Source organism: Hyla sarda, chromosome 7, assembly GCF_029499605.1.
Source record: "Hyla sarda isolate aHylSar1 chromosome 7, aHylSar1.hap1, whole genome shotgun sequence".
Taxonomy (NCBI): domain Eukaryota; kingdom Metazoa; phylum Chordata; class Amphibia; order Anura; family Hylidae; genus Hyla; species Hyla sarda.
In genome coordinates, this window is record NC_079195.1 from 30731755 (window position 1) to 30875933 (window position 144179).

The 144179-nt window shown below is 45.9% G+C and overlaps 2 protein-coding genes, 3 non-coding genes and 1 pseudogene across 6 annotated transcripts; 5 read left to right on the forward strand and 1 right to left on the reverse strand.

Annotated features, from left to right (window-relative positions):
• The first annotated feature begins 10626 nt into the window (after positions 1–10626).
• On the forward strand, positions 10627–26345 carry ING4 (inhibitor of growth family member 4). The gene is made up of 8 exons (XM_056530779.1): positions 10627–10900; positions 13148–13219; positions 15827–15993; positions 16917–17031; positions 19605–19713; positions 22009–22153; positions 24058–24119; positions 25778–26345. The coding sequence occupies exons 1-8, from the start codon at positions 10864–10866 to the stop codon at positions 25815–25817; spliced, it is 747 nt and encodes a 248-aa protein (XP_056386754.1). The 5' UTR covers positions 10627–10863; the 3' UTR covers positions 25818–26345.
• Positions 26346–34243: 7898 nt separating this feature from the next.
• On the forward strand, positions 34244–86513 carry NCAPD2 (non-SMC condensin I complex subunit D2). Of its 2 annotated transcripts, none has more exons than XM_056530780.1 (32): positions 34244–34340; positions 36147–36273; positions 37675–37750; positions 38312–38364; positions 38726–38913; positions 38983–39122; positions 39759–39886; positions 41453–41576; positions 41895–42042; positions 42135–42332; positions 43049–43183; positions 50068–50155; positions 50241–50412; positions 50501–50616; positions 54485–54676; positions 54766–54940; positions 60408–60492; positions 60644–60777; positions 60862–60994; positions 61108–61192; positions 61322–61474; positions 62678–62853; positions 62954–63059; positions 63476–63599; positions 63706–63861; positions 70775–70952; positions 71638–71732; positions 80762–80842; positions 83492–83675; positions 85368–85497; positions 85762–85899; positions 86233–86513. In XM_056530780.1, exons 1-32 carry the CDS (start codon positions 34326–34328, stop codon positions 86316–86318), a joined length of 4119 nt encoding a protein of 1372 aa, XP_056386755.1. In that variant the 5' UTR covers positions 34244–34325; the 3' UTR covers positions 86319–86513. The 2 variants fall into 2 exon arrangements, with proteins under 2 accessions (XP_056386755.1, XP_056386757.1); XM_056530782.1 differs by lacking the exon at positions 34244–34340 and adding an exon at positions 34823–35032.
• Positions 37821–38123, forward strand: LOC130283716 (small nucleolar RNA U85). Its single transcript, XR_008846826.1, has one exon. It is a non-coding gene; the product is annotated as a small nucleolar RNA U85 (small nucleolar RNA).
• Positions 39376–39677, forward strand: LOC130283717 (small nucleolar RNA U85). The gene has a single exon (XR_008846827.1). It is a non-coding gene; the product is annotated as a small nucleolar RNA U85 (small nucleolar RNA).
• LOC130283715 (small nucleolar RNA U85) lies at positions 40817–41121 on the forward strand. The gene has a single exon (XR_008846825.1). It is a non-coding gene; the product is annotated as a small nucleolar RNA U85 (small nucleolar RNA).
• Positions 86514–101773: 15260 nt separating the features above from the next.
• Positions 101774–101844, reverse strand: LOC130283604 (U2 spliceosomal RNA; annotated as a pseudogene).
• Positions 101845–144179: the final 42335 nt, after the last annotated feature.

The following is a 144179-nucleotide window of genomic DNA, read 5'->3' on the forward strand; positions in this document are numbered from 1 at the left end:
CCTGCTCTCCTCCCTTCTCACCACCCTGGTCCCTGTCCTGCTCTCCTCCCTTCTCACCACCCTGGTCCCTGTCCTGCTCTCCTCCCTTCTCACCACCTCGGTCCCTGTCCTGCTCTCCTTCCTTCTCACCACCCTGGTCCCGTCCTGCTCTCCTCCCTTCTCACCACCTCGGTCCCTGTCCTGCTCTCCTCCTTCTCACCACCCCGGTCCCTGTCCTGCTCTCCTCCTTCTCACCACCCTGGTCCCTGTCCTGCTCTCCTCCTTCTCACCACCCCGGTCCCTGTCCTGCTCTCCTCCCTTCTCACCACCCTGGTCCCGTCCTGCTCTCCTCCCTTCTCACCACCCTGGTCCCTGTCCTGCTCTCCTCCTGCTCACCACCCCGGTCCCTCTCCTGCTCTCCTCCTCACCACCCTGGTCCCTCTCCTCCTCCCTTCTCACCACCCCGGTCCCTCTCCTGCTCTCCTCCTTCTCACCACCCCGGTCCCTCTCCTGCTCTCCTCCTTCTCACCACCCCGGTCCCTCTCCTGCTCTCCTCCTCACCACCCTGGTCCCTGTCCTGCTCTCCTCCTCCCTTCTCACCACCCCGGTCCCTGTCCTGCTCTCCTCCTTCTCACCACCCCGGTCCCTGTCCTGCTCTCCTCCTTCTCACCACCCCGGTCCCTGTCCTGCTCTCCTCCTTCTCACCACCCCGGTCCCTCTCCTGCTCTCCTCCTTCTCACCACCCCGGTCCCTGTCCTGCTCTCCTCCCTTCTCACCACCCCGGTCCCTGTCCTGCTCTCCCCCTTCTCACCACCCTGGTCCCTGTCCTGCTCTCCTCCTTCTCACCACCCTGGTCCCTGTCCTGCTCTCCTCCCTTCTCACCACCTCGGTCCCTGTCCTGCTCTCCTCCCTTCTCACCACCCCGGTCCCTGTCCTGCTCTCCTCCTCCCTTCTCACCACCCCGGTCCCTGTCCTGCTCTCCTCCTTCTCACCACCCCGGTCCCTGTCCTGCTCTCCTCCTTCTCACCACCCCGGTCCCTGTCCTGCTCTCCTCCTTCTCACCACCCCGGTCCCTCTCCTGCTCTCCTCCTTCTCACCACCCCGGTCCCTGTCCTGCTCTCCTCCCTTCTCACCACCCCGGTCCCTGTCCTGCTCTCCCCCTTCTCACCACCCTGGTCCCTGTCCTGCTCTCCTCCTTCTCACCACCCTGGTCCCTGTCCTGCTCTCCTCCCTTCTCACCACCTCGGTCCCTGTCCTGCTCTCCTCCCTTCTCACCACCCCGGTCCCTGTCCTGCTCTCCTCCTCCCTTCTCACCACCCCGGTCCCTGTCCTGCTCTCCTCCTTCTCACCACCCCGGTCCCTGTCCTGCTCTCCTCCTCCCTTCTCACCACCCCGGTCCCTCTCCTGCTCTCCCCCTTCTCACCACCCCGGTCCCTGTCCTGCTCTCCTCCCTTCTCACCACCCCGGTCCCTGTCCAGGTCTCTGTCATCTCTGTCACCTCTGTAACTTGCTCTTTGTTTTGTATGCTGTTCCCCTGACTAGATTTTTGAGACCTTACCAATAACTTGCCAAACTTCTACCTAACACTATTTTCCTTCTTTTCTTCTAATGGATAACTCTGCTCCTATTTTCCCACCTGCTGCTTGTCCTGTTACTACCAGAATCACCGTCGCTCGCTCCTCCCAGTCACCTTATTGGATCCATCAGGAATATCTTCATTTACATAACAATAAAAATCCACCTTGGGAAGAGACAAGACGACATACCATGTGCATTCAGCTGTTGTGATGTGGGAGGCTGTTGTCAGACTCTTCTGGTGTCCTCTCCTGTTGCCATTTTTAGTATATTGTATAGAAATAAACCTCCATATACATTGTGTTTTATATTCTGTGTAGCTGACAAGAAAAATGTCATCCTAAATGAAGGAGCAGTATAAAGCTATTGGCAATGGATACAGAGCAGTATTTATGTACGGTGCTGATAGGGGATGTAGAGTACGATCTCTGTTCAGGGGCGATCACTGTAGATCAGCGTTTCCCACCCAGGGCGCCTCCAGATGTTGCGAAACTACAACTCCCAGCATGCCTGGACAGCCGGAGGCTGTCCAGGCATGCTGGGAGTTGTAGTTTTGCAACATCTGGAGGCACCCTGATTGGGAAACACTGATCTACAGATTTTCTACTGTTTCTTTTACTACCCATTGAAGTCACTGGATAGGAAAATCAGCTGCAGAAAATCTGCATTAAAATACGCAAGTGTTAACGCTAAAGGCTATGTTCACAGGGAGGAATATTCTGCTGCAGCAGAGTCCCATTCATTTCAATAGGATTCTGCTGCACTGCGCACATGAAGGAATTTCCGTGGCAGCAACATCCGCCGCAAAAATCCCGATTCCGGCGTCTGCAGAAAGAATGGACTTGTCTATTCATTCTGCGGATTCCGCACGGAAATGCATAGCAAATTCAGATGCAGCCCCGTTGTTTTCAATGGGATTCTGTCGCACCATGCACACGGCAGAATTTCCGCGCCGGCGTGGAAATTCGTATTCCGAGGCTTTGCTGTAACAATTGACTTGTCAATTCTTTTCTGTGGAATCTGCTCAGAAAGGCATTGCTGTCTATGGAGACAACGCATTTCCCACGCGGTCCTAGCTCCTTCTGATTTGACCACTTGTTTGACCATGTTTGTTTGCCACGGACGGAATCTCTGACTGGAAACTTTAGGCCGTGTGAACATAGCCTTAGGCTGGGTTCACACTGTGGAATTTTTGGGCAGAATTTTCAGGATCGCGCGGTCTGCATTGTCGTCATCATAGATGTTAAAGGGGTTATCCAGGCAAAAACTTTTTGATATATATCAACTGGCTCCAGAAAGTTAAACAGATTTGTAAATTACTTCTATTAAAAAATCTTAATCCTTTCAGTACTTATGAGCTTCTGAAGTTAAGGTTGTTCTTTTCTGTCTAAGTAATCTCTGATGACACCTGTCTCGGGAAACGCCCAGTTTAGAAGAGGTTTGCTATGGGGATTTTCTTCTAAACTGGGCGAAACCCGAGACAGGTGTCATCAGAGAGCACATAGACAGAAAAGAACAACCTTAACTTCAGAAGCTCATAAGTACTGAAAGGATTAAGATTTTTTAGTAGACGTAATTTTCAAATCTGTTTAACTTTCTGAAGCCAGTTGATATATATATATAAAAAAAGTTTTTGCCTGGAATACCCCTTTAATGCATTTCTGAACAGATCTCCCAAAAGATCCACCCAGAAATGCATTGCCGTCTATGGGGACGGCAATGCAGTCCGTGCTGTCCAAGTGCTGCCGGCTAAATCTCCGACAGAAACTCTGCCCAGAGATTCCGTAGTGTGAACGTAGCCTTAGGGTGCCTTCACACTGAGGGAATTCAAGAGGAATAATTTTGGTCAGGAAATTGTTGCCTTCTGTCATTTTATCCATCAAGCGGAATTTCCACGCGCAAATGAATAGGAATGAAGGAGACTATTTAATTCTACTTTCCTGAATTCCGCTTGCATTCTACTTGAATTCTGCGTGAAAACGATGTCGGGCGGAAAGAGCAGAGAGCACTGTGGACAAGACAAAAAAGAAATTCAATAAGAAAATAATTTCCTCTGTAGCATACAGCTGCTAATAAGTACTGGAAGGGTAAAGATTTTTTAATAGAAGTAATTTACAAATCTTTTTAACTTTCTGGCACCAGTTCATTTAAAAAAAAAAAATGTTTTCCACCGGAGTACCACCTTGCATTCTACTTTCCTGAATTCCGCGTGAAAACGATGTTGGGCGGAATTTTTTTTTTTACCATTGACTTATATTGGATTCTGCTCGCAGAATCCGTTTGAAGAATGAACATGTTCTTTCTTCAAGTGGAAAGGAATTCAGCGTTGGAATTCTGCGAGCGGAAAAAACATTAACATCAATGTGCAGAGGAGATGAGCATTCATTTGATATACTCGAGTAAATTCCTCTTGAATTACTCAGTGTGAACATAGGTTTAACCCCTTAAGGACTCAGCCCATTTTGGCCTTAATGACTCAGACAATTTAATTTTTACGTTTTCATTTTTTCCTCATCGCCTTCTAAAAATCATAACTCTTTTATATTTTCATCCACAGACTAGTATGAGGGCTTGTTTTTTGCGCGACCAGTTGTCCTTTGTAATGACATCACTCATTATATCATAAAATGTATGGCGCAACCAAAAAACACTATTTTTGTGGGGAAATTAAAACGAAAAACGCAATTTTGCTAATTTTGGAAGGTTTTGTTTTCACGCCGTACAATTTATGGAAAAAATGACGTGTGTTCTTTATTCTGAGGGTCAATACGATTAAAATGATACCCATTATTATATACTTTTATATTATTGTTGCGCTTAAAAAAAATCACAAACTTTTTAACCAAATTAGTACGTTTATAATCCCTTTATTTTGATGACCCCTAACTTTTTTATTGTTACGTATAAGCGGCGGTATGGGGGCTCATTTTTTGCGCCATGATCTGTACTTTTTTTTGATACCACATTTGCATATAAAAAGCTTTTAATACATTTTTTATCATTTTTTTTTTATAAAATGTATTAAAGTAGGAATTTTGGACTTTTTTTTTTTTTCCGTTCACGCCGTTAACCGTACGGGATCATTAACATTTTATTTTAATAGTTCGGACATTTACGCACGCAGCGATACCAAATATGTCTATAAAAAAAAAATTTACGCTTTTTGGGGGTAAAATAGGAAAAAACGGACGTTTTACTTTTTTATTGGGGGAGGGGATTTTTCACTTTTTTTTTACTTTTACTTTTACATTTTTTTACATTTTTTTTTACACTTGAATAGTCCCCATAGGGGACTATTCATAGCAATACCATGATTGCTAATACTGATCTGTTCTATGTATAGGACATAGAACAGATCAGTGTTTTCGGTGATCTTCTGCTCTGGTCTGCTCGATCACAGGCCAGAGCAGGAGACGCCGGGAGCCGCACGGAGGAAGGAGAGGGGACCTCCGTGCGGCGTTATGAATGATCGGATCCCCGCAGCAGCGCTGCGGGCGATCCGATCATTCATTCAAATCGCGCACTGCCGCAGAAGCTGGGATCTGTATTGATCCCGGCACCTGACGGGTTAATGGCGGACGCCCGCGAGATCGCGGGCGTCGGCCATTGCCGGCGGGTCCCTGGCTGCGATCAGCAGCCGGGATCAGCCGCGCATGACACGGGCATCGCTCCGATGCCCGCGGTTATGCTTAGGACGTAAATGTACGTCCTGGTGCGTTAAGTACCACCGCACCAGGACGTACATTTACGTCCTGGGTCCTTAAGGGTTTAAAGGGGAACTCCGGTGGGAAAAAATTATTTATTTATTTATTTTTTATCAACTGGTGCCAGAAAGTTAAACAGATTTGTAAATGTCTTCTATTAAAAAATCTTTACCCTTCCAGTACTTTTTAGCAGCTGTATGCTACAGATGAAATTATTTTCATTTTTTTTATTTCTTTTTTTGTCTTGTCCACAGTTTTCTCTGCTGACACCTGATTCCCGTATCAGGAACTGTCCAGAGCAGGAGAAAAATCCCCATAGCAAACCTATGCTGCTCTGGACAGTTCCTGACACGGACAGAGGTGTCAGCAGAGAGCATTGTGGAAAAGTCTAAAAATAAATTAAAAAAGAAAAGAATTTCCTCTGTAGCATACGAGAATGCGAGAGAGAGAGCAGATTGTGAGCTGCTAGAGGGCGCCGAACACTATGGAGCATTCATGAGCTAACACAGCCCTGTAATCTAGACAGGGAGGGTACAGAATGCAGGAGCAGCGAGAAGCATGCACAACCCTGTGATGTGGTAGTGCATGATACAGAATAATTCTAGAAGACCTAGAGCACCGTGGAGCATGAGCAAGATAGCAGAATCCTGTAATTAATAATGCAGTGTTTACTACACAGTGTACCTCCAGCTGTTGCAAAACTACAACTACCAGCGTGCCCGGACAGCCGAAGGCTGTCCGGACATGCTGGGAGTTGTAGTTTTGCAACAGCTGGAGGCACACTGGTTGGGAAACACTGACCTAGATAATAAACCAGAGCCTTCGGCTGTCTGGGCATGCTGGGAGTTGTAGTTTTGCAACAGCTGGAGGCACACTGGTTGGGAAACACTGACCTAGATAATAAACCAGAGCCTTCGGCTGTCCGGGCATACTGGGAGTTGTAGTTTTGCAACAGCTGGAGGCACACTGGTTGGGAAACACTGACCTAGATAATAAACCAGAGCCTTCGGCTGTCCGGGCATGCCGGGAGTTGTAGTTTTGCAACAGCTGGAGGCACACTGGTTGGCAAACACTGACCTAGATAATAAACCAGATTCTTCGGCTGTCCGGACATGCTGGGAGTTGTAGTTTTGCAACAGCTGGAGGCACACTGGTTGGGAAACACTGACCTAGATAATAAACCAGAGCCTTCGGCTGTCTGGGCATGCTGGGAGTTGTAGTTTTGCAACAGCTGGAGGCACACTGGTTGGGAAACACTGACCTAGATAATAAACCAGAGCCTTCGGCTGTCCGGGCATACTGGGAGTTGTAGTTTTGCAACAGCTGGAGGCACAATGGTTGGGAAACACTGACCTAGATAATAAACCAGAGCCTTCAGCTGTCCGGGCATGCTGGGAGTTGTAGTTTTGCAACAGCTGGAGGCACACTGGTTGGGAAACACTGACCTAGATAATAAACCAGAGCCTTCGGCTGTCCGGGCATGCCGTGAGTTGTAGTTTTGCAACAGCTGGAGGCACACTGGTTGGCCAACACTGACCTAGATAATAAACCAGGTTCTTCGGCTGTCCGGACATGCTGGGAGTTGTAGTTTTGCAACAGCTGGAGGCACACTGGTTGGGAAACACTGACCTAGATAATAAACCAGAGCCTTCGGCTGTCCGGGCATACTGGGAGTTGTAGTTTTGCAACAGCTGGAGGCACAATGGTTGGGAAACACTGACCTAGATAATAAACCAGAGCCTTCAGCTGTCCGGGCATGCTGGGAGTTGTAGTTTTGCAACAGCTGGAGGCACACTGTTTGGATAGCTAGTAATTTTGCTGATGGAGGATGGAAAAGTATTAAGACTCCTCCTGCTTTACATGTGTTTTTTTATCTGTCTAGCTTCTCGCAAATCCCTCCGTTCTGCTGCTCACTCATTCTGACATCCATTTCTTAGAAAGGGGCGTGTCTAAGGCAAGCACTGAGCCCGCCCTCACTCACCATTTCACTTCCTCCATGAGTCTGCTGCTGTGCTGTGTCTCTTCATCCATTCACTGCAGGCTGCTCTGTAACCCCTTCCTTTCTGTTTTTCATTCTGCAGTCTGACAGGACAGGAGTGAGCACAGTGGAGTCATAGTCCCGCTCCTCACTTCCTGGACTTTGTCCTTGCCTGTGCTTCATCTGGGACAAAGATGATGCTGCAGCTGGACTGGATTTTATTCTGGATGATATGGAGACCCCTAGTGGTCTTTTTTTTTTATTTATTTTTTATTTTTTAATATAAGGTATGATTGCTATAAAAAGGAGATTAAAACAAAAGTATGAATTATATTAGAAAGGTTAGTGTTTTGCCAAGGAGTACAACATATAAAAAGCTATTGATTATGGCAGAACCCATTTAAATATCCACATCCAACCTGAATAAAATTCTAGGAGTTGTATATGTATAGGTCATACAAGGTCAAGACAGCACCACACCTAAAAAAATAATCAGAAGGGGGGATGTCATCATAAGGATCTATCAGTAGTGCAGGCCCAGGCTTTGGGCCTGCACTACTGTTGTTGTTCCCCAGCTCCAGCTGGTCCTGGCCATCTGCCATAAAAGAGTCATCATTACTCGGACGCCTCTTAATATTGACACGTACATGGTGGCATCTACACGTTCTGATGCAACTTTTGACTACTGCAGAAACGTATGTCTTCTTTGTATATGCTGGTATTATTGCTGCCATGGGAAAGGGGGTAGAGATGAGCGAATTTACAGTAAATTCGATTCGGCACGAACTTCTCGGCTCGGCAGTTGATGACTTATCCTGCATAAATTAGTTCAGCTTTCCGGTGCTCCGGTGGGCTGGAAAAGGTGGATACAGTCCTAGGAGACTCTTTCCTAGTAATGTATCCACCTTTTCCAGCGCACTGGAAAGCTGAACTAATTTATGCAGGAAAAGTCATCAACTGCCGAGCCGAGAAGTTCGTGACTAATCGAATTTAGTGTAAGTTCGCTCATCTCTAGAAGGGGGGTTTCATATAGTTAGACCTTTCCAGATCTGGTGACAATCCTCTGGCGATTGTAGAAAAACACTATATATGGATGTACAGTTTACTTGGCTAACGATATTGCGTCTCTGTAGTCCCCTGATGAACCATGGCCTAATTGTCAATGGAGAAACATGTCGGAAATGTGTTAAAAATTTATGTAATATGGATAAATCTGCTATTGAGCACCTGTGAATGCTTCATTGGGAAAGGTATGGAAAGTGACGTACACATGCTAAGGGGTGCCCCTTTGATGTATTTTTGGGTTGCAACCAGGTTCCCCTCATTAGGGCCCTTTCACACTACAGGTATCATCCTGTAAAAAAAACTCCGTTATTACTCCTGGCAAAAACTCCCATTCATGTCAATGGGATTTTTTTTGAACATCCTTTCGCATCAGGTATGTCCGTTTTTACTAATGTCCGTTGGTTTTACCGGCACAAAAGACGGCGCATGCGCAGCAAAATTTTATTTATTTTTTTAAATTGTGAAAAACCAGACGTTAAAATTCTACATTTAAGTCTATGGGAACCGGATGTTCAAAAAAAAAAAAGACATCCTTTATCATCAGTTATTGTCAGGTTTTTTTTAACATCCGTTTTTTGTACTGACCATGCTCAGTACAGCTTTAATAAAAAAAAAAAAGGGTTAAAAACCTGGTTATAAAAAAAAAACCGGATGTAACTGGTAATAACATGATAACGGATGAACAACATCAGGTTTTTTAAGAAAAAAATATATTAAAAATAAAGGATGATGGTCATCAGGGGTGGTGTGCAGGGATAAGAAGCTGCCTTTTTTTATTGATCTATATTGGGGTTTCCCAACCAGAGTGCCTCCAGCTGTTGCAAAACTACAACTCCCAGCATGGGTGTTGTAGTTTTGCAGCAGCTGGAGGCACAATGGTTGGGAAACACTGATCTTATTGCATGTTATGGGAAAAGCACACAAATTTACTACAAAACAGCTTTTTGATCATATCCCCCATTGTACCGATGCTGACTGGTGCCCGGGGATCGTGCAGGACTAGGGAGAAGTGAGTATCCGTACATGTGGTCTTGAGGCTGTATACCACATGATACATCAGGGTTCCCCAAACTTAAGATCTTTAGCTTGTGGCAAAGGCAATGGTGTCTGTTAGGTAAAGGGACTAGAGATGAGCGAACTTACAGTAAATTCGATTCGTCACGAACTTCTCGGCTCGGCAGTTGATGACTTAAACCTGCATAAATTAGTTCAGCTTTCAGGTGCTCCCGTGGGCTGGAAAAAGTGGATACAGTCCTAGGAGACTCTTTCCTAGGACTGTATCCACCTTTTCCAGCCCACCAGAGCACCGGAAAGCTGAACTAATTTATGCAGGAAAAGTCAGCAACCGCCGAGCCGAGAAGTTCGTGACGAATCGAATTTACTGTAAGTTCGCTCATCTCTAAAAGGGACCAAACCCCAGCAGGATTTACATTTTTATGCTGTTACAATGGAAATTAGGAGGCAGATGTGAACAAGGCCTTAAAGGGGTACTCCGGTGCTCCTGCGTTCTGAACGCTCGGAGCCGGAGTCTGTGATCGTAACATCCTGACAACGCTGGGTGCTGCAGGAGATCGTGGGGGGGGGCCCCAGCAGCAGGACCCCCCTTTGGATAGGGGATAAGAGGTCTAGCAGCGGAGTAAATCTTTAACATGGGGCCTACATGGTGATTTACAGTGAATGGCCACTGTGAGGTGATGGATGGATAGATTAGATTGATATGAGATAGATAGGTATGAGAGATGGATATTAGATGAGAAATTGGTAAATAGGAGATAGATATTTACATAGATATGAAATATATAGATGTGAGATAGATATGAGATACATAGATTAGATAGGAGATAGATAATGTGATAGAAATAAAGATAGATATGAGGTACACATATATACGTAGATAATATGAAACATAAATAGTGTTTACCTCACAGATGTGAGGTAAAAAGATAAAGTGATAGATAAAAAGCAATGAGACCGATAGATATAAGATAAATAAATATGAGATAGATAGATAGATATGAGATGGATGTGAGATAGATAGATAGATATGAGATAGATAGATAGATATGAGATAGATTTGAGATAGATAGATATGAGATATAGATGTGAGATAGATATGAGATAGATAGATAGATATGAGATAGATAGATAGATATGCGATAGATATATAGATAGATATGCGATAGATAGATATGAGATAGATATGAGATAGATAGATAGGTAGATAGATCGATAGGTAGATATGATACATAGATAGTTTCCCTCTCTGTCCTGACTGTGCAGGTATTGTCCCTCTATTTCTATCCCTCAGATTCTAGCGGTCTCTTTTCACCATCTATAGAACAATAGCTGTACAGCCCTCGGTCTCCGCCATCATGGCGCCCACTCCCCCTGTACCGGGGACAGAGCCCGGGCCCGCCGCCGTGCCTCTAGTGTCCGCAGCGCTCTAGGTACCAAACAAAGGATGAAGGGGTTTTTATGTTGTGACCCCGACAAGATGGCGACGCGAAGAGCGGCATAGGTTCTCAAATCTGCTCGGCGGAAGTTGGCTCTTTGTCGCTCAAGATGGCGGCTGGCATGTACCTGGAGCATTATTTAGACAGTAAGTAATGGGGGATGATGAGAGTTGTAGTGGGAGGAAGTACCATGTGACCACCCTGATGTCCGGGAAGCTGATAGAGACAGGGGAAGGGGGTAAAACAGTGGCACAGTCTGTGGGGTGGTACATATGGAAGGTCAGTATACAGGGGCTGGTAGAGATGGAGGGGCAGTATACAGGGGCTGGGAGAGATGGGGGGGGCAGTATACAGGGGCTGGTAGAGATGGGGGGGGGCAGTATACAGGGGCTGGTAGAGATGGGGGGGGGGCAGTATACAGGGGCTGGTAGAGATGGAGGGGCAGTATACAGGGGCTGGTAGAGATGGAGGGGCAGTATACAGGGGCTGGGAGAGATGGGGGGGGGCAGTATACAGGGGCTGGGAGAGATGGGGGGGGCAGTATACAGGGGCTGGTAGAGATGGGGGGGGCAGTATACAGGGGCTGGTAGAGATGGGGGGGGCAGTATACAGGGGCTGGTAGAGATGGGGGGGGCAGTATACAGGGGCTGGGAGAGATGGAGGGGCATTATACAGGGGCTGGTAGAGATGGAGGGGCAGTATACAGGGGCTGGGAGAGATGGAGGGGCAGTATACAGGGGCTGGGAGAGATGGAGGGGCAGTATACAGGGGCTGGGAGAGATGGAGGGGCAGTATACAGGGGCTGGGAGAGATGGAGGGGCAGTATACAGGGGCTGGGAGAGATGGGGGTTCAGTATACAGGGGCTGGGAGAGATGGAGGGGCAGTATACAGGGGCTGGGAGAGATGGAGGGGCAGTATACAGGGGCTGGGAGAGATGGAGGGGCAGTATACAGGGGCTGGGAGAAATGGAGGGGCAGTATACAGGGGCTGGGAGAGATGGAGGGGCAGTATACAGGGGCTGGGAGAGATGGAGGGGCAGTATACAGGGGCTGGGAGAGATGGAGGGGCAGTATACAGGGGCTGGGAGAGATGGAGGGGCAGTATACAGGGGCTGGGAGAGATGGAGGGGCAGTATACAGGGGCTGGGAGAGATGGAGGGGCAGTATACAGGGCCTGGGAGAGATGGAGGGGCAGTATACAGGGGCTGGGAGAGATGGAGGGGCAGTATACGGGGGCTGGGAGAGATGGAGGGGCAGTATACGGGGGCTGGGAGAGATGGAGGGGCAGTATACGGGGGCTGGGAGAGATGGAGGGGCAGTATACGGGGGCTGGGAGAGATGGAGGGGCAGTATACGGGGGCTGGGAGAGATGGAGGGGCAGTATACGGGGGCTGGGAGAGATGGAGGGGCAGTATACGGGGGCTGGGAGAGATGGAGGGGCAGTATACGGGGGCTGGGAGAGATGGAGGGCAGTATACGGGGGCTGGGAGAGATGGAGGGGCAGTATACGGGGGCTGGGAGAGATGGAGGGGCAGTATACGGGGGCTGGGAGAGATGGGGGGGCAGTATACGGGGGCTGGGAGAGATGGGGGGGCAGTATACGGGGGCTGGGAGAGATGGGGGGGCAGTATACGGGGGCTGGTAGAGATTGGGGGCTGGTAGAGATTGGGGGCAGTATACGGGGGCTGGTAGAGATGGGGGGGCAGTATACTGGAGGGGCTGGGAGAGATGGAGGGGGCAGTATACAGAGGCTGGTAGAGATGGAGGGGGCAGTATACTGGAGGGGCTGGTAGAGATGGAGGGGGCAGTATACTGGAGGGGCTGGGAGAGATGGAGGGGGCAGTATACTGGAGGGGCTGGTAGAGATGGAGGGGGCAGTATACTGGAGGGGCTGGGAGAGATGGAGGGGGCAGTATACTGGAGGGGCTGGGAGAGATGGAGGGGGCAGTATACTGGAGGGGCTGGGAGAGATGGAGGGGGCAGTATACTGGAGGGGCTGGGAGAGATGGAGGGGGCAGTATACTGGAGGGGCTGGGAGAGATGGAGGGGGCAGTATACTGGAGGGGCTGGGAGAGATGGAGGGGGCAGTATACTGGAGGGGCTGGGAGAGATGGAGGGGGCAGTACGGATCCGGTCCCCCCCTCACTGAGAAAACGTGATGTGAGCCCAGCCTTACAGTCCGCCTCCTGCAGCACACATCACTGGCTGAAAGCAGGGCTAGTGCTGTGTAGTTCTTCCTATTCACTGACTGCAACCAGAGATTGTGAAATTTAAAAACAAAATAAAAAATAGGAGTAAAAACACAAAATTAGAAAATTGCTTTATATCCTGCAACGATTATATATTCTGTGCATCGTTTGTTTCTAACATAATTGATTGTTTGTTCCTCCCAGGCATAGAAAATTTGCCATTTGAGCTCCAGAGGAACTTCCAGCTGATGAGGGATCTGGATCAGAGAACAGAAGGTGAGTGGAGGTCCATATATCTATCTATCTATCTATATCTATCTCTATCTAATCTAATCTATCTATCTCTTCAACCGATTCTTGGCCGATATTCACGATTTTTGACATTATCGGTATCTGCAATTACCTTGCCGATAATCCAATAATGTCCCTGCCCCGCATGCCGCCCCCATTGCCTCCCCTATCCCCGGTTTTATAATTACCTGTTCCCGGGGTCTGGGGCCCGCACTGCTTCTGGCTCCTGCTGCGTCCTGCGTTACGCTGTGCAGCGCAGTGACGTCACCGTCAGTGCGCACAGTGACAGCTCAGGACGGGAGCCAGAAGTAACGTGGACCCTGGACCCCGGGAACAGGTAATTATAAAACCGGGGATAGGGGAGGCAATGGGGCGGGGGTAGGGGGGGGGGGATGGCTGGGGGGGCAGCAGCGGGGGTAGGGGGGGGATGGCTGGGGGGCAGCGGCATTGGTTGGGGGGACCCCAGGACAGGCAGGGGGAGAGAAGCGGGTGGCGGTGGTGGTGGTCTCTGATTCAGCCAAAGCCGCTACAGTTCACTGATTTAAAGCGGCTTCTTGGGGGGTGGAGAAATAGGCAATAAATTATACCGGAATATCGGTATAAGTTATCGGCTATCGGCCCTAAAAAAACGATATTGGTCGATCCCTAAAATATATATATATATCCTCTGTATGCACAGTAGTTCCTCTGTAGAAAGAAGAATATTGTCACTGGTGCCTCTATAGGTAGTTCCCTGTAGGTCAGTGTTTTCCAACCAGGGAGCCTTCAGCTGTTGCAAAACTACAACTCCCATCATGCCCGAACAGCCAACAGCAGTCCGGGCATGCTGGGAGTTGTAGTTTTGCAACAGCTGGAAGCACCCTGGTTGGAAAACAGTGCTGTAGGTCAATGTCATTGCACAGCGACGATGCATTATAAGGCAGCACTGTTCGCCGTCCGCAACAGTGATGTCCCAAGTCATAGACTCCTATTCACAAGATTGATGGGGGTCCCAGAGGTTGGACGCCCTACCATCATACACTTATTCTCTCTTATTTAAATAATTAATAATTGTGTGTTTTTAAAGGGTTGTCCCAGCTCACCACATTGTATTTTGCGGCCATCTCCTGCCTGTTTGCGATGGCTGGAGTCAGGCGGAAAAGCCAGAAGCAGCCAAAGTGGGAACATTACGCAATTTGTGTCACTCCCATTGACTTTAAAGGGGTATTCCAGGAATTTTTTTTATTTGACTATGCTACAGGGGCTGTAAAGTTAGTGTAGTTCATAATATAGTGTCTGTACCTGTGTGTGACGGTTTTCTCACAATTGTTATGTGATTTTCACCCCAAGATTTTTAACAGCATACAAAATGACTGTTGTCTCAGATTTTTCCCAGGTTGCAATGCAGCCGAGACCTGACATCACTAGTCAGCTGATGACAGGGAGCCTGTCTGCTTCAATGGGTGGAGCGATCACTTGGTGGGAGAGAGATCAATCTGCAACTAATGCAACAGCTGTAGGCACCCTGATTTGAATACCACAAGTCTTTTGAATGGATGCAGCTCATTTATGTTTCAATGGGTGGGGTGGCTGATGTGTGGGAGGTGGGGAAAATGGAATTATGGGATTTGTAGGCAAAGGAGGAAACTTAAACAGGAAAGACTAGTTCACAAAAAGCTAGCTACAGTGTTATGGTAATCTCATGACATAGTCATTTAGACCCCAAGACAAGCGCAGATCCTTCCTAAGCATGTCCATTACTGTCTGCCAGGTACGTACTAAAATCACCTTTTGGTGGAGAACCCCTTTAATGGGAGTTGCACTTCTGCCGTTGCTCTGAGAGTTACGCTGTTTACGTAACTCCTGGTGTTACGTTATGGAAGTACTCCGAAGAAGGAGAAAAAAAGGTTTCCTAACTGGTGACAAAAAGTTATACAGATTTGTAAATTTCTACTATGTAAAAAATGTAATCCTTCCAGTACTAATCAGCTGCTGTATGCTCCAGAGGAAGTTGACGTTCTTTCCAGTCTGACCACAATGCTTTCTGTTGACACTCTGGAGTAGGAGCAAATTGCCCATAGCAAACCTCTCCTGCTCTGGACAGTTCCTGACATGGACAGAAGTGTCAGCAGAGAGCCCTGTGGTCAGACTTGAAAGAGCTACACAACTTCCTCTGGAGCATGCAGCTCAGTTTGGATGGCAACATTTGCTGCCTCCCATAATACATATTTGCTGTGCAATGACATTGAGCTGAGACGACCCCTCTATGCAATAGGGACCTCAGTCACTGGCTGTGTGACAATGCCCCTAATGTTAGAAGGTAGGCGTATTATAAGGTTTAAAGGGACAGAAAACGAACTTAAAATAGTTCCGTTCAATCTTAGACTAGGTTTCCACACAGGTTTTTTGGGGGGAATTTATTTGGAAAGCTGCTGCTGTCGTTTTTGAGCCAAAGCCACAATGGGATCCGCCAGGAAGGAGAAGTATAAGTCCTTTCTTTATATTTCTTTTGAATACCCTTCTGGCTTTGGTTCAAAAGCTGCAGTTTTGCTAAATAAAACGCCAAAAAACAGTGTGATACCCTATCCTTAAACATATTCCTCTTTTCTCCAGATCTGAAATGTCACATAGATCGTCTGTCCTGTCAGTATATGAGCAGCGCCCGGACCATGAGCTCCGAGGAGAAGCTTCAGCTCCTCAGACAAGTGCAGGAGGCCTACAGTAAATGCAAGGAGTATGGAGACGATAAAGTGCAGCTGGCCATGCAGACGTACGAAATGGTGAGCAATGCACGTTGATGCTGTAAAATTACTTTAAAGGGGTATTCCAGTGGAAAACATTTTTTAAGATCAACTGGTGCCAGAAAGGTAAACAGATTTGTAAATTACTTCTATTAAAAAAATCTTAATCCTTCCAGTACTTATCAGCTGCTGTATGCTTCACAGGAAGTTCTTTTTCTGTTTTGAATTTCTTTTCTGTCTGACCACAGTGCTCTCTGCTGACCCCTCTGTCCATTTTTGGAACTGTCAAGCGCAGGAGCAAATCCCCATAGCAAACCTCTCCTGCTCTGGACAGTTCCTGACATGGACAGAGGTGTCAGCAGAGAGCACTGTGGTCAGGCAGAGTAGTATACAGCAGCTGATAATTACTGGAAGGATTAAAAAAATTGAATAGAAGTAATTTACGAATCTGCTAAACTTTCTGGCACCAGTTGATTAAATAAAAAATAGTTTTCCACCGGAGTTCCCCTGTTAATCTGGCATCATTGAGCGGAATCGGATGCGTTTCGGATTTCAGATATTCTTCTGGATTATTGAATTTGTGTTGACTTATTTTAAAACTCTTCTGTAAGAATAGGGATTCCTCTGGAATAAAATAAAAAAACTAACGTTATCTGCAACTCTGTCCGTTTTATCTGTTCTTAGACAAAAGCTTTCCTGAGAGAACTGGACGGGATTAAAGTCATTATTTTATTGTCACTATAACAAAAACTTACATTAAAATAAAGCTTAATTGTTTCTGGGAAGAAATAACTCCTTTATAGCTTTCCTACAAATGTGCCAAGTCTGGAAGGGGTTAAAGTAGATGCAGATCAATGACTGATCAGCAGAAAACCACATAACATAATCCCCAGACTACAGAGTTTGTCTCCCTCTGTTGTGTAATGGTTTAGATGATTTACTTTGTTCTTCCTTCTTTTCAGGTAGACAAACACATCCGCAGGCTGGACACGGACCTCGCTCGCTTTGAAGCTGATTTGAAAGAGAAGCACATAGAATCCAGCGACTATGACAGCTGCTCAAGCAAAGGCAAAAAGAGTGAGGAAATACCTGCCTGCTCATATTACCTTCCTGCCCCTGGAAATATCATTATCTTCATATAAGGGCTGGTGGGGACGTGTGCACGGTGACTTTCCATTATAGTCTAAGGGGACATATGACAATGTGCTCCCTGTGTCCACTTCAATATAAGTTAGGGCTTGTGGAGTCACTGTATACGTAAATTACTTATCTTGAATTATATCCTGTATTATACTCCAGAGCTGTACTCACTATTCTGCTGGTGAGGTCACTGTGTACATACATTACATTACTTATCCTGTACTGATCCTGAGTTATATCCTGTATTATACTCCAGAGCTGTACTCACTATTCTGCTGGTGAGGTCACTGTGTACATACATTACATTACTTATCCTGTACTGATCCTGAGTTATATCCTGTATTATACTCCAGAGCTGTACTCACTATTCTGCTGGTGAGGTCATTGTGTACATACATTATATTACTTATCCTGTACTGATCCCGAGTTATATCCTGTATTATACTCCAGAGCTGTACTCACTATTCTGCTGGTGGGGTCACTGTGTACATACATTACATTACTTATCCTGTACTGATCCTGAGTTATATCCTGTATTATACTCCAGAGCTGTACTCACTATTCTGCTGGTGAGGTCACTGTGTACATACATTACATTACTTATCCTGTACTGATCCTGAGTTATATCCTGTATTATACTCCAGAGCTGTACTCGCTATTCTGCTGGTGAGGTCACTGTGTACATACATTACATTACTTATCCTGTACTGATCCTGAGTTATATCCTGTATTATACTCCAGAGCTGTACTCACTATTCTGCTGGTGAGGTCACTGTGTACATACATTACATTACTTATCCTGTACTGATCCTGAGTTATATCCTGTATTATACTCCAGAGCTGTACTCACTATTCTGCTGGTGAGGTCATTGTGTACTTACATTATATTACTTATCCTGTACTGATCCCGAGTTATATCCTGTATTATACTCCAGAGCTGTACTCACTATTCTGCTGGTGGGGTCACTGTGTACATACATTACATTACTTATCCTGTACTGATCCTGAGTTATATCCTGTATTATACTCCAGAGCTGTACTCACTATTCTGCTGGTGAGGTCACTGTGTACATACATTACATTACTTATCCTGTACTGATCCTGAGTTATATCCTGTATTATACTCCAGAGCTGTACTCACTATTCTGCTGGTGAGGTCACTGTGTACATACATTACTTATCCTGTACTGAGCCTATATTACAACCTGTTTTATACTCCAAAGCTGCAGTCAATTCCTCAGCATCTCCTGTATCTGGTGATTCAGATTCTGTTCTGCCATTACACCAGGCACCACATTAATGGAGATCAGATATACTTAAAGTGTAACCGTCAGATCCAACATTTTTTATTTTATTTTTTTAAATATGTATCACTCAGTACCTAATCCTGACCGTGTACATTTATTTTTGTGTCTAGCACCTTTATTTATTTTTTTATTACACTTTTAATTTAGCTCACTAGTCTGAATTCCTCTCAAAGGGAGGGGGCGTGGCCTCACTGTGCAGGTCTCCGCCCCCTCCCTCAGTATGCTGTCTGCTCACATCTCCCCTAGCATTAGCAAAACTACAACTCCCAGCTTGTCCTCACTGACAGTAGCGGGACACAAGATGACAGTGGGAGGATTTTTCCTCCAGCTCTGAGCCCTGCGCTCACAGCTGTCAATCAAGGAAGTGTGTCCATGACATAGGTGACGACTCATGGACACAGCAGGACTAGTATGTGTCCAAGCAGGCAGGGGGGGCAGTTGTATGACTGGCTTTATCTGTATGAAATACTGAAAATTTTCTAATGAAAGCAATTGTAAAACCTATTGGTTATACATGCTTTAAAACATATCAAAAGTTTTTGTATCTAACAGCGCCCATTTAAAGTTGTATGTTTGTTTGACTTTAAGCTTATTGCTAGTTTCCATTCACGTAGCAGAATTATGAATGCAGCCTTGGAGTATTTAACAGGCAATTACTCAAGACTAGTTAAAGATAAATAGAGTTTAGAACGTTATTTATGTAAATTAAGTATTTGACGCCCCCCCCCCCCTCCTTCAAGTACAGAAGTCTGTTCTCATATAAAAGCAAAAAATTACCGGCTGAGCACATTATATACAAAATGCAGAAATCTAAGGTGGTTGTGTTTTTTTTTAATTTATTTTTTGTTTTGTTTTTTTGTAGTAGGGGCAGCATTATTCCCTATAATACACATTTCAGCTGCTGAAGAACCTCTTGAGGAGGTTTCCCCTTTCTATTCCTAATCATTTATTGATTCACATCTATGTCATAACATTACAAGGGTATGGGCTGCAGCTTCTTTATAGTGTTCTGCTGCTCCTTCCTCTGTCTGGAGGATATTCGCCTCTGTCTTCCTCTATGGCACTGATGGAGTTCTCACTTTCATTGCAAATAAATGTTCCCAATAAATCATCCCTTCTTTTTTCTTACCTCTAGATGTGGCCCCTCACCCCTTTTGTTCTCGCCCCAACATTGGGATAACACTCTGATTATCCTTCCTGCAGAGGGTAGAGGTCAGAAGGAGAAGAAAGCCCCTAAGGTCAGATCAAAGGTGAAGAATTCCGATGACGAGACAACAAAGAGCGGACAGAAGAAGATCAAATTGGTTCAGACGTAAGTGATGTGTCACTTGGGGTGTATGAGGGGGTTGTACTTATGGCAGGTGGGAAGTAGAAGCTCTCCCCTTATTGAGGTTAGACCACCTTAGCCATCTGACAATCTAGTTAGAGTACCTGTCACTAAATACTTTTCTAAACTAACTCAGGCTATGTTCCCTAACTACTCCTAACATCCCTTCCACCCTTCCACCCAGAAAATATTCCAGAGCTTTAAAAAGCTGTGTATCTTACCTTTTTATTCTTGCTCAAATAGTGAAATCTCCCAGCAGAAGAAAGTGGGTGTTTCCCAGCAGGCATGACATCACTGAAGCCTGCTGGGGGACCAATTCCACCCTCACATCGTTGCATTGCTGTGATGAATTGAAGACCTCAAGCTCTGTGCAGCAGCTTTCAGTCTGTGTAGCTTTCAGTGAGGCTCTATACAGCTTTCAGTCTGGGTAGCTTTCAGTCTGGGTAGCTTTCAGTCTGTGCAGCTTTCAGTCTGTGCAGCTTTCAGTCTGTGCAGCTTTCAGTCTGTGCAGCTTTCAGTCTGTGCAGCTTTCAGTCTGTGCAGCTTTCAGTCTGTGCAGCTTTCAGTGAGGCTCTCAGCAGCTGTCAATCAAGCTCGGTGCAGAGAAACACTTCCTGAGTTTGGTCTCCTGCCGTTGCAAGCAGGAGACCAAAATCTGAAATTTTGACCAGACGGAATGTGTTCTGGCCAAGAAGGGAGACCCCTGGTGGCAAGAAGTGTACAGCCAAAACAGTTTTATTTTTTTAATGGAAGCCAATTTAGTAGTTTTGAAACAGCTCGGGGGCTCCCTGGTTGGGAAACACTATCTTATCCATAGGATAGGCAAGAAGTGTCTGATCTCCGGGGTTTCCGACTGCTGTGGCCCACTGCAGTCTTAAGAACGGGGTCTGGTTCTGGAACGGTGGGGTCACTTTTTTTGCTCTATGTATTGTACTCGGATGCTCCCATACATGTAGCGTACGCCGACACGTTGGTCAATGCAGCGGGAAGTGCAAGGCCTTGTTCTAGAAATAGTAAATACATTTTGAAATGCTGGAGTACCCCTTTAACTGTGTGGGTAGTTTAGTTGCTTGTACTTTATAATGTATAATAATACTATCCTTGATGTCAAATAGATATGTGCTCTACTGATTACTGCTGAGCTTGTGCTTCTACACAGGAGCCAGTCATAGCAAGCAAAGCTGCAGTGTAAAGCATTGAGTGAGCAACAGTAACATGATCCCAAATAAAGACAACCTCTCTGACTGCAATAGACAGTGCAGCTAAGCTTAAAGTGGTACTCCCCTGGAAACCTTATTATTATTATTATTATTATTATTATTATTTTTACTAAACTGGTGCCAGAAAGTTATACAGATTTCTAAATTACTTCTATTTAAAAATCTTAAATCCTTCCAGTACTTATCAGCTGCTGTATGCTCCAGAGAAACTTCTTTTCTTTTTGAATCTCTTTTCTGTCTATGCTGAACTGTCCAGAACAGAAGCAAATCCTCATAGCAAACCCCTCCTGCTCTGGACAGTTCCTGATACGGACAGAGGTGTCAGCAGAGAGCACTGAAAACAAACTCAAAAAGTAAACAACTTCCTGTGTATTATACAGCAGCTGATAAGTACTAGAAGGATTAAAAATTTTAAATAGAAGTAATTTACAAATCTGTTTAACTTTCTGGCACCAGTTGATGTAAAAAAAAATATTTTTCCAGTGGAGTACCCCTTTAAAGGAGATGTCCGGTGCAAACTCTTCTTATTCCATTCTGCCAAGGCTGCAAAAAAAAAAGAGAAAAACTTTTATTTACCTTCCTACGTTCCCCCGGAGCTCCGCAACAGCTGTTCGGTCAGCCGGGCTGTCTACTTACTACTTCCCTTAGCCCGGGACGTCACACGGCGCTTCAGACTATCACCGGCCGAAGCAATGTCCTGCCTCAGCCGGTGATAGTCTGAAGCGCCGTGTGACGACCCGGGCTAAGGGAAGTAGTAAGTAGACAGCCCGGCCGACCGAACAGCTGTTGCGGAGCTCCGGGGGAACGTAGGAAGGTAAATACATTTTTCTCTTTTTTTTTTCTTTGCAGCCCGGGCAGGATGGAATAGGAAAAGTCCACACCGGACATCTCCTTTAAATCTCTGATTATAGCTAGTGATAGAAGACCACTGGGATTGAAAAAAAATTAATGGAAGCCACATAGGTAATTTTTAGCAACCCCCCAGCTGTATTTCCAGGGACAAAAGGAAATGATGCAAAGTTCAATCACCTTTCAGTCATTCCGATCTCTTCATTTCTAGGGCAGAATATGGCACTCCTGCTAGTAATTTTGGGAAAGTGCACCCTTCTGATGTTCTGGATATGCCTGTGGACCCCAATGAACCCACATACTGCCTGTGCCACCAGGTGTCCTATGGAGAGATGATCGGCTGTGACAATCCAGATGTAAGAGCCTGACTGGGCTGAATAACCTGTACTAGTAGAATATCTCTTCACTCTTCACATCATTTATCTGTGGTTGTCTTAAGAGGATGTTCACATGCTGTGAAATTGCTGCAGATTTTCCTTATTCATTTCAATAGTGCAGTATAAAATCTGCAGCAACTCTGCAATAAATCTGCAGCGTGTAAACATACCCTTAGGGGGAGGGTCATAAGTAGCGCATTCGCAGTTTACTGCACGTGAAATTTCGCTTGTGGATTTTCCGCTGCAGACTTTCTTCAACTAGAAACCTACAAGTGGATTATGTTGTTATCCATTGAAGTCAAGTGGAATTTCATGTGTGACCCTCCCCTAAAGGAGTATTCCCATCTAGGACACAGGATATGACATAAATGTCTGATACATGTATGTGCTACCTTGGGCACCCACACCTATCTCTAGATGAGGGGCTCCCCCGGCTGCTGGTCTATTTTACACAGTTTGCGTACTTCACATAGAGGTGTATGAAAGTTGCACAAGCAGTGTAGCTCTGTGTGTGCTGTGATCCATGTTCACTTGATGATGGGGCCCCCGCTTAAAGGGGTACTCCGGCCCTAAGACAACAATTCCCCTATCCAAAGGATAGGGGATAAGATGTCTGACCGCGGGGGACTCCCGCAATCTTGCATTTGGCACACAGCGCTGCCAGCTCAAACTGCCGGGTGCCGACTACGCCCCCTCCCATAGACTTGCATAGCGGGGGTGGGACGTCACACGGGGGCGGGGTCGTGACGTCACGATACTCCGGCCCCGTGGTTGGCACCCGGCAGTTTGTGAGCTGGCAGCGCGGCGTGCAGCTGAAAGAGGTGGGTGCAGAATGGGGTCCCCAACGGCGGGAGCCCCGCGGTCAGACATCTTATTCCCTATCCTTTGGATAGGGGATAAGATGTCTTAGGGCCGGAGTAACCCTTTAACACTATGGGGTAAGTTCACACGTAGATTTTCCATTCAAATTTTAAAGGCAGAAAATCCACACTATTAAACATGATTTATACAGATTTCACCCACATGACCAGCAGTGCAGATTATCAAATGGCATTTTATATTGTGGAAATATATAAAATATATATATATGAGGAACATTGTGCCTCCTGTTCTCTGGATTAGTAAGGATTCCCGGCAGATGAACTTTAGGTGATTAAACATTATAGTACACCTCATGATCTTGTTAAATTTTATAATCTTCCCAGTTCACTGCCCCCATCACGATAAACTACCCCCTGTCTTTATTTTAATAATTTTTTAGTTTTCTACTTTTATATCACTCTGTATTTTCTGCTCAGTCAGTCATATTCACAGACTGGGAAGGGGCGTTCCCCAGCAGGCGTGACATCATCTGAAGCCATACAGGGGAGAACTTCCTCCCTCACACAGCCAAGAGCAGTTCTGTGTGAGATGAGCTATGATTGGCTAAGGCTGCACATACCCCCCCTCAGCAATACAGACTGCATTTCCTGATTTTGGTCTTCTGCCAGGCCAGCAGGAGTCCAAAGTCTGTGCAAGAGATGGGGGGGGGGAATGTACTCTGGACAAGTAGGGAGACACCTAGTGGTCGCTTTTCTAAACACAAATAAAACATAGAAAACTTTTTATATATTTTTTTTTTAAACAAAGTACGTGAGAGATTTTTTTTTATTTACCATAAAGAGTGCAATAGCAAAAATTTGTTTTAATGAGTACCCATTTAAATTGGTATGTTTTCACATTAGAGACGTGAGGTGAACATAATCACGTATGAAATGTCAAAACGTAAATCGGAAGATAATAAATCTAGCTCAATGAGAAATTGAAACCCTAATGTGAAGTGATTTTGAAAACCAGACAATCGTAGTAAATCGGGGCCTACGTCTTTTGCTTTGTTACCTCAGTGCTCGATCGAATGGTTCCACTTCGCCTGTGTTGGCCTTGCTACAAAACCTCGTGGAAAATGGTAAGTAGATTATTCTGGTGGGTGAGACCAGTCTGAATTCTGCACACGTGCGAATACACTGTCTTCTCTGCTGCCCCTTAAAGGGTTACTCAACTGCCCTATCGTTCATAACATTTAGTTCCGAACGCTGGGTGCGGGCTGCGGGGGGTCGGGACGTCACTGCCACGCCCCCTTGTGACGTCACACCACGCCCCCTCAATGCAAGTCTATGAGAGGGGGCGTGGCGACTGCCACGCCCCCTCTCATAGACTTGCATTGAGGGGGGGTGGCCGTGATGTCACGACCCCCCCGCAACCCGCTCCCAGCATTCGGAACTAAATGTTCCGTACGCTGAGGCAGTGGAGTAACCCTTTAATGCCTCTGGTCACAAAGTTCCCCTCCTCAGTGCTATCGCTTTGTGCTTTTTGCTCCTCTCTGCTTTTCCTCGCTCCTTTTCATACCAGTTCTTTGCCTTGTTCTCTGTACTGCCTCTTCTGCCCCTTTTCACTAAAACTTTTTCTTGTGCTTCTCATATTGCTTGTCCCTCCTCAGTGCCAACTTGTTGCCTTCCTCCCTACCAGTCAATACTTAGGCTTTCTTGCTTTTCACCAGTTCCATAGGGTTTTCTTTTCTTGCCCATCATCAGTGCCACTGTTTTTTCTTTCTCCATCTCTTTTCTTTTCCTCAATGCCGTCAATCCTTTCCCTCACTCCAGTGTTTCCTTCCTTGCTGTTCTCTACGATTTCTTACTCTACCCTAGTGCCACCACTTAGTTTTTCTTGCTTTTAAAGGAAAACTGTCAGCTTGCAACCCCCCCCCCCCCCCCCCCCCCCACCACACACACTCTATCCAGCGGTACTGGCTGGTAGTGCAGGGGATGCTGATCAGTTTGATGCCTATCAGCCTATGCCTGACGGCAATGTCTCCCAGTGTGCCTCCAGCTGTTGCAAAACTACAACTCAAAAGCATACCAGGAGTTGTAGTTTTGCAACAGCTGGAGGCACACTGGTTGGGAAACACTGATATGGAGGTAGGGACAGAAGATAAAACCCTAAGAGGACTGAAGGCAGCGGTACTTGACCTGAATGTTGGAACTGGTTAAAGGAAAGCTGTCAGCTTGCTCCCCCCACACTAACAAGTGGTACTGGCAGGGGAAAAAAACTAAGATTTCGTCCGAAACCCGAGATCCGGGTACGGTAGGCATCAAACTGATCAGCATCCCCCACACTATCAGCCAGTACCTCTGGTTAGTGCGGGGGGAGCAAGCTGACAGCTTTCCTTTAACCAGTTCCAACATTCAGGTCAAGTACCGCTGCCTTCACTCCTCTTAGGGTTTTGTCTTCTCTCCCCTACCTCCATATCAGTGTTTCCCAACCAGTGTGCCTCCAGCTGTTGCAAAACTACAACTCCCAGCATGCTTTTGAGTTTTAGTTTTGCAACAGCTGGAGGCACACTGGGAGACATTGCTCTGTCAGGCATAGGCAACCTTCGGCATTGAAGATGTTTTGGACTACGTCTCCCATGATGCTCTTCCAGTCAAAATGCTGCCGAAGCATCATGGAAGTTGTAGTCCAAAACAGGTTGCCTATGCCTGCTCTGTGTAAACAAAAATAAAAATAAAAAATTTTATATTAAAAATGTGTCTGTCATTGTCTCTCCTTTTCTTATTTTCGTTGCAGGTACTGCCCACGCTGCTCTCAGGAGAGAAAGAAGAAATAAAGTGCCCTGCGGAGGTCCCCTGTGGGGAGAGGGCAGCGAGTATAAGGGAGTCGGTGCTACCTGATGCAATTTTTGTATCCTAGGAGGACAGTTACACTTGTCAATGACAGTATTAGACGTTCCCTCCGGGTGCTGTTGTATTGTTTTGGAGGGAAACTTCTCATCGTGACAGAATTAGTCATATGACAAGCCGATTCACCAGAGCACCCGTAAGCTCTGCCTTGGCCTTGTCATTTTGCACCTGTCCCTCCTCCCATCTATGGCTCCCAGATATCTACTTCACCCCTTAAAGGGGTTATCCAGGAATTGAAAAACAGAGCTGATTTCTTAAAAAAAAAAAAAAAATATACAGCACAACTTCTGTTCTCTGGCCATGTCTGGTATTGCAACTCAGTTCCATTGAAATTAATAGTCAAGTTGTAGTACCACACGCAACCTGAAGACAGGGGTTGTGCTGTTTTTACAGGAAATTCACTTTGGTTTTTCTATTCCCAAATAATCCCTTCAACTTCATTACCTACACCAGTGGTCCCCAAACTGTGGCCCTCCAGATGTTGCAAAACTACAACTCCCAGCATGCCTGGACAGCCAACGGCTGTCCAGGCATGCTGGGAATTGTAGTTTTGCAACATCTGGAGGGCCACAGTTTGGGGACCACTGACTTACACATTTTATCTATCTCTAGAGAACAACTTGACTCTCATATCTTGACTCTTTTTACCTTTTGATATATGAACTACCTCCAGATAATGTTCTGTATCTGCCCCATTTATTGGCTTTTTTTCTTTTCTGAATACTTTTTGATGAATACATCTAAAAAAAATATATATATATAAAAACACTAAGTAGCAAAACACTACAGAACATGTCAGGTGCCAAACGTGTTATCTTCCTTCTCAATCTCTCATTTCTTCCACCTCTGCGCAGACATCTGCTCATATGTCACCCAACTCCACCTGGATATCTGCCATTAAGGTGGCCGTACAGATATACACATTACATAAACGTAACCCATCTACAGTGGGGCACAAAAGTATTTAGTCAGCCAATAATTGTGCAAGTTTTACCACTTATAAAGATGAGAGGCGCCTGTAATTTTCATCATAGGTTATAACCTCAACTGTGAGAGACATAATGAGAAAAAAAATCCATAAAATCATTGTCTGATTTTTAAAGAATTTACTTGCAAATTATGGTGGAAAATAAGTATTTGGTCAATAACAAAAGTTCATCTCAATACTTTGTTATATACCCTTTGTTGGCAATGACAGAGGTCAAACTTTTCCTGTAAGTCTTCACAAGGTTTTCACACACTGTCGCTGGTATTTTGGCCCATTCCTCCATGCAGATCTCCTCTAGAGCAGTGATGTTTTGGGACTGTCGCTGGACAACACAGACTTTCAACTCCCTCCAAAGGTTTTCTATGGGGTTGAGATCTCGAGACTGGCTAGGCCACTCCAGGACCTTGAAATGCTTCTTACGAAGCCACTCCTTCGTTGCCTGGGCGGTGTGTTTGGGATCATTGTAACGCTGAAAGACCCAGCCACGTTTCATCTTCAATGCCCTTGCTGATGGAAGGAGGTTTTAACTCAAAATCTCACGATACATGGCCCCATTCATTCTTTCCTTTACATGGATCAGTCATCCTGGTCCTTTAGCAGAAAAACAGCCCCAAAGCATGATGTTTTAATCCCATGCTTCACAGTAGGAATGGTGTTCTTTGGATGCAACTCAGCATTCTTTCTTCTCCAAACATGACGAGTTGAGCTTTTACCAAAAAGTTCTACTTTGGTTTCTTTTGACCATATGACATTTTCCCAATACTCTTCTGTATCATCCAAATGCACTCTAGCAAACTTCAGACAGGCCCGGACATGTACTGGCTTAAGCAGGGGGACACTTCTGGCACAGCATGATTTGAGTCCCTGGCGGCGGAGTGTGTTACTGATGGTAGCCTTTGTTACTTTGGTCCCAGCTCTCTGCAGGTCATTCACTAGGTCCCCGCCATGTGGTTCTGGGATTTTTGCTCACAATTCTTGTGATCATTTTGACATTTTTCGTGGAGCCCCAGATCGAGGGAGATTATCAGTGGTCTTGTATGTCTTCCATTTTCTAATAATTGCTCCCACAGTTGATTTGTTCACACCAAGCTGCTTGCCTATTGCAGATTCAGTCTTCCCAGCCTGGTGCAGGTCTACAATTTTGTTCCTGGTGTCCTTCGACAGCTCTTTGGTCTTGGCCACAGTGGAGTCTGGAGTGTGACTGTTTGAGTTTGTGGACAGGTGTCTTTTATACTGATAACAAGTTCAAACAGGAGCAATTTAATACAGGTAACGAGTGGAGGACAGAGGAGTGAGAGCCAGAAATCTTGCTTGTTTGTAGGTGACCAAATACTTATTTTTCCACCATAATTTGCAAATAAATTCTTTAAAAATCAGACAATTTGACTTTATGGATTTTTTTTTCTCATTCTGTCTCTCATAGTTGAGGTTATAACCTATGATGAAAATTACAGGCCTCTCTCATCTTTAAGTGGGAGAACTTGCACAATTGGTGGCTGACTAAATACTTTTTTGCCCCACTTTATTTAGCATTTCCAAATGACCGTGTATTGCGTATAGGATTTCTAAACTCTCTCGGGGATGGAGGATTTTGGAATGTGAATTTCAGCATGCCTTATCTTTTTGTTCTTGAAGGAATTACGGTCATTGGCAGCAGCTTATTCCTTTATTGGAAACATATGCACGCACAGCCCAGTTGTGCATGCATGTTAATCGTCAAGGTGGGAGGAATAGTTGTCTATTAAATGACAAAAAAAATAAAAAGAGCTGACCATATACACTAACTCAGGCATAGGAAACCTTTGGCACTGCAGATGTTTTGGATCACATCTCCCATGATGCTCTTACAGCTAAAATCCTAATAACATGTTAATCCAATTGTTCCCAGGAATATAAGCCGCTGGACGGAATATCTGGCAGTACTAACATAAGACATGCATGTTCAATTAAACTGAGCATGCATCTATAGCTGTTGGCCGAACATTCGTTCAAATAAAAGATCCAGTATTTAGGGTGTGTTCACACATACAGTATCCGGCAGATATTCGAAGCTGCAGATTTGAAGCTGCCTTCCATCAGCTAGTTTATATTGAAATCTGCAGCTTCAAATCCTGCACATCAAATAAAAGATCCAGTATTTAGGGTGTGTTCACACACATACAGTATCCGGCAGATATTTGAATCTGCAGATTTGAAGCTGTCTTCCATCAGCTAGTTTTATATTGAAATCTGCAGCTTCAAATCCTGCACATCAAATAAGCGCAGGATTCTGTACGTGTGAATAGACCCTTAAAGGGGTTCTCTGCCCCTAGACATCTTCTCCCCTATCCAAAGGGTAGGAAGTAAGATGCTTGATCGCGGGGGGTCCCGCCACTGGGGACCCCCGCTATCTCTGCTGCGGCACCCCAGACCTCTGGTGCACTCCCCCTCAATGCAAGTCTATGGAAGGGGGCGTGACTGCCGTCACGCCCCCTTCCATAGACTTGCATTGAGGGGGTGCAATGGCCATCACGCCCCCTTCCATAGACTTGCATTGAGGGGGTGCAATGGCCGTCACGCCCCCTTCCATAGACTTGCATTGATGGGCTGCAACCGTGACGTTACAAGCCTAGGGGTGGAGTACCCCTTTAAAATGTATGGCCAGCTTTACTCTATTCACTTCCTACCAGTAATCTGCCACTCTCTTTCTCTTGGACATCTACCCTTACTCCATTCCTCACAGTCCTCAGCTCTTCCTCACCTCTACCAAGTAATCCGCCTGCACTGCCGTCATCTCTCCCTTTGTCGGCCTCTATTTTCCATCTTTTTCGTAGGGTTTCTGCCTTTATCGTTTTACATAAATTTTGGTGCTGAGTTCTTCGTCTTCCTTTTTACTGGAAACTTGTAATTTGAGAATTTGCACTTGAGCAGAAAATCTCATCGGGACGCTGGCTGCCTGTCTGTGTGTGTATTTTCCTCCAGGGCGGCGCCGGAGAGGCAGCGTCATTTATTCAGGACTAGAAAAACCTTTCACTTCTAGTGGTGCTGCATTAGTTACGTGCACTCAATAATCTGGACTATTAATACGGTTTTCCATTTGCACTCGTGAAAACACTAATTTTTTGTATGATGTGGGCCAATCTGATGGTGCGAGCCCTCCCCCCCTCCTCTTCTACCCACCCGCACAATCTCTCGGTGCATCTACTCTACAGCTTTATTCTGGACATGTATTTTCTTCTGATTTACTAGAGCGAGAATAAATTAATAGTAAACTCTGTGTGTCGTGCGTTTTCTCACGAATACCGTATCGATGTCAGCGGGATCGTTGTTGCACTTGCTCACCTGCTGTTTAGTACTTCCGAGTTGCACTGAGCGGAACGTACAGTAAGGTATGTTGAAACAGAAGGCTTTCAGGGCATGCTGGAAGTTGTAGTTTTGCAACAGCTGGAGGCATACTAGTTGGGAGATCACTGCATTAATAAATCAGGCATAGATTAGGGTGGGTTCACACCACGTTTTTGCAATCCAGTTCCCGTGTGACGTTTTTTTTTTTGAAGGAAACGTATCGCTAAAAACCGTACTAAACCGTATACAACCGTATATGCCGGATTCCGGTTAAAAACCGCATTATAATAAAAAACGTATATATGGTTGCATATGGTTTTACACTAAAAACACTCCCAGATAGAAGATTCTAGAAGCTGGTGGAACTTTTGGAACCAACTGCGCATGTGCAGATTCGTAAACTGTATTGTGAAAACCGGATGAAACCGTAAGTGTATCCGGTTGAATACGGTTCTCATAGACCACCATTATATAAAAAACGGATACGGTTTAAATACGGTTTTTCAAACGGACTTCAAACCATAGTAGACTACGGTTTGAAGCACGGGAAATTAAACGCTTTTAACCGTAACGGATACAAAACGTATGTAACCGCATGATACGGTTAACATACGGTTTGCAATACAAAGTCAATGAGTACAGTTTGCAATACGGTTCCATACGGTTTTGGCGCTCAAACCGTATACGGGAACTGGATTGCAAAAGCATGGTGTGAACCCACCCTTAGTCTTGTAAGGCAGGGTTCACACTAGCCTGATACTAACATAATTTTACATCTGTATTAGGGCCGCAAGTCCTGCCCCAATAGCACATTTGATTACACAACCTTACAGCCAGCGTTTGGGGTCATCCCTATTAGGCTACTGTGAACTCAGTCAAAAAGTTGTACCTGTATTCAAGTGTTCTGGTTCCCCAACCAGGGTGCCTCCAATTGTTGCAAAACCACAACTTCCAGCATGCATGGACAGCTTTTGGCTGTGTGGGTATGCTGGGAGTTGTCGTCTTGCAACAGGTGGAGGCACCCTGGTTGGGAACACTGGGGGAGATTTATCAAAACCTGTCCAGAGGAAACGTTGCTGAGTTGCCCATAGCAACCAATCAAATCGCTGCTTTTATTTCACAGAGGCCTTGTTAAAAATGAAAGAAGCGATCTGATTGGTTGCTATGAGCAACTTCTCTGCACAGGTTTTGATAAATCTCCCCCACTGCCCCCAAGAAATGAAATCCGAGTCTGGACCAGTGTTTCCCAACCAGGGTGCTTCTAGCTTTTTTTAAACTACTACCCTCAGCATGCCCAGACAGCCAAAAGCGTCTGGGCATGCTGGGGCTTGTAGTCTTGCAACAGCCAGAGGCATACTGGTTGGGAAACACTGGTCCAGAGTCTGATTTCATTTTTCTGGGGCAGTGTTTCCAACCTGGGTGCCTCCAGCTGTTGCAAAACTACAACCCCCGGACAGCCCTGGGGGGGAACACTACCTACAAGGGGCAAGCTACATATGGGGGGATGATGACTACCTGCAGGGGAAGCTGCCTTTAGGGGGTCTTATATACAGAGGACTTATGGGCGGGGGGGGGGACAAACTACCTTTGGGGGAGGGCACACTACCTACAAGGGTCGATCTATATATGGCAATTACATTAACGTGGTCTAAGGTGATAGGAGGTGCTCAACCCCAAGTGCAGTTGTGCATCTACGCATGGTTTTACCAACTTGTTTTCTTTAGTGAAAGCAATTTACATATGGGGAGGACGACTACAGGGTTAAGCTTCCTTTAGGGGGTGTCCTACATACAGAGGGAAGGCACACTACCTACAAGGGGCAATCTACATATGGGGAGGACGACTACAGGGTCACAAACTACCTACAGGGGTAAGTTACATTCAGACTCGTGCAAACGTGGAAAAGAAGTTTCGAGAAGCAACATCATCAATACCAGGTAACATCACTCACCAAAAGAGAAGCAGTTCCATCTCATTAGGGGGGACTTTATTAAATCTTTGACAAAATATAGCGGCTCATTTTTCCTTTGATAAATTGTACGGCTCACGAATTGTTGCATTAATATAAAAATGGCCCTCGTCAAAAAAAAAAAAAATCCCCCACCCTCTGGTTTAATACTTTCTCTGTGGCCCCTTACGCACGGTGGATTTTTCCTGCCATAAAAAATTCGAGTGGACATTCTGTGGGCAGTAGGTGCTGTAAGTTCGGGTGCATGCACACCACGTTTTTGCAATACAGTTCCCATATCAGTTTTTTTTTTTTTTCAAATCTTTATTTAGTTTTTTCAACCAATATAAGACAAAGCTGTAAATCAACATTGCTTGAGCATGAATCGAAAAAGTCAATACCTTCAAAGATACAATGAACTCCTGTTCACAATCTAAGGCAACTAAAGGTGCTGTCATATGGGTATACATTTCTTAATATGAATTAGAAGTAATCTGTCTAGCGTTACCTCAAACTGCGTCAAAGGGCAGCGGTAAAAAGACGTTCTGTGTATCTTTCACTTATCGAATTAAATCAACAAACTATTGAAAGTCATTTGTATCTAAATTGCTAAGGTAAACAATTAGCGAGTGAGAAAGAAAAAGAAGAGAGGTAAAGTGAAAGGTATAGGAGAACGAGTAGGAGATGAGAGAAAAGTGGGGGAAAGGGGGGGGGGGGGGTGAAGGGTAGGTCAATGGACTATGTCATGGGTCTACTGATTACACTGGGATACTGAGGTGTCACCAGCTCCTGCTGTGTCAATATTTGCCTGTATTGTCTCCTTGAAGTGAATCCAAGGGTACCACGTTTTAAAGTATTTGTCGTATGAGCGGATACTCCAGCTAGATAGTTCTTCTAATCTACAAATACTGGCTACCTTTGCTAGCCATTCTTGCAAAGTTGGGCCCATATCAGGTTTTTGATGAAAAACTGATTCCTCAAAACCTGACTAAACTGTATCAAAATGTGTGTACAAATTTCAACCCGTATATGGTTTGAAAAATGATGTCCGGTTGCATCTATTTTTTAAGAAAAAAACGTATACGTTTTTATCTTTTCACTTCATTTTGAATAAAGTTTCACTTGTTTGATTGAAATTCCAAGAAAAAAAACTGCAAAGTAAAAAACCGTATGATGAAAACCGTATGGAACCGTACGCACATACGGTTTTGTACGGTTCCCATTGACTCCCATGTAAAAAAAAAAAAAAAAAACGTATACGGTTTAATACGGTTTTTCACCTGGACCAAAAAATGTGGTAGACTACGGTTTTGGGTACGGGTAAAAAAACGGACAAAACCATATAAGACGCAAAAGGGACTAAACCGGATGATGCGTTTGACGTAAGTTTACAATGTTAAGTCAATGCATAAGGTTTTCTATACGTTTCCGTACGGGTTTTTAACTTGAAACTGCATACAGGAACTTAATAGCAAAAATGTAGTGTGCATGCACCCTTAAAGAGGACCTGTCATGATCTTATAAAATGTTATAATCCTCCCAGTTCACTGCCCCCATCATGATAAACCACCCCCTGAATTTATTTTTATTATTTGTTAGTTTTCTACCTTGACTGTATATTCTGCTCAGTCTCAGATTCACAGACTGGGAAGGGGCGTTCCCCAGCAGGCGTGACATCATCTGAAGCCATACAGGGGAGAACTTCCTCCCTCACTCTGCTACGCACAGCCCAGAGCAGTTCAGTGTGAGATGAGCTATGATTGGCTAAGGCTGTACCAAATTAGTTTTAATGAGAGTGCCCATTTAACATTAGCTCCATATTACTGTGTGGAAAACACTAAACAAAAACATATGTACAATAGACAGAATGTATGCTTGCATGAAAAGCCGCTTTGTGTCCATCCGCCATGCTTTACACTGCTTTACATCAGCAAAGAAATATAGGGGGAGATTTATCCAAACCTGTGTAAAGGAAAAGTTGCCCATAGCAACCAATCAGATCGCTTCTTTCATTTTTGCAGAGGCCTTGTTAAAAATGAAAGAAGCCATCTGATTGGTTGCTAGGGGCAACTGGGGAACTTTTCCTCTTGACAGGTTTTGATAAATCTCCCCCATAATGTTAGACTAGTGGATGTTTGTACCTACAAGGCCGCAGGACAACTTTGGCCACAGGACATGTTTAACGCTATTGTAGGTAGTTATGTTAGAACGCGACGTTTACGTTTATACGTTTCGGTCAAAACATTGAATGTGAACAAGGCCTTAAAATATTTTTCCGTCTATTAGTGAAATATCAACCCAAACCAGTTATTTGCAGGAATCGCTTATGCCAGTGTTTCCCAACAAGTGTGCCTCCAGCTGTTGCAAAACTACAACTCCTAGCATGCCCTGACAGCCAACGCTGGGAGTTGTAGTTTTGCAACAGCTGGAGGCACACTGGTTTGGAAAAACTTCTTATGCATACACTGAGCAAAGAAAATCAAGATTTTGTAAAAATTATGGGAGTTCTGGTCCTTTAGCGGCACTTCTGCCTCTTTACGTAACCTATTGGCTATCACCCCTGTCAATCATTCCACTGCGGTCCAATAAGATCTCTACATCCACTTGCAATTCTATTGGTTCCCGCTCCTGTCAATCTCTTCTCCCGTTCTTTGGTCAGTTTTATCGAGCGTTGCTACTGGTCAGTTTCGTCTTATTAGACTTACTGTGATTGGCTGGTTTGGTATCCTACACTTCGGGCCGTCCGGCTTTGTGATTGGCTGGATTTTGGCGGGAGGAGCACATTTGAAGTTAGCGGGGTTTATAGGTTTCTCTATTCCCGGAAATTGACGATTCTCTTCGTGGTGAAGCGGCGGCCGGACCTCACACCGGGAGACCCTCAGGTACGGCTCGGTGCTATGGTTCCCTGCGGTCCTTTCCAGCTGCTCTGTCTGAGCTTTTTGTGGTACTACAAGGCCCAGGGTGTAGCTAACCATGACTTACAGCGCTCTTTACTGCTCCTTAAGGGGCACGCAGGGCCGGAGCATAGATAGTAATGTGTCCAACTGTTTAGAGACTACAACGCCCAGCATTCCTAAACACCCCAAGTCTCTCCGGGCATGCTGGGGGTTGTAGTTTTGCGACAGTTGGAGGCATGCTGGGTGGAAAGCACTGTCCTGATATATGTGCCTCCAGCTGTTGCAAAACTCCAACTCTAAGCTTGACCTGAGAGCCTTTTGCTTTCGTTGCATGCTGGGAGATGTAGTCTTACAGCTGGAGGTCCTCAGGTTGAGGAGCTCAGGTATTTTTGGGAAACCAGAAACCCTTGTGGTTGGTATGGGGGGGAAATATATCTCTATTCCACACACACATAGATTTTTATAGTTCACTGTGATGTTGCCTTTATTCCATGGCTTATATCTAGTGATAACAATTGTTTTTATAGCTTTGTTAGTTTTATAGTGTGTATATGTATATGTGTATGTATATGTATATATATATATATATATATATATATATATATATATATATATATATATATATATATATATATATATATATATATAATGTGCGCTGTAGTTCTTTGGGGGCTAACTTTTCATTCCTCTATTAGGTGGCCCTAAATTTTTTTTTTTTTTTTATCATGGATTTTAATCTATTTTGAATTTTTATAAATCTCAGTCTTAGTTTTTAGAATTCTATTTTACATTAGGGTGGTGTTACAGAAACCTTATGATAACACAGTTGAATTGGTATAAACGAGCAGAGAAGTCTTATGTGGTGATATGTGACCCAGAATCATTGAGGTCGTAGATACTAATGTTGAGTTTTAATATGAAGCATTCGGAGCCTTTCTGTAGGAAGATTTCTCTTGTGTGCAGGACTTTGAAATCCTACAGAGCAGTGTTTCCCAACCAGGGTGCCTCCAGCTGTGGTAGTGTTGTAAATGTGTTTTAAGGCTCCTTACATGTGGGATATGATGAGGATAGTAACTTGATGTCTTCCCTTTTTGTGCAGGTCTCCATCATGTCGCTCCAGTTCAGTATCCCTTTGGCCTTTAAGGACTTGCTGAAGAGCGGAGGAGTCGGTCAATACGTGGTCCAGGAGGTTCTCCCTGTACGACAGCTGCCTGCTGACCTCAATGGTGAGTCTACAGAAATTGATCCTTTTTGGGGTTTCCAGCATAAGGGTATATCCACACTATGGAATTAAGCAAGAAACTTTTCCTTGCTGAATTCTCAGTGTTAACAGAAATTATGTGGAATCGGTGCTTATTTCTGTGACAACTTAAAGTATATGGGCCCCCTTGTCCATACTGTACTGCCACTGTAAAATAGAGCTAGATCTTTGTAATGTGAATGTGCATTGTTATAGATATATATATGCGCGCGCGCGCTGTAGTTCTTTGGGGGCTAACTTTTCATTCCTCTATTAGGTGGCCCTAAATGTTTTTTTTTTTTTTTTTATCATGAATTTTAGTCTATTTTATTTATCCTTTATACTTTGCTTGTTCAGTTCCTTGGTGCACTGGGGGCAATCACCCTGATGGTTCAATTTCCTACTGTAGCTCTGCCTGACCACAAAGCCTGAGCTGCTCCTCAGCAGGGATGTGAAGCCATGGCTCATGATGTGTTGGTCGGACTGTCATGGTTTCACGTCACTGCTGAGGGGGTGACTCTGGCTTGGTGGCCAGCTTGGGCTACAATAGGAGACGGGAGTGGCTCAGACATTAGCATGCAGAATAAAAAGAATGGGTTTCTATACCATGGTGCATTTACATAACAAAGGTATCACAATATTTATATAGTGACAGAAGTGTATGAGTAAAGCTGATAATCCTGATCATTCTCTCTGCAGACTCTACTCCATGGTGGAGATTCCATAGTGCCACCTGGGCAGCAGCTTGCTATATAAAGTAATGGGAGGCTGCTGCATCCAGAATCGGTGCTGAGTTTTCTTGCGGAACTTTCGTAGTGCGATCGTATACTGAAACTATTGATTGCCTCTTCACAGGATGTCATCCACTTTAATGGAAGCAGCTATGCCTTGACCTAGCTCCACCCCTATTAACAATCTCTCGAGACCAGGCATCGGTCTCCAGTATACTGTTTGTTTCCGCTGCTCATCAGCTGATTGAGGGTGCCGCATGTCATTACCCCCACCATTTTAAAGTGGTTTTCTGGCCTAATAGGACTGGAAAGAAATGGATGGCCTTCCAGTAGACTGTTGATACTTAATCTGTCAGGGTTTCCCAACCAGTGTGCCTACAGCTGTTACAAAACTACAACTTCCAACATCCCAAGAAAGCCTTTTGCATGCTGAAAGTTGTAGTTTTGCAACAGCTGGAGGCACACTGTCTGGGAGACACTTATCTATGTTGATATTGTGAGCATGCACGTCTTAAGTCTTGAATAGTGTTGGCTCTTAACAGATTTTAGTCTATACTGCTTCTGCCAATGTTTAACAAGTGTTTTTGTGATGACAGACAAAAGTGAAATTTTTGCATCTTGAGAAAATTGTTTATACATAACTATTTTGTTTGCAGCTTACAAAGCCGCTCTTCGTTCCCAGGGTCCTAAATGTATTGTACAACACTTTGATTCACTCTACAGCATCATTTAGTAAGTACCCAGTGAATTAATATATGCAATCTGTATTTCTTGGTCAGCCCTATTGAAAACATTTTACTCAGCCATATGATGAATCCAAGGCGAATGTGACCCCTGCATCCTCTGGGTAGGTCCTCCTTGCTCTATGCCTTTTGGTCTGTAATCTTGGTGGTTGTGTAGGAGCGTCTCGCTGCCACTGTAAGGCCAGACCCACAGTAGCTATTATTGCTGGTCTTTCTAAGTTTATCTGCCTACAGGAGTTTGTTGGTAGAATTCGAGTGGACCTACAGGATGGGCAGTCGGCTGTATAAGGCTGGGCGGAGGGTGTTACTCACTAAGAGGTGATGCAGAGACATGAGCACATATCTTTGGTAATCTGATGGCTGCTCACAGAATGTTTGTATCAGACTTAGTGCAAAATTGTCAGGTCAAATTTTTGCCTATACATCGCTATTTGTGAACCACTATCTACTTCTAACTGTAGTCCATCTGGGTTTTGTTTGATTTTTTATTTAAGCAGTGAAAAATAAAACTCCTCACTTTACGCATGTCTTTATTGGTTCATCCTTGCAGCCATTTCCGCTCTGTGGATGTTGCACTGAAAGAAGATTTGCTTGAACTGCTAGTAAAAGCGTATTGTGGCTCTTATAAAGAACAATGGAAGTTCAGAAGCATAATGGTGTAAGCTGTTGGTGTTTAAAGGGGTTGTGCAGCTAAATAACTTATACGCAGCTTTACTATGAATAGTCCAATATACAAGCAAACTGCAGAGGAAAGGGAATTTGCATACATACTTGCATAAATAACCCTGACAGCAGAAACTGTTTTGGACTTGTGAACCTAATCTTCATTAGACAGTTTCCAGAGTTTGTCCCAAATTAGATTTACTGTAGAACCCTTCTGAATTGATCTCGATTTCTACTTTAAAAGATGTATCGTGAGTGCAGCGTCTTACTCCTCTTCACCTTTTTTATACTTTTTTTTTTCTAAAAGCAAATTCTCAGCATGCAAGTGAACTTCCCTCAGTCCTGGAAGATTTGTCTCTGGCTACAACAGAACGTGATCTCCACCTGAACATCCTGAAGATGAACTGCTTTCTCCTTCTGCATCTGGTGGAAGCATTTGAAGTCGAAACTTATAAAGCTGCTTTGGGGAATGTAGAGCCAAGTGGAAAGGTACTGAAGGACATTACTTTGGGAATTCACTGTGTGTGTGGCTTCCCTAAATTTTGCCTTTGTTACTAGGGCAAAAAGGGAAAGTCCAAAGTCGATGGCTTTATGTGGGAGAACGAGAGGGAGAATGTCCTGCAAACTGTCACACATCTGCTTCAGCTGGATATTCGGCGTCTTTGGAATATGTCGCTGATAGAAGAGGAGTTTATCAGGTCAGTTGGCCAAGCAACATGTGGTCCCAGATAACTAAGATTTAAAATGTCACCCCTGGTCCGGCTGGTGTGGTAAAATAGTTGGCACATGCCTTTTTGTCTTGCCCAATTACTTTTTCATCACCTGTATTTTGGAATGTAGTTCAGTAGGTCTATATTCATGTTTCTTGTAATAGTCATTCTGAATTCTATTACAACTTAAGCATTAGATTTGTTTTCTACCTTAGAGGTTGTGTATGAATCAGATTCTTCTGCTGAGTGATGAGTCCAAGGCGAATGTGACTCCTTGATCCTCTGGATATGACCTCTGCTTACTGCCTTTGGTCTGTAATCTTGGTGGTTGTGCAGAAGTTTCTCGCTGCCGCTGTAAGGCCAGAGCTACATTAGCATTTGTTGCAGGTCTTTGTCAGCCCTAATCTGCTTGCAAGAGTGTCTTGCGGATTCTGAGAGGACCAACAGGAGGAAGCAGTGTGATCTAAATGGTGGTGAGCAGAGGTCATTACTCAAAAGAGGGAATAAGGGACATGAGCACTTTTCTTTGGTAATCTGACAGCAAAATCAATGGCATGTGCTATGACTTCAGGCCTTTTGAAGTTTTGTTACTAGAGTCTAATTTTTGATTATTTTCATTTTCAGTATGGTTACTGGCTGCTGTTACAGAATGATGGAGAATCCCAGTATTGGAGCACTAAAAAACAAGTCTTTGTGGGAAGCCTTATCACATTTGCTTGGTGTGGCAGTGAAGCGCTCAAATGACATTCTAAGTAAGTAATTAAAGGAGAGTGAACACATCAATGTGCAAGGATAGTGGGGCACGTTCTGTTATACATTGGTCATTAAGAGCCTGTTGTATTTAGATGAGCTTTCATCAAAGGAGTTGAGTAGCCATGTATAAACATGTAGTAAGGGTTCAGAGAACATCCAGTGTCTGTAATAAAAAGATGTAAGCGGTCTCTGTCTTCAGATGTCTTAAGGGGTAATGTGGTGGAAAAATCAAATCTACTGGTGCTAGAAAGTTATGCAGATTTATAAATGTCTGTTTAAAATCTCAATCCTTCTGGTACCAGCTGCTGTATACCCCAGAGGAAGTTTAGTTCTTTCCAGTCTGACCACAGTGCTCTCTGCTGACACCTCTGTCCATGTCTGGAACTGTCCAGAGTAGAAGCAAATCCCCATAGCAAACCCTTTGCTGCTCTGGACAGTTCCTGATAGAAGTTGCAGTAATTCGATTCGTCATGAACCTCACAGCTCTGCAGTTGCTGACTTTAGCCTGCATAAATTAGTATGGCTTTCAGGTGCTCCAGTGGGCTGGAAACGGTGGATGCAGTCCTGAGTCTCCTAGGACTGTATCCACCTTTTGCAGCCCACCTGAGAGCCATACTAATGTATTCAGGCTAAAGTCAGCAACCGCAGAGCGGTGAGGTTCATATTGAATTACTGTTACTTTGCTCATCTCTAGTCCCTGACATGGACAGAGGTGTCTGCATAGAGCACTGGTCAGACTGGAAAGAACTACACAACTTCCTCTGGAGCACACAGCAGCTAAGTACTGGGAGGATTAAGATTTTTAAGCATAACTAATTTACAAATGTTTCTGGTACCAGTTGATCTGAAAACATTTTTCAAATCTGGTGCAGTTTTGTAATTCAAACACTTATCTGACAGTTTAACAAGGCATCATAATGAAGTTTTCAGCCATATGATGAGCTAATGGCAAATGTGACTCCATCCTCTGGGTATGTCCTCTTCTTGTGGCCCTCGGTCTGTAATCTTGGTGGCTGTGTAGGAATATCTCACTGTCGCTGTAAGGCCAGACCAACAGCAGCTTTTATTGCTGGTCCTCCTTAACCTGTAATCATAAACAGCCCATCAGAGCAATGAGGGTGCTGTTTGTGAGGAGACCTACAAGTGACTGACCTTAAGGGGGCAGGGCAGAGGCCATCACTAGTGAAAAAGAGGTGGGGAGAAATGATCATTAATCTTTGGTAATCTGATGGCATTGACTTGACAACTACTTGAGTTGATCTTTGTTAAACTTTTACGCATACAGGATACATTTTTAATAATGAGGCTTTTACTGTGAACCACATTTGTAATGTAGCAAGTGGGGGGGGGGGGGGGGGGGGGAATAATAATGTAAAGCAGTCATTACATCCAAGGTGAAGAGCTAGAAATGTTCTCAAATATGTAACCAGATAGTAACTTAGAGTATTTATTGGTTTTCCAGAATTCTATGTTAAGGTTAGCAATAAGTTAGGCCATCGATATTTGATCAATAGGAATCTCCGGCTCCAGGCATTCCTGGTGTTATATTTTGCTTTTATTTTTAGGTGTCAGTGTGAAGGTTATTCAGCTTTTGCAGCACTTTGAACATCTGGCTCCAGTGTTAGTACATGCTTTGACTCTATGGGCAACCGAATATGGAATGAAGTCTTTGGTTGGTGAAATCATGAGGTGAGCAGCTGCATTCATCTATTTACCGGTGTCCATTAGCTTTTGAATTAGTAAAAATAGTTATTAATTCAAGTAGTCAGTAACATGGCAAAAGCGTTCTGCTGGGGATGTTCCCTGTATGTCAGCCAATCATGTGTAAGGGCTCATAGAAGGTCTGTCTGACGTTCTATAAATCTGTACACCAATCAGACAATAGTGATTTATGTTAAGTATTTTATTTTTATTTTTTTTGTTCTGCTTAAACTTAAAAAAATATATCTAGGGGTTATAGAGCATTTTTACCTAACCTGAAGTTTCTTCTCATACCCTGTTTTACAGAAAAATTGGCCAGAAGTCATGTCAGGATCTCTCCCGGGAAACTGCAGGAGTGAAGACTTTATATACCTTTATAACTCAGCTGTCGGAGCGGATTCCAGCAATCATGATGCCCAATATTAGCGTTCTTCTGGATTACCTGGATGGAGAAGTAAGATATCGGGCCTTTGTGCTGGTTTGTTAAAATAAATTTTAATAGGGCATCTCTCCAGTAAATAAGCTTCCTCTCCCCTCTCCCTCTAGCCATACATGATGAGGAATGCAGTACTGAATGTAATGGGGGAGACAGTTATTCGAGTCCTCAATGGAGAGAATCTGGATGAATCAGAAAAAAACACCAGGGACAGTTTTCTAGACACTCTTCAGGAACACATACACGATGTGAACGTCTATGTTCGTTCTTGTGTTCTGCAGATTTACAATCGAATTGTACAAGAAAAGGTAAGTGGTATATCTTGGAATGTTTATATGAAACTCTTAAAGCCAGTACTTTGTATGTGGTATTGTTAGCTAGAAACCTCTTGATGACTTTGGAGAGGGAATATATGGATATGGATGGAAATATCACTTATTTATTTATTTTTTATTTTTTTATTGAAAGATGGCTTCAGTGGACACAATATATTCAAAGGCTAGACCTCTCTTATCCCCCCCTCTACAAAGCATAGGGGATAAGAGGTCTGATCACAGGGGTCCAGCCAATCTCCGGCACCCTAGTTATCTGCATGCAGTGGCTGGATTATGAGCTACCACAGCATCCCACCCCCTCCATATCTCCCGTAGACATTAATGGGGGAGGGGGTGTTGTGTGACAACCATGGTGGCTCAAAGCTTAAGACAGCTGGCATTCTGAACATAAATGGACAGAGATCGTGGGGGTCCCAGCGGCCATCACCATCAAACATCTTATCCCCAATCAAAGGTGCAAAGTGCCCCTCTAATTGTGCTAATCTGAGCAGTGGGGGGGGGTTGGGTTGTCTTCATTTCAGAGTAATATATTCATTGAGTACATCCCTCTTAACCATTTCAGAGCTGTAGAGGAGCACTTCACGAGCTGTTGCTTTATCAGCTCATTCTATGCTTTATGTATGTGGGATTTCTGCTTCTGGTCTGAACTGTTCCCCCCCCCCCCCCCCCCCCCCCCCCTTTCTCTTTAGGCTCTACCATTGTCTCGTTTCCAGTCAGTAGTGACGCTTGTGGTCGGTCGTCTATTTGACAAATCTGTGAAGGTCTGCAAAAATGCTATACAGGTTCTCGCGTCTTTTCTGGCTAACAATCCTTTTACTTGTAAGGTAAGTTTCTGATACTACAGTTTAAATATTCTCTTATGTTCAAACTAACTTCACATCTTATCCCTCTTATCAGTGGATACTTATTACTTGCTATCTCCTCTTGATAAACATTGTGTGCCTTGCAAATGATGCAGGTTCTTTTATCTGGAAAAAAAAGTGGTGGGTTAAATGTCTGACCCTTCTAGCTTGCCTAACATTTAATATATATGCATTAAAAAGATGAGAATCAGTAATGGCTTACCAGGGAAAAGAAGAATCTATGGGTAAGTAACCCCAAGCAACAAAGGAGTGTCTAACCTTATCACCATTGTTATGCAACAAATTGGCTGCTGGGATTCTGTGGTATTGTCCCTAGAAAACCAGTATATAAGGTTACCTTCCTTTCCCCCCCCCCCCCCCAAAAAAAAATCCCCAAAAAAGTCTGCTTCATCAGGGGATAGTGTAGAGGACACGAAACATGCTGCATAATGTAACACAGGACTCAATGATTGCATGTTACACTCATTTTCCATTGATTTATGGTTGGATCACTTAATCAAGTCCTATTAGATGTATAATGTATCCAGGGAGGAAGATGGGATATTAGGTTGTAGATTCCTCCCTCCCTCCCTCCATCCAGCCCACAGTTTAAGCCTGTAATGGTTGAGTGCTAAAACTTAGTCTCCCCCTATCACTACAACTTGGCAAGGTGATCCAAGCAGTTGCCTTTTCATGACATCATTCTAAATACCTCCACTGAGCCCACCTTGACTGAATATGCTGTCACTAAATGCCTGTGCAGACACCCCACATTGCTAACACCATGATTGATGAACGCCACCCTGCGCTGGCACTTAAGACGGGATTGGGACCCTGGACAGCATGAAAGCTGCAGAGTAAAGAAATCTGACGAAATAAATGCATGAGCAATAAACAAGGCTGACAATAATTATTGCTGTCATCTAGTTTAATACTCATGATATGCTTTCCAGTGTAATGTACACATGTGGTGGTTTAATACTAATAAAAGCTACTGCTAACTGCGTCTTTGTTTCATTGTGAACTGGCAAAGAGCAAGGTGTGTGTGTGTGTGTGTGTGTGTGTGTGTGTGTGTGTGTGTGTCTCTAAATCAACATTGGCATAGCGGTGGCCATCACTATGCCAACAGGAGTAACCCAGTGGCCAGGCAGCCCCACTGCTGCCCTACCAATCCCCTGACTCGGGGCCGCCCCACAGACAAAGCATCACAGTGACAATGACCGACAGTGCAACCACTCCAGTGTGAATACCTACCAAGTGCTTTCTGCCAGAGGGCTAGGAGGGAAACCCTTATGCAGTCTCCTGCTAATTTAAAAATGCATGGGCCAAATGGGTGGAGCAGAGTGCTGGCTGTGAAAGAGGGGACAGACTAAAATGTACAACAAAAATGGAGAAAAAGAAACCGCAATAAAAATAAAAAAACCCTCTTGTGGTGGATAAGTAGAGGGACTCTACATCTATACTTAGTAAATAGATGGTTCAATCTTATTTAAAAAGGTCTGTGGTATTGCAGGTGTAGGATGGTGATGTTGTAACAGGTTTTAAGTACCTGGTCAGTATAGAGACGGAGTTCCTCCTCCCCCCCCACAAAAAATCTTTTGGTTGTAATCCCCTTGTATTCCTTAAGTAGTTCATAAAAGGCTAGTTGAGATGTGGAAAGTATGAGTATTATTTCTCAGTTAACAAAACCTGTGCAGAAAGAGTGGTGCCCATAGCAACCAATCGAATCGCTTTAATTTTTCACAGGCCTCTTTAAAAAGTTAAAATTTGGTTGCTATAGGCAACTGCACCACTCTAACTGCACAGGTTTTGATAAATCTCCCCATATGTAACCTAGTTGACCAACAAGCAGCTGAGTTCCTTTTCAAATCTCAGTGAGGCCTGGTTCACATCACGTTTTTTTCCCCATACGGCAGGGGGAAGCTAAAACCTTGCACTCCTGTATGTAATTCATTTCAATGAGCCGGCCGGAGTGAAACGTTCGGTCGGCTCATTTTTTGCGCCGTATGCGCTTTAACAACCGGACCTAAAACCGGGGTTGATGACTGTTTTAGGTCCGGGGGAAAAGCGCATACGGGGCAAAAAATGAGTCAGACGAACCTTTCACTCCGGCCGGCTCATTGAAATGAATTGGATACGGGAGCGCATAGACATATGGGAGTGTGAGGTTTCAGCCCCCCCCCCCTGCTGTATGCGCTCCCGTATGGGAGAAAACTTTGTGAACCAACCCTAATAGTGATGATTTAAAAGTCTGTGTGAGGTTCAGAGGGTTTAATTTATCATCTCGGACGTATTGGGGTTATTATACAATTTGCCCAGAGTTTCTAATTCATTAAGAACTTCCAAGAAGATGTCCATATAATTGGTACCCGCTAATGGCGGCATCAATCTATGTGGCTATATGTCTGTAGAAGGACCTTTTTGCCCAGAGGCCTCTGGCTTTTCCTTTTATAGATTCCTCCCTAAAGGCAGACATCAGGCAGGTCCATTCTATCAATACAAAGTTCCACACATGTAGGGTTATCTACATGCTTGAAGAATTTGTGCCACTAAGTTTACGTGTTGTCTGTATTGGGGAATCCCTGTCCAAAAAAACTGTTGTTGCTGTTCTATACTGTGCCCCGTCTGGTTTGGTCCATCCATGCCATTCTGACCACTGAAGGAGCCAGAGGAATGTGAAGAGGACGGAAATTTTTTTGACGTTTACACCGTTCACCGTGCGGGATCATATATTGCTAGTTCGGACATTTACGCACATGGGGATACCAAATGTTTTATAAAAAACAAATTAAATTGCGCTTTTTTTGGGGGGTAAAATGGGGGAAAAACTGACAATTATTGGGAGGGGATTTTTATATTTTTTTTTACTGATATTTACATTTTTCAACTATTTTTAATACACTTTGTCCCCATAGGGGACTATCTATAGCAATCCTTTGATTACGAATACTGTTCAGTGCTATGCATTGGACATGGCACTGATCAGTATTATCTATCTCCTGCTCTGGTCTGCTTGATCTCAGACCAGAGCAGGAGTCTGCCAGAGCCAGGTGAGGGGACCTCCAGCCGCCATTACAGATCGGATCACTGCGACAGCACTGTGGGCGATCGATCATCTATTTTATTATGCCCATTGCCGCAGATGCTGTGATCTGTACAGATCATGGCATCTGAGGGGTCAATGGCGGACATCTGCGCGATCGCGGCTGTTGGACATTACTGGCGGGTCCCTGGCTTCTGTTATCAGCCGGAACCTGTCGTGTATGACGCGAGCACCGCTCCAATGCTCACGGTCATACACAGGACGTAAATGTACGTCCTGGTGCGGGAAGTACCGCTAAACCAGGAAGTACATTTACGTCTGTGGTCATTAAGGGGTTAAGGACAGTCTCAGACAGGTATTTTAAGGGGGAACTCCTGTGGGGTGGGGGAAATGTTTTCAAATCAACTGGTGCCAGAAAGTTAGCCAGATTAGTAAATTACAATAGTAATATTAACCACACCTCAAGGATGATACACACAATGAACAAAAAATTATAGACAGTTTGATAGAAATGCAAAACAATTTATTATACAATGTTTGTCACAATATAAAATCAATTAAATTTGATAAAACATAAATAAAAATAAGACTGATAAAGCAATAGTGTATATAATGTTTTACCATTGGGCCCTAATGGTATATGGAATTGAATATAGCACTGCTGTTTGGGTGGTTGTTAGGTTATCGGCCGATTGTCCGGCAAATGTGCGGCTATAGTGTAAAACAGTGTTTGGTTGACAGACTAGGTTCAGTTTAATAGGAATTTGTTGTCTCTCACCCTGTCCGCTGGTCTCCGTACTGCGACGGGCCAATGATGTTAAAATTGCTGTGTTGTAGGCGATGGTTAGGATCAGTCTTGTGGCGGGGGCTCTGGCAAGAGACTCCCACGTCGGAGGTCTGTAGTGGCGGTGTGCGGCTGTGTTGGTATAGGACCTCTACTTAACAAGCCAGAACGGGATAGTTGTACATACAACAGCGTTTGAAGCAAATCTGTGCGGCAGGTAGGTGAGACTCCCAGCTGATGTGATAGAAGGATAAACGGTTTGTTTCAATCAATGTGCCGGTTTCTGGAGGAGCAGTGCATATTTCTAATGCTCTATTCAGACTGTATCCAGACCTAGACGCATTTCAGGGCACTTAGATATTCTTTGCCTACTGAAGAAGGGGTCTATTTAAGTGCCCTGAAATGCGTCTAGGTCTGGATACAGTCTGAATAGAGCATTAGAAATGTGCACTGCTGCTCCAGGAGCCGGCACATTGATTGAAACAAACCGTTTATCCTTCTATCACATCAGCTGGGAGTCTCACCTACCTGCCGCACAGACTTGCTTCAAACGCTGTTGTATGTACAACTATCCCGTTCTGGCTTGTTAAGTAGAGGTCAGATAGCCACACGCCACCGCTACGGACCTCCGACGTGGGAGTCTCTTGCCAGAGCCCCCGCCACTAGACTGATCCCAACCATCGCCTACAACACAGCAATTTTACCATCATTGGCCCGTCGCAGTACGGAGACCAGCGGACAGGGTGAGAGACAACCAATTCCTATTAAACTGAACCTAGTCTGTCAACCAAACACTGTTTTACACTATAGCCACATATTTGCCAGACAATCGGCCGATAACCAAACAGCCGTGCTATATTCAATTCCATATACCATTAGGGCCCAATGGTAAAACATTATATACACTATTGCTTTATCAAATAAATTTTTTTTTATTGATTTTATATTGTGACAAACATTGTATAATTTGTTTTGCATTTCTATCAATCCGTCTATAATTTTTGTTCATTGTGTATCATCCTTGAGGTGTGGTTAATATTACTATTGAGATTTTTCATTGTCTATCAGTGGGGACTGATCATTTTAACTACATATACCTCGGACGTTGGTTGTGAGCTGCACACACTAGTTTTTCTTTCCAAGATTTGTAAATTACTTCCATTTAAAAATCTTAACCCTTCCAGTACTTATCAGCTGCTGTAGGCTACAGAGAAATTTTGTGAAGTTCTTTCCAGTCTGACCACAGTGCTCCCTGCTGACACCTCTGTCCATGTCGGAGAACTGTCCAGAGCAGGAGAAGTTTTCTATGGGGATTTGCTTCTACTCTGGACAGTTCCCGGCATATTCAGAGGTGTCAGCAGAAAAGAACTACACAACCTCCTCTGTAGTATACAGAAGCTGACAAGTACTGGAAGGATTAAGATTTTTTTTTTTTTTTTATAGAAGTAATTTACAAATTTCTTTTCTGGCACCAGTTCATACGAAAACATTTGTTTTTCTACTTTTTTTTCCACTGGAGTTCCCCTTTTTAAGCTTGTTGTTAGAAGTCTTTTCTTAAAGAACTTGTTCCTCCATCAACAAAATCTGCATCAATCTTAGAGAGCTCGGATGTCTTTTACCTACCTCTCCAGGAGCTTCTGAGCACTATCTAGCACACTGGTCTCCAACCTGTGGACCTCCAGATGTTGCAAAACAACTCCCAGCATGCCTGGACAGCCAACGGCTGTCCAGGCATGCTGGGAGTTGTAGTTTTGCAACATCTGGAGGTCCCCAAGTTGGAGAAAACTGATCTAAAGTCTGGTTTAATCTGGATTCTTAGACTCCTCCTAACGCCCTCCCTAAGTTTTTGCACTCAACTAATACAGGTGTAAGCTGCAGCTGGATGGAGGTGATCTCTTTTTAGGGACCCTTTAGGACATGACTAAGGGTGGCAACACCTGAAACACGTTAACTGGGTCACACACATACAGTTCCCGTATAAGTTTTCAATTTGAAAATCGTATGCCAAATGATGCATCCGGTTGTGTCCATTTAGCATCTTGTATGGTTTTGTCTTTTTTTTTATTTATTTATTTTTATTTTTATTTTTTTTCCTGTACCCAAAACCGCAGCCTATCACAGTTTTTGGTCCAGGTGAAAAATGTATACATTATTTATTTAAATTTTTTATGTATTTAATGGGAACTGTATGTGCATACAGTTCCATATGGTTTGCACCATTTCGTTTTTTGACTTTGAAATGCTAAGGGTAAAAAAAAAAAAACTGCAATCAAACAAGTGAAATTTTATTGATAATAGAGTGAAAAGTTAAAAATGTATTCAGATTTTTTTCTTAAACAGATGTAACCGGACATCATTTTTCCAACCGAATACGGGATAAAATTTGTACACACGTTTTGATAGTTTAGTCTGGTTTTGAGAATCTGCTTTTCATCCAAAAACCTGATACAGGAATTGTATTGCAAAAATGTGGTGTGAACCCAGCCTAAGTGGCCCGAACATGAACCAATGGAAAAATTATTGTTGTATGTTACTATTATTGATTTCATGCTCATGTGTTGCATTATATTCCATGCTATCCCCTGATGAACCCCACACTTTGGGGAAAACTTGTTGGGATACTTAACTGATATTACAGGAATACTGTCTTTTAGGGGTCATCTGTATATACTTGGGGTAGTACTGTTGGTTTTCTGGGGACTATATACTGCTGTGCCCTAGTGGGCGATTTGTTGCAGAACAATATTGATGGTGAAGATTGTTGCTTGCAGTTATTTACCCATAGTGGTGGTGTAAGAATTAATTTTCCTTGTAAAGAACCATTACTAATTTGATCGTTTTATCCCTTTTAATGCATATCTATTAAATGTTACGTTTTTAGGGTGTTTAGTTTCTCTCTATGATGGGTGTTTTCTCACAACTCAACCCACATAATGGCCGAATATTTACTTTTCGGTGATATCTGCCTTTCTGGCCCGTTAATGGAATTGCTAAAACTTGAAAGGATTTAGATAACCGAGGTTTCATATTCTCTTGCAGCTTAGCAGCGCTGACTTAAAAGGTCCTTTGGAAAAAGAGACCAATAAGTTGAAGGAACTTCAAGAAAAACAAAGAGGAAAGCCCCCAGGTGTGTCCTTGTTTCCAGTCACAATGTTCTTGTCAGTTTCCTCATGTCCTCGTGTGTCTTATTGTAGCCTCCTGTAAAATTTTAGTGGTGGTCATCTCTGCGGAAGAAGAATGGGAAGCCATGTTGCCTGAACTGCAAGAGACCCTGGATGCCCTTGAAGGGGAAGAAGAGGAAAGTGAAGAGGATACCGAAGAAGTGGTATCTCCCCAGCAGCTATCTGAGCGCATTTTGATCCTCTTAAAGAGCACCAGTTACAAGTCAGTAGATGTACAAACTCGGGCCTGCAGTTAAAATAAATGCATTTAAATAAAAAAATGAAGCTTACGTTATGCTTCTGTTTTGCAGAAATGCCATCCGTTTGGTAAAGAGAGGCTTCACTCTTTTCCCAGAAGACCCTCTGTTTTCAGTGGAGCAGGAGGAAAACGAAGCATTGACCACAATTCTGGAGAAAATATTTACTGGTATGGAAATGGATTTGTTCTTCACTTATTTAAATCTAATAAATTCCTTGCCTTATGCGCAATAAAGTGGAGAAAAGACACAGTGACAGGCGGATCTGCCTTTAATATAGTTTTCTAATAGTAGAACTGAAAATCTTCCAAAAGTATTTGGCTAGATTAATGCCTCCAAAACCTTTCACACATTATTTATAGCACAGAAATGTTATTTATTAGTGCATTATATATTAGGACTGTTGCTCGGAGAATTATCACAAAACTATTTAAAGAGGCTGTGACTACCGTATATACTCGAGTATAAGCCGACCCGAATAAAAGCCGAGACCCCTAATTTCACCCCCAAAACCCAGGAAAAGTTGACTCGACTATAAGCCTAGGGTGGGAAATACATCATCCCACACCCCTCCTGTCATCATCCCCCTGTCATCATCCCACACACCCCCCTTCATCATCACCGCCTGTCATCATCTGCCCCCCCCCCCCCCCCCCTTCATCATTACTGCTTGTCAATGTCTGATTACAGTGGTCTTCAACCTGCGGACCTCCAGATGTTTCAAAACTACAACTCCCAGCATGCGCGGACAGGCATAGTCATCCAGAACCCCCCCCCTTTAGTTTTGTACTTGCCTCCCCTCGGCGGGATGTTAGGGTGAGCCGGTCCGGGCCATCTGTGCTGCAGGGACCGTTCGGTGGTGGAGGGATAGTCGTTCCAAGCTGTCAATCTTCACCGAGGGGGGGGGGGCACTTCTCTGCGCTTCGGGCCCGGAATAGTGACTTTGCCTTGACAACGACGCACAGGGACGTTGCGCATCAACGTTCCTGTGCATCGTCGTCAAGGCAACGTCACTACTCCGGGCCCGAAGCGCGGAGAAGAGGGCCGCCCGGTGAAGATGAACAGCCCGGAATGGCTATCCCTCCCCACCGGAAGGTCCCTGCAGCATAGGTGGCCCAGACCAGCTCACCCTAACGTCCTGACGAGGGGAGGTGAGTACAAAACTAAAAGGGGGGGGGGGGCTGGATGATGACGAAGGCTGCAGTGTTCTTCAACCTGCGGACCTCCAGAGGTTTCAAAACTACAACTCCCAGCATGCCCGGACAGCTGATGGCTGTCCGGGCATGCTGGGAGTTGTAGTTTTGAAACATCTGGAGGTCCGCAGGTTGAAGACCACTGAGGGCGGACAGTTCACTCGAGTATAAGCCGAGGGGGGGGTGTTTTCAGCTCGAAAAATCATGCCGAAAAACTCGGCTTATACTTGAGTATATACGGTAGGTTTATGTTGTCTTATTTTGGGGCAGCATAACCCTAGTGACAGAATCCCATTAATGACCAATCCATTCTTCACTAAGTTTTGTACCAGCGTAACTCACTTTGTACTAACAGCCTTCTAATGACAGAATTTTTATAATCGGCATTTTAATAACTTTGTAAATTTATAGTGACAGAGTAACTTGCTCTGACTTTGTTCTGCCTTTGTCAGGAGGTAATAGAATAAAGGGCTGATAACACAAATGGTTAGAGGAACTGTCAGCACACAGAAATGCATCTTATACCATAAATTTGCATTCATGGTGGTTTCGGTATCCTACAAAGTATATGGAGGTCACGTTTCCAGACAAGGTTGCGATAAAGATGCTGAGATCCTAATTCATAATATGAAAGCTTGGATCTTTTAGCCAGAAATGCCATTTTGTAACTTTTGGGGGCTTCTGTTTCTACACAGTACATTTTTCGGTAAAAATGACACCTTCTCTCTATTCTGTAGGTCCATACGGTTAAAATGATACCCTACTTATATAGGTTTGATTTTGTCGCACTTCTGGAAAAAATCAAAACTACATGCAGGAAAATTTATATATTTAAAATTGTCATCTTCTGACCCCTATAACTTTTTTATTTTTCCGCATATGGGTACCATTTTTGCATTGATAGGACTTATTGATCGCTTTTTATTCATTTTTTCATGATATAAAAAGTGACCAAAAATGCACTATTTTGGACTCTGGAATTTATTTGCACGTACGCCATTGACCGTGCGGTTTAATTAACATTATATTTTTTCATTCGGACATTTCCGCACGCGGCGATACCACATGTATATTTTTATTTAGGCTGGGTCCACACTACGTTTTGTCCCATACGGGAGCGCATACGGCAGGGGCGAGCTAAAAGCTCGCGCTCCCGTATGTGACCGTATGCGCTCCCGTATGCCATTCACTTCAATGAGCCGACCGGAGTGAAACGTTCGGTCCGGTCGGCTCATTTTTGCGCCGTATGCGCTTTTACAACCGGACCTAAAACCGTGGTTGACCACAGTTTTAGGTACGGTTGTAAAAGCGCATACGGCGCAAAAATGAGCCGACCGGACCGAACGTTTCACTCCGGTCGGCTCATTGAAATGAATGACATACGGGAGCGCATACGGTAACATACGGGAGCGCGAGCTTTTAGCTCCCCCCTGCCGTATGCGCTCCCGTATGGGACAAAACGTAGTGTGGACCCAGCCTTAGACAGTTTTTTTTTTTTTATATGGGAAAAGGGGGGTGATTCAAACTTTTAATTGGGGAGGAGTTAAATGATCTTTATTCACTTTTTTATGCACACTTTTTTTTTGCAGTGTTATAGCTCCCATAGGGACCTATAACACTGCACACACTGATCTTTTACATTGATCACTGGTTTCTCATAAGAAACCAGTGATCAATGATTCTGCCGCTTGACTGCTCATGCCTGGATCTCAGGCACTGAGCAGTCATTCGGCGATCGAACAGTGAGCAGGCAGTTAGGGATCCTCCAGCTGTCATATAAGCTGTTCGGGATGCCGTGATTTCGCCGCGGCTATCCCGAACAGCTCCCTGAGCTAACCGACATGGTTTCACTTTCATTTTAGACGCGGCGTTCAACTTTGAACGCTGCGTCTAAAGGATTAATAGCGCGTGGCACCGCGATCAATGCCGCGCACTATTAGCCACGGGTCCCGGCCGTGGCCCCGCGTTATAGATCGGGAGCAGACTCAGGACGTACAGGTACGCCCTGGGTCCTTAACAGGTAAAACCACACGGTCAATGGCGTACGCGCCCAAAAAATTCCAAAGTCCCAAATAGCGTATTTTTGGTCACCCAAAAAGTTTTTTATTAAAAGCGATCAAGAAGTCCGATCAAAACAAAAATGGTACCGATAACAACTTCAGATGACTGCACAAGAAATGAGCCCCCATACCGCCCCATACGTTGAAAAATAAAGTTTTTTTTTATAGGGGTCAGAAGATGACCATTTTAAACGTATACATTTTCCTGCATGTAGTTTATCATATTTTTTTTTTTTCAGAAGTAATACCCTACTTATATAGGTTTGATTTTGTATCATTTTAATCGTATGGACCTACAGAATAAAGATAATGTGTCCTTTTTACCGAAAAATTTACTGCCTAGAAATGGAAGCCCCCAAAAGTTAACAAATGGCGTTTTTTTTCTTCCATTTTGTTGCAGAATGATTATTTTATGTATTTTATTTTTTCCATTTCGCCATAGATTTTTGGGTAGAATTCGGTGGATTTTTAGGTGCAAACTTGAAAGGGTTATGATTTTTAAAATGTAAGGAGGAAAAAATGAAAGTGGAGAAATGCTATGTCCTTAAGGGATTAAAGTGTATGGTGTTGCACAAAGTTACTGCTATTGGGTTTTAGTGGATATTTTGTTTGTTTGCCAGGATATGTTATAACCATATGTCATGGGGACTGAACAGCCTTTTAGTTATTTTTTGCAGAAGAGATCAGTGAATGAGCTGTGCAAACAGTTAAGCAGCCCATTCATCTAGATCTTTTAAAATCACATTTTTTATTTATTTTTTTTATTTTTTATTTACAAATTCCAGCAAAGGATAAAAATTTGGAGCCCACAACCGAAGATACAGAAGTGGCCTCTGAGCAATCGGAGGAACAGAAATCGGAGCTGAGCAAACAGGAGATGTTGGTGCAGTACTTGACTGATGCTCACCATTTTGCAGTAAAGATAGAAGAAGCTATTGATGTGATAAGCAAAATGATGTATGAAGCTGCATCATCTGGTAAATGCACAATGTTGTCTTAATAATTTGTTTTGTTGTGTTTGCTTTTTCTCCTCGCCCCTGCTGACGCTGGTACAAATGTGTTACAGTGGTGCAAGAAGTCATAGAGTTCTTTGTGACTGTTTCACAATTTGGAGTACCTCAGGCTGTAATTGGGGTACGTCGAATGCTGCCTCTAATATGGTCAAAGGAGCCCGGTGTTCGTGATGCTGTGGTTGGCGCATACCGGCAACTATATCTTTGTGCCAGTTCAGAGTCTGAAAGGTAACCTGTGCATCTTTCGAAGACTTTTTACATGTAGTTCTGTATAATGCATTCATAGTGTATGTTGAACAGCATATTTTTCCATAAACATTCCTTTTACTTTTATTATAGGCCTGTGTGTGTGGTGGTTGTTGTGGTGGTTGTTGTGGTGGTTGTTGTTGTGGTTGTTGTTGTGGTTGTGGTGTGTGTGTGTGTGTGTGTTAATTTTTTTTTTAAGATTTCTATGAATTTAGTTCATTATATGATTTGTTTATGATAATGCAATAAATCAAAATTGCTTTCTTGTTCGGCTCTACTGGGGGACTCCACTGGGTATATCTTGCAGACACTAGGCATTGACAAAAAAGAAGTCAGCCCCTCTTGGCAGGATATATCCCACCCACTCACTCTGAGCTAATCAGTTTTAGCTTAGTGTCTATAGGAGGCAGACGCAGGTCTGGTGTGCTCAAGACCTAGTATTGATTTTTTTTGTTTTTTTTTTTTTGTTTTTTTTTACGAGTTTGAGAATTTTGAGATCCACTCCCAATACCCCCCCCCCCCCTTTTTAACCCCTTCTCGCCACCGACCAGCGCTGGGGATGTACCCTGGGTCCGGGTCCCCTCTTGCCCCTGCTATGGCACCCTGGTATGATGCAGTGTAGCACTAGGCTGGTTGAAGACTTCGGTGGTGAGTGTGTGGATCCTCTCTTTTTTGAGTAAAGTATGCCCCATCCAATTCCCCCCCCCCCTTCCCGCAATGTCCTATTCTCCCTCTCCCTGGAGGTTTACTTTGCAGGTCATTGTGGGCTGGATGTGCTTTATTTTCTGGGGGTTATGGGTTCTTATTGGGGGTCCAGTCCCTCTCTGGACACCCACACACGAGGTGCTTTCTTGTTCTGACGACAGTATTCTGTCACGTGGCGCCCGTCCCTCCTTGCACCCCCACTCCCGGGAGGCTCATTCAGCATCCTCTGGCCAGCGCTTCCGGGTGGGTGGTCGCCTGTCCCTCTTTCGGGACTTTGGTTTGCTCAGATTGTTTTTTCCAGCCCTGGCTGCTGCTTTTCAGTCTGCACTCCTTGCAATGGGGGTCATTGTGCCAGTTCCGCCCCAGAAACGTTTTTTGGGCTTCTTTTCAAATCTGTTTGTTCCCCCAAAAAAAGGAGAACGGTCCGTCCGATTTTCTATCTGAAGCTCCTCAATCTGCACTTGTGCCTGTGGCTCTTCAGAATGGAATCTCTCCATTCTGTTGTTGCGTCCATGGACCAGGGCAAATTCCTGTCTTCGGTGGACATTAAACTGTTGAACTATTTCTGCAGGTTTGCCGTTCCTGCCATTACTTGTCTCCTTCATCAGTGGGTCTCCTCGGTCCCCCTACCGCCAGATCAGTCGCCCGCCCCCCCACTGCTTGCCAGTCTCTCCTTTGGTGGCTCCGTTCTCCACTCCTCCGAGAGGGACGCTCGTTTCTCCCGCTGCATTGGCAGATCTTAATGACAGATGCGAGTCTCCTGGGCTGTTGGGGAGTCTTTCAGGACCAGACAGCTCAGGGTCCGAGATGTCTTTTTCTAACGGCTATAGGATCAAGTTTATTACTTTTCCAAGGGATTGCTTCTTTCATTCCCGTGCTCAATTTCCCCCCAACCCCCCCCAAGAAAGGGGGTTCCATATCCACATTTTTCTACCAAATCAGCAATATCTTCGCTTTCAGAGGGCCATTTTCAGTTTGTGGCCATTCCCTTTTGGTCTGGCCACGGCTTCAAGGGTCTTCACCAAGGTCCTGGCAGCAGTGATCGCCATCCTGCAGCATGGGGTGTTTCTTTAATTCCCTACCTGGATAACCTCCTGGTCAAGACTCCAACCAGGACTCTGAATCAAGAGTCTCCGTCTCGCTCTTCAGACCTTGCCCTTTTCGGCTGGGTGGTCAATCAGGACAAGTCCAACCTGACTCCCAGCCAGTCTATAATCTTCCTGGGACTCTGCTTCTGCCAGACAAGCGACTTGCTTTATTATCAGGATTTCGGATTCTCTGGCATCCTGTTCTGGTTTCCATTCGGTTCTGCAAAGAAGTCCTGGGTCGGATGGTGGTGGCCATGGAAGCCGTTCCTTTCGCCCAGTTTCATTTATTACCCTCTTCAAATTTCTCTTCTGTCCCGGTGGGACACGTCTCCACTATGACTTGATGACAGGATCATTGTTCCTTCCAGGACTCGCCAGTCCCTCCTGTGGTGGCTTCAGTCCCCTCTTCTTCATCAGCGGCGATCCTTTCTGCCCCTCCACTGTCAGGTAATCACGACGGATGACAGTCTCAGTCCGGGGCGGTCCATAGCCTTTGGTTCTCCCGGGAAGCTCTTCTCCCCATCAACATGCTGGAAATCAGGGCAATCTACCTTTTTGCCTCCGCCATTGGGAGCGTCTTCTCCAAGACCATCCTGTTCGTATCCAGTCGGACAACGCCACAGCTGTGGCATATGTCAGTCGCCAGGGCGGCACACGCAGCTCAGCGGCGATGGACTAGGTCTTCAAGATCCTTCCCTGGGCAGAGCTCAGAGTTCCCTCCATCTCGGCGATTCACATACCAGGGGTGAAAAATTGGGAGGGGGACTCTCTCGGCCGCTCTTTAGCCGGCCCCAGCAAGTGGTCTCTTCATCCAAAGGCGTTTTGCTGAAATCTGCAACCTCTGGGGCGACCTGGACCTGTTTGCGTCCCGCCACAACCCGAAAGTTCCTCGCTTTGTGGCGAAGTCCCTTGATCCCTTGGCCCAGCCGTGGATGCCCTGGTGCTTCCCTGGTCGCACTTCCCCCTCCCCTCTCTTCCCTCCTCTACCTCCCACAAGAGCCCAAACTCGGGAGAATGTGGATGTCACTCTTCACACTCTGGATCGCTTCGGGTGGATGGTCAACCGGGACAAGTCAGTCCTCTCTCCCACCCGGTCTCTGATCTTCTTGGGACCAAACTTCATCACGGCCTCTGCCCGAATTTGCCTTCCGCCGGACAAACGTCTCACTCTTATGTCAGGAGTCCGCTCCCTTCGGGCTCAGGTCCCAGTTTCAATCCGCACTTGTATGAAAGTCCTGGGTCGGATGGTGGCGGCCATGGAGGCCGTACCCTTTGCCCAGTTTCATTGCCGCCCTCTTCAGCTGGCGATTCTCTCTCGATGGGACAGATCTCCTCTGTCCCTCGCTCGCAAGATTGTTCTCCCTCACAGGATCAGTCAGTCTCTGCTCTGGTGGCTCCGTTCCCCCCCTTCTTCTTCAGGGGGGTCATTTCTTCCCCCTCACTGGCAGGTAGTTACAACGGATGCCAGTCTGTCTGGCTGGGACGGTGTGTTCAGGGATTGGACAGTTCAGGGACTCTGGTCTCCCCGAGAAGCCCTTCTTCCGATAAACATATTGGAACTACGGGTGATTCTTCTTTGTCTTTTTCATTGGGAGTCCCGGCTTTGGTCCCGTCCTGTCCGCATCCAGTCAGACAATGCCACGGCCGTGGCGTACATAAATCGCCAAGGCGGGACTCTCAGCTCAGCAGCCATGGCCGAGGTGACAAAGATTTTCATCTGGGCGGAAAGCAAGGTTCCGGCCGTTTCGGCGATTCACATTCCGGAGGTCTGTGACCTCTGGGGAGTTCCAGACGTGACCTCTTCGCGTCTCGGCACAATCGGAAGATCCTTCCTTTTGTGTCCAAGTCCCGGGACCCTCAGGCCAGGCTCTAGCCGTGGACGCCCTAGTGATTCCTTGGACGGGGTTTGCCCTACCCTACCTGTTCCCTCTCCTTTCCAGATTTCTGAGGAAGCTCAAAGCGGAGGACGTTTCCGCCATTCTGGTAGCCCCAGATTGGCCCCGAAGGTCGTGGTATGCCGACGTAGTCAGGCTCCTGGACGACGCTCCGCTGCGCCTTCCACTTCGTCCGGACCTGCTCTCACAGGGTCCTTTGCCACCCCAATTTACAGTCTCTGCATTCACACCATGCTCGGGGCTCGTAAGCCCTCAACGGCAAAAATTTACCACCGTAGTTGGCGGTCTTATTTTCGCTGGTGTGAAGCTCAGGTCCTGTCTCCTGTGACTTTCTCGGTTCCCCGTCTTCTCTCCTTTTTGCAGTCTGGTTTGGAACTGGGGTTGTCTTTCAGTTCCCTTAAGGGTCAGGTTTCGGCCTTTTCTCTTCCAGCATCCTCTGGCTTCTAATCCTCATGTCCGGACCTTCCTTCAAGTAGTGGCGCATGCTGTCCCTCCTTACCGGTCACCCTCTCCCCCTTGGGACTTGAATCTGGTTCTGAGTGCCCTCCAGAGTGCACCCTTTGAGCCACTTAGAGAGGTGTCTCTGCGCCTCCATCCGGAGGGTGTCTGAATTGGCGGCACTCTCCTGCCGTTCTCCGTTTCTGGTGGTCCACCAGGACAAGGTTGTTTTCCGGCCAGGTCCTTCCTTTTCGACTTTTCATCTCAATGAGGACATTGTCCTCCCCTCTTTTTGTCCCGCTCTTTCTCATCCTAAGGAGCATTTACTCCACAAACTGGATGTGGTTCGTGCTGTTAGGTCCTATCTCTATTACTACTTCGTTTCGTCAGTGTGATTCCTTTTTCGTCCTCACTGAAGGTCTTCGTATGGGACAACCTGCTTCCAAGGCCACCATTTCTCGGTGGATTCGGTCTGCCTTTTCGGAAGCCTATCACTGTAAAGGGAAGATTCCTCCCTTCAGGGTTGTGGCTCATTCTTCCCGTTCTGTTGGGGCATCCTGGGCTCTCCAGAATAGAGCCTCGGCCTCGCAGATTTGCAAGGCGGCTACCTGGTCATCTTTGCACACTTTCTCGAGGCTCTACCGGGTTCATACCTGATGCTAGTCTGGGCCGTAAAGTGTTGCAGGTGGCAGTGGAACGGCCGTCTGCCTGACTGCTTAGCTGCCCATCCAAGGGACGGCTTTGGTATGTCCCACTGTCTGTGTCCCCCAATGGAGCCGATAGAGAAAAGGAGATTTTTGTTTACTTACCGTAAAATCTCTTTCTCTGAGGATCCAGCTCCCACCCTTTTTTGGGGGGTTTTCTTCGGTTCTCTGTCCGAGGGTGTGTCCAGTTGTATTTTTTTTCTTCTGGTTCTCGGACAGTTTGGGTCGTCTTTGACCTGTCGGTCCTCTCCTATTTCTCTGGAACTTAAACTGATTAGTTCAGGGCCTGGAGGCGGGTATATCCTGCTGGGAGGAGCCGACTTTTTTTTTTTATTACCATAGTGTCACACCTCCTAGAGACAGCAGTATACACCCACGGTCTGTGTCCCCAAATGGATCCTCAGAGAGAGATTTTACGGTAAGTAAATAAAAAAATCTCCTTTTCTTGCATATGAAGGAGCTCTAAGCACTAAGCTCTAAGCACCTAAGACGTATCTTTTTGTTTACTACAGTAGCATAACTGTTGTTTGATTTTTGTATGTCTAGCTGTGTTGCATCTTGAATAGTAAAAGTAATATGATTTATTTGTGGCTCATCTGTTATCTCTTCCATTTTTCAGGGTGAAAGCTCAAAATTTTATTCGGAATCTGTCAATGCTCATGGTAGACTCATCTGCTGGAGTTGTCCAGTCTTTGGAGGAGATAGTAAGTATTCTGTGTTTTGATTTATTTAAATATATATTATTTTGCACCGGCTTGAAATGCTTAGCTGAAACTTAAAAATAAAACACCAAAATTAGGTTTCTTGTGTTTATTTTTTTTAATACACAAAATGTTATTCTGTCTTTGAAATGAGGTTTTGGAGTTTGTACAGAAAGGTGAAATTCGGGCCTCTGTAACACAGTTACTTTGGGAAAAGTTTACCCTTAAGGTGTCTTGTTCTAACGTGGAACGTCGTGCTGCCGTCATGTTGCTGGGTATGATGGCTCGGTGAGTTGTATGCTGTTTAAAACTAATTTGAAATCAAGTTTATATTCAACTTCTTCATGTTTAACAGCCTGCATTTTATTTAAGGGGCCAATCAGAAATCGTACTTAGTAACTTGGACACTCTGGTGACAGTGGGCTTGGGTCAAGAAGTGCAGAAGGATTACCAACTGGCTCGAGAAGTGTGTAACTGCATCTTAAAAATCACAGAAAGCCAGAAGGTTTGTATGTGTGTTTTTGGTGGTGATGGATTTAGAGAGAATTCAAGCTGAAGTGATGCTTTGGAAAGATCTTTTATGCCATCCAGGCTAAATAAAATGTATTTATTTCATAGTCCACTCTTGGGAAGAAATCGCCACCTCTTCGTCTTCCAAGAGACCATTCTCTTTTCCAAAATCTGACAGAAGCCGTGGTTGGAGGTGAGTGGGTTTAGGGTGTCCCAGTTGATCACTTTAATACAATATTAAGTTGCATATACAGAGATCTGATGATTTAGCCCTGACATGTTCAGTTACACCCCTCCTTTTATCTTATTTGTTTTTTGTTAGGGATCACTCAGCAGAGCATGCACTGGTTAACCTTCAAGGAGACTGCTATTAAACTAGTGTATGAAATTGGGGAAGAACCTGAGGAAATTAGTACAGAGATCTTGCACAGATGCAGCCAGCAGATTCTGCAGGAACTGAACAGCCAAGGGGAAGGTAAGTCAAAAGATATAGGGGGGAATTTACAAAAAGTAGTGTTTTATATTGTTCCGTCACTTAAAGAAAAAATAAATAAATTGCACAGCATTTCATAACTTTGGTGCAAAATAAACCTTCTCTGTCAATAATTGTAAAGGAGTAGTCCAGTGGTGACTCAGTGGTGAGCAACTTATCCCCTATCCTAAGGATAGGGGATAAGTTGCAGATCGCGGGGGGTCCGACCGCTGGGGCCCCCTGCGATCTCCTGTACGGAGCCCCAACAGCCCGCGGGAAGGGGGCGTGTCGACCTCCGCACGAGGCGGCGGCCGACACGCCCCCTCAATACAACTCTATGGCAGAGCCGAAGCGCTGCCTTCGGCAATCTCCGTCTCTGCCATAGAGATGTATTGAGGGGGCGTGTCGGCCGCCGCTTCGTGCGGGGGTCGACACCCGCTATCTGGGCGGAGAGCCGGGGCCCCGTACAGAGAGATCGCAGGGGGCCCCAGCGGTCGGACCCCCCCGCGATCTCAAACTTATCCCCTATCCTTAGGATAGGGGATAAGTTTTTCACCACTGGACTACCCCTTAACTTTTCTGAGTGAAGGCTTTTTTTCAGTGGCATGTCAGTTTCTCAAGTGTGTTCTGGCTTTGCGCCCTTGCGGACCTCTTTGCGCCCAAGATGAACAGTCGCACATAGTAAATTGTTAACCACTGCAAAAAGCAAAACCGAAAGTGTTCTAAAACTAGATAATTTAAAATTGCTCTAAAGAAAGTGTGTGCACAAAACATGCCTGCGCCAATTTTAGAGAAAAGAAATAAAAAAAAAAGCATGATAAATCCACCCCATAAACTCTGGGATAGAAACATAATTTAAATATATCCTATGTAAAGAAGAAATTTTCTGAGTGAATCTACTGTATGGGAGTTAGACATTACTAATCAATGCAGTTGTACACTTTGCCATTAGTCGGTTAACTTTCTTTGTTGGCCTCACAATTTCCTAGGCATTAGTGCGATCATCAGCATTGGATTCTCATAGATTGCCTGGCACTGTACTGTGATAGGGAATTAAAGAGTACATGTTATGTTCTTGTTTAAAATGCACAGCATTGTTTATGGGACTTAGTTTAAAAGACTGTTGTCTAAATGCTGCATTAAAAGACCAAAATGTAGTATTTTTAATGTTCTAGAAGTAACTGAAAAACAATTTGCCATTCATAGCTTCCACAGTACCGGAGTTTCTCCTCACCCACCTGCTGTCCCTGGCCGGTGATATTGCTCTGCAGCTTGTGGTACACCTGGAATGTACAGTTAGTGCAGAGCTGAGGAGGAGACGAATCTTGAAGGAAGAGCAAGATGCTGAAAAATTAGGAAAGAACAAACAAAGGAAGAGCAAGGTGAGTTTATTATACTGGTGAAATATAATAGTCATTAAAAGTAAAAGGGAGAAGGCTGTGTAAAGTTTTGGCATTTAGACTTTGGCTTTTCTGTGTAAAGGGGAATGAGAGTATGGAGGAGGAAGACATGGGTCTGGTTGGTGCATCCGCTGATGACGCAGAAGCTGAGCTTATACAAAGAGTCTGTGACAAAGAGCTTCTTAATGGTAAGTGTGAGACATTAAAGAGGTACTCCGGTGCACCAGCGTTCTGAACACTTTGTTCAGAACACTCCGAGCCAGAGGCTGTGATCGAGGCATCACAGCCATGCCGCTCGTCACGTCACATCCCCTCCATTCATGTCTATGTGAGGGGGCGTTTTGGACGACACGAGGTGATAGTGGCTGTGACATCAACCACTGCTGCAGGAACCCAGCATTTGTATAGAACGCAGAGTGCTGCAGGAGATCGCACGAGGCCCCCCGCAGCAGGACTCCTGCCATCAGACATCTTATAAGATGTCTAGCAGCGGAGTACCCCTTTTAAACCTGTAACATTTAGCTGCTGCCACTCAGTGAAGGTTTGTTGCTTGTGTATATTGCACAGAACTTATATATTTTTTTTATATCCTCCTCTGTAACAGGGCAGCAATACCTCTCTGCATTTTTGCCTCTTGTTCTCCGTGTTTGTAAAAATACGGGGAAATACAATGACCCAGCCTTGTGCACAGCAGCCACTTTAGCACTTACAAAGTTTATGATGATCAGGTAACGTCTCATTACTTTTACATTTTTTTTTTTTTTTTTTTTTTAAAGGAACTGCCTTTTTTTTCTCTTCAAAATACTCTAATTCTTTTTGTTTTAATCTCCCCAGTTCAGATTTCTGTGACTCTCATCTGCGTCTTCTTTTTACACTTCTGGAGAAGTCTCCATTGCCAGGGGTTCGATCAAACATCATGATTGCCTTAGGTGACCTCAGCATCAGGTTTCCCAATCTTATCGAACCATGGACCCCTCATCTCTATGCCAGGTAAATGGCTTGTGATATGTGATTTAAAACCAGCTCATCTAGGAATGATTAATTGAATTGTTAAAGGGGTACTCCACCTCTAGACATCTTATCCCCTAGCCAAAAGTATAAGATATCTGATCACAGGAGTCCTGCCGCTAGGAACCCCTGTGATCTCTCCTGCAGCACCTTGTGTCATCTGCTGCAGTTCGCTCCGTGCCTGACAGGCGATACAGGGCCGGAGTATCGTGACCTTACGGCCCCGCCCCCTCAATGTAAGTCTATCGGAGGGGGCGTGGTGAGTCATGCCAACTCCCACAGACTTGCATTGAGGGGGGCAGGGCCGTGACATCACATTACTCTGGCTCCTGTATCGCTTGTCAGGCATGGAGCAAACTTCACTCCCTGCAGCAGATGACCCAGGGTGCTGCAGGGAGATTGCGGGGTTCTCAGCGGTGGGACCTCTGTGATCAGACATCTTATTCCCTATCTTTTGGATAGGGGATAAGATGTCTAGGGGCGGAGTACCCTTTTAAAGGCTGATGTTTGCAGGAACTTTGTCACCTAAAACTAAAGTCACCAGTAAATAGGTTAAAAGACAGATTCCAAATCTAAAAAGGAGATTTTTTACCACTTACCGTAAAATCTTTCTCAAAGGATCCATTGTGGGAGACAGACCGTGGGTGTATGCTGCGGTCTCTAGGAGGTATGACACTATGGCAACAAAGAAGTTGGCTCCTCCCAGCAGGATATACCCGCCTCCAGGCCCTGAACTAATCAGTTTTAGTACCAGAGCAATAGGAGAGGACCGACAGGTCAAGGGAAAAACACGAACTGTCCGAGAACCAGAAGAAAAGATATAACTGAACACACCCTCGGACAGAGAACCAAAGAGAAACCCAAAAGGGCGGTAGCTGTGTCCCCTCAATGGATCCTTCGAGAAAAGGAGATTTTTTTTAACACTTACCATAAAATCTCTTTCTTGAAGGATCCATTGGGGGACATAGACATTGGGAGACACAGACAGTTGGTGTATCTTGCTGTCTCTAGGAGGTGTGACACTATGGTGATAAAAAAAAAAGTCAGCTCCTCCCAGCAGGATACACCCGCCTTCAGGCTCTGAGCTAGTCAGTTTAAGTTCCAGAGCAATAGGAGGAGACCAATAGGTCAAGGAGAAACCCAAAACTGTCCGAGAACCAGAAGAAAAAACATAACTGAACACACCCTCGGACAGAGAACCAAGGAAAAAACCCAAAAAGGGCGGGAGCTGTGTCCCCCAATGGATCCTTCGAGAGAGAGATTTTACGGTAAGTGTTAAAAAAAATCTCCTTTTCTCTATCGGCTCCATTGGGGGACACAGACAGTGGGACGTACCAAAGCAGTCCCTTGGGTGGGCAGATAAGTAATCAGGCAGACGGCTGATCCACTGCCGCCTGCAACACCTTACGCCCCAGGGTAGCATCAGCCGATGCGACAGTATGAACCCGATAAAACCTCGAGAAAGTGTGCAAAGACGACCAGGTAGCCGCCTTGCAAATCTGCGAGGCCGAGGCTCTATTCTGGAGAGCCCAGGATGCCCCAACAGAACATGTGGAATGAGCCACAACCCTGAAAGGAGGAATCTTCCCCTTTACAGCGATTGGCTTCCGAAATGGTAGACCGAATCCACCTAGAAATGGTGGCCTTGGAAGCAGGTTGTCCCTTGCGACGACTCTCCGTAAGGATGAAAAAGGAATCACACTCACGGAACGAAGAAGTGATGGAGAGATAAGACCGAACAGCCCGAACCACGTCCAGCTTGTTCAGTAAGCGCTCCCAAGGATGAGGAGGAGCCGGGCAAAATGACGGGAGGACAATGTCCTCATTGAGATGAAAGGCCGAGACCACCTTAGGTAAAAAGGAAGGGTCCGGCCGGAAAACAACCTTGTCCTGGTGGATCACCAGAAACTGAGAACGGCAGGAAAGAGCTGCCAATTCAGACACCCTCCGGATGGAGGTGATAGCCACCAGAAATGCCACCTTCCAAGAAAGGAGGCGGAGAGATACCTCTCTAAGGGGCTCAATGGGTGCACCCTGGAAGGCACTCAGGACCAAATTCAAGTCCCAAGGAGGAGAGGGAGACCGATAAGGGGGAACAGCGTGCGTGACTCCTTGCAGGAAGGTTCGGACATGAGGATTAGAAGCCAGGGGCCGCTGGAAAAGAACAGTAAGGGCCGAAACCTGACCCTTAAGAGAACTGAGAGACCACCCCAGTTCCAACCCCAACTGCAAAAAGGAGAGAAGACAGGGAACAGAAGGTCACCGGGGAGAAGTCCTGAGCTTCACACCAATGAAAATAAGGCCTCCAAGTACGGTGGTGAATCCTTGCAGAGGAGGGATTACGAGCCTTGAGCATGGTGCGAATGACTTGGGAAGAGAACCCACGGGCCCTCAAAACCGCTGTCTCAACCACCACGCCGTGAAATGCAGCGACTGTAAATTGGGGTGGCAAAGAGGACCCTGAGAGAGCAGGTCCGGACAGAGGGGAAGGCGCAGTGGAGCGTCATCCAGGAGCCTGACTACGTCGGTGTACCACGACCTTCGGGGCCAATCTGGAGCTACCAGAATGGTGGGGACTCGCCCTCTGCCTTGAGCTTCCTCAGCACCCTGGGAAGAAGCAGAAGAGGAGGGAACAGATGGGGTAGGGCAAACCCCGCCCAAGGAATCGCAAGGTCGTCCACGGCCAGAGCCTGAGGGTCCCGGGACTTGGACACAAACGGAAGAATCTTACGATTGTGTCGGGACGTGAAGAGGTCCACGTCCGGAATGCCCCAGAGGTCGCAGAGGTGCGCGAAGACCTCTGGGTGTAGAGACCACTCGCCGGGGTTGGGTGAGGACCAACTCAGGAAGTCCGCTTCCCAGTTGAGCACCCCCGGGATGTGAATCGCCGAAATGGCCGTTACCTTGCTCTCCGCCCAGGAGAGAATCTTGGTCACCTCGGCCATGGCTGCCGAGCTCAGAGTGCTGCCCTGACGATTTATGTACGCCACGGCCGTGGCATTGTCTGACTGAACGCGGACAGGACGGGACTGAAGATGGGACTCCCAATGAAGAAGACAAAGAAGATTTGTTTATCGGAAGAAGGGTCTCCTGGGCAAAAGGTACGGCCTCCATAGTTGCCACCATCCGACCCAGGACTTCCATACAAGTGCGGATGGAGACTGATACCTGGGTCCTAAGAGAGCGGACCCCCGACCGGAGCGCCAGACGCTTGTCCGGCGGAAGACAAATTCAGGCAGAGGCCATGTTGAAGAGAAGTCCCAGAAAGGTTAGAGACTGGGTAGGACGGAGGACTGACTTGTCCTGGTTGACCATCCACCCAAAGCGAGTCAAAGTGTGGAGAGTGATGTCCAGAGTCTCCAGAGTCTGGGCCCTGGTTGGAGCCTTGATGAGAAGGTCGTCCAGATAGGGTATCGCCGAGATTCCCCTCGACCGTAACAGGCCCATCACCGGAGCAAGGACCTTTGTTAAGACCCGAGGAGCCGTGGCTAGACCGAAGGGGAGGGCTACAAATTGAAAGTGCCCCTCCGGAACCGCAAAGCGGAGGTACCGATGATGGCCTGGAAATATTGGCACATGGAGGTAGGCATCCTTGATGTCCACTGATCAAAGGAACTCCCCTTGTTCCAGGGACGCGGATGAGAAGATGAAGATTGAGACGCTTGAGGTCCAAAATTGGATGGACGCACAGAACCGTCCTTCTTGGGGACCACAATTCCCCTGGAGGGGGGGACCGGTCCCGGGGGGACCGGGATCGAAAAAAGCGATCCCTCGGATGGGATGCAAATTCGATCCGGTAACCGTTGGACACCATGTCCCTGACCCAAGAGTCTTGAATGTGTGAGGTCCAAATGTCTTGAAAAAGTAAGAGACTACCTCCCACCCGAGAAGAAACCAAGGGTGGGGGCCTCACTTCATACTGAAGTGGGCTTACGGTTGCCTGATTTGGGCGCAAAACGTCCGGACAGGTTGGAGTCAGACTTCCAAGACGGGCGAGCCCGGAACGGGGAGCCTTGTCCCGCGAGGGCGCCTGCCCAATCCCTTGTTGGAGCTGGAGGTCCGAAAGGAAAAGGCCTTCCTTTTGGGAAGTGGGGCGAGCCTTATTTTGAGGTAACAAGGAACTCTTACCTCCCGTGGCCTCGGATATAATCTTATCAAGGGGTTTGCCAAAAAGACGGCCACCCGTAAAGGGAAGCTCAGTGAGAGATCTTTTGGAAGCTGCATCCGCATTCCAAGCCTTAAGCCACATAGAACGACGGAGAGCCGCTAGATGACCCACAGCATAGGCAGAACGGGCTGCCTGCATGGAAGCTGTGCACAGAAAATCCCTGGCTTTAGAGCATTGGAGAGCCAAAGCAGATAGATCCTCTGGGGGGGATTCTGCTAAGATATCCTGACGGAGCTTTTGGCACCACTCAAACAGGCCCTTGGACACCCATGTGGAGGCGAAGATGGGAAGAAGAGAAGAGCCAGCAGCTTCACTGACAAACTTCGCTAAGGATTCTACCTTCTTGTCCGTGGGTTCCTTGAAGGCAGCGGCATCTGCCAGAGGCAGTGTAGTCGCCTTAATGATCCGGGAAACTGGTAGGTCCACAGAGGGAGGAGAAACCACCTTAGTGACAAAGACCTTGTCAAATGGATAACGATCTTGAATTGTCTTGATTCCCGGGAACCTCTTGTCTGGATGTTTCCATGCGGTCTCCAGAATGTCGTCAAAGTCAGCGTGAGAGCTGAACTTCTGAGGTGCTGGCTTAGCACGATGAAAGGATACTCCTGGATTGACATCCGAAGATCTTGGGTCCTCTAAGTGAAAGGTGTCTCTTAGGGCTGTAACCAAAGAGTTAACCGTTGCAACTGAGTCCGGGCGGTCCTCAGTCAGATGCCGGCTCGGAAGCCTCGTCCACCAGTTCACCAGGGGAATGAGAATGAGTAGAGGCAGTCCTGGAGGGGGGCGACTGACCGAGAACGCGGCTCTGGCGTGGCAGAGTGGCGACTCCGAGAACGTCCTCTGGAGGAGCGACGTTTGTGCCCAGATGACGGGGTGGTGGGACCCACGAGGGGAACGCTCACATCTAGCTGAAGACTCATTGGAAGAGTCAGATGAGGCACCCCTAGGACGCTTGTGAGAGCGTGAAGTATGTGGAGACGAGGAGCGAGCCCTTCCAGAGGTTCTGCGTAGGGAAGACCCCTTCAAGGCGGACACCACTTCCCGGGAGGCCTCAGCCACCGAGCGGGAGACTTTGGTCAAGTCAGCCATTTACTGGGTCAGGGAAGAAACCCAGGCTGGGGGAGCGGCTGGATCCTCCAGGACCGAAGGGGCATCAGGAGGTACCAAGGGGTCTGGGGGAGCAGTGGAGCAGGCAGAAGAACCAGGCATTTTGTAATTACTGTTTTTACAGACAAAATGGTAAACAAACGCTCCAGACGTCTGTTTAGAGGGAGGAACAGTTCTGGGTACAGATATAATGAAAAAAGAACTCTCTTCCCCCGAGTCTAGTCCCTAGAGCAGCTGCTGTGAGGAGAACTCCCTCTGTAGATAAGCCAATAGCCTGAGGGGCGTGCCTGGAGCAGGGGCACTGTCTGATTGGCCCCTGTCACCTAATCGCGCGCACGGCGCAGATGCGAGGACTATTCGCGCCTCCAGCAAGCTCCGACGGCCCTGTAGGCGGAGCTATAGCGCCCGGGCCACCGAAATGGCAATGATAGTAAGGGCGCCCACTCCTTGCCCCGAGTGCACATGGCAGCTACATATGCGCCCGCGGGGAAGTGAGTGGGCGAGACACATATTCGCCGGCAGCAGTCTTCTGCTGCCGAAACCGAAAGTAAGCCGGCGCTTCATGCGCCCGAACAGCTGTCAGCCGGATAGTAAGCGCCGCGGCAGTTACCCGCATAGTAACACACACACACACACACGAGTGCATACAATAAAGTGAACCATTCATTCCTGCCACTGCTCTTTGCCCCAGAAATAAAGATAAAGCCCCTAGTACAGGCCAGCCCCATAAACCCTGAAAGGTGGGCCAAAAACTGAGGGTCTCCAGAGGTTGCAAGTCAGCACCTAAGGGAGAAAGGAATATATACTCTACTCAGTCAGAAGAACTTGCCTAATGGAGTCTTCTGCGAGGTCTTTAGTCAGCTTTCTGTCACCTGCATCACGCCTTGCTACCATGTGCGAGCGAGGCGAGCAGGGAATAGGGGGACCCGGACCCATGAGGTACAACCCAGGCGCTGACTGTTGGCGAGGGGGGTGAACATTGCATATACGCAATGTCTGTGCCCCCTTACTCACAATGGGGAAACAGTGAGCCGCAGTTCCCGAGTCCCCACATGAAAGAAAAAGGAATAAAAAACTAACACATTCCCTAACTAGGAAAATAATAAAACATAAGACCTGGTCTGGAGAAATCCAGACCATGTCCACCTCCTTCAGACACTAAGCTTAAACTGATTAGCTCAGGGCCTGGAGGCGGGTATATCCTGCTGGGAGGAGCCGACTTCTTTGTTGCCATAGTGTCACACCTCCTAGAGACAGCAGCATACACCCACAGTCTGTGTCCCCCAATGGAGCCGATAGAGAAATGTTTTTTCTGCTTGCTTGTGTTCCCCCACAGTAAGCCCGCAAATGGGCATGATAATGCACAAAGTACAGGGCTCAAAAATATTATTGAGCAGAATACTTGGACTCCTAAAATTAAAATACTGGTTTAAAAGGGAGGTCGAAGTTGAATCTCTTTAACACAGAACTTATGTTCCCCAACATGAAATCTTAATGCATCAGACTTATAAATATTTGCAGGTTGACAGGGGTGCAACACAAGTGAACCCTTAGGCTCCAGATCTCCTCCTTTAACTCTTACATAGAATTAATTTTTCCTGTTCTCCAATTACACTTTAGGCTTCGGGATGAGTCTCGTGAAGTTCGTAAGACCTCAGCCATTGTAATGACCCATCTGATTTTAAAGGACATGGTAAAGGTTAAAGGTCAAGTCAGTGAAATGGCCGTGCTCCTCATAGATTCAGATATAGAAATAACCTCTCTGGCCAAGAACTTCTTCACTGAGCTGTCTAACAAGGTAAGCTAAACGGAGACTATATTGGTATACAGTGGTCCCTCAAGTTACAATATGAATTTGTTCCAGGGTGACTATTGTATGTTGAGACCCTATCTCTATGGAAACCTGGTAATTCGTTCTGAAGCCCCTAAAATGTCATCCAAAAATAGGAAAAAGTGAGGATTAAAGAAAAATAAGTAGATAACTAATATAGATAAAGCAAGTCCTTACATATAAAAGTAAGAAAGATCTGGGATCTGTAATCACTGTCTATGTAGAGGACAGGAGCTTCTTCAGGGTCCTGTACAGTACACACAGTGTCCTAAAAAAAAGTAGCATGGAGCTGCCCTCACCTGGTGTCCAAATTAGCAGCTAACCCTGGCACAGGTGAAGAGTAGTATAGAACATGTAATTCCTCCCTGTACTGTAGTGGGCGCTACCAGACAGCCAGTCAGTACATGCACTTTAGTAATACAGGGGTTTTACCAGTGAATGTCCATTTTGATTGGTTGGTTCTTTCAGCCATTGACACGTTTCACAAATCTGGACTGTCTGTATTATTGTATGTTGTCTGGTTTATAGTTACAATGGTCCAGAAAAGACCATTTTATGTTGGAACTATTGTATGTTGAGGCCATTGTAAGTTTAGGGATCACTGTATAATAAGTCAGAGATTACTTTAGCTATATATTCTTCTGTTTCCTAGGGCAATGCTGTGTACAACCTTCTACCTGATATTATCAGCCGCTTGTCAGACCCAGACACTGGTGTGGATGAAGAATCTTTCCACACAATCATGAGGTAACTGTACAAATTGTCTAAAACTGCTAGATTCTTGTGTCCCTATGACAATACTTCCTGTCTGTTCTTTGGACTTGTTATAAGGAACAAATACGAATGAGGGGTATTTTCATTTAGGATGCAGCCACGTTAACGAGCAGACTGTAGGTCTGGGGCACCCAGGTCTTTACAGGTGCTAAAAGACGTGATACCCTCTTATCAGATTCTTTGGGGGAATTTATCATTGTATTTAGACTAATTTAGCATTACATTTGTTGGTTAATTTTTTGCGACAATTTTCTCATGATTGTGTAGGGATGTCAAAATAGTTTTTATTTTTTTTTTTGTTTCCTGCAGTGGTCATGAATTTATCAAGTGCGGCTTTTGTTAAAAAGTCTCACAAAGTTGCAAAGCCCTCAATTTGTTTAAATTTACACCAGCCAAATCAACCCATGGAGGTCTGGATAGGGAGTCACACTCAAAATCAAAGTGAAAAACCCCACTACAGGCTGATCCAACTTTATGTAATGTCCTTAACCCCTTAAGGACTCAGCCCATTTTGGCCTTAAGGACTCAGACAATTTAATTTTTACGTTTTCATTTTTTCCTCCTCGCCTTCTAAAAATCATAACTCTTTTATATTTTCATCCACAGACTAGTATGAGGGCTTATTTTTTGCGTGACCAGTTTTCCTTTGTAATGACATCACTCATTATATCATAAAATGTATGGCGCAACCAAAAAACACTATTTTTGTGGGGAAATTAAAACGAAAAACGCAATTTTGCTAATTTTGGAAGGTTTTGTTTTCACGCCGTACAATTTATGGTAAAAATGACGTGTGTTCTTTATTCTGAGGGTCAATACGATTAAAATGATACCCATTATTATATACTTTTATATTATTGTTGCGCTTAAAAAAAATCACAAACTTTTTAACCAAATTAGTACGTTTATAATCCCTTTATTTTGATGACCTATAACTTTTTTATTTTTCAGTATAAGCGGCGGTATGGGGGCTCATTTTATGCGCCATGATCTGTACTTTTTTTTGATACCACATTTGTATATAAAAAACTTTTAATACATTTTTTATAATTTTTTTTTTAATAAAATGTATTAAAAAAGTAGGAATTTTGGACTTTTTAAAAAATTTTTCGTTCACGCCGTTCACCGTACGGGATCATTAACATTTTATTTTAATAGTTCGGACATTTACGCACGCGGCGATACCAAATATGTCTATAAAAAATGTTTTTTACGCTTTTTGGGGGTAAAATAGGAAAAAACGGACGTTTTACTTTTTTATTGGGGGAGGGGATTTTTCACTTTTTTTTTACTTTTACTTTTACATTTTTTTACATTTTTTTTTACACTTGAATAGTCCCCATAGGGGACTATTCATAGCAATACCATTATTGCTAATACTGATCTGTTCTATGTATGGGACATAGAACAGATCAGTATTATCGGTCATCTCCTGCTCTGGTCTGCTCGATCACAGACCAGAGCAGGAGACGCCGGGAGCCGCACGGAGGAAGGTGAGGGGACCTCCGTGCGGCGTTATGAATGATCGGATCCCCGCAGCAGCGCTGCGGGCGATCCGATCGTTCATTTTAATCGCGAACTGCCGCAGATGCCGGGATCTGTATTGATCCCGGCACCTGAGGGGTTAATGGCGGACGCCCGCGAGATCGCGGGCGTCGGCCATTGCCGGCGGGTCCCTGGCTGCGATTAGCAGCCGGGATCAGCCGCGCATGACACGGGCATCGCTCCGATGCCCGCGGTTATGCTTAGGACGTAAATGTACGTCCTGGTGCGTTAAGTACCACCTCACCAGGACGTACATTTACGTCCTGCGTCCTTAAGGGGTTAAAACAGGTCACAATGAGGCTCAGTAGTGTGTGTAGCCTCCACGTGCCCATATGACCTCCCTACAATGCCTGGGCATGCTCCTGATGAGGTGGGGGATGGTCTCCTGAGGGATGTCCTCCCAGACCTGGACTAAAGCATCCGCCAACTCCTGGACAGTCTGTGGTGCAACGTGGTGTTGGTGAATGGAGCGAGACATGATGTCCCAGATGTGCTCAATTGGATTCAGGTCTGGGGAACGGACGGGCCAGTCCATTGCATCAATGCCTTCCTCTTGCAGGAACTGCTGACACACTCCAGCCACAAAGTGCCACACTATTACTGACCCACTACTAAACCGGTCAAGCTGGAGGATGTTGCAGGCAGTAGAACGTTCTCCACTGCGTCTCCAGACTCTGTCACGTCTGTCACATGTGCTCAGTGTGAACCTGTTTTTATCTGTGAAGAGTACAGGGTGCCAGTGGTGAATTTCCCAATCTTGGTGTTCTTTGGCAAATGCCAAACATCCTGCACGGTGTTGGGCTGTAAGCACAACCCCCACCTGTGGACATCGGGCCCTCATGGAGTCTGTTTCGGACAATTTGAGTGGAAACCTGCACATTTGTGGCCTGCTGGAGGTCATTTTGCAGGGCTCTGGCAGTGCTCCTCCTTGCAGAAAGGCAAAGGTAGCGGTCCTACTGCTGGGTTGTTGCCCCCCCCCACGGACCCTCCACATCTCCTGATGTACTGGCCTGTCTCCTGGTAGGGCCACCCTGCTCTGGACACTACGCTGACAGACGCAGGAAACCTTCTTGCCACAGCTCGCATTGATGTGCCATCCTGGATGAGCTGCACTACCTGAGCCACTTGTGTAGATTGTAGACTTCGTCTCATGCTACCACTAGAGTTAAAGCACCACCAGCCTTCAAAAGTGACCAAAACATCAGCCAGGAAGCATAGGATCTGAAGTGGTCTGTGGTCACCACCTGCAGAACCACTCCTTTATTGGGGGTGTCTTGCTAATTCCCTATAATTTCCACCTGTTGTCTGTTCCATTTGCACAACTTCATGTGAAATTGATTGTCAATCAGTGTTGCTTCCTGAGTGGACAGTGTGATTTCACAGAAGTGTCATTGACTTGGAGTTACATTGTGTTGTTTAAGTGTTCCCTTTATTTTTTGAGCAGTGTAGTTTTGCAACACCTGGAGGCATACTGGTTGGGAAACACTGATCTAATGTATTGTTTCTATTTAGAACACTTTTTTCTCTATCGGCTCCATTGGGGGACACAGACCGTGGGTGTATGCTGCTGTCTCTAGGAGGTGTGACACTATGGTAATAAAAAGTCGGCTCCTCCCAGCAGGATATACCCGCCTTCAGGCCCTGAGCTAATCAGTTTAAGCTTAGTGTTTAAAGGAGGTGGACATGGTCTGGAATTCTCCAGACCAGGTCTTCTGATTTTTTGTTTTCCTAGTATAGGGACGTGTTAGTTTTTTATTCCTTTTTTCTTTTCTGTTTTCAGGTGGGGACTCAGGGACTCTGTTCCCTGTTTCCCCATTGCGAGTAAGGGGGCACAGACATTGCGTATACGCGCTGTTCACTCCCCCCATTGCCAACGGTCAGTGCCTGGGTTGATACCTCATGGGTCCGGGTCCCCCTATTTCCCTGCTTGCCTCGCTCACGCATAGCAGCCAGGCGTGATGCAGGTAACTAAAGCTGACTGAAGACTCCATTAGGTAAGTTCTTCTGACTGAGGCAAGTACTTTCCTCCCTTTTCTCCTTAGGTACGGACTTGCAACCTCTGGAGACCCCCTGTTTTTGGCCTACCTTTCAGGTTATGGGGCTGGCTTATACAGGGGCTGGATTTTTATTCTGGGGAGCAGTGGCATTTCAGGGGGCTTGTAATTTATTGGGCACTTAACTGTGTGTGCAGCGCCTTGCGCTGGTACGTGCCGGGCTCTCTCAGCGCCGGCTTACTCTCTCTTCTCTGGCAGCACCTCATATGCGGCTGACAGCCGCAGCGCTGGTTCGGGCCGGACGCTCTCAGCGCCGGCTCATTTTCACTTCTCCGGCAGCGCCTTATATGCGGCTGACAGCCGCGGCGCTGGTACGGGCCGGGCGCTCTCAGCGCCGGCTTACTTTCATTTTCTTCGGCAGTCTCTGCCGGCGTACATGCCGCCCGCTCTATTCCCCGAGCGCATATCCGGCTGACATGTGCGCTCGGGACGAGGAGCGGGCACCATTACAGCTTCTTCTCGGCAGTCCATAGCTCTGCCCACAGGGCGTTCGGAGCTCTTCAGAGGCGCGAAGTAGCCTCCAATCTGCGCCGTGGGCGCAAATTTCAGTCAGGAGAGGCCAATTAGTTAGTTCCTCTGCTTCAGGCACACCCCTCTCTCCCTATTGGCTGGCACTCTAGCTGCACTGAGCCGAGTTCTCCTCTCTGCAGCTGCCTGGGGTCACAGACTAGGGTGAGAAAGTCCCTGTCTCTTTTTCTCATTATGTCAGTACCCAGAGCTGTTCCTCCCTCTAAACAGAATCCTGGTACATCAGTGACTTATTTTGCCTGTAAGCACTGTAATACCAAGATGCCTGGCTCTGCTGAGCCCACTTGCCCTGCCTGCTCCACTGCTCTCCCAGACCCCCTGGTACCCCCTGATGCTCTTTCGGTTCTGGTGGATTCAGCCGCTCCACCAGCCTGGGTTTCTTCCCTGACCCAGTATATGGCTGACTTGACCCAAGTCTCCCGTTTGGTGGCTGGGGCCTCCCGGGAAGTGGTGTCTGCCTTGTGGGGGTCTTTCTTGCGCAGGGCCTCTGAGAGGGCCCGCTCCTCGTCTCCACATACTTCACGCTCTCACAAGCGTACTAGGGGTGCCTCGTCTGACTCTTCCCTTGAGTCTTCAGATAGACGTGGGCGTTCCCCTCGTGGGTCCCGCCCCCCCCCCCCCTTGTCATCTGGGCACAAACATCGTTCCTCCGGAGGACGTTCTCTGAGTCACCGCTCTGCCTCTACTCGTTTACATTCTCCTGGTGAACTGGCGGACGAGGCTTCCGAGCCGGCATCTGACTCAGAGGACCGCTCGGATTCAGTTGAAACAGTGAACTCATTGGTGACAGCCATAAGAGAGACCTTTCACTTAGAGGAGCCAGGATCTTCGGATGTCACTCCAGAAGTATCCTTTTCATCGTGCTAAGCCAGCACCTCAAAGGTTCAGCTCTCATGCTGACTTTGACGACATTCTGGAATCTGCATGGAAACATCCAGACAAGAGGTTCCCGGGAATCAAGACGATCCACGTTATCCATTTGACAAGGACTTTGTCACCTAGGTGGTTTCCCCTCCCTCTTTGGATCAACCAATCTCCTGGATCTCTAAGGCGACTACACTGCCACTGGCATATGCCGCTGCCTTCAAGGATTCCACGGACAAGAAGGTAGAATCCTTAGGGAAGTTTGCCTCTGAAGCAGCTGGCGCTTCTCCTCTTCCCATCTTCGCCTCGACATGGGCAAGACCCTGTCGGAGTGGTGCCAAGTGCTCCATCAGGATATCTTAGCGGGATCCCCCCCAGAGGATCTATCTGTCCTGTCTCTCCAATGCTCTAAATCTGGGGACTTCCTGTGCGCAGCTTCCAGGCAGTCAGCCCGTTGTCCTGCCTTTGCTGTGGGTCACCTAGCAGCTCTCCGCCGCTCTATGTGGCTTAAAGCTTGGAATGCGGATGCCGCTTCCAAAAGGTCTCTCACTGTGCTTCCTTTTTGCGGGTGGCCGTCCTTTCGGCAAGCGCCTTGATGAGATTATCTCTGAGGCGACGGGTGGTAAGAGTTCCTTGTTGCCTCAAAATAAGGCTCGCCCTACTTCCCAAAGGAAGTCCTCTTTTGGCTCCAGCAAAGGGTCCGGGCAGGCGCATTCGTTCCGTGCGTGCCCGTCTTGGAAGTCTGACTCCAACCGGTCCGACCGTTTTTTTTATTTTTTTTCCCATATCAGGCAACCGCAAACCCACTTCGGCATGAAGTGAGGCCCCCACCCGCGGCTTTTTTCTCGGGTGGGAGGTAGTCTTACTTTTTCGAGACATCTGGACCTTGGGTCAGGGACGTGGTGTCCAACGGTTACCGAATCTAATTCGCCTCCCTTACAGGGGATTGCTTTTTTCGATCCCGGGCCCCCCGGTCGCCTTCTCTGGCGAACCAATTTTGAGAGGTCTGCTTCTCCAGGGGGTTACCAGTCTGCTTCTCCAGGGGGTTACCATTCCCGTTCCTCCAGGGGAACGGTTCCGGGGTTTCTATTCCAATCTTTTTGTGGTTCCCAAGAAGGACGGTTCTGTGCGACTAATCCTAGACCTCAAGCGTCTCAACCGTCATCTTCTCTTCCGTCACTTCAGAATGGAATCTCTCCGTTCGATGGTGGCGTCCCTGGAACAAGGGGAGTTTCTTTCATCGGTGGACAGCAAGGATGCCTACCTCAATGTGCCAATATTTACAGGCCATCATCGGTACCTCTGCTTTGCGGTTCCGGATGGGCATTTTCATTTCGTAGCCCTCCCCTTCGGTCTGGCCTCGGCTCCTCGGGTCTTTACCAAGATCCTTGCGCCAGTGATGGGCCTGTTACGGTAGAGGGGAGTCTCGGTGATACCCTACCTGGACGACCTTCTCATCAATGCTTCAACCAGAGCCCAGACTCTGGAGAATGTGGACGTCACTCTCCACACTCTGGATCGCTTCAGGTTGATGGTCAACCAGGACAAGTCAGTCCTCTGTCCTACCCAGTCTATATAACCTTCTTGGGACTTCGCTTCGACACGGCATCTGCCGAATTTGCCTCCCGCCGGACAAATGTCTGGCGCTTCTGTCGGGGTCTGCTCCCTCCGGACCCAGGTCAGTCCCCATCCGCACTTGTATGGAAGTCCTGGGTCAGATGGTGGCAACTATGGAGGCCGTACCCTTTACCCAGTTTCATTACTGTCCCCTTCAACTGGCTATTCTCTCTTGATGGGACAGGTCTCCTCTGTCCCTTGATCGTCAGATTGTCAGTCTCTGCTCTGGTGGGCCCCCCCCCCCCCCCCTTCTTCTCCAAGGGCGGTAATTTTTTCCCCTTCACTGGCAGGTAGTTACAACGGATGCCAGCCTGTCGGGCTGGGGCGGCGTGTCAGGGATTGGACGGTTCAGGGACTCTGGTCTCCCCGAGAGACCCTTCTTCCGATAAACATATTGGAATTACGGGCGATTCTTCTTTGTCTTCTTCATTGGGAGTCCTGGCTTCAGTCCCGTCCTGTCCGCGTCCAGTCGGACAACGCCACAGCCGTGGCGTACATAAATCGACAAGGCAGCACTCGCAGCGCGGCAGCCATGGCCGAGGTGACCAAGATTCTCCTCTGGGCAGAAAGCAAGTCTCGGGACCCTCATGCTCTGGCCGTGGGCGCCCTAGTGATTCCTTGTGCAGGGTTTGCCCTACCCTACCTGTTCCCTCCCCTTCCGCTCCTTCCCAGGGTTCTGAGGAAGCTCAAAACAGAGGGCGTCCCCACCATTCTGGTAGCTCCAGATTGGCCCCGAAGGTCGTGGTACGCCGACGTAGTCAGGCTCCTGGACGACGCTCCACTGCGCCTTCTGCTCCGCCCGGACCTGCTCTCTCAGGGTCCTCTTTGCCACCCCAATTTACAGTCGCTGCATTTGACGGCGTGGCGGTTGAGACCGCGGTTTTGAGGGCCCGCGGGTTCTCTTCCCAAGTCATTCACCATGCTCAGGGCTCATAAGCCCTCCTCCGCAAGAATTTACCACTGTACTTGGCGGTCTTATTTTCGTTGGTGTGAAGCTCAGGATTTATCCCCTGTAACCTTCTCGGTTCCCCGTCTTCTCTCCTTTTTGCAGTGGGGTTTGGAACTGGGGTTGTCTCTCAGTTCCCTTAAAGGTCAGTTTTCGGCCCTTGCTATTCTTTTCCAGCGGCCCCTGGCTTCTATTATCATATCTAGTCCTTCCTTCAAGGAATGGCGCATGCTGTTCCTCCTTATCGGTCACCCTCTCCCCCTTGGGACTTGAGTTTGGTTCTGAGTGCCCTCAAGGGTGAACCCTTTGAGCCCCTTAGAGAGGTGTCTCTCCGCCTCCTTTCTTGGAAAGTGGCATTTCTTGTTGCTATCACCTCCATCCGGAGGGTCTCTGAATTGGCAGCTCTCTCCTGCCGTTCTCAGTTTCTGGTGATCCACCAGGACAAGGTTGTTTTCCGGCAAGATCCTTCCTTTTTGCCTAAGGTGGTTTCGGCCTTTCATCTCAATAAGGACATTGTCCTCCTGTCTTTTTGTCCTGCTCCTTCTCATCCTAAGGAGCGCTTACTACACAAGCTGGATGTAGTTTGGGCTGTTCGGTCTTATCTCTCCATCACTTCTTTGTTTCGTCAGTGTGATTCCTTTTTCGTCCTTACGGAAGGTCGTCGTAAGGTACAACCTGCTTCCAAGGCCACCATTCTCGGTGGATTCGGTCCGCCATTTCGGAAGCCTATCGCTGTAAGAGCAAGATTCCTCCTTTCAGGGTTGTGGCTCATTCTACCTGTTCTGTTGGGGCATCCTGGGCTCTCCAGAATAGAGCCTCGGCCTCGCAGATTTGCAAGGCGGCTACCTGGTCATCTTTACACACTTCTCGAGGTTCTACCAAATTCACACCTTCGCATCGGCCGATGCTAGTCTGGGTTGTAAAGTGTTGCAGGCGGAAGTGCTTCGGCCATCTGCCTGATTACTTATCTGCCCACCCAAGGGACGGCTTTGGTACGTCCCACGGTCTATGTCCCCCAATGGAGCCGATAGAGAAAAGGAGATTTTTGTTTACTTACCGTGAAATCTCTTTCTCGGAGGATCCATTGGGGGACAGAGCTCCTGCCCTTTTTGGGGTTTCCTTTGGTTCTCTGTCCTAGGGTGTGTTTATGTTTTTTTTTTTTTTCTTCTGCTTCTCAGACAGTTTTGGGTTTTTTCTTTGACCTGTTGTTCTCCTCCTATTGCTCTGGAACTCAAACTGATTAGCTCAGGGCCTGAAGGTGGGTATGTCCTGCTGGGAGGAGCCGACTTTTTTTATTACCATAGTGTCACACCTCCTTGAGACAGCAGCATACACCCACGGTCTGTGTCCCCCAATGGATCCTCCGAGAGATTTTACGGTAAGTAAACAAAAATCTCCTTTTTGTGTGGTTTTACACTTTCTCTGACTTTGGCCTCTGATTCCCTCAGGCATCTCCTGTCGTACATAACCAAGGACAAGCAGACTGAGAGTCTAGTAGAAAAAATGTGCCACAGATTCCGTACAGCTCGGTAAGTCTGTCTCATAGCAACTTACATGCTTTTAGTCATCTTGATGTCGAGTTGTTTACTTCTGAATGGAGCTTAAGCCCTTAAGAACTCACGTAATGTTTTTTTTCCATTTTCACAATTTTCACAATTTGTTGAAGACTGTGATGTCATTTGTGTTTTCTTTTGTTTAGGGAACTTGTGGCTGCTTGTACAATGCACTGCTATACTTCCATTTTACAGAGTATTGTGCTTACTGCTGTCCATTTACTATGGCTGTGGATGTAAAGGGAGTACTAAGATAGGGGCCTTTCTCTTTGTAATCTCTGCGGATAATTGCAACCATAGCTTTTAAGAGACTTGGCATCTGAGATGGGAGTCCTTTCTGATGATTCTGCTGCATGTGGGTGTTAACTGGCATCCTGTCCATGTGGAGTGGGCTCAGCTCATGTGCCTGCGCCATGTCATCCCTGTGCAGATCTGCTTTAATGCATAGTAGATAAAACTTGTGATAGAACTTGGTCATGATCCCCAAAGAAGGGATCCTACTTTATGGCCTATGAGCTGACATTAAAGGGGCACTCTGCTGAAAACCTCTTCCCTATCCAAATGATAGGGGATAAGATTTTAGATTGTGTGGGTCCTGCCGCTGGGGACCCCCGCAATCTCTACTTCAGCACCCCTGTAATTCGGTGCATGGAGCATACTCCACTTCGTGCCCAATGACTGACGATGCAGCCATCACACCACCTCCATTCACGTCTATGGGAGGAGATGTGATGGCTGGCCCAGTGATCGTGGGCGTCCCCAGCAGCAGGACCCCGCAATCCTACATCTTACCCCCTATCCTTTTGGATTTCATACCGAAAAAGACACACACACACAGCTCTTTGTATGGAAGAATCGCTTAAAGATTTCCCAATAGCTCTATAATCAGACAGTAACAATCAAACATAGCAGGATGTCCCTTTACATTAGATGAGATAGAACCTTGAAATGTAAGAACACTTTCAGGGTGTCTGCTTCCAGTCAGAGAAAAGCAAATGGACACACAGAACACAAATATACATATCATTTTATTAGGTTTCTATAACAGAGAAGCGAACCGCTAGAAGAAAGTGTTCTAAAGGTCCCACTCGTTGCGGTAATCAAATTTGTCATTCATTTCTAATTAATTGACTTTTTCGGACTCTGCCTAAACACCTGCAGAGCTGAGTGCAGAGCACCAAGTGAGTAAGAAGTTAAGGAACAATGCACATTATCGCCACTTTCTTCCTTGACCAGACAGTAAGCCCGTTCATGCTCGCTGTATATTTTGACAGAAGCCCCTGCTCATTGTTGTAGTTTTATAGGCTAGGGCACCATGGAAGAAACGACATACTGTTCAGGGCGCATATGCTGTGTTACCCCAGCACAGGCACAGCAAGACCCAGCCAAGTGTAAGGGGCGATTTGTACAGCAATCCAACTTACCTCCAGGCAGCACACACTCACTGGGCTGGTTGTTCTGTGCCCAGCACAATAAATGTCGTGTGCAGCAGGCAATACAATACATGCACCTCTAAGTACAGGAGCAGGGAGTCCTGCCTCTAACAGGATTCCAATTTTTTGCTCCATTTTAGAGTGAGCTTGTCTCTAATGGCGGGTACTATCACAGGGTCAATGCAGTTTGTACATTTTCTTACCATACTTAAAAATTCCTTCCCGACTCCAAATATGGCATGAGAATAAATCTCTGGATCAACCTTATGTCCCTATAAATCTAGTATCCATAACGAGAAATAATGTTGTTCTCCAAGAATGCATCCAGACCCCTTTTGAAATTATTTGGAGTTCCCCATGACGACCTCCTCAGGCAGAGAATTCCCAGGCTCACTGCTCTTACAGTAAAGAACCCCCATCTGTGCTGGTGTAGAAACCTTCTTTCCTCTAGACGTAGAGGATGCCCCCTTGTTATAGATACAGTCCTGGGTATAAATAGATCATGGGAGAGATCCCTGTACTGTCCCCTGATATATTTTTACATAGTTATTAGGTCTCCCCTAAGCCTTCTTTTTTTCTAAACTAAATAACCCTAATTCTGATAATCTCTCTGGGTACTGTAGTCCTCCCATTCCTAGTATTACTCTGGTTGCCCGTCTTTGAACCCTCTCCAGCTCCACTATATCTTTCTTGTACACTATGGCCCTTATTTACTAAGAGTGTTGTGTAGGTTTATTTGTGGGTTTTAATTCCCTACAATTTATTTTCCACCATATTTACTAAGGTTTCCCTACAGTTTCCACTTTCCCTACACTTTTCTTTTTTTTTTTTCTTTTTTTTTAACACCTGCTCTGATCTGTCTGGTTTTCCACAGCTCAAATACACCACATTTTATGTGGAAACCTTAGTAAATATGTTTGGGCTTTTGTGAAAATGTCGGGAACACGCCCCTTTTCGTTGACCACACACCCTTTTACTGATGGTCTTAAGGTCTTCTTAGCAAAATGGACAGTTAGTCAAGGTTTTTTCAATTCTGGCGCATACAGAATCTGGCGCACAACCCTAAAAAAAACATGTCTGGTTTGCAATAGTAAATGAGGGCCTATATCTTTCCCTATCCTCCTAAAGTCTGAATTGTTCTATATTTATTAAATTTTATTTATTCACTTTTTTTTTTCCCCCCCTCTTAAAGGACTGAGCGTCAGTGGAGGGATCTCGCCTATTGTCTCGCCCTTCTGCCATTCTCTGAGAAAGGTCTTAATAAAATGCAAGATTGCTTTGACTGCTATGGGGACAAACTAAGTGATGAAGCTGTGTACAACTCCTTCCTAACAGTTATAGGAAAAATGCGCAGAGGAGCGAAGCCTGAGCTCAAGGTACAAATACAAGAACATTACCCTATCCGTCCTTGGTGTATATGTAAACCTGGAATGTATAGAAAGCTTAAACAGTGTGCAGGGCTATATGGGGGATCGGATTATGGAACTGCAAGCAATTCTATCCACCATTACTCCTCCCTTCAGAACCATCTGAGATCTGATAATACATGAGGGCCGCAGGGAGGATCAAAATCTGTAGTTTTTATACATAAATGAGGCCATAATAAAAGCTGCTTGGTAGAAGCTTTTCTGTAAGCAGGAGTGTAAATGGAACAATCTATGGAAAATGTCACCAGTTGCAGAGAAACAAATATTTCCATCCCACTTCTAGTCGTGCAGAACACTTCAAAGAATGTAGCTTGATTCGTTGTTGCTGGTGGTTTTATTGCTGTAAGTCCTGAATGTGTTTGAATTCTGTGTAATGTATTACTACATCAGTGTTTCCCAACCAGTGTGCCTCCCGCTGTTGCAAAACTACAGCTCACAGCATGCCTGAACAGCAACAGCTGGAGGCACACTGGTTGGGAAACATTTTACTACATCTTACACATGTACAGCGTGCATGCAAATTTTATGGCCATGTGCAGTTAGGTGTTTTTATTTATTTTAAATTTTTTTTTTTTTGGGGGGGGGGGGGGGGCTTGGTTTTGGCTTTTTTTTTTCTTTTCTCTTTTTTTCTTTTTTCCCTCTCTTTTTTCTCTTTTTCTTTCTTTTTTCTCTCTCTCTTTCGCTCTCTCTCTTTCGCTCTTTCTTTCGCTCTTTCTCTCTCTTTCGCTCTTTCTTTCGCTCTTTCTCTCTCTTTCGCTCTTTCTCTCACTCTTTCTCTCTCTTTCGCTCTTTCTCTCTCGCTCTTTCTCTCTCGCTCTTTCTCTCTCGCTCGCTCTTTCGCTCTCGCTCTTTCTCTCTCGCTCTTTCTCTCTCTCGCTCTTTCTCTCTCTCTCTCGCTCTTTCTCTCTCTCTCTCTCTCGCTCTTTCTCTCTCTCTCTCTCTCGCTCTCTCTCTCGCTCTCTCTCTCGCTCTCTCTCTCGCTCTTTCTCTCGCTCTTTCTCTCGCTCTTTCTCTCGCTCTTTCTCTCGCTCTTTCTTTTTCGCTTTTCTTTTCCTTCCTTGGAAATTAAATCTAAAGGAAGTCTGTAAGTAGATTTATTCAGTCCGCAGGCTGCATCAATGCCAGTAGGTTCTCTCATTGCTGACAACTTCTTAAAACCTGATCTGTGCTACCAGGGAAATGTCTTGGAGGTGGTTTCTCCCTCCTGCACAATTTCGCTTGAATGACAGGTCTTTCCTTATGAACAGAGCAAAGAAGGACCAATCAAATCGGAGGAAACTTGGTAAAGTTTTTCTCTGAAACACTGGAGCATTTCAGAGTAAAACTTTTCTGCCATTGATAAGGAAGCCTGTCAGAATATGATAACTGTAATTTACTAACAGACTTAATTTATTATTTTTAAAGCTAAATGATTCAGTTGTGGTGATTCCTCTGATTCCTTAGAATTGAATATTCCCATTATATTAAAACAGTGTGACCATGTGTTACATACACATGTAAGATAAGGAAATATAAACTTAACTAGGTAAATTGGAGAAGGTTCAAGGAATCGCCCTTATCTTTAGGTTGATAGATCTTAATTGAATTGAATATTATACTGTTTGATTTTATAGTTTGTTTTATTTTAATTTTCTCTTACAGACTCAGATTGATGAGTTTGAGCACAAACTTAGTGTTTGTCATAACAAAGGCTTAGAGAACATGGACGTCCCAGGAGAAGTGGCCCAGAACGGAGACTCCTCACCTTCAGCTGTCAAGAAGAATCCACCTGGTAAGCAATAATTCCTGATGTGCTGTACTTGCAGGTTTCCTATAGTGTTTGGAGGGATATTTTCTGAAAAGGGGAAGGTTAAGATCAATGATGGCCCTTTTTCTCTGGCTTGTGTTGCCCATAGCAACCAAGCAAATCGCTTGTTTAATTTTTAAAAAGGCCTCTGAAAAATTTAAAACAATCTGATTGGTTGTTTTGACAACTGCTCAACTTTTTCCAATGCACAGGTTTTAAAAAATGGCTGTATTTTAATTTCTTTTCCAGGTAAGAGACGTCCTCTTAAGTCTGTGAACAGGGCTACGAAAGCTACAGAAGAAAGTGAATTCCAAACCCCCAAATCACGTGTCCAAAGAAAAAATGTCAGGAAGGTGACCGTGAAATTCTCCAGTGATGAAGAGTCTGGTGAGTCCAAGGGATAAGATTAAACTCCAAACTAGTTCCAATAATTTTTCTCCGGTGGGTAAAGTCTGTACGACAAAGTAGACTGTACCGCTCCTTAATATGGAATCTCATGTCTGCTTTGTGTACAGATTGTCGTACCAAATATTATTTATTTTAATTCAGGTCTTTAGGTCAAGACTTGTAAACATAATCCAAATGCCAAATACTTGTCTGAAAGTGGCCTCAGTCAAAGTTCTGTTTAGTGTTTTGTTTTTTTGCAGATAATTAGTTTCAAAATTGATCAGTGTGTATAAAAAAAAAAGTAATTGTTGGCCTTCTTGTTTCTTCTATCAGAGTCTGAAGCAGAGATGAGTGAAGCAGAGACCCCTAAAAATCCTACCCCAATCAGACGCACATCCACGCGATCCCGTGCCCGGTGACCTGGTCTGTGAGAGGACCCTCTATGATCACATTGTGTATAACTTCTATGTCTGAGCCTTTTTTTTATATGTGCTTCTTGTATAATAGTCTGATTAAACAATCACGCTCTTACACTTCCTTTTGTGGTCAGATTGTATCTACTATGATAAGCAGGAACATTAAACTTTTGGGGCAAAACTTTACGCTGTATTTACACCTATTTTGTATCATGATTACACAAGTCATGGAAGCTGTCCCCAGGAGCTTCTCCCTGCCAGCCTTGACTGGTAGATCTCTCGGGGCGTAGAGATCAGTCAAGCTGGTGGGGGGACGGAACCGTCCCAAGTGACTCATGTTTCAGGCAGCATGAAAGTAACACTGTTTCTTTTAAAAAGCATGGTTTTCTATAAGTCTATCCCCCCTCGTGATATGTATAAAAATTATGAAAATATGAGTGCAACTTGCATATGATTGGATTTACCTTTTTTACTTTGATCAAGCATGGTCTATACTAGATTTATGAATAACATGAATATTGTCAGCATCCTATAGATACATTTGATGTGTGGGTCCTAATTTTCCTTAGGCTTGGGTCACACTAGGAAAAATCCTTGATTAATTTTCTCTTCATGCAAAATCCTCAAGCAATTAAAACCCCAACACATCCATTCAGTGTGTGGTGGAATCCCATTCACAGTAATGGGTCTCTGCTGCACCGGAATGTCTTATCTCAGAAATTCCATAGTGCGCACGTGCCTAAAGAGGCACAAATTTTACCAGCTACTAACACTGAGCCATTATGGAAGGAATACACTGGTCTACCACATACCTGGTTATAAAGGTTTCTGGAGATTCTCGGCTCTGGAGATAGTGTTGGTCATGTGAAGGGAAGGTCTTTCCAGGGTTTCCTGTTAGAGTACCTGTCACCAAATAAAACGTTTTAATATAGTGTTCCTTGTGTAATTAGCAGACACTTTCCCATTCACTTGCTTTTAAAATGATCAACATCCATGTTGTTAAAATATAATAAAAAAAACGTCCACTAGGTGGCTCTGTTCTGTTCCCTGCCACAATCACTACAGTGAGTTTGGTCTCCTTCATGCCTGGCAGAAGACCAAACTCAGGAAGTGTTTCTCTGCACTGAGCTTGATTGCAGCTTTCAGTGAGGCTCTTTCCAGCTGTCAAAGAGCCGCACTGAAACATGCACAGAGCCTCACTGAAAGACACAGAGCCTGAGGTCTTCTATTAGCGCTGCAATGATGTGAGGGCGTAAGTGGTCCCCTAGCAGACCTCATTGATGTCATGCCTGCTGGGAAACGCCCACTTTTTTTTTTTTTTTTGGGAGAAATTACCCATATTCTGATCTTAAAGAACATCTGCAGCAAAAGACAACTTATCCCCTATCCACAGGATAGGGGATAAGTGTTTGATCGCAGGGTGTCCAACCACTGCCCCCCCCATCTCCTGCAGGAGGCAGGCCGGCTGCAGCATGATGTTGCGGCGACACACCTCCAGCATGTAGTTCTATGGGAGAGGCAGGGAGGCAGCGTTCGTGCCTCCCTGCCTCTCCCATAGAACTGTATGGGGAAGGGGGTGTACCGTCTACCTCCGAGAGCGTATAGAACGGAAATGTGGGGCCCCGTTTTGGAAGATCGCAGGGGTCCCAGCGGTCGGACCTGTGGATACGGGTGAAGTTTTCTTTTCCCTCACCAATATTTATACACACTTTACATGATCTGCAGGTAAGTTAGTGGACTCGGGAGCTAAATCCACATCATAAACTGCGGGTGCTCTTTGTTGACTGTAGCTGTCATAACATCAGCAAAGATTGAAGACTACTCAAATCCTTCCTGTTAAACCCCAAGATGCTGCATTCGTGTGATTATGGCACTTTAGATGGTTAGATGCCAGCTTGTGGTTCCTTGCAGACTGTTTGCAGTCACTTCCAACAACTTAATCACAGGGTGCCGAACAGTTTGAGCTGGCAGTAAGGGTGTATATATTATATGGGTGAGGGTATATGGGCAGCATGGTGACTGGGTGGCTAGCACTGTTGTCTTGCAACGCTGGGGTCCTAGTTTCAAATCCCACCAAGGACAACACCCGCAAGGAGTTTGTATGTTCCCTCGGTTTTTGTGTGGTGTTCCTCTGGGTACTCCTGTTTCCTTCTAAAATCCAAAACATACTAATTAGTAGGGATCGACCGATTATCGGTATGGCCGATAATCACGGTTTTGGGCATTATCGGTATCGGCAATTACCTTGCCTATATTGTCCCCCGCACCGCGCAAAAAACACGAGTGTACAGCGCTGTGGAATCTGTGTGTGCTATATACATATTTTGAATTGAGTGAACTTACAGTAAATTGGCTCATAGCAAACCCCACAGCTCAGCTGTTGATTACTTTAGTCTGCATGAATTAGTTTCGCTTTTCAAATGCTCCAGTTGCCTGGAAAAGGTGGATACAGTCCTAGGAGACCTAAGACGGTCATCCTGGACATTTCCAGGCAACTGGAGCCCTTAGAAAGCTGAACTAATTTATGCAGACTAAAGTAATCAACAGCTGAGCTGCGGTGTTCACTACGAGCCAATTTACTGTAAGTTCGCTCAACTCAATAATATTATAAATAAAAAAAACAATAAAACTAATGAAAAGCAATAATAAAAAATAATATAAAATAGATTTTTTATGTAGTTTGAAAACTGCCACTCCCCACCATGCCTTGAGGACTGCATGTTATATGGTAAAATGAAGGTTGTCATTAAAAAGAACAACTTGTTCCCATGTAAACAAGGTCCTCAATGGACAAATAAAGCTTACACTAGATCCCTGCATTGGCATTTAGCGGGACCCAACCAAAAACGTGCGGGCGGTCAGGAGGCTGCTGCATGATTTTGTGGGAGCCGCAGGCATAGCGTCTGACTGCCCGCCTGCAGTAGCCTCCTGACCCGCGGGATCCCAATGCAGGGCTCTAGTTTACACCCCTTTTTTAGAAGGCGACAAAAATAAACATTACAGAAATCGCTGTGGAGGGACGGGGTTAATTATATGCTTTGCCTTCAATTAGCGCCGCTTCCCTATAGTGTGTAAGATTTGCTGCTTTATTTCCTGGTAGGCTCCCCTGTGGCGTCCTCTCCATAGTAATGGTGCCCTGGGCTGGCACACTGTGATGTGACTATTTCTTGGCTGCCGTACAATGCATGGATGCCATCAATTACCCCGCTGCCTGGTAACCACAGGATACAAGTCTTGTAGTTTTGTGTGCGCTGAGCTAGTTAAACAGATGGGACAAATGTGTGTTGTGATCGACTGCTCTGCATGTTAACCACTTGTGTTTTTGCAGCTGATGTCGGCGGTTACGTGGTCCTTAACCCTTTCTTCTGCCAAGGAACTGGCTCTTTCGCAGCCACAGTTATTGCATTATGGACGATGAGATCCTCAAATGCCAAGTGAGTTACAAGATATGGGGTACTCCGGTGGAAAAATTGAGTTTTTGCATCTTCATTTTTTCCTCGTCGCCTTTTAAAAATCATTAATCCTTTCAATTTTCCACCTAAAAATCTTTAGATTTTATTTTTTTGCGCCACCAATTCTACTTTGTAATGACATCAGTCATTTTACCTAAAAATCGTTGTTGAAACAAAAATATTGTGTGATAAAATTGGGGGGGGCGCGCTTCCGTTTCTAAACAGTGCATTTTTTCGGTAAACATGACACCTTATCATTATTCTGTAGCTCCTGACGATTAAAATGATACCCTACTTATATAGGTTGGATTTTGTCTACATACACGAAAATTAATTCGTTTTAAAATTGTATTCTTCTGACTCCTGTAACTTTTTTTTTCCCCACATATGGGGTGTATGAGGGCTAATTTATTTCGCCGTGATCTGAAGTTTTTATTGGTACCATATTTTGTTTTTGATCGCTTTTTAATGTATAAAAATAATTTGGAATTATTATTTTTTACGTGTATGCCATTGACCATGTGGTTTAATTAACGCTATATTTTTATAGTTTGGGTATTTATGCACACGGTGATACCACATATGTTTATATTTTTATTATGGGAAAAGCGGCGTGATTCAGATTCTTTTTATTAGAAAAGGGGTTAAATCACATTAATGGCATGGCATTGATCAGTGTTATCACAGATTGACTGCTTCTGCCTGGATCTCAGTCGATCGGAATGTGCAGGAGGCAAATAGGGATCCTCCTCGCTTCCTGCAAGCTGTTCGGGATGCTGCAAACAGCACCACTGAGCAGCCGGGAAGCTTTCACGTCCGAAGGGTTAATACCGGGGAATCATCGCGATAGGTGATGTCCGGTATTAGCCACACGTCCCGGCCGTTGAAATATACGTCCTGCGTCGTTAAGGAGTTAAATCAACTGGTGCCAGAAATGTAAACAGATTTGTAAATGACTTCTATTAAAAAAAAATCTTAATCCTTCCAGTAGTTATTAGCGGCTGTATACTAAAAAGGAGAAAAAGAAATGATCTTCCTTTGGTTGGACCACAGTGCTCTCTACGGACACCTCTGTCCATTTTAGGAACTATTAAAGAAATTTTAAAAAAACACACATGGAGGACCGTACCTCGTGTCATACACAAGGTACCTTAGTCCCTGCAGGGGACAGGACAAGGTCGGCTCTGTACGATGCCCGCTCACCTGACTACGGAGAAATTGCGCATATAACCACTATGGGGTATAGATGGTCCTCTGGAGCTGAACTGCTGGGCCCAAGATGGAAATGAGACTGAAGAAAACTTCTCCCATATGAAACGTGCAGAGTAGTAGGGAAAAAAAAACCTTTTCAGCAGGTGCTGCTCAGGGTTCCAAAAGCATCAAGATGGAAGCCAAAATAGGGTTAAAGTGCTATAGAGCTCTACATTTATTAAAGTACATAACCAATTGACGCGTTTCGGAGGGTCAGTCCTCCTTCCTCAGACTGGCATATATCACATCACAAGAGGGTGCTTTATATACAATAAAAATGGATGCCAACTACAATGGGCAGAGTTACAATTAGAAATCAATTTCACAGTGAAAAGATGAAAAACAGTATGAACAGTCAATCACAGGCCTCAGTATGCATAAATAATAAAAACCGTCAAGAGAATACATTAAAATACAGACAGTGAGACTGATAAAACTGCAGAACGGAAACTAGAGGCCAAAAGCAAGCCACGCTCCCGTGGACCGGCAGTAGTGCACGAGAGTGAGGCTCACCGCGAGATAAACCTAAACAAACTGCGGTGTCTATGCAGGGCCATGTGGAGTTCGATCGGTAGTTAATAATAGTAAACAGTAGCGGGGTGGCTGGTTGTTAGGTACGCGTCATCATGGTAGGCGGCGGCCACGTGACTTGGACGGGCCGATAGCAGTAGCGGAGTGAACACACTCCGCATCTGTTATTCTGAAGCCGAACAGTGAGTGGCTGCACGCTGAACAAGATGGAGCCACGTGACCGCAACCAGCCTCTGACGGAGGAGGATCAGTGTGGGTTATAGTGACAGAAGAGGTATAATAGCAGCCAAATTAAGATAACAGCATCACAATGTATCTCTGATTATATAGATATATAATTAAATGTGGGTAATAAATAAGATAAATGTGTAGTGTAGTATTCTGGAGTGGGAGAAGAATAAATAGGAGTATATTAATGGAGTAAAAATGGGACTATATAAATGTAATTCATAATAAATATATTACCGTAATAGGTACCGTAAATTCAGCACGTACTATTATAGAGAAAATAGATCAACTATATAAAAAACACAAAATAAAACATGGAGTATGTATAAAAAGGAATGTATATATACAAATTATAAAGTGTGTGTGTGTGTGTGTGTGTGTATATGAGTATACATATAAAAGGATTAAATAAACTTAAAAAATTAAAGTTGTAAACATTAGTGCACATAAGTGTGTGTGTGTGTATATATAATTATTAATAGCAACAGGAGAATACAGCAGCACACTGCTAGCACAAAGATATAGATAAAACATGAGTATATAGATACAACATGAGAAGCTTTTCAGCTATGGTGCAGTAATGAAATAGTTAGATACTTAGCTAGCAATTTGGCGGCCAAATAGCTTGAACCGTCCCACCACGGTAAGGTGATCTCATTGGGACGGACCCTACACTATGAATATGCCTCTGTGTGAATAGATCAGCAGGCATTGCAAGGTCTGAAACATCAAAATCACCTTATTGTTGTTCCAGATCTTGCAATGCCTGCTGATCTATTCACACAGAGGCATATTCATAGTGTAGGGTCCGTCCCAATGAGATCACCTTACCGTGGTGGGACGGTTCAAGCTAAGTATCTCACTATTTCATTACTGCACCATAGCTGAATAGCTTCTCATGTTGTATCTATATACTCATGTTTTATCTATATCTTTGTGCTAGCAGTGTGCTGCTGTATTCTCCTGTTTCTGTATATTTAGCCCAGCAGCCTGCACCTGTAAGCCAGGTCCATATAATAGTTTGGAATCAATAGTGCTGGCCAACTTATTTCTTGTTTATAATTACTAATAGATGTATGTACACAAAAAAACATCCATGTACATATATAAATGTATTAAGCGAAAGAATGTCTAACTGTAATAGGAGTGCTATCACAGCATCCTAGTGTACACTAGTTTTATAGCTAGTCAAAAAGTGCTGTTGGAGACACCAGGATACTGTAAATATAAGAAATTGTTATAAGGAACTCTCAATTCATTTAAACCGAGGGGCATCAAAGTACCGAGCTTATAAATCCAGTAGTATGGAGAACCATTGGGAATTATCTTTTTGGAATACCTTCAATCGGAGTGATTGAAACGGTCCCAAAGTCGAAGTTATGTCATTCCACCAGGTGTTTGGACACACTATGTAACAGGAATCCAAATTTAGTGTTGCTCCTGTGTTTACTCACTTGATCACGTAGACATTGGATGGTGTGTCCAACATACTGTAGACCGCAGGAGCATTGCAATAGGTATACAACATACTTGGAGTTGCAATTTAAAAAGGTCTTAATTGGAAACGACTCATGGGTGACTTTAGAGGTAAATTCTTTCTTTTTGTTGGAAATGTCACAGCATTTATATCTCGAGCTTCCACATTTATAGCTCCCGGTTTTATTTATGTTGTTGTTGGCTTTGTTCTCAGTCTTTAACCTACTGGGAGCTATACTGTTCCTGAGGGTGCGATTCCTCATGAAAGTCAAACCTGGTTTTGGCGGAAGACAGAAGTTAAGGAAGGGATCCTGTAACAGGATGTGTCAATGTTCATTTAAGATTTTTCTGATGTCACTATTTTCCTTGCAAAAGTTAGTAATAAAGTTAATTAACCATTCTTTCTTTATTAGGATCCGTTGATGTTAGTGATGTGTTCTTATTATTGTGGTTCGTACTGGGTAATAGGCAGTCCTGTTGACTAAGCTCACTGGCCTTCACATAAGAAGATTCAATAAGTTTTTTGGGGTACCTTTTTAGCACAGAATCTAGCTTTTAGGGTATTACTTTGTTCTTGAAAGTCTGATACAGAGGAACAATTACACCTGATTCTCTTGAATTATCCATAGGGTATATTCGTGCTCGACTTTTTGTAGTGTGCACTCTGAAAGTGACTGTTGCTATCAACAGTCTTAGAAAATCTTTGGTTTGTAGGTTGCCAGAGTTGTTGTGGAACACAATGATGTCTAAAAATTCTGCATGATTGTTATAAACAGACTGTGTTAAATTAAGACCCCAGTTGTTCGTGTTAAGAGACACAAAAAATTCATTAAGATCAGAGGGACTCCCACTCCAGATAAAAAAAGATATCATCTATATATCTTTTATAAAAACGACAATGATTAAAAAGAGGATTGGGGTAAATATTCTGAATCTCAAAGAGGCCTACAAATAAATTAGCAAAATTTGGTGCCACCTTCGACCCCATAGCGGTGCCTGTATGCTGCGAATACATTTGGTGCTGAAACTCGAAATAATTGTGAGTCAATATAAAAATGTAATCCTTTTATTAAAAACTTCCTTTGAGCTAGGGGCATAGTGTCGTCTGATTCAAGAAAATATGATATTGCACTTAGCCCAAGTTCATGATCTATCACAGTATACAGTGAGGAAATGTTCATTGTTACAAGAAGGTATTCATTGCTCCATGGTATTTCAATCATATTTTTAATAAAATCTGTAGTGTCTCTCAGGTGTGATTCCAGTTTAAAAACATGTTTTCTCTATCGGCTCCATTGCTGTCTCTAGGAGGTGTGACACTATGGTAATAAAAAAAAAAAAGTCAGCTCCTCCCAGCAGGATATACCCGCCTTCAGGCTCTGAGCTAGCCAGTTTAAGCTTAGTGTCTGAAGGAGGTGGACTGGTCTGGGCTATCCAGATAAGGGCTTTTTTTTTTTCCTAGTATAGGGACATGTTTTTTTAAAGTCCATTTTCTTTTCTGTTTTCAGGTGGGGACTCAGGGACTGTGGTTCCCTGTTTCCCCATTGCGAGTAAGGGGGCACAGACATTGCGTATATGCGCTGTTAACCCCCCCCCCCTCGCCAACGGTCAGCGCCTGGGTGGTACCTCATGGGTCCGGGTCCCCCTATGTCTCTGCTCGTGCATAGCAGCCAGGCGTGATGCAGGGGACCATAAGCTGGCTGAAGACTTCACTGAATACTCCATTAGGTAAGTTCTTCTGACTGAGGTAAGTACCTTTTTCCACAGATACAGCCTTGCAACCTCTGGAGACCCCCTGTTTTGGCCCACCTCAGTTTTTGGGGCTTTTTTAAAACGGGCTGCATTTGCTGGGGGAGCAGTTTCACTAAGGGGGCATATATTACAAACATTCCTTTATTGTGTGTGTGTGTTTTTTGGACACTACTTATCGCCCCGTATGCGGCTGTCAGCCGCGGCGCTTTTCAGCTCGAGCGCTCTCAGCGCCGGCATATATCTCCCTTCACATCGCCTTATACGCGGCTGCAGCCGCGGCGCTGTTATGAGCCGGGTGCTTCAGCGCCGGCTCAGTTTTACTTTCATTTTGCCGGCAGAGGTTGCCGGCGCTCTGGCCGCCCGCTCTGTTCCCCCGAGCACATATACAGTTATATGGGCGCTCGGGACAAGGAGCGGGCGCCATGACACTTCTTCGTTGACGTTTGTAGCTCCGTCCACTGACCGGGGGGGGGGGGGAGCTCTCAGGCGCGAAGCAGCGCCCAATCAGCACCGTGGGTGAGATTTTCTGTGTTTAGGGGTCAGTTACTCCGTGCCTTGCTCCAGGCACGCCCCTCCCTTCCTATTGGCTGGCCTTATGAGTCTAGTTGCTGCACGGAGCAATGTCTCCTCACTGCAGCTGACAGGGGACACAGATCTGGGTGAGAAAGTGCCTGCCTTCTCCTTTTTAACCCATTATGTCCGTACCCAGGGCTGTTCATCCCTCTAAACAGAAACCTGGGATTTTAGTGACTTACTATACCTGTAAGCACTGTAATACCAAGATGCCTGGATCCGCTGAGCCCGCTTGCTCTGCCTGCTCCCCCAGAGCCCCTGGTGCCCCCTGATGCCCCTTCGGTCCCGGTGGGTTCAGCCGCTCCTCCAGCCTGGGTTTCTTCCCTGACCCAGTGTATGGCTGATTTGTCCCAAGTCTCCCGTTCGGTGGCTGAGGCCTCCCGCGAAATGGTGTCCGCTTTGAAGGGGTGATCCCGGCGCAGGACCTCTGAGAGGGCCTGCTCTTCGTCCCCTCGTACCTCACGCTCTCACAAGCGTTCTAGGGGTGCCTCGTCTGACTCTTCCATTGAGTCTTCGGATAGACGTGGGCGTTCCCCTCGTGGGTCCCGCCCCTCCCTATCATCTGGGCACAAATGTCGCTCCTCTAGAGGACGTTCTCGGAGTCGCCGCTCTGCCACGCCAGAGCCGCGTACCCGGTCTGGATCGCCCTCTACAAGACTGCCTCTACTAATTCACATTCCCCTGGTGAACTAGTGGACGAGGCTTCCAAACCGGCATCTGACCCAGGGGACCACTTGGACTCAATTTCTATGATGAACTCATTGGTGACTGCCATAAGAGACACCTTTCCCTTGGAGGACCGAGGAACTTCGGATGTCAATCCAGAAGTATCCTTTCATCGTACTAAGCCAGTACCTAAAAGGTTCAGCTCTCTCGCTGACTTTGATGGCATTCTGGAATCCGCATGGAAACATCCAGACAAGAGATTCCCGGGAATCAAGACAATTCAAGAACGTTATCCATTTGACAAGGACCTTGTCGCTAAGGTGGCTTCCCCTCCCTCTGTGGATCCACCAATCTCCTGGATCTCTAAGGCGACTACACTGCCTCTGGCAGATGCCGCTGCCTTCATGGATCCCACGGACAAGAAGGTAGAATCTTTAGCGAAGTTCGCTTCTGAAGCAGCTGGCTCTTCTCTTATTCCCATCTTCGCCTCGACATGGGTGTTCAAGGCCCTGTCGAAGTGGTGCCAAAAGCTCCATCAGGATATCTTAGCGGGATCTCCCCCCAGAGGATCTATCTGCTCTGGCTCTCCAATGCGCTAAAGCTGGGGACTTTCTGTGCGCAGCTTCCATGCAGTCAGCCCGCTGTTCTGCCTTTGCTGTGGGTCACTTAGCGGCCCTCCGCCGCTCTGTGGCTTAAAGCTTGGAATGCGCCTTACGGGCGGCCGTCTTTTTGGCAAAAGCCTTGATGAGATTCTCTGAGGCAATGGGAGGTAAGATTTCCTTGTTACCTCAAACTAAGGCTTGCCCTACTTCCCAAAGGAAGTACTTTTTCCTTTTGGTTCTTTCGGACCTCTGGCCCCAGTAAAGGGTTCAGGCAGGCGCCCTCGCAGGACAAGAAGGCTCCCTTATTCCGGGCACGCCATCTTGGAAGTCGGACTCCAACCGGACAACCGCAAACCCACTTCTGCATGAAGTGAGGCCCCCACCCGCGGTTTCTTTTCGGGCGGAAGGTCGTCTCTTGTTTTTTTTCAAGACATCTGGACCTCACACATTCAGGACCCTTGGGTCAGGGACGTGGTGTTCAACGGTCACCGGATCGAATTCGCCTCCCTTCCGATGGATCGCTTCTTTCGATCCCGGGCCCCCCCCCCCTGTCTCCTCTTCTGGTGAAGCAATTTCGGGCGGCTCCCCAGTCTCTGCTTCTCCAGGGAGTTATCGTTCCTGCCCCTCCGGGGGAACGTTTTCGGGGTTTCTATTCAAATCTTTTTGTGGTCCTCAAGAAGGACTGTTCTGTGCGACCAATCCTAGACCTCTAGCGTCTCAACAGTCTCCTTCTGATCCGCCACTTCCGAATGGAATCTCTTCGCTCGGTGGTGGCATGGAACAAGGGGAGTTCCTTCATCGATGGACATCAGGGATGCCTACCTCCATGTGCCAATATTTCTGGGCCATCATCGGTACCTCTGCTTGCGGTACCTCTGCTTGGGGCATTTTCAATTCGTAGCCCTCCCCTTTGGTCTAGCCACGGATCCTCGGGTCTTTACAGATCCTTGCGCCAGTGATGGGCTTGTTGCGGTCGAGGGGTATCTCGGTGATACCCTATCTGGACGACCTTCTCATCAAGGCTCCAACCAGTGCCCAGACTCTGGAGAATCTGGATGTCACTCTCCACACTCTGATTATCTTCGGGGGGATGGTCAACCGGGACAAGTCAGTCCTCCGTCCTACCCAGTCTCTAACCATTCTGGGATTTTGATTAATCCGGCCTTTGCCCGAATTTGTCTTCCGCCGGACAAACGTCTGGCGCTTCGGACGGGGGTCCGCCCCCTTCGGACCCAGGTATCAATCTCCATCCGCACTTGTATGGAAGTCCTGGGTCGGATGGTGGCAACTATGGAGGCCGTACCCTTTGCCCGTTTTCATTACAGCCCCCTTCAACTGGCGATTCTCTCTCGATGGTACAGGTCTCCTCTGTCCCTCGATCGTCAGATTGTTCTCCCTCTTAGGGTCCGTCAGTCTCTGCTCTGGTGGCTGCGCTCCCCCTTTCTTCTCTAAGGGCGGTCCTTTATTCCCCTTCACTGGCAGGTTGGTACAGCAGATGCCAGCCTGTCGGGCTGGGGCGGCGTGTTCTGGGATTGGACGGTTCAGGGACTCTGGTCTCCTCCGGAGACCCTTCTTCCGATAAACATATTGGAATTACGGGCGATTCTTCTTTGTCCTCTTCATTGGGAGTCACGTCTTCAGTCCTGCCCTGTCCGCGTTCAGTCGGACAACGCCACGGCTGTGGCGTACATAAATCAATAGGGCGGCACTCGCAGATCGGCAGCCATGGCCGAGGTGACCAAGATTCTCACCTGAGCGGAGAACAAGGTTCCGGCCTTTTTCGGCAATTCACATTCCGGGAGTGCTAAACTGAGTAGCGGACTTCCTGAGTCGGTCCTCGCCCGCCCCGGCGAGTGGTCTCTCCATCCGGAGGTCTTCACGCTGCTCTGGGGCCTCTGGGGCATTCCAGACGTGGATCTCTTCGCGTTTCGGCACAATCGGAAAATTCTTCCGTTTGTGTCCAAGTCCGGGACCCTCAGGCTTTGGCCGTGGACGCCCTAGTGATTCCTTGGGTGGGGTTCGCCCTACCTAATCTGTTCCCTCCTCTTCCGCTCCTTCCCAGGGTGCTGAGGAAGCTCGAGGCAGAGGACGTCTCCGCCATTCTGGTAGCTCCAGATGGGCCCCGAAGGTCGTGGTACGCCGACGTAGTCAAGCTCCTGGTCGACGCTCCTCTGCGCCTTTCGCCCCACCCGGACCTACTATCTCAGGGTCCTCTTTGCCGCCCCAATTTACAGTCGCTGTATTCGGCGGCGTGGCGGTTGAGACCGCGGTTTTGAGGGCCGCGGGTTCTCTTCCCCAGTCTTTCACACCATGCTCAAGGCTCGTAAGCCCTCCTCCGCAAGAATTTACCACCGTACTTGGCGGTCTTATTTTCGTTGGTGCGAAGCTCAGGTCTTCTCTCCTTTTTGCAGTTGGGGCTGGAACTGGGGTTGTCTCTCAGTTCTCTTAAAGGTCAGGTTTCGGCCCTTACTGTTCTTTTCCAGCGGCCCCTGGCTTCTATTCCTCATGTCCGGTCCTTCCTGCAAGGAGTGGCGCACACTGTTTCTCCTTATCGGTCACCTCCGCCTGCCTGATTACTTATCTGCCCACCCAAGGGACGGCTTTGGTACGTCCCACGGTCTGTGTCCCCCAATGGAGCCGATAGAGAAAAGGAGATTTTTTAACACTTATCGTAAAATCTCTTTCTCGAAGGAGCCATTGGGGGACACAGCTCCCGCCCTTTTAGTTTTTTTTCCTTTGGTTCTCTGTCCGAGGGTGTATTCAGTTTTATGTTTTTTTCTTCTGGTTCTCGGACAGTTTTTGGGTCTTTCTTTAACCTATTGGTCTCCTCCTATTGCTCTGGAACTTAAACTGATTAGCTCAGAGCCTGAAGGCGGGTATATCCTGCTGGGAGGAGCTGACTTTTTTTTATTACCATAGTGTCCCCTCCTAGAGACAGCAAGATACACCCACGGTCTGTGTCCCCCAATGGATCCTTTTAGAGAGATTTTACGGTAAGTGTTAAAAAAAAAATAAATAAAAAAAATCTCCTTTTTTTAAATAAAATATCAATATAATTAGCCAGGTTGGCTGAAATGGAATTGACCCCTGAAATAATGGGGTGACCCGGGGGGTTCTTTTGGTCCTTATGAACTTTAGGTAGATAATAAAACAGTGGAAGGGCGGGTTCAGTGGTCATAATGTAATCCCTTTCAGCCTTATCCAGGACTCCTTTGGTGAAACCAGATTTTTTTTTAGTTCCTCCTTATATTTATCAGTGGGATTGAAGGACAAAGGTATATAATAAGTCGTATCAGATAGTAACCTCAAGACTTCTATTATATAGTCCTCAGATTGAGAATCATTATCCCACCCCCTTATCTGCGGGACGAATGACAATAGTATTGTTATCTGATTAGTGTTTTCAAGGCAGCACTTTCAATTTTGGACATGTCGTCAGATTTTGGACCTGGTTTCAGTCAAATTATTCAAATCTGAGGCTACTAAGGCCGAGAATGTATCTATGTAGTTGCCCTTGGATTGAATGGGGAAAAAAAGAGCATTTAGGGCATAGGTGAGAATGGATCAGCATAGGATCCAGAGATACAGTGTGAGTATCAGGAGGATGGGTTTCTTCGCTGTTATTGCAATCTTTGACAGCAAAGAAGCGTTTAATCGTCAGTTTCCTAATGTAATTGTTCAGGTCCATAAATAATTCAAAACTGTCGGCCTTGGATGTAGGGCAAAAAGAAAGGCCCCTTTCTAAAATCTTCATCTCACTCTCATCCAGGACGTAAGAGAGAGAGATTGAAGATTTTGACTACACCATTTTTGAGTGGTTTCTCTTTTTTTCTTTCTCTCCTCCATTTTCCTCCTCGCTTCCTCTGCCTTTTCTTTTTACCCCAAGCGGGGGGGGGGGTGCACGCAATGTGAATCATTTCTAAAGGGGGGAGTTCCAGGGTTAATGGAGGAGGATTGTGGACAGTGGGAGGTAACCCTAAAAAACTGGTGGAGTTGTGGGTGTGTAAACTGATAGGATATCATTGGTATCTGAGGGGGGGTGTAAAGAGAGTTCAATATCCAAAGTGTCAGTATTCGGTGTGAAAAAGAGCTGATGTTCTGAAGAGTGTCTGTCTGCTTTTTTTTTTTTTTTTTTTGCTTTAGAGCCGAGGCGCGTGCTCTCTATCACCCAAAGTGCAAGAAAAAGTGCAAACGTGTCACACTAAAAAAACGTGCACAAAGGATGTGGTCTATCGCTAAGCCCTTCCCCGACAGGAGAGAGGCCCCCAACAAACCTACCCTTCACCTCCGGCCAAAAGGCGCCTACAAGCATCCAGGTTCGATGCCCCTTTTCGCCGAAGCTACTAAGGAGCTGAAAATGCTCCTGGCTTCAATCTAGGCGTTAACCAAGGTATCAGCCAAGGAGCCGTATACTGATGGCATCTTGACCGAAGCCAAGATGCCCAGGGGTTGCAGGGAGGTGAGGAACCTAATGGCCACACACACCTCCCCTAGACCGCCAGGAGGGACACCTAGAAGGGCTACTGCATCCGGACAATCCTGTGTACAAATAAAGACACAATCAAAAATAATAAATAAGTGGACGAGTGCAGATATACTGCCCGGTCATCCGGCCGGATCTATAAAAATGTCCCCGCTCCTAGCCAGAGGGCCGGGATACCAAGGGTGAGTGCCAAAGGTGAAGAGTATATGGTGCAGTGTGTTCACTCAGTGAGTTAGAACACCCAGTGAGTTTCGGCACCTCAGGGTCATCACTCCCCAAGGCACAGACGTACCTCGGCTCTACACCCCCCCAACCTCATGGCGAGACCCGGAGGGAACAGGTCACATCAGGACAGCTGTCGAGCTGATTCCTCAGAACCAGCCCTGTAACGCCCCGATACACCTGCTTCCTCCATGCAGCACCCATCCCCACCAATCCCATACTGGCGTGACTCCCCACCAGCATGAAACTGATAAGAACAGATACTACACTTGATCTTAGCCAAAATGCCGAGATGAGCATCTGTCTATGGGAGTGATATGATGTACAGTGATGATGGAGTCATCAGCAAAAACTACACAGTTATTAGTGTGGCGACCAGATGGGAGATCTTTTTTTATTGTTGAGTGTTGGAATTAACCAGTTCTAGTATATCATGTGGGATGTCTGATGGTAAAGGAGGGGTACCATGCATGAGGTTGGGATTGTGGATCTGACTGTATGTATGGGAGGAATATGCATACTGTTAGCAATATAAGACTGTTCATACTGTTTTCGTCTTTTCACTGTGAAATTGATTTCTAATTGTAACTCCGCCCATTGTAGTTGGCATCCATTTTTATTGTACATAAAGCACCCTCTTGTGATGTGATATATGCAAGTCTGAGGAAGGAGGACTGACCCTCCGAAACGCGTCAATTGGTTATGTACTTTAATAAACATAGTGCTCTATAGCTAGCACTTTAACCCTATTTTGGCTTCCATCTTGATGCTTCTGGAACCCTGAGCAGCGCCTGCTGAAAAGGTTTCTTTTTTTCGACTACTCTGCACATTTTAGGAACTGTCCGGAGCAGGAGAGGTTTGCTATCTGGATTTTCTTCTGCTCTGGACAGTTCCTGACATGGACAGAGGTGTCGGCAGAGAGCACTGTGGTCAGACAGAAAAAAAAAAATTCAAAAAGAAATTAACTTCCCTTGTAGCATACAGCCGCGAATAAGTACTGGAAGGATTAAGATTTTTTAATAGAAGTAATTTACAAATCTGTTTTAACTTTCTGGCACCAGTTGATAAAAAAAAAAAAAAAGTTTTCCACTTGAGTTCTGCGTGCAGGAAGGACAGATACAGCCTCTTGTAGTTGTCAAAATGCAACCGATTTTTAGGGTCTATTCACACGTACAGTATTCTGAGCAGAATTGATGCACAGGATTTCAAGCTGTGTTCAGTTTACATTGAAATCTGCAGCAGAAAATTCTGCGCAGAATACAGTACATGTGAATAGACCATTAAACATACTGACCACCAGAGGGCGTTGTGGTAGGAGAGAAGTATATTAGGAATGTCTCTGAAGGTGAAGATGCCCTGCAGTGATCACAGCGTGTGCCCTGCATGCTACCAGCGTGGAAATATTTATCAGATGCCGAGTGCTGTTTGCATGCCTGATCATGCCACAGAATTTTATAGCTCACAGAGCATTTTATACATAGTACATTACACCTGAGTTAGATAGTGGGATCAAGCGTGCAAAATGTTACACACTATAAATATGTGGTGATGTATGGATGGTTTGACACTGGAGCAGTGTTTCCAAACTGGGGTGCCTCCAGCTGTTGCAAAACTACAAGCAAGCCCGGACAGCCGTTGGCTACAGTGCCATGGGTTGCAAACCTCTTGATAATGTTGCGCACTGTGGACAAAGGCAAATCTAGATCTCTGGAGATGGACTTGTAACCTTGAGATTGTTGATATTTTTCCACAATTTTGGTTCTCAAGTCCTCAGACAGTTCTCTTCTCCTCTTTCTGTTGTCCATGCTTAGTGTGGCACACACAGACACACAATGCAAAGACTTAGTGAACTTCTCTCCTTTTTATCTTCTTTCAGGTGTGATTTTTATATTGCCCACACCTGTTACTTGCCCCAGGTGAGTTTAAAGGAGCATCACATGCTTGAAACAATCTTATTTTTCCACAATTTTGAAAGGGTGCCAATTATTTTGTCCAGACCATTTTTGGAGTTTGGTGACATTATGTCCAATTTGCTTTTTTTCCTCCCTTTTTTGGTTTAGTTCCAATACACACAAAGGGAATAAACATGTGTATAGCAAAACATGTGTTACTGCAATCCTTTTCTGTGAGAAATACTTCATTTTCTAGAAAAATTTCAGGGGTGCAAAATTTACGGCCATAACTGGTCATAAAAAGAATTGCATTCTATTAATATCAATAATTATTTATATCTGTAAATAGTAATATTGTTACTTATCATTAATAAATATCTGATATTAATATATTTTTATTATATGTATAAAGAATTTTTAATCTAATATTGGTTTGCTAATGTTAAAATGTATTAATATTGTATCCGTATATACTCGAGTATAAGCCGAGTTTTTCAGCACGATTTTTCGTGCTGAAAACACCCCCCTCGGCTTATACTCGAGTGAACTCTCCACCATCAGTGGTCTTCAACCTGCGGACCTCCAGAGGTTTCAAAACTACAACTCCCAGCATGCCCGAGCAGCCATTGACGCAACGACGCAGAGGTACGTTCATTGCCAACGTACTTCTGCGTCATCGTCCAGGCAACGCCTCTATTCTGGGCCCAAAGCGCGGAGAAGAGGCGCCCCCCGGTGAAGATAGCAGCCCGGAACCACTATCCCACCGGACGACAGTCCTGCAGCACCGGACAGTCCTGCAGGACTGGACCAGCGCCGAGCGGAGGTGAGTACTGTACAGAACTAAAGGGGGGTGAGAGGGGGCTGGATGATGTCGAAGGCCGCAGTGGTCTTCAACCTGCGGACCTCCGGAGGTTTCAAAACTACAACTCCCAGCAAGCCTGGACAGCCGATGGCTGCCCGGGCTTGCTGGGAGTTGTAGTTTTGAAACCTCTGGAGGTCCGCAGGTTGAAGACCACTGCGGGCGGATGATGAAGGGGGGGGGGGGGTGGGAGATGATGAAGGGGGGGGTGTGGGATGATGAAGGGGGGTGTGGGATGATGACAAGGGGATGATGAAGGGGGGTGGGGATGATGAAGGGGGGTGTGTGGGATGATGATGAAGGGGGGTGGGGATGATGAAGGGGGGGTGTGGGATGATGACAAGGGGATAATGACAGGTGATGATGATGAGGGTCTGGATGATGACAGGCGGTAATGATGATGATGAGGATGTTAATGACGGGGGTCTGGATGATGACAGGGGGGGATGATGTATTTCCCACCCTAGGCTTATACTCGAGTCAATAACTTTTCCTGGGATTTTGGGTTGAAATTAGGGGTCTCGGCTTATACTCGGGTCGGCTTATACTCGAGTATATACGGTAATATTAAAAAAATTCATATGGAAATAATAGCACAGACTGCTATGCTATTTCATAGCAAAAATAAGATGGAAACCAAGGAAATATAAACAAACGAACAGTGTGAACCCAGCCTTAGAGTCTATTTACACGGGCAGAATTCCACCTCATATGAAAGCCCAATAGACTTCTATGGGATACTATACTTCCACACCAATTCCACACAGAAGCCAGAAATCATCCAAGGAGCGGAATCGGTGCAGAAATTCTGCCCGTGTGAATAGACCCTTAGGGTTCTCTCAGACCACCTTATGGTTGTCTAAAAAGGAATGCTACTTTATACTATACATTGTAACTCTTTATTTTTCCTATCGACTTACATTTAAAATGAAAGGGTTGGAATATTGTTTGGCATACAACAAAACTGAACCAAACAGAAATCTCCAGCGCCGTACAGTTTTTAAAGACTAAAGGGGGGAGATTTATCAAAACCTGTCCAGAGGAATAGTTGCTGAGTTGCCCATAGCAACCAATCAGATTCATTTTTTAAATGACCTCTGAAAAAAGAAAGAAGCGATCTGATTGGTTGCTATGGGCATCTCAGCAACTTTTCCTCTGGACAGGTTTTGATAAATCTCCCCCCCCCCCCCCCCCCCAAGTCTTCAAGTTGCATGTACGTCGCTGGAGATTTATGCTTCTTCTATATCTTTTGGCGTTGCCCTGCACCACCTGAGTCGTAGAGGGGGAAGAAGGGATCGGTTTTGTAAAATTAAACACAACAAAAACCCAGTGTGCACCCAGCCTTACGACTGTATGCAGTTACTTGTGCCTGTTTTCACTCCTACAGTAGATGGATTTGTTGAGCAAGTTTCCCAGTATACAGGTCCTTATCGCCATCTCACACGGCGGTTGGGAGAGGTCTGTTACCACAACAAGTCTCTGGCTCCCAGTACAAACCTTCTACTTAACTGCACATGACGATAGAGACACAGACACACACAGACACACACACACACACACTTCGTCTTTACATAGTTGAATGCGCTGACAACAAAATCACACAAAAATTATCAATCGAAATCAAATGTATCAACCCATGGAGGTCTGGATATGGAGTCACCCTCAAAATCACAGTGGAAAACCTCACTACAGGCTGATCCAACTTTATGTAATGTCCTTAATACAAGTCACAATGAGGCTCAGTATTGTGTGTGGCCTCCACGTGCCCTTATGACCTCCCTATAACGCCTGGGCATGCTCCTGATGAGGTGGGGGATGGTCTCCTGAGGGATGTCCTCCCAGACCTGGACTAAAGCATCCGCCAACTCCTGAACGGTCTGTGGTGCAACGTGGCGTTGGTGGATGGAGCGAGACATGATGTCCCAGATGTGCTCACTCGGATACAGGTCTGGGGAATGGGCGGGACAGTCCATAGCATCAATGCCTTCCTCTTACAGGAACTGCTGACACACTCCAGCCACATGAGATCTAGCATTGTCTTGTATTAGGAGGAACCCAGGGCCAACCGCACCAGCATATGGTCTCACAAGGGTCTGAGGATCTCATCTCAGTACCTAATGACAGTCAGGCTACCTCTGGCAAGCACATGGAGGGCTGTGCGGCCCCCCAAAGAAATTCTACCGCACACCATTACTGACCCACCGCCAAACCGGTCATGCTGCAAGATGTTGGAGACAGCAGAACGTGAAAAGTGGTCTGTGGTCACCGCCTGCAGGACCACTCCTTTATAGGGGGTGTCTTGCTAATTGCCTATAATTTCCACCTGTTGTCTGTTCCATTTGCACAACATCATGTGAAATTGATTGTCAATCAGTGTTCTTCCTGAGTGGACAGTGGGATTTCACAGAAGTGTCATTGACTTGGAGTTACATTGTGTTGTTTACGTGTTCCCTTTATTTTTTTGAGCAGTGTGTATATATATTTCTGGCTGCCATAATCCTATGGTTATCAGTGGGAGCTGTATAGATCCTTATGTGTTGCTCCCCTAGCGATGGCTGCTGGAAGACTGAACAGTATAATTTTATATTCTTAGGGCAGGGTCACACACAGCGCATCCGTTACGTATCTGATGCTCTGGATGCTCTACTGCCCGTCCCTAGAGTGTGCCTCCAGCTGTTTTTTTCCCCATGTCCTGTTCGCAGCAGCAATCCGCATCTACAAGCAAACACAGAGGGAGCTGCGATTTTGAGCTCTCCAGACGTTGCTGCTGCGAACAGGACACGAGGAAAACAGCTGGAGGCACACTCTAGGGACGGGCAGTAGTGCATCAGTTTTTTCCTGGAATACCCCTTTAACACATAATATACAGATTATAGTGGTACAATGCAGGTGAGCCCTGGGGACTGGCAGGGACTCACGCTGATAGGACTGTGAGATGCATATCCTGTACTGGGACATCACAAGTCTGTCCTGTAATCCCCCTTGTGTCGGAGCTGTAACTGAGGCCGCTCTGCTTTCCCAGCGCATGCAGCAGATTTATTGCAAATATTTATGACTCCTTTCTTCTAAATGGCGCTTGTAGAAATCCATACACATCTATGGAACTGATTTCCAGTCTCAGAAATGTGAGCAGCCAATCTGTCACGTGTGAATATACCTCTAAGGCTGGGTCCACACTACGTTTTGTCCCATACGGGAGCGCATACGGCAGGGGGGAGCTAAAACCTCGCGCTCCCGTATGTGACCGTATGCGCTCCCGTATGCCATTCACTTCAATGAGCCGACCGGAGTGAAACGTTCGGTCTGGTCGGCTCATTTTTGCGCCGTATGCGCTTTTACAACCGGACCTAAAACCGTGGTTGACCACGGTTTTAGGTCCGGTTGTAAAAGCGCATACGGCGCAAAAATGAGCCGACCAGACCGAACGTTTCACTCCGGTCGGCTCATTGAAGTGAATGACATACGGGAGCGCATACGGTCACATACGGGAGCGCGAGGTTTTAGCTCCCTCCTGCCGTATGCGCTCCCGTATGGGACAAAACGTAGTGTGGACCCAGCCTAATATGGTTCATAGACGCAATCAGTGATTCTAGGTCCGGCTGCATGTAAAATCTGTTGTCACCTCCCCCCCCATTCACTTCTGATCCCATCAATCCCAGTGACCTCTCTGCTGAACGTGGAGCGGTAATGGGGTTGGGACCTTGCCTGGGGCAATGTCACCCACAGGGATGCAGAGCACTCTGCTCCACATAGGACAGGCTGGACCAGTCCTCCTCACCATGAACCCTGCCCGGGGCCCGCTGCTGTGTCTGGGACTTGCTCAGCAGGTTATCTAATTACATTTTCATGACTACCAGCAGTGAAAAACACCACAAATCTGAGGAAACAAAAAAAAAATAGCTCTCGGGGACACATAATCCTGATGTAACTGCGGCCTCACATCTGCGTCTTCCCATACAAGACCCGAAAAACATCAGAGCTCCGTGACTTTTAAAGGGTTTTTTTTTTTGTTATTTTTTTTAAATCAACTGGTGCCAGAAATTTAAACAGATTTGTAAATGACTTCTATTAAAAAAATCTTAATCCTTCCAGTACTTATTAGCTGCTGAATACTACAGAGGAAATGGTTTACTTTCTGGAACACAGAGCTGTCTGCTGATTCACGACCACAGTGCTCTCTGCTGACATCTCTGTCCCTTTTAGGAACTGTCCAGAGCAGCATATGTTTTCTATGGGGATTTTCTCCTACTCTGGACAGTTCTTAAAATGGACAGAGATGTCAGCAGAGAGCACTGTGGTCTTGATATCAGCAGAGAGCTCTGTGTTCCAAAAAGAAAACCATTTTCTCTGTAGTATTCAGCAGCTAATAAGTACTGGAAGGATTACGATTTTTTTTAATAGAAGTAATTTACAAATCTGTTTAACTTTCTGGTACCCGTTGATTAAAAAAAAAAAAAGTTTTCCATGGGAGTACCCCTTTAATTTCTGCATGATCATAGCCCAAGGGGTATTCCCATCTAACTAGGCTATGCCAACACTCCATGGTCAGTGGGTGTCTGACCTCCTGAGAATGTAGGGCGGAGTTTCCCAACCAGGGTGCCTCCAGCTGTTGCAAAACTACAACTCCCAGCATGCCCGGACAGCCAAAGGCTGTCCGGGCATGCTGGGAGTTGTAGTTTTGCAACAGCTGGAGGCACCCTGGTTCGGAAACACTGATGTAGGGGATGCAGAAGTGTTGCCCTGATCAGTTCACTGTAGTTCCAAATTGGTGACACATGGTACCTTTGATAATATCTGTCTGTGGCTTTTATTATCTGGTGCTTAGAGGCATTCCCAAGCTCCTGAAGTGCTGCAGGTTGGAACGCCTCGCTCCCAATCCCTTCCCTGTTTGACTGTCAGCTGGAAGCCGAGCCCTGTTTCTAAATCTTATTGCTGTGCATATGAATTATGCGCAAGTTTGAAATTTGGAAACAGTAAATTATCACCCAAAGGGCATAAGAGGCCCACTAAACTATAATCAACTAAACCCCTGAGCCATAGCCCGGGGTAAAACACCCCTATTAATATACCCTTTAAAAATTAACTCTTATTGTGCACCAGGATGAAATGAAAGCCAGAAATTTTTTTTTTTATTAAAACGTATTCCAGTGGAGACAATGAACTGTATATGTTTTGGAGATCTGACTCCAGTAGAAATGAACAGGTACTGCAGATACCTAGTGTCCCACTGGATAATGTTTAAAATATAACACTATATTGCCAGCCTCAACAGGTTTCGCCGTTACAATGGCGTTCTCAATAGGCAAATAGTGGCAATGGCAGCAACAAAATGTCGGAGGGGGCTATTTATAGATACCCCTATGATCTGATCAATGTTGGACCACAGTAAAACACTATAATTGAGTTGCAGTAGCCACACAGGATCGTAGTCACGTTTTAGTGGCTGCGGAAGACAAGGCTTCAGGCCTAGCTTGAATTGATGAAGAGATATAGGTTGATGTGCTTGCTTTGAAGTGCAGGGACCAAGAGAAAGAACAGAATTAAGTGGCAGCAGCCCCTTATATATCAAGGGGGCAGGTACAAAGCTCATTGGTTCTGCAAACCTGTCAGTCCTGACCTTAGGAACTATGGGTATATCACATGACCCAAAGGTCCTTGAACCATAGCACAACATAAATTATTTAAAGGCACATGACCTCTAAGGTCCTATACAAAGGTATACTACTATTAACCCCTTAAGGACTCAGCCCATTTTGGCCTTAAGGACTCAGACAATTTAATTTTTACGTTTTCATTTTTTCCTCCTCGCCTTCTAAAAATCATAACTCTTTTATATTTTCATCCACAGACTAGGATGAGGGCTTGTTTTTTGCGCGACCAGTTGTCCTTTGTAATGACATCACTCATTATATCATAAAATGTATGGCGCAACCAAAAAACACTATTTTTGTGGGGAAATTAAAACGAAAAACGCAATTTTGCTAATTTTGGAAGGTTTTGTTTTCACGCCGTACAATTTATGGTAAAAATGACGTGTGTTCTTTATTCTGAGGGTCAATACGATTAAAATGATACCCATTATTATATACTTTTATATTATTGTTGCGCTTAAAAAAAATCACAAACTTTTTAACCAAATTAGTACGTTTATAATCCCTTTATTTTGATGACCTCTAACTTTTTTATTTTTCCGTATAAGTGGCGGTATGGGGGCTCATTTTTTGCGCCATGATCTCTACTTTTTTTTAAAACCACATTTGCATATAAAAAACTTTTAATACATTTTTTATATATTTTTTTTTAATAAAATGTATTAAAAAAGTAGGAATTTTGGACTTTTTTTTATTTTTTTTCGTTCACGCCGTTCACCATACGGGATCATTAACATTTTATTTTAATAGTTCGGACATTTACGCACGTGGCGATACCAAATATGTCTATAAAAAATGTTTTTTACGCTTTTTGGGGGTAAAATAGGAAAAAACGGACGTTTTACTTTTTTATTGGGGGAGGGGATTTTTCACTTTTTTTTTACTTTTACTTTTACATTTTTTTTTACACTTGAATAGTCCCCATAGGGGACTCTTCATAGCAATACCATGATTGCTAATACTGATCTGTTCTATGTATAGGACATAGAACAGATCAGTATTATCGGTCATCTTCTGCTCTGGTCTGCTCGATCACAGACCAGAGCAGGAGACGCCGGGAGCCGCACGGAGGAAGGTGAGGGGACCTCCGTGCGGCGTTATGAATGATCGGATCCCCGCAGCAGCGCTGCAGGCGATCCGATCGTTCATTTAAATCGCGAACTGCCGCAGATGCCGGGATCTGTATTGATCCCGGCACCTGAGGGGTTAATGGCGGACGCCCGCGAGATCGCGGGCGTCGGCCATTGCCGGCGGGTCCCTGGCAGCGATCAGCAGCCGGGATCAGCCGCGCATGACACGGGCATCGCTCCGATGCCCGCGGTTATGCTTAGGACGTAAATGTACGTCCTGGTGCGTTAAGTACCACCTCACCAGGACGTACATTTACGTCCTGCGTCCTTAAGGGGTTAAAGACGTAAATATGTACATTTAATACACAGCATTAAGAGGCGACTAGGGATAGCCCTCCAGGAGAGCCCTACTAGCATGGAGGGTCTTTGGCTGAGGGGACTTTAGACAAAGGGACAGGACCAAGTCCTGTACCGGGACACCACACAGAGGTGTCAGAAGAGAGAACTGTGGTCATATTGGAAAGAAATTAAAAAAGAAAAGAACTTCTTCTGGAGTGTTCAGCAGCTGATAAGTACATTTTCCCATGTAAAACACCAATCTCGTAGTGGAAACGGCAGATATTGTCCGATCGGAACCAAGTGTTGCATTTGAGTTGCCCCTATGGATGTGCACCTTTTGTTGGGTATTTGATCAGAGGAAAAAGGGGAAAAATAAGACAACCCTGGTCAGGATGCCGACATCTACCTTCCACGATGTGAAAAAGCTTCAAAAGAGTTGTAGAAGGGAAATGACAGATCCATCTAATGTCAGAAGGTGCGAACAGCCTGTGTCAGTGAGGTTGTGTTCACACTAGAGTCAGGACGGCCATGTTAGATCCCTTTCCTAACAAATGCTCTTGTCACTTTATATGCGAGAAGGAAAGGGAATCAGTTTTGGTCCAAATTTATGTACCGCAACCGAGCAGTCAGGCCCAGACCACCACAGTGATTTTGGCCCCAATACACATGGTGCCCGACCAGTGATGTTGGATGCATTGCAGCTGATAATATGCGGTCAAATGGTGCCATGCCAGTTGCCACAACTGCTTCCCGGCAGTTGCCGACATTCCATGGTCGCAACGCAACCACATTCACTTATGCTGCGATGAATCATTGCTTGTGTGATTTTTTGCTGCTAAAGTTCTCCTGTAACCCTAGATTTATTCTGATTGGCCTACTGAAAGTTCCTTGTGACCATGAAGGGTATGAATACTTTATGAGCTTACTCTTCAACCCAGTCTTGATGGTCCGAGACTGTTGATGGGCCTTGAGGACTGGGTTGGGGACCTCTGCACTATACCAGTAGTCTCCAAATTGTGGCCCGCCAGATGTTGCAAAACTACAACTCCCAGCATGCCCGGGCAGCCGTTGGCTCTCCGGGAATGCTGGGAGTTGTAATTTTGCAACATCTGGAGACTGCTCTCTATACCATCACTTTTTGACTGGTATGTATATGATTTGCCAAACAGGTTTTATGCCTATTTTGCATATGTTGGATTCTTACCACACCTGTGTGACCTTATGTAATCCTTTTCTATACACACACACATATATATATATATATATATATATATATATATATTTTTTTTTTTTTTTCATATCTGGTGTGGTGGCAGGGTGTGTTTGTGACGCCAGGGTGTGGTTAAGCCATAACCACCCGAAGGTGGGCCGGGCACGGGGAAGACACCGACGCCAAGTTTCGGACAACGGTAGCTTTACTGAGAGTAGACGGTTGGTAAAGTCCATACAGTTCAGCCAGGGCCCAAGGAGGTGACCAGTGACACAGAGACCTCACAGGTTTGCTGGGACTTAGTAGAATTTGGTAGAATATTGGTAGTAGGCAGGAGAATTTAGTGCAGGTCACACTGAGTAGACAGAAGACTTGATTGACAGGACAGTGACTTCAGCTTACTTGCAGTTGATTTGAGGCTGCAGTACTGGACTTGAGGCCTCCACTGCTCTGGACACACGCTATAGGCACGACTGACCTCAGCAAAGACTTGGAGCAAAGGAGAGAGAGGCTAGCTCCTCCCAGGACTTATATGGGGGGTCTAGCAGGGAGCCCATAGGTCATCTTTGGGGTCAGCTGGTAACTAGTACCTCCTGGGTAACAATCACATGGTATATTTCTTAATGGTACAATACACAATATAATACATAACCTATTTACATGAGGGGAACAACTGCAGGGGACCCTGGAGACACTGTCTGACAGGGCAGGGAAGGTGCAGGGAAACACCATCCCGTATTGGGCCACCACAAACTCCCCCTCTTAATTACAGTTGTCCTCGAGGGCAGAGGACCGAAGTGACCACTGGGGCCAATGACAGTTCCTGGACATCTTTACCCAAAGCCTTTTCCAGGTCTGATGAGGAAGGGCAATGAGTCCATGTGGCATGGTTAATGTCCATACATGCTCTAAACGGGTGTGGAGATTTTTGACCTTGGGATTCTCTCCTCCACACTTCTCCATCAACAATATACATAACAACTTTACAAGACGTGTCGGATTGGGCTGCCGGAGGCTATCTACCCAATGCCTTGGCTACTGGGCCCCCAAAACTCTATACATAGACTTATGTCAGTCAGTGCACGTGTGTTGTGGAGCTATCAGGAATACCTTCTGGCCAGCAAAGTATCCTGCACACTGGGACAGGAGAAAACAATAGACATACTCGCTATAGACATGGGTGGACTGGAAAATATACAAGGCTACAGTTCTAAACTAGACATGGACATTGGACTAGACTAATTTAGTAATAGTGTACTGACTATACTGGACTATGTGTGGTACATAACTTTTATTTTAACGAGAGTTAATCTTTGTACCTCGCTGGGAGTTGTCCTTGGGTTGACCTTTGGGATGCAACACCACTTATGGAGAGTCTGGAACACTGGTGTCTTCTGGAGCTCTTGGTACTGTTGACACTGTGACTGGGTCTTCTTCAACGAAGTCGAGAGTTGGCATAGGGTCAGGACCGGCAGGATCCGGAGTCGTTGAATGTGATGCTGGAGACATTGGTGACTGAGTTGGTGCTCTGGAAACTGGTGTATAAACCGGGGCCAACGATGACAGGACTGGAGCTGGAGTAGAAATCAATGTTGGCTGAACTGGCCCTGAGGCTGGTGAAACACAGAAGACCGCAGGCTGACTTGGGGAAAACAGGGAAGTCCATAGATGGATGAATCCTCTCGCCTGGGACATACTCTCTAACAGGTCTGACAGCTGGAGGAGATGGTGCGGGGAGCATGGGCAAATCTTCTTTTAGACACAGTTTGATTCGGTTGCAATGAACAACTTGCGGCTCGTACCCAGGCTTTTGTACTTCGTACATGTCAGAATCTGGATAGGGTATGGCTGTCACCATGTACGGTTCCATATCCCAGATAGAGTCTAATTTATGGGTTCTCTGAAACTTCCGCAGCCTCACTTTAGCGCCAAATTGAAGTGGTTTGGCAGAAGCATGACGGTTATAATCTTCCTGTTATGTCTACTGGGCCTCGCCCATCTTCTTGCTGATAATTTCTTTGGCCTCTTGGATTCTTCTCTGGTGGTCAGAGACCCACTCCAGGGAGGCTTGCGGAGAGTTGTTGAACGCGGCTTAAAGCCCAAATGTTCAGTCTTTAAGCAGCTGTCCATGGCGCCCCATCATCAAATAAAAAGGGTCTCCCAGACCTTCGAAACTGGCATCGGTATATAGCCGGAATGGCTGACTGTAATCTGGATATTCTCGGAACGCTGTCTCTTGCTCTTCGGCCCATTCGACAGGTAGTCTTCCATTGTAGTTCTCCTTCGACATACCCCCTAAGAGAGCTGTTAGGGGTTCTGCAATCTGGGCGAAGTGGGGAATGAAGCGGAGGCTGTAGCCGGCAAATCCTAAGAAGCCCCTAACAGCTTTCACCATGCGCAGGGTAGGCCAGTTCCTGACAACTTCCACCTTTTCAGGATTGGGCTGGACTCCCTCGGCTTTGACAACATGACCCAGGTAGTGTACCTGAGGTTTAAGCGTTTAAGTGACACTTTGACGGCTTGATCTTCAGCCCATGCTTGATCAGGACTTGGAAAATGTCTGACAGATGACAGAGGTGTTCCTGATAGGACTTGGAATACACAATGACATCGTCCAGATACAATAGGACACATTGAAAATTCAGATTGCCCAGGCATCTTTCCATCAAAAGCTGGAACGTAGCAGGGGCATTACATAGCCCAAACAGCATACCTTTAAACTCGAACAGTCCCATGGGTGTCAAGAAGGCAGTTTTCTCCCGGTGTCCCATGGCCATGGGCACTTGCCAATATCTGCTGGTTAAGTCCAGGGTGGAGAAGTAAGCAGCAGACCCGAGGGCTGTGAGCGACTCCTCGATCCTTGGCAGAGGATAAGCATCCTTCTGCGTGACATTGTTCAGTTTCCTGTCGTCGACACAGAAGCGGATGGTTCTGTCTTTTTTCCTGACCAGGACAAGCGGCGCCGCCCAGGGGCTTTGACTTTCTTGAATGACGTCTGCCCCTTTATGTTGGCCAGCATCTTCTTGACAGTTTGATACACGGCGCGGTGACTTGGCGGTGTCTTTCCTTGATAGGTGGGCTGTCGCCTGTGAGGATTTTGTGTTAAATCATGGACATATGCCCGAAATCTGTGGGGTGTTTGCTAAAAGCTTCATGGTACTTTTTGGCAACATTGATGACTCCCTTGACTTGATCCCTGGGGGAAGGGTCGTCCCCAACTTGGAATTGTGCCCACCAGGACTTTGGAGGACTCGGACTGGATCCTTCGGCCACTTGGGCTGCACTCTGTCGGGCCACCATACGTTCTTTTAAAATATCCTTTGACTCTATGAGATACAACTGGGCTACTGGGGTGTATTTGGGTAATACAGTAGCAGCATCAGACAGGTTGACTAACCAGACTGGAATTCTCCCGTTGGTAATGGTGACAAGGCTTCTCGCAGCTTGAACAAGAGGGTGGTCTTCTAGTTGCAGAGGCTCCAGCAGGGCTTGATAGTCTCTATTCTTGACTCTGGGACATGCACGACACCAGATGATAGTCTCTGTGTTGGGTTGCAAGGTCACCGACCTGATGTCTTGTACTCTAACTCTGCAGATTTCACCTTGCTTGTTGGCAAACTTCTGCTCCACTTGTAGTACCTTCAAGTGGTGCTGCGCAGCCCGCTGGCCTGAAGGGGACATATGGGGAAGAGAGGCATGCAAGGCATCTACTATTTCAACAAAACAGTTTTTCATAATGTTCATCCCCAATATAAACTCAGCAGACCCCTTATCTGTCACATTAGTTACAATCACTCCCTGCCCGGTAAGTACATGCTCTCCCAACTGAATGGTTGGCTCCCAGTATCCATGTCTGGAGACTGGTTGCCCATTACCCGCAACTACTCTGAAGTTAACATCATCAGGCTCACACAATAAACTAGCATCCCAATGCTGATAGAAAACATTTTTAGGTATAGTAGACACTTGTGACCCTGTATCTATCAACGCCTCTATAGGTACACCTTCTACAATATTGTTTACATAGGGGCAGGAGGCGACATAAAGTGAGAGTCCTGACTGAGGTCGTTCAAGGATTGGACCTGATGACTGTTTTCCTGAGGGCCGGTCCGCGACCTCAGGAGAAATCAATTTCAATTCCAACACTGCGTTTTCAAATGTCTTGGTTTATTACAATGGTTACAAAAGGGTCTCTGAGTTCCTGGGGGTCAAATAGGTGGAGGGTTGCGAGGGCTGAAATTGCAAGGAGCAGGAGTAAGGGTAGGTTTTCGATGCAGGGGCGGTTCACGGTCAGGTGGAGCGGACTGCATGGCAAGCTCCTTCACAGCCTTAGGGTGGGTTCACACTACGTTTTCTCCCATACGGGAGCGCATACGGCAGGGGGGAGCTAAAACCTCGCGCTCCCGTATGCCTTCGTATGCGCTCCCGTATGTCATTCATTTCAATGAGCCGACCGGAGTGAAACGTTCGGTCCGGTCGGCTCATTTTTGCGCCGTATGCGCTTTTACAACCAGACCTAAAACTGTGGTCAACCACGGTTTGAGGTCCGGTTGTAAAAGCGCATACGGCGCAAAAATGAGCCGACCGGACCGAACGTTTCACTCTGGCCGGCTCATTGAAATGATTGACATACGGGAGCGCATACGGTGACATACGGGAGCGCGAGGTTTTAGCTCCCCCCTGCCGTATGCGCTCCCGTATGGGAGAAAACGTAGTGTGAACCCAGCCTTAGTCAGTTGTTCAATATCCTACCTAACACTCTGTAGATCTGAGTTTTTGAACCATCTCTAGGGCATTCTATAGGGCTACGGCATACGCTCTCAAGGTCTCACCTGGTTTCTGTCACCTTTCATACAGCAGGAGACGTACCTCTGAGGGAGACTGCCTGACAGGGCTGGGAAGGTACAGGGAAACGCCATCTTGTCCTTGGCCACCACACATATAATTATAGTATTTTGCTGAGTAGGCGATATCGCCTTTTCTTTGTTCCTCTGTAATGGAGCCTCCTATATCTCTGATGTTCAGACTTTTTTATGTATACCTTTTAATTGCATAATAAAAACTATTATTTTTAATATAGAAAAAAGATGCAGCTCAGCTCACTCACCACACAGACCGGATGAATTGGATGTAGAAGATAGCCCAGATTCTGTAGCGCTGGAGCTCGAAGCAGGCCGCTTGCCTGTATAGTTCAATAGGGAAACATGGAGGTGTCCAGCTTCACAGCAAATTGTCTGTTAAAATTCAAGCTTTTCGTCACGGCCGCCCCCTCAACGAAAGTCTATGGGAAGGGGGCGTGACCTTAAACATGTAAGCCCGCACACAGCGTTCGGAGTAATGAACTTCCGGACGCTGCGAGCGGAGCTCCGAAAAGCAGGGCAGCGGACAACTCCTTTAATAGTTCCATTAAAAACACGGAAAATCCATAGGTAAAAACAACCACTCGGAAGCGTTTCGAGCTTTTATATCAAGCTCTTAAACATGACCATCTGCATGATTAAGAGCTTGATATAAGCTCGAAACGCGTCGGTGTGGTTGTTTTTACCTAAGGATTTTCTGTGTTTTTAATGGAACTATTATTAAAGCTTGAATTTTAACAGATAATTTGCTGTCAAGCTGGACACCTCCATGTTTCCTTATTATGTTTAATGTACACTTTCTAATTGACCCTTATTTTTTATTTATTTTTTGTTTCTTTTTAGATGAGACGATGGTGTACAAAATCCAATATATTCTCCCCAGAAATATCGCAACTAGCAGGGAAAAGTAGGTGCTACACATAGGGGGAAGATTTATAAAAACTTGTGTAGAGAAAAGAGCCGTGCAGTTGCCCATAGCAACCAATCAGATCGCTTCTTTCATTTTTCACAGGCCTTTTCAAAAATGAAAGCAGCGATGTGATTGGTTGCTATGGGCAACTCAGCAACTTTTCCTCTGGACAGGTTTTGATAAATCTCCCCCATAGTCTACTGAGCTGCCGCTGATCTTACTGTAGACCAGTGGTCTCCAAACCTTGGTCCTCCAGCTGTTGCAAAACTACAACTCCCAGCATGCAGCAGCCTTTGTCCATATGAACTGCCATAGAAAATATGGGCTATATTCTCCTTCTCATGCTACTGACTGGGGTATTATTGGACATTGTACTAGAGCTAATATTTGGATAGTTTTTATCGCAGTATTATTTTCCTGAAACTTCATGGCTACATATAATCCAATTGTATCTGATTAGTTGTAGTATGGCGCACACACAGCAGTGCACATGACTGACATTAGGGCAGTGTTTCCCAACCAGGGTGCCTCCAGATGTTGCAAAACTACAACTCCCAGCATGCCCGGACAGCCTTTGGCTGTCCGGGCATGCTGGGAGTTGTAGTTTTGCAACAGCTGGAGTCACCCTGGTTGGGAAACACTACATAAGGCATACAGCTCATAGACCCATCGTCTGCCCCAGCAAAGAGAAGGAAACTCACTGCAACCTCCTTCCTGCCGGGCCGGGAGGTCACAACGCTGTTGCTACTGCTGCAACAAATAGATGTTGAGCTGCGGTCGAAAGTCTTTAAAGCAACAAAAGCATAAAAGTATCCAGGAATGGTAAGGGATCAGATACACATTAAATATTCATCATTAGCAAGGTTAAAAAAATGCAGCTATGAAATGGTCTTCCTGTTTAACTCTATAAGGCCTGAGCCTCTGCTGGCCGTACCACAACACGCGACTCTAAGCCAGGCCCTGGGTTCTACAGAGACAAAATGGTTGCCATGGTTGTCATTATAAAAATGGTTTGACATGTCGGCGTTTGAGTGTCTATAACCCGTCGGATGACTAAAATGTGTTGGGAGAGGTGCCCGCTTAAAGGGGGAACTCCGGTGCGGAAGTTCTTATCCCCTATCCTGTGGATAGAGGATTAGTGTCGGATTGTGGAGGGTCCAACTGCTGGGACCTCCTGCGATCTCCTGCCCGACGCTTCAGCTCTCCTCATGCACTGGTGGAGCGGGGAAGGAGCAGCGGTCGAAACGCCCCTTCATGCATTTCTTTGGGAGAGTCGGAGATCTCCGGGGAGGCCCACAAAGTGGTGGTCTCTTCATGCGTGAGGAGAACCAGGGCACTAGGCAGGAGATCAAGGTTGGGGGTCCAAGAAGTCGGATAGGGGATTAAAACTTCAATATCAGAGTTTCCCTTTAATGTGAGGCAGTCGTATATTTTAATTCTATGGGATTCATTCTAGTAATAGTGGGGAAGATTTATCAAAACCTGTGTAGAGGAAGAATGGTGCTGTTGCCCATAGCAACCAGATCGCTTCTCTCTTTTTTTAAAAAGGCCTGTGAAAAATGAAAGAAACGATCTGATTGGTTGCTATGGGCAACCGCAGCACTCTTCGTCTGCACAGGTTTTGATAGATCTCCCCCAGCGTCCCTAAAAAGTCAAATGTTTTCTATAACAGGTGCACCTAAAATTCTAGTGCAATATCAGGCCTTGTTTATCCTCGTATATAGGCCATCCTACAATGTTGGAATTTTTGCAATAGTCACAGATGGAGGTGAGTGAATTCACTGTGTTTGACTCTTCCGACAATTTGTAGACTTTCTAGGGCAGCGTTTCCCAACCAGTCTGCCTCCATCTGTTGCAGCCAACGGCTGTCCGGGCATGCTGGGAGTAGTAGTTTTGAAACAGCTGGAGGCACCCAGGTTGGGAAACACTGTTCTAGGGTATGACAACCAATATACCTCACTTTTCTGTGCTATCGCTGTGCTCCGAAAACCGGAGCAATCGTGCGAAACTAAATAAATCCTCAGAAAATGAAATTTTGTTTGAGCTTTGAAGAGGAACGGAAAGCAATAAGTATTCGGACATCATTTCTGAGTTGCTCAAGTTCTTGTCCTGATGGAGCCTTCTCATCAGACTTGTGAGAATCCAGAGACTCTGAACATAACAAGTAAACAGGTTCATCTTCCCTTATCCAATGAGACGTCAGTGGGTCAGAGCACAATTACTTGTTTTTCAGCCAGCGTGTTCTCTGAATCCAGGTCGTGAGCCCGGCCATTGGCTGAGACTCAATAAATGTGTTGACTGTGTTCAGGGAGAGACTGGACTTTGATATCTAAGGTAAAGGATTAGTATGTACAGTGCCGCCACATTCCACAGCATTTTGCAACGAGGGGTTAAAAAGTAGTAGCTACACAAGCCACAGTCAGAAAAATATCACCTGTCACCTACTGTACACACAGAGAATTTGGATGGAGATCCAATAACATGCAACCAATCAGTTCTGGACCAGCTGATCATAGCCTGAGCAGCGATCCAATACTGTCTGAAATGTCCATCATTACAAACCAGTCTTTTTTATTTTCTAGGTGCACTGAAAAAAATGTAATAGAGTTTGAAATTTTAATTTTGTGTTGGTTTTATATCTCTGCCGACTTTGTCTTCATGGTTACATACAACAAACAAACCCCAGCTTGGGACCGCGGCACCCCTCATTTGTTTAACTGGGATATTTTCATGGTAATCAGAGAATGGACAATGGTGTGCCCATATACAGGAGGATAGTAGAGAAGAAGCCGGTGACTACAGGAGGATAGTAGAGAAGAAGCCGGTGACTACAGGAGGATAGTAGAGAAGAAGCCGGTGACTACAGGAGGATGGTAGAGAAGAAGCCGGTGACTACAGGAGGATAGTAGAGAAGAAGCCGGTGACTACAGGAGGATAGTAGAGAAGAAGCCGGTGACTACAGGAGGATAGTAGAGAAGAAGCCGGTGACTACAGGAGGATAGTAGAGAAGAAGCCGGTGACTACATGAGGATAGTAGAGAAGAAGCCGGTGACTACAGGAGGATAGTAGAGAAGAAGCCGGTGACTACAGGAGGATAGTAGAGAAGAAGCCGGTGACTACAGGAGGATGGTAGAGAAGAAGCCGGTGACTACAGGAGGATAGTAGAGAAGAAGCCGGTGACTACATGAGGATAGTAGAGAAGAAGCCGGTGACTACAGGAGGATAGTAGAGAAGAAGCCGGTGACTACAGGAGGATAGTAGAGAAGAAGCCGGTGACTACAGGAGGATAGTAGAGAAGAAGCCGGTGACTACAGGAGGATAGTAGAGAAGAAGCCGGGGACGACAGGAGGATAGTAGAGAAGAAGCCGGTGACTACAGGAGGATAGTAGAGAAGAAGCCGGTGACTACAGGAGGATAGTAGAGAAGAAGCCGGTGACTACAGGAGGATAGTAGAGAAGAAGCCGGTGACTACAGGAGGATAGTAGAGAAGAAGCCGATCACTACAGGAGGATAGTAGAGAAGAAGCCGATCACTACAGGAGGATAGTAGAGAAGAAGCCGGTGACTACAGGAGGATAGTAGAGAAGAAGCCGGTGACTACAGGAGGATAGTAGAGAAGAAGCCGGTGACTACAGGAGGATAGTAGAGAAGAAGCCGGTGACTACAGGAGGATAGTAGAGAAGAAGCCGGGGACGACAGGAGGATAGTAGAGAAGAAGCCGGTTACTACAGGAGGATAGTAGAGAAGAAGCCGGTGACTACAGGAGGATAGTAGAGAAGAAGCCGGTGACTACAGGAGGATAGTAGAGAAGAAGCCGGTGACTACAGGAGGATAGTAGAGAAGAAGCCGGTGACTACAGGAGGATAGTAGAGAAGAAGCCGGTGACTACAGGAGGATAGTAGAGAAGAAGCCGGTGACTACAGGAGGATAGTAGAGAAGAAGCCGGTGACTACAGGAGGATAGTAGAGAAGAAGCCGGTGACTACAGGAGGATAGTAGAGAAGAAGCCGGTGACTACAGGAGGATAGTAGAGAAGAAGCCGGTGACTACAGGAGGATAGTAGAGAAGAAGCCGGTGACTACAGGAGGATAGTAGAGAAGAAGCCGGTGACTACAGGAGGATAGTAGAGAAGAAGCGGGTGACTACAGGAGGATAGTAGAGAAGAAGCCGGTGACTACAGGATGGTAGTAGAGAAGAAGCCGGTGACTACAGGAGGATAGTAGAGAAGAAGCCGGTGACTACAGGATGGTAGTAGAGAAGAAGCTGGTGACTACAAGAGGATAGTAGAGAAGAAGCCGGTGACTACAGGAGGATAGTAGAGAAGAAGCCGCTGACTACAGGAGGATAGTAGAGAAGAAGACAATGACTACAAGAGGATAGTAGAGAAGAAGCCGGTGACTACAGGGGCATGATAGAGAAGAAGCCGGTGACTACAGGAGGATAGTAGAGAAGAAGCCGGTGACTACAGGAGGATAGTAGAGAAGAAGCCGGTGACTACAGATTGGTAGTAGAGAAGAAGCCGGTGACTACAGGAGGATAGTAGAGAAGAAGCCGGTGACTACAAGAGGATAGTAGAGAAGAAGCCGGTGACTACAGGAGGATAGTAGAGAAGAAGCCGGTGACTACAGGATGGTAGTAGAGAAGAAGTTGGTGACTACCGGATGGTAATATAGAAGAAGCCGGTTACTACAGGAGGATAGTAGAGAAGAAGCCGGTGACTACAGGAGGATAGTAGAGAAGAAGCCGGTGACTACAGGAGGATAGTAGAGAAGAAGCCGGTGACTACAGGAGGATAGTAGAGAAGAAGCCGGTGACTACAGGAGGATAGTAGAGAAGAAGCCGGTGACTACAGGAGGATAGTAGAGAAGAAGCCGGTGACTACAGGAGGATAGTAGAGAAGAAGCCGGTAACTACAGGAGGATAGTAGAGAAGAAGCCGGTGACTACAGGAGGATAGTAGAGAAGAAGCCGGTGACTACAGGAGGATAGTAGAGAAGAAGCCGGTGACTACAGATTGGTAGTAGAGAAGAAGCCGGTTACTACAGGAGGATAGTAGAGAAGAAGCCGGTTACTACAGGAGGATAGTAGAGAAGAAGCCGGTGACTACAGGAGGATAGTAGAGAAGAAGCCGGTGACTACAGGATGGTAGTAGAGAAGAAGCCGGTGACTACAGGAGGATAGTAGAGAAGAAGCCGGTGACTACAGGATGGTAGTAGAGAAGAAGCCGGTGACTACAGGAGGATAGTAGAGAAGAAGCCGGTGACTACAGGGGGATAGTAGAGAAGAAGACAATGACTACAAGAGGATAGTAGAGAAGAAGCTGGTGACTACAAGAGGATAGTAGAGAAGAAGCCGGTGACTACAGGAGGATAGTAGAGAAGAAGCCGCTGACTACAGGAGGATAGTAGAGAAGAAGACAATGACTACAAGAGGATAGTAGAGAAGAAGCCGGTGACTACAGGGGCATGATAGAGAAGAAGCCGGTGACTACAGGAGGATAGTAGAGAAGAAGCCGGTGACTACAGGAGGATAGTAGAGAAGAAGCCGGTGACTACAGATTGGTAGTAGAGAAGAAGCCGGTGACTACAGGAGGATAGTAGAGAAGAAGCCGGTGACTACAAGAGGATAGTAGAGAAGAAGCCGGTGACTACAGGAGGATAGTAGAGAAGAAGCCGGTGACTACAGGATGGTAGTAGAGAAGAAGCTGGTGACTACAGGATGGTAATATAGAAGAAGCCGGTTACTACAGGAGGATAGTAGAGAAGAAGCCGGTGACTACAGGAGGATAGTAGAGAAGAAGCCGATCACTACAGGAGGATAGTAGAGAAGAAGCCGGTGACTACAGGAGGATAGTAGAGAAGAAGCCGGTGACTACAGGAGGATAGTAGAGAAGAAGCCGGTGACTACAGGAGGATAGCAGAGAAGAAGCCGGTGACTACAGGAGGTTAGTAGAGAAGAAGCCGGTGACTACAGGATGGTAGTAGAGAAGAAGCCGGTGACTACAGGAGGATAGTAGAGAAGAAGCCGGTGACTACAGGATGGTAGTAGAGAAGAAGCCGGTGACTACAGGAGGATAGTAGAGAAGAAGCCGGTGACTACAGGATGGTAGTAGAGAAGAAGCCGGTGACTACAGGAGGATAGTAGAGAAGAAGCCGGTGACTACAGGAGGATAGTAGAGAAGAAGCCGGTGACTACAGGAGGATAGTAGAGAAGAAGCCGGTGACTACAGGAGGATAGTAGAGAAGAAGCCGGTGACTACAGGAGGATAGTAGAGAAGAAGCCGGTGACTACAGGAGGATAGTAGAGAAGAAGCCGGTGACTACAGGAGGATAGTAGAGAAGAAGCCGCTGACTACAGGAGGATAGTAGAGAAGAAGCTGGTAACTACAGGCTGGTCTTGTTGACATCTGCAATAGTAAATATAATAAAAATCTCTGGAAATTGACATAATTTGCCACCTAAATCCAACTTGGTAAACACGAACCAACATGACTTTTCTTAGGGCAGATCATGTCAGACTAATCTCATTCATTACTCTTTATATTTAAAAGTGCTGGATGAAGGTGGTGCTGTAGATATCGCCTATCTGGACTTTTGCAAAGCCTTTGATACGCTTCCACATAAAGAGCTGATTTACAGTTGACGGAAGCATAGATATAGATGGTTATTGTTGGTGTGTGTATTCTGAGCAGAGACTGGTTACAAGCAGTGGCCATGAGGCCCCATTCATACGGGGAACACAAGGTACACTGAAAAATTCCAATGCAATCTCTGGCCCAGTTTATCCTCCTATATATACATACAATCCTATAATATTGGAATTTATGCAATAGTCACAGATAGAGGTGAGCGAATTCACTGTATATTTGTCTGAAGGTTATGACTCTTCCAACAATTTAGTTTGTAAGGTATTACACCTCGAGGTCTCCAAGGACAGTACCCAACATCCCTTACTTTTCTGTGCTACCGTGACACTCTGAAAAGTGGACCAATATTGCAAAACTAAAAGAATCCTTAGACTATTACATATTTTATGAGCTTTGAAGAATAATGACGGGAGGCAAAGCGCCAACTGTTCTGAGCTCATTTCTGGCATCACACATGCCATTCATTTCAATGGGCCGAACAGAGTCACCTGGGACGCATGCGATATTGTGAGCAGACTCAAAAGTGCGGTCTGCTTTGTTGTTCTGTCCCCTTCCAATAGTGTACAGTATACTAGGTGAATCTGTTTGGCCCATTGAAATTAATAGCATCTCTTGTCCTCTGTCACAGTATACATCAGCAAAAGTATACGGCGGGATGCTAATGGTTACATCTGATGGAAGCATTAATGTAGTGTGGATCTAGCCTTAGGGTACGTTCACACGATGGACTCTACATGTGGAATTCCACATTAGGATTCCGCACGGAGGTTCTGCAGCTGCAGAGTCCAATTGATATCGATAAGATTCTGCACTGTGCACACGGCGGTTGTTTCTGCCACAGAAATTCTTTATTCGGTGTCCGCAGAAAGAATAGACATGTCTTTGCATATCCACAGGAAAATGCATTACCATCAATGAGACGGCGCATTTCCGCCCAGTCCTAGCTCCAGCATGTCCCGTGTGAACGTAGCCTTAGGCTTACACTACATTAATACTTGCGTTTGTTGTATCTGTCGGAATACCTCTGAAAACAGGATGCTGGCATATACTGTTAAGGGTGGGAAAAAACGACGTTCTAGCTCCCATTAATCGTATCTGCGATACTGGATTCCAACGTACACCGTTAACAGGAGCAGTGCACCCCATTCACTTCTGCAGCCGAACTGAGTCACTCCTAGTGACCCAGTTCTGGACATATGCGCTATTTTAAGAGCAACTCATAACAGGGGCTGTTGAGATTTCGAAATTGCGCACACATCCCGGCCATAGAATTAAATGGGGGTCACTGCTCCTGTTAACAGTATATGTCAGCATCCCATTTTCTGCGGGATGCCGACGGATACGGTTAACGGGGGCCAAAACGGAGTGTGCTCCGAACCTAACATAAGCAGCGGACCCCATTGACTTCTAGGGTCGAACAGAGTTAGCTGGCGACTGCGTTTAAACCATATGCGCTATTTTCAGGGGACTCAAAAGCGTGTCCGACTGCACTTTTGAGTCCATTTAAAATACTGCATAAATCCTGAAATAGTAGATACATAATGGAGGTGGGGGGGGGGGGGGTACTTCTCATTGTGAAAAGCTATTTGTGTCAACTAATTTTTTTGCAGTGTTTTTCGCATCTTTACGCCAAAGTTATCAATTTGGTGCACAGCCTTTGATAACTTTTGCGCAGTTAAAATCTATTTCAGTGACAGCTTTTTCGTGGTGTGGTCCAGGCTTAATTAGGTTTGCAAATTTTGAAAGCTCTTTGCAGTCAAAATTTGCGTCTTTTTAGAAAGGCACTTTTCCTGACTAAATAATCAGCTGAAATAGAAGACTTTCATTTCTGATCTATTTGGTTTGGCACACAAAAAAAAGCGCAAAAAATGACTGCGCTATGCAGTTGGGACAAATGTAGACAGTAAAAACCCATCCAAACAGCTTCATAAATTCCCTCTAATATGGACAAAAGTATTGTCCCAAACATCCTAAATAGTTGAATTTAGGTGTTTCTTTCAGTCCCATTACTATAGCTGTATAAAATCCAAGCGCAACAGCCCCTGTCATGAGTGCGCTTAAAATAGTGGATACGTCCCAAACTAGGGGTGACTCCAATCGGCCATAAAAGTGAATGGAGTCTGCTGCTCCCATAAAGGGTTACTCCACTGCCCCAGCATTCAAAACATCTTGTTCCGAACGCTGGGTGCGGGCTGCAGGGGTCGTGATGTCACAGTCACGCCCCTTGTGATGCCACGCCCCCTCAATGCAAGACTATGGGAGGGGGAGGGGCAGATGCCACGCCCACTCCCATAGACTTGCATTGAGGGGGCGTGGCATCACAAGGGGCCTGCCCTTGACATCACGACTCCTGCAGCCCGCACCCAGTGTTCGGAACAAAATGTACCCCTTTAACCCCTTTAACAGTATACCTCGACATCCTGTTTTTGGTGGTATGTTGATGGATATGATTAACGGGGGCAGGAACGCAGTGTGATTGTACCCTTATACCTGCAAAGGGGGAGCCACAAAATGGTATATGGACAAACTTATTTTTCGGAAGAGTGATCAGCTACAGCTTTCATTAAGCCCCAACAATTCTCTTTAATAAGGCATGTTATGGAATTTTAAACATTCGCTATGGCACCAAGATGGCCAACTCTGACATAACCTCAGAAAAAACATGTCATGAGGAAGCTGCAAAGGAGAGAAAGGATAACACTTTAATGAAGGTCAGCGTGTTACACCGGACAACAACAGGAGGCAGGTCAGGTTACTAAGGGAAGACACAAAAGAGGAAGGGACAACTTACCCCCAGGACCAATCAGGAAGAGGCCTCCATGAGGTGAGAGGCTAAAGCAATCAGTACCATTGAGCAGACATGGGCAGGACCAATTGGCTTAAAGGGGCGCACACATCATGCTGCTTCAGTCAGTGTGCACCCCATCTATATTGGTTGGGGGATATCAGAAGCAATGTCAGAGTAGTAAATGCCTTATGTAAACTACAGGGGCCACATTAGGTTGGCAGTGCAGTTCCCCCACCTTAGGTTGGCAGTACAGTTCCCCCACATTAGGTGCAGTACAGTTCCCCCACATAAGTTGCAGTATAGTTCCCCCACATTAGGTGCAGTATAGTTCCCCCACATTAGGCGCAGTATAGTTCCCCCACATTAGGTGCAGTATAGTTCCCCCCACATAAGGTGCAGTATAGTTCCCCCCACAATAGGTGCAGTATAGTTCCCCCCACATAAGGTGCAGTATAGTTCCCCCCACATAAGGTGCAGTATAGTTCCCCCCACATTAGGCGCAGTATAGTTCCCCCCACATTAGGTGCAGTATAGTTCCCCCCCACATTAGGTGCAGTATAGTTCCCCCAAATTAGGTGCAGTATAGTTCCCCCCACATTAGGTGCAGTATAGTTCCTCCACATTAGGTGCAGTATAGTTCCCCACATTAGGTGCAGTATAGTTCCCCCACATTAGGTGCAGTATAGTTCCCCACATTAGGTGCAGTATAGTTTCCCCACAGACATACAGCCTTCAGCCATATACAGTGTATGGCTGGAGGCTGTATGTCTGTGAACTGCTCCACTTCAGTGTTCGACCACCGCTCCTCCGGTCCGGGGTCACGATCTGCTGCTCTGGCCTATAGGCCATAGCAGTAGGTCCTGAGACTGGAGGAGCAGTGGTCAGAGCACCGAAGATGACATGCAGGCAACTTACCATGCCCACGTGTCCTTGCTGCTCCGCCCTTCTCTTCTCCTATGGGTGCACGCACGGGACGTTAGTGACGTCCCTGCGTGCGCTACTTCCCGGCGGCCACTGCATTTTTAAATTTAATGCAGGGCCTCAGAAAGGTAACCGGGACATCCTTGTGTCCTTAACTGATCTTTCAGGACACAGGGTTGTCCCGAATGTGACAGAGGCCCCCAGCGGGCTTCTCAGAGGTGGACCCACCCCCCCCCCCCCCCTGGGCTTGATTAGGATGTGCCTAGGCACACCCGGCACACCCCATGCTCACTCCTATAGGGACATTCTTGATTACATTTAGTATTATTTGCAAACCTGTAGAAATCATTCACACAGCTGAGAGTCTGCTACAGTTGTATCCAGCCTAGATAATCCCAGATAAACAGTCAAGAAATTCTAGACACTGCGACAATCTTATCAAGGACAGGAGGGAGAGCTGTGCCGCTGATATGTTTAGATAAGTGGTCTCCATAATATGGACATCCTGCTGTTGTGAAACTACAACTCCCAAAATGCCCAGACAGCGGCAAATAAAGAGTGCCTCTTTACCTAATATACCAACTAAAGAGTGCCTCCATACCCATTATACCAACTAAACAGTGCCTCCATACCCAATATACGAACTAAACAGTGCCTCCATACCCATTGCACCTACAAAAGAGTGCCTCCATACCCATTGCGCCTACTAAAGAGTACCTCTATACCTAGTATACCAACTAAAGAGTTCCTCCATACCCAATATGCCAACTAAAGAGTGCCTCCATACCCAAAAAAACAACTAAAGGGTGTCTCCATACCCAATATACGAACTAAAGAGTGCCTCCATACCCAATATGCCAACTAAAGATTACCTCCATACCCAATATACCAACTAAAGAGTGCCTCCATACCCATTGCGCCTACTAAAGAGTGCCTCCATACCCAATATACCAACTAATGAGTGCCTCCATACCCAAAATACCAACTAAAGAGTGCCTCCATACCCATTGCGCCTACTAAAGAGTGCCTCCATACACAATATACCAACTAAAGAGTTCCTCCATACCCAATATACCAACTTAAGAGTGCCTCCATACCCAATATGCCAACTAAAGAGTACCTTCATACCCAATATACCAACTAAAGAGTGCCTCCATACCCAATATACCAACTAAAGAGTGCCTCCATACCCATTGCGCCAACTAAAGAGTGCCTTCATACCCAAAATACCAACTAAAGAGTGTCTCCATACCCAATTTATGAACTAAAGAGTGCCTCCATACCCAAAATACCAACTAAAGAGTGCCTCCATACCCAATATACCAACTAAAGAGTGACTCCATACCCATTGCGCCTACTAAAGAATGCCTCCATACCCAAAATACCAACTAAAGAGTGCCTCCATACCCCATATACCAACTAAAGAGTGCCTCCATACCCAATATACCAACTAAACAGTGCCTCCATACCCAATATAGGAACTAAACAGTGCCTCCATACCCATTGCACCTACAAAAGAGTGCCTCCATACCCATTGTGCCTACTAAAGAGTGCCTCTATACCTAGTATACCAACTAAAGAGTTCCTCCATACCCAATATGCCAACTAAAGAGTGCCTCCATACCCAAAAAAACAACTAAAGGGTGTCTCCATACCCAATATACGAACTAAAGAGTGCCTCCATACCCAATATGCCAACTAAAGAGTACCTCCATACCCAATATACCAACTAAAGAGTGCCTCCATACCCAAAATACCAACTAAAGAGTGCCTCCATACCCATTGCGCCTACTAAAGAGTGCCTCCATACCCAATATACCAACTAATGAGTGCCTCCATACCCAAAATACCAACTAAAGAGTGCCTCCATACCCATTGCGCCTACTAAAGAGTGCCTCCATACACAATATACCAACTAAAGAGTTCCTCCATACCCAATATACCAACTTAGGAGTGCCTCTATACCCAATATGCCAACTAAAGAGTACCTCCATACCCAATATACCAACTAAAGAGTGCCTCCATACCCAATATACCAACTAAAGAGTGCCTCCATACCCATTGCGCCTACTAAAGAGTGCCTTCATACCCAAAATACCAACTAAAGAGTGTCTCCATACCCAATATACGAACTAAAGAGTGCCTCCATACCCAAAATACTAACTAAAGAGTGCCTCCATACCCAATATACCAACTAAAGAGTGACTCCATACCCATTGCGCCTACTAAAGAATGCCTCCATACCCAAAATACCAACTAAAGAGTGCCTCCATACCCCATATACCAACTAAAGAGTGCCTCCATACCCAATATACCAACTAAACAGTGTTTCCATACCCAATATACCAACTAAAGAGTGCCTCCATACCCATTGCGCCTACTAAAGAGTGCCTCTATACCTAATATACCAACTAAAGAGTGCCTCCATACCCAATATACCAACTAAAGAGTGCCTCCATACCCAATATACCTACTAAAGAGTGTCTCCATACCCAATATACCAACTAAAGAGTGCCTCCATACCCAAAATACCAACTAAAGAGTGCCTCCATACCCATTGCGCCTACTAAAGAGTGCCTCCATACCCAATATACCAACTAATGAGTGCCTCCATATCCAAAATACCAACTAAAGAGTGCCTCCATACCCAATATACCAACTAAAGAGTTCCTCCATACCCAATATACCAACTAAAGAGTGTCTCCATACCCAATATACCAACTAAAAAGTGCCTCCATACCAAATATACAAACTAAAGAGTGCCTCCATACCCAATATACCAACTAAAGAGTGCCTCCATACCCAATATACCAACTGAAGAGTTCCTCCATACCCAATATACCAACTAAAGAGTGTCTCCATACCCAATATACCAACTAAAGAGTGTCTCCATACCCAATATACCAACTAAAAAGTGCCTCCATACCCAATATACGAACTAAAGAGTGCCTCCATACCCAATATGCCAACTAAAGAGTACCTCCATACCCAATATACCAACTAAAGAGTGCCTCCATACCCAATATACCAACTAAAAAGTGCCTCCATACCCATTGCGCCTACTAAAGAGTGCCTTCATACCCAAAATACCAACTAAAGAGTGCCTCCATACCCATTGCGCCTACTAAAGAGTGCCTCCATACTCAATATACCAACTAATGAGTGCCTCCATTCTCAATATACCAACTAAAGAGTGTCTCCATACCCAATATACCAACTAAAGAGTGTCTCCATACCCAATATACCAACTAAAAAGTGCCTCCATACCCAATATACGAACTAAAGAGTGCCTCCATACCCAATATACCAACTAAAGAGTGCCTCCATACCCAATATACCAACTAAAGAGTGACTCCATACCCATTGCGCCTACTAAAGAATGCCTCCATACCCAATATACCAACTAAAGAGTGCCTCCATACCCAATATATCAACTAAAGAGTGCCTCCATACCCAATATACCAACTAAACAGTGTTTCCATACCCAATATACCAACTAAAGAGTGCCTCCATACCCATTGCGCCTACTAAAGAGTGCCTCTATACCTAATATACAAACTAAAGAGTGCCTCCATACCCAATATACCAACTAAAGAGTGACTCCCTACCCATTACGCCTTCTAAAGAATGCCTCCATACCCAATATACCAACTAAAGAGTGCCTCCATACCCCATATACCAACTAAAGAGTTCCTCCATACCCATTGCGCCTACTAAAGAGTGCCTCTATACCTAATATACAAACTAAAGAGTGCCTCCATACCCAATATACCAACTAAAGAGTGCCTCCATACCCAATATACCAACTAAAGAGTGCCTCCATACCCATTGCGCCAACTAAAGAGTGCCTCCATACCCATTGCGCCTACTAAAGAGTGCCTCCATACCCAATATACCAACTAAAGAGTGCCTCCATACCCAATATACCAACTAAAGAGTGCCCCCATACCCAATATACCAACTATAGAGTGCCTCCATACCCAATATACCAACTAAAGAGTGTCTCCATACCCAATATACCAACTGAAGAGTTCCTCCATACCCAATATGCCAACTAAAGAGTGCCTCCATACGCAATATACCAACTAAAGAGTGTCTCCATACCCAATATGCCAACTAAAGAGTGCCTCCATACCCATTGCGCCTACTAAAGAGTGCCTCCATACCCATTGCGCCTACTAAAGAGTGCCTCCATACCCATTGCGCCTACTAAAGAGTCCCTCCATACCCAATATACCAACTAAAGAGTGCCTCCATACCCAATATACCAACTATAGTGCCTCTTTATCCAATATACCGACTAAAGAGTGTCTCCATACCCAATATACCAACTAAAGAGTGTCTCCATACCCAATATACCAACTAGAGAGTGCCTCCTTACCCAATTTACCAACTAAAGAGTGCCTCCATACCCAATTTACCAACTAAAGAGTGCCTCCATACGCAATATACCAACTAAAGAGTGCCTCCATACCCATTGCGCCTACTAAAGAGTGTCTCCATACCCAATATACCAATTAAAAAGTGCCTCCATACCCAATACACCAACTAAAAAGTGCCTCCATTCCCTATATACGAACTAAAAAGTGCCTCCATTCCCTATATACGAACTAAAGAGTGCCTCCATACCCAATATACCAACTAAAGAGTGCCTCCATACCCAATATACCAACTAAAGAGTGCCTCCATACCCAATATACAAACTAAAGAGTGACTCCATACCCATTGCGCCTACTAAAGAATGCCTCCACACCCAATATACCAACTAAAGAGTGCCTCCATACCCCATATACCAACTAAAGAGTGCCTCCATACCCAATATACCAACTAAAGAGTGCCTCCTTACCCAATATACCAACTAAAGAGTGTCTCCATACACAACATACCAATTAAAGAGTGCCTCCATACCCAATAAACCAACTAAAGAGTGCCTCCATACACAATATATCAACTAGAGTGCCTCTTTACCCAATATACCAACTAAAGAGTGTCTCCATACCCAATATACTACTAAAGAGTGTCTCCATACCCAATGTGCCAACTAAATAGTGCCTGTATACCTAATACTCCAAATTAAAATGGGACACCATACTCAATGCATTAACTAAAGAGTGCCTCCATACCCAATACACCAACACAATACACAAAGAAAAGTGTCCCTTCCTACCCAATGCACTAACTGAAGAGTGCCTCCATACCTAATGCACAAGCTTGTGAGTATCCCATATACAGGGTATCCTGTACTGGGACATTACACATATTTAGTGTGAGCCCTCAGATCATGGATCCCATCACTATGGCTGCAATTTGACATGCTGGATGCAAGTTCCTTTTGGAGTATATGGTCAAATATGTACCCTAAGGCCTCGTTCACACGGTGAAATTTCCGTCTGAAATCTGGTAGAAAAATGGTGCTTGGAAATTCCGTTGCAGAAGAGTCCCACTGTTTTCAATGAAATCCTGCTGCACTGTGCACACAGTCTCCGCTGAAAAATTGACATGCCCGTTCTTTCTGCAGAATATGAATGTATTATTGTCTATGGAGACAGCACATTTCTGAGCGATCCTAGCGGTTTGCAGAATGGTTTAACGTTTCTGGGCAGAATTCCGGTTCCGGTGCCCGCAGAAAAAATAATCAGGTCTATTCTTTCTGCAGATTCCGCTCGGACATTTGTCATCTCATAGACCTAGCAGACGCCGAAACATTCAAATGTGCAGAATGTCCACCCGTGTTTTCCGGGCGGCCATTCCGCACATTTTTGGCCATGTAAACATGGCCTATGAGTGCAGACAGCAAAATGCACCACACTTCAACTTTGTTGTGTATGCTGGTGACATGGTTGGATTGAGTTGAATTGTAGTCACACTGTTCAACATAATGTATTCCTATAGGTCTGACCAAGTTACTGCCCAGTACTGGCAGGGGGGAAATTAGGCCCAGTCCACATCTTACATTTCAATGTAGCATTTGCATTGTAACTGTACTGTTTCCATTTAGGGTGTATTTACATTTCTATCTCATATTTTGCAATGATGACAAAGCTACAGTGTTGTTGTTGTTTTATTTTAATTTTTTTACAATAATGTTGCTGTTTTTCTGCCATAAAGAAGTTTATAGCATAAAAATTTTCATAAGGACATATGTAAATATACCCCAAGTATGAACATACCCATATGTGGCAGTGATGGTTGTAATCCCTAGCGAGCACTTATACCTAGGGAACCCATCAGTGGCCTACATAGAAGAAAGGGTGCCCCAGAGGGAGTATGGAAACAGGTTTCCTATTATGGCGTCTGATTTTACCCCCAGGACAGGAAGGTCTGGTGTTTATTTCCCCTTTGCTTTCCATGACACAATAATAAATCCCCCCCCCCCTCCATTTTTGGCTGACAATGCAGTTCCCTGGAGAGGAGTTCTGTTCTCCTTTTTTTTTTTACCAAGAGAAAAAGCAATAGGACCAACCAGGATGGGGGTCCCCTTTCTGTAAGGGCCCTATAGAAGCCACATAGTCTGCCACTATGGTACATGTGCTCTTGGAGCCCATTGTAACCCTTACCACATGATTACAACATGCCCTACATAAGCGTATACAGGGTGTATAGATCCTATTTCCTAGGACCTGATCTTATCCGTCCTCAGTCTCCAAACACAAGTTCCCATAGCAGCGCTCTCCAGCACATCCCTGGTGTATTACGTAGCAAATTGAGGCGCCCGGAGTGTATGCACTATTCTTTTATTTATTTATTTTTTTAACTGTAATGTTTATTAAGGGTTTTTCAGAAACATAAATCCAAAGACAATAAAAAACAGGAAAATGACAACACAGGGGCCGTAGCCCAATACAATCTACAATATACAATGGAATCACAGGGGCCAAAGCCAAGAACATTTATCATAAACAAGTTAGAAAGCAGGTAGGGGTAAGGCCAAGGCAGGACAATAAAGGCACTGAGAATTGCGGAAGGCCACCGGTACTAAAATATGATATACCTAGGACTACCACAGTAGTCTTAGAATAGCCTAAACAAGCATGTTACCGCACAACATAATTTTCAAACGCAAAGGTTGTAAGAACCACAGACAAGGGAAGGGGAAGGGGAAACTAATAATAGACACACAAAAACAAAGACACAACAACCACATAAGGCAGGGTGGAAAGGGAGAAAAGAGAAAAGGGAAAGAGAGAGAAAGGAGAAGAGAGGAAATCAAGGCGGTTGCCTATCAGTGAAATTATCCCAGGGCTCCTAGATCGAGAGGAATAGGGGAATAGAATTATTAAGAGAGGCTGTCAAAAATTCCAGAGAACGGATCTCTCTAATACAGGCTAATGGGACCGAATCGGGGGGGGGGGGGGGGGGGGGTTGAGGAGTTTTCGTCCAATATTTGGCTACAAGGGTCTTGGCAGCCAAGACAATATGTTGAAAAAGTTTGAAGGGTTTCTTAGATAAGGAAGGGTGAGAGAGATGGAGGAGATAAATAAGGGGGTCCAAGGGGACCAGGACATCCAAAACTTCACACGGTAACCTCTGAACCTTGGTCCAGTACTCCATTAAAAGGGGGCATGACCAGAGTATATGAAATAGTGTACCCAGTCCCACCCCACAATGCCTGCACTGAGGGGGGATATCTGGGTTCAGCCTATTCAACAATTCAGGAGTGTGATACCAGCCCATAATTAATTTATACTGTGTTTCTTTATAAGCTGTACAGATGGAAGCCTTAGGGCCCTCTCCCAGATAACCCACCACTGAGGAAGGGTGATGGTAGCCTTGAGGGCAGCCTCCCAACGATCCATGTAACGGTGAGAGGGAGGGGTCCCCTCAAGAGGGTGGAGAAGCAAGGAGTAAATATCAGAGAGAAGTCCCTTTGTCTGAGGCCCACCCCGTCACAGTCATTCAAATGCAGTAGGTAGAGAAACTACTGTGGGCCCAATCAAAGAAGACATATAATGCCGTAACTGTAAGTAGTGAAAGCGCTCAGAGGAGGGGAGATCCCAACGAGTCACTAATTGATCAAAGGGCAGGAGAAAGGGTCTACTACATCCACCCAACAGAAAAGGCCCCTAGATACCCATTCCCTCACCATAGCAGAAGACAGACCAGAAGTAAAATCAGGGTGATAAAGGAAAGAATGCAGTGGGGAGGAGAGGGAAGATAGTTTAACTTTCTCAGAACAGTAACCCCAAACATATTTAGAGAAAGTCATGGGACTCAGCAGAGGGAAGAGAGAGACAGTTGACTCCAGAGGAGAGCAGAGGAGAGTCTTAGGGTGTGTGGGAGCTAACCAAAGTTTTTCCAGCTCCATCCAGCAGCTGTATGCAGTGGTAAGAACACCATGCTTCAAGATGGCACAAATGGGCAGCCCAATAGTATTTAATTACATCCAGGATCGCTAAACCTCCCCACGCTCTACTAGCCGTCATAACAGTCATAGGTAGGCGATGCCTCTTCCCGTCCCAGATGAAACGAAAAATGGCCGATTGAAAGGAACAGAGAGCAGATAACGGTACACGAATCAGCAACGTTTAAAAAAAAAAGAGGAGTTTCGGAAGAATTGTCATTTTAACCGCCGCAATACGCACAAAAAAGGAAATATACTGTGTACGCCACTTCTCCAGGAGGGAGTTCCTGAAAAAGCGGAAGGTAGTTAGCTGAGTATAGAGAGGAGTAGCAAGAAGTAATATGAACCCCCAAATATTTGATAGGAGAGGGAGACCATTTAAAAAAAATAGTCGGAGCGCAAGAGAGTGGAGGTAGAAATGGGAAGATTGAGGGGAAGGGCCTCTGACATAGAGAGGTTAACCTTATAACAAGAAACCACACTATATTCATGTAGGGCTCAATACAGGTTAGGGAGAGAAAGTAGGGGTTGGGAGAGCGTAAGAAGAACATAGTCAGCAAATAAGCAAATCTAAAACTCCCTGTCGTGCAAAGAAATGCCAGCAATGTCCGGGTTCCCCCAAATCATGGCAGCCAGAGGTTCTATGCAGAGGGCAAAAACCAGCGCGGACAGCCCTGATGGGTGCCATTGGACGAGGGAAAGTCGGGAAGGAGCATGAGGAAGCTTGAGTGAAGCTGTGGGAGAGGAGTAGAGGCCCCGCAGTGCAGTGAAAAAATTACCCTTAATTTCAAAGTTCTTGTGGGTGGCAAAAAGCAGCCACCCCAGTCTATCTAACGCCTTTTCGGCATCTAAGCTAAGGAATAGCACCTGCTCGGATCTCTGATTGACCAAGTCTACAAGATCTATTACCCTCCTGGTGTTGTCTCCGTCCTGACAGCAGGGGATAAACCAAACCTGATCCTTATGGATAAGGGAGGGGAGAAAGGTACAAAGTCTAACCGCCAACACCTTATAAAACAATTTTAAATCCGAGTTAAGAAGGGAAATAGGTCGGTAACTAGAGCCATCATGTGGCTCCTTGCCAGGTTTAGGTATCAAGGTAATCAAAGATTGTAAATAGAACTGTGGGATCACCTCCTACCCTCCCCCCCCCCCATGAAAGAGTTGAAAAGGGGGACAAGCTTACGCACAAGGACAGAGGAAAAAGTCTTTTAGTATAAGTACGTGAAGCCGGAAGGGATTTGAGAACCTCCGAGACTTCTTCCTCTGTGATAGGTACATTGAGAACCTCCCGATCAGCCCCCGACAGAGTGGGCAGGCCACATCTGGAGAGATAAGAGTCAAGAGCCGCCGCTCGTTCCACCGGATCTGATGGAAGCTGGGAAGGAAGCGAGTAAAGATTAGTATAATAGTCAACAAAGAGACGGGAAATATCAGCATGGTGATAGTGAAGAATACCAGAAGAGTCTTTCAGAGCAGAAGGGGATTGAGCAACTGCGCGGTCACGCAAGCGCCTGGCCAACATAGTATGTGCTTTATTGCCCTTCTCATAAAAACGTTGTTTAGCAGACAACAATTGCCGCTCAACTCTATTTAAGGCCAGGTTGCCCAACTGCACCCGAGTGGCCACCAAGCGCCATAGAAAGGGAAGAGAAGGGGCAGAGAGCTTCAAGGGGAGAAATCTCTGCACGGAGTTCCCGGGAGCGAGTCAGAGCATCCCGCTTAAGCCGCGCACCCAGCGCAATATAGTGGCCTCGCACCACAGACTTGTGAGCTTCCCAGAGGACAGCCTGAGAGGAGACCGAACCCTCATTAGTGGCAAAGTACTCTGTCAGACACTTCTGTATTGATTCCCGGGAAGGCAGTGATTTAAGTAGAGAATCATTTAGCCGCCAGTGGCAGGACCGAAGAGAAGAGGGGGAGGAAGAGAAAGAGAGGAGAATGGGGCAGTGATCAGACCAGGAGATTGGTTTGAGAGAGGAAGCAAAGAGCATGCGGACCATAGGGAGGTTGCCAAAGAAGTAGTCAATGCGTGTATGCAGTTTATGAGGGTGGGAATAAAAGCTAAAAGAGTGCTCCGTCGGGTGATTTGAAATATGTCGGGGGCATAAATGTTACAAAGCAAAAGTGGAACCCCACCCAAGACCCCTTCCACCACTACATAGCACCCCTGGGGATCTAGAAAGGAGGAAGAGACTTGCAAGGGGCAGGACCTGGAGACTAAAATAGCCACCTTAGCCGTTTTCCTATCAGAGACAGCAGAGTACGTTTGTGGAAAGAGATGGTTAAGAAAGTGAAAGGATCCAGAAAGGTCGAAGTGTGTCTCCTGAAGGAAGACTATATCCGCACGTAGCGCAAGCAGCTCCCTTTGGAGTAGTCCCTCTTAGAGGGGGAGTTTAATCCCTTAACATTCAAGGAGACACACTTAGCCATGGTGGATGGTAAAGAAAACAGAAGAGCTTATACAGAAACATACTCACAAAAAAGTCCAGAAAGGTCTCAGTAAAGCGGTAAAACAGCATTCGCAGAGCCCAGGTTTTGAAGAGAGGCAAGGAGAAGGAACCTAGAACTAGAAAAGGAGGGAGAAAGGAGGGAGAACAAGGGGGAACAGAAGGGCAGGCAGACAGACAACAAGTGGACAAGACAACAGAAGACAAACACAAAATAACACCGAACAAATGAGAGAACCATTGACCAAGGAGCCAATGCGGAGGCCAAGACCACTGGAGTGAGCAATGGACCAATGCATGGTCAGTCCATTGCTACAGCCTCGAGAGGGGAGATGGAAGTACACTACCAAAGAACAACCACCAAAAAGGAAGGTACCCAACTCCGAGGCCACAGCAAAAGAACACAGGTAATCGAAATAGAACTAAACCATTGGTGACCAAAAAATGCAATATCAAAATAGCAAGAAAAATAGGCAAAAACAATACAAGAACTGCAAGGAGAGGCAGTCCCATGTCAGGCAGAGGACACCCATACAAAGAGCATCAGAGAGACAGCAAGGAGTCTCAGTCACCATCTCAGGGGGAGCCCGATGAGGTGCCCCCAGGACAGGAGAGGGTGATTTCCTCTGGGAGCCACACCGGCGGGTCCGAACAGGTTGCCACATGGGAGGTAGAGGAGGGGGCGGAGACGACAAGTTCCAATCTACCAACTGCGGCATAGGCAGCTCCAGGGTAGAACAGAAGGTCTGGAGATAAGAGTAAGAACTTAGAACAGCGGAGCGTCCATCCCTATGGGCATGCAAAGAAAATGGAAAGTTCCAACGGCAGGGTACATTATGGGCACAGAGGACCCCGAGGAGGGCTGAAGCATCCAATGTTTCCTGAGAGCCAGCCAAGACAAGTCCTGGTAGAGTTGGATAGGGGGCCCATCAAAGTCGAAGTTCCGCAGAGATCTAGCTTTAGGCATGATAACCTCCTTGACTTAAAAATCGTGAACACAGCAAATGATATTCCAAGGAGTCCCCACATTAGATTTGGGGAGGAGTGCACAGTGAGCCCTGCCCAGCTTAATCTTATGAGAGGCAGGTTCCCCGGGGATAAGGTTGAAAATGGCCTCCAAAGTGACAAAGTGATGAGATCCTCATCACGGCTAGCCTCCAGTAATCCTCGCACCCAGATGTTGTTGTGCCTCCCTCTGTTGTCCAAGTCCTCCACATGAGCATGGAGCGCACTAAGAAAGTCAGTTTGAGAGGCAATAGTAGATTGGAGCTGAGCAATATATTCTCTGGTAGCATCATGAGCCCCCTCCAAGCCTTCTACACAGTCGGAAACATGCTGAAGATCCTGGCGCATGGATGAAATTTCCGCCCAGCAGGTATCCTTAACTTCAGCTATAAGCGACCTGAAATCCTCCTTAGTTGGGATTTGGGAAAGCAATTGACTCAGGTCAGGCAGAGAAATGTAGGGAAAGGCCAGAGCAGGGGACATCAGAGTCCAAAAGGGCATCCCAGGAGGCAGAAGCCGCAGCCGGCGCAGCCGGTGGTGCAGGCCCAGAATGGGAACGAGGCATCTCCAGAGGAGGCAGGTGAGGGACCCCCGAGGACATTGCGGCGCTCTGCCGGAGCCTCTGCGGTTAAGGAGAGCTAGAGGAGCTAGAGGATGTGCAGCAGGTAGCAAGGGGGTACAGCTGTGCAGGGAGTGGGGACCTAGCAGAGGGAGAAGCAGTCCCAGTGGAGTGAAGCCCAAGTCCCCAGGCCGTGGATCCAGGAGAGGAGGAGGCTGAGCAGGAGGAACCAGCTGCCAGCAGCAGGGAGCTTGTAGGAGAGGTAGGCAGACCCTTTACTAGAGAAGCCTGAGATGGTGCTTTCAGACCGTTAGGAGGGGAGGGAGGTTGCCACAGGAAGGTCCTGTGGTGCAGGGCTGCAAGGAGCAATAGAGGTAGCCAAGGGGCCGAGACAGGCACTCACCGCTGGGTCCTGGAGAGCAGAAGCAGGAGGAGGGCGCACGGCTTGAAGACCTGCAGCAAGTGAAGGCCCCAGGGTCTACGCAGCAGCACTATGCAGGGACAGCCAGTCTGGGTCCCCAGGGACAATGGAGGCAGCGGAGTCAGGTAGCAGCCAAGATAAGGGGGTCCCCGATGTCCCCGCAGATAGTAAGGAGGAGGTAGGAGAAGCACCTTGCAGCAGCAATGCCTGTCTGCCGGAACGAGAGCGAAGGCCATGCGTGGGCCCTGTAATGGCGGAGGAGGAGGAAGGAGCTGAAGCCGGAGGCAGCTGCACGAAGCGCAGGATGCCTCCGGGAGCTGCGGGGATCAGCCAGGTAGGTGCAGGGGAAGCCTCGGCCCACCAGGAGGTCCTCCCCATGGAGGAGCAGGGTCACCAAAGGGTTTTACAGCAGGTTATGCGCCCAGCAGAGCGGGAGCCTCTTCAATGTGCGTCCATCTTCAGCCAGCACCAAGCCACGCCACGTGTATGCACTATTCTTAGATTAAGTTTCCCCCATGGCGTTATTTCATTGAAAAAACGCTGTGGCCAGATGTTATCTGTAAATCAATGAGAAATCGCTAAATTCTTTTTCCACCTTGCGTTTTTTCAGATTGGCGTTTTTGTTATCCTTTTGGTGTTTTTTCACTCTTTTTGGCGCTTTTCAGCTCCTTGGCGGTTTTGCAAGGTCGCAGCATGTTGAGCCTATGGCGTTTTTTCCCTGAAATCGTGGCGTTTTTCTCCCATAGAAGTCTATGGGAGTGCAAAAAACGCCAAGAAAAACGACACGTGATTTTTTTGACTTTTGCAGTTGGCTTTTATTCTTTTTTGGATCCCAAAAAAGTGATCCAAAAAAATTTTGTAGGGTACCATTAAAACAAAATAAAACAAAATAAAGATGCAGTAGTGATGGAAAAAATTGTATTTAACGAAATTTAGCTTTTTTATAACAAAATTTTTATTAATTTTTAAACAGGGATCAATTTACATGTGCGGACAGGGCGCTATAAATGTAGCCGACAATAATAACAATGTAGTGTGTGTGTTTTTCACTTATTTTTCACATATTTTTAAAAAAAATGTAGGTAGTTCTACTACTCCCAGCATGGAACACACTGTTCCATGATGGGAGTAATAGTACCTGTACTAATTGACAGATCGCCCTGGGTCCGTTGCGATCCTTATGTATAATGTATAGATGCGGGCGGCCGCTCTTCTATGGTCCCCTGCACAGCCGTCAGGGCCAGTTTTAGGCTTAGCGTGGTCCTAGGCAAAATCAAAAGTGGGGCCCCAAAAGTCATAATAGTGCACTAACCAGATTTGAAAATTTTTGGTCACTTCAAATACCATAAAAAATATCTAAAAATCAATTGAAAAGTCCCATTTAAACAAAAATGGTACCAATAAAAACTACAAATCAAAGCGCAAAAAATGACCTCATACATCACCATATACAGAAAAATAAAAGAGTTATAGGGATCAGAATAGTACAATTTTATATTTTTGTATAGTTCCCCCACATTAGGATGGCAGCATAGTTCCCCCACATTAGGTTGGCAGCATAGTTCCCCCCCACATTAGGTTGGCAGTACAGTTCCCCCGACATAAGGTTGGCAGTACAGTTCCCCCAACATTAGGTTGGCAGTACAGTTCCCCCCATTAGGTTGGCAGTACAGTTCCCCCCACATTAGGTGTGCAATACAGTTCCCCCCACATTAGGTGTGCAATACAGTTTCCCCCACATTAGGTGTGCAGTACAGTTCCCCCACATTATGTGTGCAGTACAGTTCCCCCACATTAGGTGTGCAGTACAGTTCCCCCACATTAGGTGTGCAGTACAGTTCCCTCCACATTAGGTGTGCAGTGCAGTTCCCCCCACATTAGGTGTGCAGTGCAGTTCCCCCCACATTAGGTGCAGTACAGTTACCCCCACATTAGGTGCAGTACAGTCCCCCCACATTAGGTGCAGTACAGTTCCCCCACATTAGGTGCAGTACAGTTCCCCCACATTAGGTGCAGTACAGTTCCCCCACATTAGGTGCAGTATAGTTTCCCCACATTAGGTGCAGTACAGTTCCCCCACATTATGTGCAGTACAGTTCCCCCACATTATGTGCAGTACAGTTCCCCCACATTAGGTGCAGTACAGCTCCCCCACATTAGGTGCAGTATAGTTTCCCCACATTAGGTGCAGTATAGTTCCCCCACATTAGGTGCAGTATAGTTCCTCCACATTAGGTGCAGTATAGTCCCCCATATTAGGTGCAGTATAATTCCCCAACATTAGGTGCAGTACAGTTCCTCCACATTAGGTGTGCAGTACAGTTCCTCCACATTAGGTGTGCAGTACAGTTCCCCCACATTAGGTGTGCAGTACAGTTCCCCCACATTAGGTGTGCAGTACAGTTCCCCCCACATTAGGTGCAGTACAGTTCCCCCCACATTAGGGGCAGTACAGTTCCTCCCACATTAGGTGCAGTACAGTTCCCCCACATTAGGTGCAGTATAGTTTCCCCACATTAGGTGCAGTACAGTTCCCCCACATTAGGTGCAGTACAGTTCCCCCACATTAGGTGCAGTACAGTTCCCCCACATTAGGTGCAGTACAGTTCCCCCACATAAGGTGCAGTACAGTTCCCCCATATTAGGTGCAGTACAGTTCCCCACATTAGGTGCAGTATAGCTCCCCACATTAGGTGCAGTACAGTTGCCC

Excerpts from the sequence above, each read along its gene's own strand:
- ING4 (XM_056530779.1), top strand. The coding sequence starts at position 10,864 with ATGGCGGCTGGCATGTACCTGGAGCATTATTTAGACA. Across the intron at positions 15,994-16,916 it reads CCATGCAGACGTACGAAATG|GTAGACAAACACATCCGCAG; the intron begins GTGAGCAATGCA and ends CCTTCTTTTCAG. Across the intron at positions 19,714-22,008 it reads AAGATCAAATTGGTTCAGAC|GGCAGAATATGGCACTCCTG; the intron begins GTAAGTGATGTG and ends CTTCATTTCTAG.
- NCAPD2 (XM_056530780.1), top strand. Across the intron at positions 39,123-39,758 it reads ATAGAAGAGGAGTTTATCAG|TATGGTTACTGGCTGCTGTT; the intron begins GTCAGTTGGCCA and ends TTTCATTTTCAG. Across the intron at positions 43,184-50,067 it reads ACAATCCTTTTACTTGTAAG|CTTAGCAGCGCTGACTTAAA; the intron begins GTAAGTTTCTGA and ends ATTCTCTTGCAG.